This window comes from Populus nigra, chromosome 7 (genome assembly GCF_951802175.1).
Source record: "Populus nigra chromosome 7, ddPopNigr1.1, whole genome shotgun sequence".
Classification (NCBI taxonomy): domain Eukaryota; kingdom Viridiplantae; phylum Streptophyta; class Magnoliopsida; order Malpighiales; family Salicaceae; genus Populus; species Populus nigra.
This window is the reverse complement of record NC_084858.1, coordinates 4,466,986-4,586,417: the sequence shown is the minus strand read 5'-3', so window position 1 is coordinate 4,586,417 and position 119,432 is coordinate 4,466,986. Positions and strand designations below refer to the sequence as shown.

The 119,432-nt window shown below is 37.2% G+C and overlaps 5 protein-coding genes and 1 pseudogene across 5 annotated transcripts; 3 read left to right on the top strand and 3 right to left on the bottom strand.

Moving 5' to 3' along the window:
• Positions 1–22,647: 22,647 nt before the first annotated feature.
• LOC133698213 (germin-like protein subfamily 1 member 16) lies at positions 22,648–23,784 on the bottom strand. Its single transcript, XM_062121066.1, has 2 exons — positions 23,597–23,784; positions 22,648–23,498 (listed from the first exon to the last, which is right to left on the bottom strand). Exons 1-2 carry the CDS (start codon positions 23,721–23,723, stop codon positions 22,945–22,947), a joined length of 681 nt encoding a protein of 226 aa, XP_061977050.1. The 5' UTR covers positions 23,724–23,784; the 3' UTR covers positions 22,648–22,944.
• Positions 23,785–26,540: 2,756 nt separating this feature from the next.
• LOC133699403 (germin-like protein subfamily 1 member 16) lies at positions 26,541–27,424 on the top strand (annotated as a pseudogene).
• Positions 27,425–32,541: 5,117 nt separating this feature from the next.
• Positions 32,542–53,395, top strand: LOC133699402 (uncharacterized). Its single transcript, XM_062122634.1, has 9 exons — positions 32,542–32,803; positions 32,909–33,091; positions 37,781–38,005; positions 38,096–38,212; positions 38,321–38,650; positions 38,761–38,850; positions 39,007–39,119; positions 49,564–49,644; positions 53,258–53,395. The coding sequence occupies exons 1-9, from the start codon at positions 32,542–32,544 to the stop codon at positions 53,393–53,395; spliced, it is 1,539 nt and encodes a 512-aa protein (XP_061978618.1).
• A 9,693-nt stretch (positions 53,396–63,088) lies between these two features.
• On the top strand, positions 63,089–64,036 carry LOC133698661 (germin-like protein subfamily 1 member 16). Its single transcript, XM_062121667.1, has 2 exons — positions 63,089–63,212; positions 63,483–64,036. Exons 1-2 carry the CDS (start codon positions 63,089–63,091, stop codon positions 64,034–64,036), a joined length of 678 nt encoding a protein of 225 aa, XP_061977651.1.
• An 8,420-nt stretch (positions 64,037–72,456) lies between these two features.
• On the bottom strand, positions 72,457–73,654 carry LOC133698265 (germin-like protein subfamily 1 member 16). The gene is made up of 2 exons (XM_062121138.1): positions 73,465–73,654; positions 72,457–73,366 (listed from the first exon to the last, which is right to left on the bottom strand). Exons 1-2 carry the CDS (start codon positions 73,589–73,591, stop codon positions 72,813–72,815), a joined length of 681 nt encoding a protein of 226 aa, XP_061977122.1. The 5' UTR covers positions 73,592–73,654; the 3' UTR covers positions 72,457–72,812.
• Positions 73,655–87,123: 13,469 nt separating this feature from the next.
• On the bottom strand, positions 87,124–87,977 carry LOC133698263 (germin-like protein subfamily 1 member 16). The gene is made up of 2 exons (XM_062121133.1): positions 87,788–87,977; positions 87,124–87,689 (listed from the first exon to the last, which is right to left on the bottom strand). Exons 1-2 carry the CDS (start codon positions 87,912–87,914, stop codon positions 87,136–87,138), a joined length of 681 nt encoding a protein of 226 aa, XP_061977117.1. The 5' UTR covers positions 87,915–87,977; the 3' UTR covers positions 87,124–87,135.
• Positions 87,978–119,432: the final 31,455 nt, after the last annotated feature.

The window sequence follows — 119,432 nt, the reverse complement described above, 5'->3', positions numbered from 1 at the left end:
AGGTGATGATATAAAGATTTCCTTCAAGTATACCTTTGCTTTCCCGATTGTTGACGGGGTTCGCTAAATCATGGACATATCTTTGAACAACATTGCCCCCAGTAATGATCTGAATGTTTGTTCTGCTGATTTGCTTTCTTTAAACACCATTGTCCTCAGTGCATTGATTCATCATTTGATCATCTTTAATTTGCCCCCAGCTGATCTGAATACTGTTTGTTTTCCTACTCAGGATCCACTGTATTGCCCCTAAGTGGTCAACTTTTCGAGTGTCAAGAAGAGTTGATGTCATTTCTGCTTCAATTTGTTCTTCTTTGTTCGATAATCTTTCTTGTTCTGGAATCAAATCTCATATTTCAACGCTCATGTCTATTCAAATCTAATTGTTGAAATGAAATCAGAGAGATGTCAATTTTGAAAAGTATTTTTGGAAATCAAGCTTGTTTGGTCAAAGACCCAACACACGTCATTCAATGCAATCCTTTGATTGTCTTTTATTTTGAAAACAGAAATCAACCCGTTGTGAGATTAAAATAACTTTTCTTGGTTTTTTGTGTCTATCTCAATTTTTGATCTTGGGTATATCTTTTGATGGTTTGTGATGAGGTGACCTTCTTTGGATTTCAAGAAACAAAAGGCTCAAGTCAAAACTTGAGGATTCATCAAGAAAGATTGTTTTCTTTTTTTTTTAGCACCAATTTTATTAGCATGCATAATAACAAGTAGCTTAATCTATGAAGCCACGACTCTTATGGAAAGGCTCTTCAAGTTTTGAGAGCGTCATTTATCAGTTCAGATTGCTTACTTGATCGAAAAGGGCTTTTAAAAGCACGTAATGCAGGCTATGGTTCATGGCTATGAAAGAAAGGGATTTCACAAGCTCAAAAAGTGTTTCGAGGTTTCAAAGACCTAGGATCAACATCAAACTATTCATCAACTTGTTTTCTATTGTTGTCTTTGTAGAGGAAATGACATATAACCTTATTAACCTCAAATATCAGAATTCTCTTAACATAGGTTATATGCAAATCCAACTTTTTCTTTGATGAATAACCAATCTCAATCATCTGGTAACTTCAGGGCTTTATCGTGGATGCCAAAGGTCATGGCTTTCATATAGCATTTCTCATAGTTTTCTAACATGCCCCCAGTCTAGGTCTTCTTTCTTTTAACTCTCTCTTAAACGTTGGACTTTTGTTCTAAGCCTTCTCTTTCACTTTTGTCTTTTCTTATTTGCCCCTAGTGCGGGGTGCGATCCTAGTCAGGGTTTTCTTGAAAAAAATATTCTATCAGGCTCAAATGGGGACCGCAAGGGATAATATTTCAAGAAATGTGAAAGGATAACAAAAATGGCCTTTTCTCATCTCAAGCAAGGTCGGTTAGAACCGATAAATTTTAACCTCATCTAGTGTAATGATTTGGACTTGAAAGAATCATGATTCACGAGTCCATAACTATTGAATCCACTACATGTCATTATGCATACTGCTAAAACTTAGCTATATGATGTGTGGTTCAATTTCAGGAGGTATGAGTTCAAAATTGTTTGGTCACCTCATGTCATTTTCAAGCATCAAGTCATTTCCGCAATCAAAACACTTTTAATGTTCAGGATTAAACTTTGCATGTTGGAGTTTGATCAAACATATTTTGTCAAAATAATATTTGAAAGAAACATCTCATGATTTCATAACAACAAAGAGACAACGAAAAGACATGTTTCGTTGAAGGGTGAGATGTGATCCCAAAACAAAATGCAGAAGGGCAAAAATCCAAAACAAAGATGATTGACAGTTTAACCCCTTCTTAGATCAGCTTCTCTAGCAATATCTATGTTTTGCCAAGCAATTCCGATCACTCGTCATTCTGAGGATGTTCTGGTGACAAAATGATCGATGACATCATCTTTCACAAACTGAGCAAGATTCTTGAAACTCTTGCATTTGTTCAACTGAAATGGCCAAGGACTCCACCATGACATCCCATCTCATGTCTGGATTATACCACTTAGAAAATGGTGGTTGCATGGGATTTGTCGGAGTCAGGCAAAAAGTCTGGAACCTGGCAGGTGCTGGTAGGCCAACTTGAGCAGTAGAAGGATGTCAATCTTGGTAAAGACACTTGAGCAGTTGATGTTACAGCGAGACCTGGCTAAACCACATGAATTCATGGCAGAACCTGTCAGGTGTCTTATTCATCTTCTCTTCATTGTTCTGGAATTCATGGCAGAACCTTCAATCTTTCACTTCTTCATGGCTCGCTTAATTCTTTTGACAATCTTCACAACATCATGTCAATCTTCTAATGTTGTTGTGGTCATTTGTGGATTGTTGGAAACCTTCCAACAGCTTGGTAATCTTGGCAGTGCCCAGAAACATGTGGCATCGCCATTACCGACGTGTGGAGTCACACATTGTCAAAACTGGAAGAGAACCTGATGAATCTAAAACTCCTTTGTCTCCTCTTTGATTCCTCACTGACGGTGCATCAAATAGACACATAGAGAGGGAGTTCTGCTTTGTTGAAGTTTCAGTTTTCTTCATGTTTTTCAGTCTAGGCATGTCTCTTCTCTCTACTTTTTCATTTTAATACTGACACTATAAGGAGGAAAATCATAGATGATCTGAAACTATTATATTCTTTCTTGAATTTCCCACTTGCAGATCCACAAACAGATTCATGTTAAGAGAGCTCTGCTATGTTGAAGTTTGATGCTTGCCCCTGTTTTCAGACTAGGTCTGGCTTTTCAAACCCACTACAGTGTCTTCGTACTGAAACTGGTGGTGTAAATTTTCATATCATCTAAATCTACTACATCCCCTCTTGCATTTGCCACTTGCAGAGTGACAAACGGGTTTTTGTGGAGGGAGCTCTGCCACGTCAAAGTTTGATGACTGCTCATGTTTTCAGACTAGGTCTTACTCTTCGGCCTACTCCAGTGTTTCAGTGCTGAAACTGATGAGACAAATTTTTGTAGCGTATGAAAGTACTGCATCCCCTCTTGCATGCCCCACTGGCAGATCCTCAAACAAATCTCTGCAGAGAGAGCTCTGCCACATAGAAGTTTGATGTCTACTCATGTTTTTTTTCTGACCAGGTCTTGCTCTTCAACCTGCCACAGTGTCTTTAGGCTGAAACTGATGAGATATTTTCATAGCATATGCAACTAATAAATTCCCTCTTGCATTCCCAACTTGTAGAGCTATAAACGGATTTTTGTAGAGAGAGCTCTGCAACGTAGAAGTTTGATGACTGCTAACATTTTCAGACCAGGTCTGACTCTTCTGCCTACTACAATGTTTTGCTGGTGCCACTGGTGAGAGGAAGTTTTAAAGCATATGAAACTACTACACCCCCTCTTGCGTTCCCCACTGGCAGATCCACAAATAAATCTCTACAGAGAGAGCTCTGCAACGTAGAAGTTCAGTGTCTAATCATGGGTTTTTTTTTCGGGGTTTTTATTTTTTTTTTTTTATTTTTTTTTTTTTACATCTTGTGCCGCTGAACTAGAATTGAGCTAACAGTTGGGGTAACGTCAAAAAAGGCTAACGCACCATGCATAGAAGGCTAGCAGTTATTTGGTGCCATTGAAAGATGTGGAGGCGATGAACAATTAACAGGGCAGCTGACCAAGAACAAAGGTTGTCATTAGTTGATGACTGAAGGCATTGTTGATGTTGTTCATTGGTGAAAAGGAGAGATGCGGCTTTAATTGAACTGGACAAGCATTGTTCCCACAAAAGACTGTGCAGATTTCAATTTGACGCTTGACACTTGTTCAGGCAGATCTGAGCCCAGCTACTTCCCCTTTGATGCTCTCAACTTTCTTTTGACTCTGTGCCTCTCTCTGACATCTTTCTTCATTTCCATCGTCTTTTTTTTTTAATCACGTGTAGCACAGCTTGTGTGGGGGAACCTATCTTTTAACCCGGTGCATGCATGATAAATGTATGAACATGTAAACTATATGAAGAACTCGCCCTTCAAGGGGTGACATATGGTCGTAACTCTTGTATGATGAAACAAGAATCTTGATTCTTGCCCAAACTCTACAATAAAAATTTTCTGAATGACGGCCATTGGGTCACCCACAGGTCTTGAGTTCAAGATGCTTCAAGAAGGGTTTGCCCTGATGCAAATAAAAATAGCACATACAACCTAAGGACAGGTTCTATTCACTATGTGAACATGGGTAGGTTCTCTACCTGGTCTCAAAAGGGTCTCATATCTGCCCAGTGACGTTCTTCGTAAAGACAGTATGGGGGCGTTGCAAGGAATAGTTAAGGTACGTCTACCCACCATTACCAAGCAGGCACTCAGATATGAGTTCGGTTTTTCACGCATCTGAACCCTGACCAATAGTCATAGGGCAGATCGCTAATTCACCACCTAACTTAGAAGCTTGTGTGTGCTTTCAAAAATAAATACAGGTGATGCATGAAACAATTCTAAAAATACATGGATAAAACAAAAAAAAAACAAAACAAAAATGCAAAAACTTAAACACATCAAATACACAAAGCTTAGTCCAATATTGTCAGAAACAGTACCTTCCCCAGTGGAGTCGCCATTCTGTCGCACGTCAAAAAATCAGCGCGGCATCGGCTGGCGATCTTCTCATTGTTATTGCGTTTGATTGAATTTGATTGGTTCGTTGGAGTCGCCACCTAGTAATTTATTCAAGGCTACTAGGAAACCTGGATGTACTGGTCTTGTCAGAGATTCGCGGGTAAGGGACTGGTTGTGGTTAGGAAAGGTATCAGTACCCCTAACACACCCTACCTGAGGTAAGCTGCTTCGTGACTTTGATGTGTTAAAGAAGTTTTAATAATTGTCTTTTCATCAGATATTAGAAATACAACTTACATGTAAGTTAATAAATCTTGACCGTGATCCAATCAAAATATTAAATTCTTCTTTAATTTTTGCAATTTTATTTATAAAAAAATAATACATAAAACAAATACAAACACACACATACACTTTCACTATATCTTTTCTTTTCTTTTTTTCTTTTTCCTTTTTCTTTTCTTTTTTTGTTCTTTTTATACATCACAATACAAATTATAAAATTCAAAAATAAATAAAAATTACATCAAATAATCCCAATTTACAAAATGGTCCTCAAAACTCCAAAAATTGCAAGGGAAGTGCTTCAGGAACTGCAGCAACAGTGGCGGCGCGTCTTCCCACGCGCCACCGCCACTGGCGGCGCGTGGGTCCACGCGCCACCGCCCATGAAGACGGCAGGAGCTACCAGATCGGGACTCTCTTCCTCTCCTCTGCCTCCCTGCATCGGCGGTGACCTGCAAAAACAACAAAATCCACAGCAACCAATTGATTTTAGTTTTTTGTTTCCTTGTTTCGTTTTGTAAAATCTGCTTCGATTTGTTTGGATCTGCTTTGCTGCAGATCCGTTTCCTTTGCTCGTCTTCTTCTCCCCTGTTCTTGTTCCATGTACTGGCGGCGTCAAGGAGGAACAGGGAGAGACCGACTGGCTGAGGAGAGATGGGGCTGCTGGATGAAGGAACCGGGTATGCTGGTGGTCTTCCTTCGCTGCTGTTGTTCGTGGTGTGGAGGAGACCGAAGAGGAAGAAGATCTGTTGAAATCGGGGAGCTGGAATGGCTGAGGGCTGGTGTTGATGACCGGCTATGGTGGAGAAAAAAATGAAAGGGGAGAGGAAGGAAGATGATGGCGTTGGGCAGCTGTGGAGAGGGGAAGGTTCCAGCTGCGGCTGGGTGTGAAAAACCAAAGTTGAGGAGTGGCCGGTTCTGCTTCTTTGAGGCAGGAGCTGGCTGTTGTGTGGAGATGGCGCCGGTTTCAGAGGAGAAGCCCGGCTGGAATGGCTGAGAGAGAGGGTAGATCGGCTTGCTCTGTTTTTTGTGAAGGAAAGTGGTGTTGGGTGAAGGCTGAAAGAGGTTTTTTTCTTTGATGATGGGCGGCACGGCTGAGATGGAAGGCTGAAAATCCAACAGGGGGGGTCGGCTGCTGGAAAAGAGAAAATGGAGTTGCTGTCTTGGAGAAGGAAGGCTTGTGCGGGGAAGATGAAGAAAGTTGTGGCCGGCTGTGTGGTCGGCTGAAAAGGAAGGCTTTGGGGTTGTCTTGGCTCTCTGGTGCTTTTTTTTTTTGGCCAAAGGGAGGGCCAAGCTTCGGCTGGCAGCTGAGGGGAGAAAGGAGGCTTGTGTGCCAGGGTCAGGGAGAAGAAGAAAAATGTGGCCAGCCGGAGGGGGCTGGCTGTCCAGTTGCGGGAGAAGAGAAAAAAATTAAAGGGGAGGGCCGGCTGTGCAGTTGAGGGAGCCGAGAAGAAAATTCAGGGGAAGGGGGGGCGGCGGCTCTAGAGAAAAAGATGGGTTTAGGGTTAGGTATTTTTTTGTATTTTTTTCTGATGTTGTCAAAATTGCCCCCCCCTTATGTTTGAGTTGTGGACCAGTATTTATAGGTAAAATGTTGCATGGATCTCAAAATTGGTCCCTCAACTTTCTTTCTTTTTGTAAATTTGATTTTTCTTAATTTTTTTGTATTTTTGAAAACGAGCAATATCAACGTCGACTCAAATGACGAAAACCAATGACTTTAAAATTAACACGTTAAAAGTTGAACGCATTCGAAAGACCTTTGAAAATTTAAATTCTTTTTAGACGACGCTGAAAATGCTAAAAACGATGCAAATGTATTAAAAATGTATTTATTTGGGTTTTCAATGCTTTTCGCTATTTTTGAATTTTTTCTAAAAATTTATTAAAACATGGGTCAAAAATTGGGTAGCAACACTGACCATGCAGCTCTCAGGTATCTTTTGAAGAAGAAGGAGTCCAAACCAAGACTGATTAGGTGGATCTTGCTTTTACAAGAATTCGATCTTAAGATTAAAGATAAAAAAGGAGTTGAAAACCATGTGGCTGATCACTTGAGCCGACTGAGGACCGAGGATATACAGATCAAAATATAAAGAGAGACATTCCCCGATGAGTAGTTGTATATGTTGCATTCCTCTACAAGACCATGGTATGCTGATTTGGTAAACTATTTAGTCACCAAAGAATTCCCTCCAGGTTTGTCTAAACCCCAAAAAGATAAGTTATGAGCTGATGCTAAATATTATTTTTGGGACGATCCTTACCTCTGGAAATTTTGTGCAGATCAAGTAGTTAGGAGGTGTGTACCACAAGATGAATTTCATTCCATTCTCACTTTTTGTCATTCTCATTCTTGTGGTGGGTATTTTGGAGCAAAAAGAACAGCCCACAAGGTACTTGAAAGTGGTTTCTATTGGCCTTCTATTTTTAAATATGCATATCACTTCTGCAAATCATGTGAAAAATGCCAAATAACAGGTAATATCACTCATAAGAATCAAATACCTTTAACGAATATTCTTGTAAGTGAAATTTTTGATGTTTAGGGTATTGATTTTATGGGTCCATTTCCTTCTTCATTTGGCAATCTTTATATTCTTCTTGCTGTTGATTATGTGTTTAAATGGATTGAGGCGAAAGCCACATGAACTAACGATGCTAAGGTTGTTTTAGATTTTGTCAGGACTCACATATTTGACAGGTTTGGAATCCCTAAAGCTATCATTAGCGATCTTGGCAATCATTTCTGTAATCGTTCCATGGAAGCATTGCTACGCAAATATCATGTGACTCATCGAACTTCCACAGCATATCATCCTCAAACAAATGGCCAAGCTAAAATTTCAAATCGAGAAATCAAGTCCATTTTGGAGAAAACAGTGCAACCTAATCGGCGAGATTGGAGTCTACGTCTTGGAGATGCACTTTGGGCTTATCGGACTACTTATAAATCACCTATAGGAATGTCACCTTATAGAATGATTTATGGGAAAGCATGTCATCTATCGGTGGAGCTTGAACACAAAGCTTTTTGGGGCATTAAACAATGTAACATGGATTATGATGCTGCTGGGATTGCAAGAAAACTGCAACTACAAGAGTTGGAAGAAATTCGAAATGATGCTTACGAGGATGCAAGGATTTACAAAGAAAAGACTAAGAATCTTCATGACTGAATGCTTACAAGAAAGGAGTTTCATGTTGGAGACAAAGTCCTTCTTTATCATTCGCGTTTGAAACTTTTTCCTAGAAAATTGTGCTCTCGTTGGATTGGACCCTTTGTTGTTTCTAATGTTTTTCCTTATGGTGCAGTTGAAATTACAAGTTTAGAAACCAACAAAGTACTCAAGGTCAATGGGCATCGTTTAAAACCTTTCTATGAAGGTTGGACGACAGAACTCACCGCTTTTATAGAGTTAGCTGAACCAATCTATGAAGAATGAGCATGCCACATGTCAAGCCAATGACATAAAACAAAAGCGCTTACTGGGAGGCAGCCCAACACAAAAAAAAATCAGATTTGCTTTCTATTTCCTTATCTTTTATTTTTTCGCATTTTAATTTATTTTCTGTCATTCTCTTATGTTCCTTTGCTTTTATTTCAACATTGAGGACAATGTTGTGTTTTAAGTGTGGGGGTATTGGGAGAATTTTAGTTTTCTTTGATGTTCTTTAAAAAAAAAAATTATGTTTGATCTTTTTAACTCCTATTGGTTTTTGAGAATATGAGTATTATGTATGAGAATTAATTAAGATAGATGAAGATATAAATTAAATGAAGAAGTATGCATGCAAATTTTAAGGTTTAATTGGTTTAGGGATTGACTTTGAGAATATGCCATGTTAACTTTATAGTATTATACCAATGCAAGCTTTTGAGCCTTCAACATTATATTCTTTGAGTGTGCATTCTTTCAATGATATGTATCTCTAGAACTTGCTTCATATCTTATTGAGATTATATTCCATTACAAATATACATAAAGATGATAAAGGCATTAGGAATTTTAATCACTTGAACCAAAAAGTCAACCTAAAGCATATTATCCTTAGTGAGCTCATTTTGAGCTTGTTTATCTTTTCTTTGCTTTATCCATGTATAAGCCTTAACTTTTTATATGTTTTCCTTTTCCCCTGGCCAAGGATTAGTAGAGCATATACTTATGATATCTCATGGAATTATGGTTGGAAATTATGTGAAAAGAAAGAAGAAGTGATGCTTGATGAAAAGATGGGCAAAGTTGCCAAAGGTAAAAAAAAAAAAGAAAAAGAGAAAAAAAAGAGAAAAAAAAAGAAAAAAAAGAAAAAAGTGTTCCTTTATGTTCTTAAGATTTTATGTTGAAAGAGCTTGAAATCAAAAGAAGTTAAGCATTGGTGATTAAAGATGAAAAATTTATGTGCTTTGATGGAATATCTTGTTTGAAATATCATTTTTCATAATGCTCTACTTTCTTTGGTTCGAACCTTTCCTTTTACTTTATTTTACCTCACCTTAACCTTAGCCCCATTACAACCGGAAAATAAGACCTTTTGATTCATGTAGTACTTGTAATAAGTTGCTAATGGAGATGAGATTGAAAAACAAGCTTATGGTAGAACATACTCTTTGATTGAATTTGAGAGATTTAAACACATAAACCCTAAACACATGAGTGTTGGAGTGTATATCAATGAGAAGACCTATCATTTTGGCATGACATAGATTTCATTTAAATCCCGACGATTGATTGAGTTTTGAAGTTTGCATGTAAATGAAATCATAAGAATTATACTATTTATCCTTCATGATTATATTCTTGTTTATAATGCATATATTCTTGGACATTGATGGGAGATTAAGAGATTGATCATAGTTTTTTTCAATTTCATTTTATTTATCCTTTCTCGAGGACGAGCAAGAGCTAAGTGTGGGGGTATTTGATGTAACCATATTATTCGATAGTTTCACCCACATCTACCTAATGTTTTGTCCATGTTTTATATATAAAATGCCTTGATATTCTTTGTTTTATGTTTTGAAAGCATTTTTGGATGAAAGATGCAAAAAGGAGTAAATTGGAGGTAATTGACAGATTTGACATTCAGTCGATGTTTTGTGCAGAGCGTGAGTTCTAGAGATCGAAATGAAGTGATTCCAATGGCACTAAAAAGCTAACATCCATAACTTTCTGGAAATGTAATGCAAGAAAAATAAAAGGAGAAATATCATGGAAATCACATCCTACAAATTCAAATCTTGCATTCTGCCAGTGTTGATCTTTGTCCATTCAAAATTTAATATCTGGAGCTACAGAAGTCCAATTGATGTAAACTCAATTTTATTGGATTTTGAATTCAAAGACCTATCCATGCTCCAAATTTCAGCCAAAAACGATGTCATATGAGGGAGATATGATTTTCCAAAGATGACAACTGAATTCTGCCAGCAAACAGGTTTCGTGAAGAAACGAGTCCAAATTACATTTCGAAGCATCTAAACCGACATCCAAGTTTTTATATCAGCAATTTAGCTCCTCTAAGTCAGACTTTAAAGATTTCATGAAGGCTTTTCTCCTTTTTAGGAAAAATAGTTATTGAAGTACTTAAATGTAAACTTTCAACTTAAGGAAGAACTATTTTGTAAAATAAAGACTAGGGTTTCTTAGCATATAAAAGAAAGAGAGAAGGGGTAGCAGCGAACAAGAAAAGAGGGAGAGCAGAAGGAAGCAGCAACCAGCAGAGAATAAACACAAATTCTCTCCTTTACAAACCCAAAAAAATCATGCTCTTTTCATTCTTTAGAAGTAGTTGTTCAATAGTTATGCAAGGCTAAGCTCTTTTCTTGGTTGCAAGGACACAACAAACCTTCGGATTTCAAGAACCGTGAGATTTATTCTTCCTTCTATTTTCAGTTTATGTTATGAATGAGTATGATTGTTTTCCTATGCATATTTCCTATGATTGTTGTTGATGATTGCTAGAGTGGACTCTAAGTTACTGTTGTGAACAATCTATTGCTAAGTTTAATATCAAAACTGAAGTTGTGATATATGAACTTGTGAAGCAACTAAGCTTGATAATTGTGGCGGAACTACGTTATTGAACTTAGGGAGAACATTAGAGCAAAGTGACACAAGCTGCAGACAGCTTGTATGTTAATCTTGATGAAATTATCTAGTTCTTAAAGCTACCATTAAATTGAATCATTTGTGCGGACACTTTGATTGTTTATTGGTTAGGATTAGTTATACGGCGGATCCATTAATTAATCAACATTAAGAAAAGATAAAATTTCAGAACATAAACTGCAATTTTCATTTCAAGGCTCGGTTCTAATTTCTGTTGGTGGATGTGTGCTTGCGACCAAGGTTTGTTTTCTTGATAAGTTTTGGTTTTAATTGATTTTGTTTGGTAGTTTAATTGCTGCCATAGTTTCGATAATCACAAACCAAATCCCCCCAATTACATAGTGTACAACATAAAAATCTGACTTGAAACTTTCTCGTGGGATCGACCCCTTGCTTGCTCTATACTATTTTGTGTGTTTTAAGCTAGGGTAATTAATTTGTGCGACCGTGACATCGCAACACCTTGACAATGAGGGGAACATGTTTATTTAGATGAATTTATGTGTTCTAACAACAACAACGTAAAAAATCAAGAAAGGAATTTTATTCCCTTGAAATTTAGCAAAGCTTGTGGTGGAACATTGAGTTGGGAAAATATGTGAATCGTATGGAGTTGTGTTGATTTTAAATTGAAATTTACATGGAAGATAAGATTGATTCTTATGAAAAATAGTTAGTGATTCATTAATTTTGGTGATATAAATGAAGGTCCAAAGTTCGATCAGCAGCAGGGGACTACATCACGAGCACAAGCATCAGGTAGGTGTTTAACACCTTGAAATAATCTATCAGTCTATTTCAATAATTCTTGGAATCAATTTCCTTTGATTGTAATTTTAGTGTAAATTGTGAAATAAAAAAGTAGAATAATTCCTTATCGAATGGGCGTATCAAAAAATTAATTCCTGATTAATGAAAATAATACCTTGTCGAATGAGTGAGTGAATCAAAATATTATTTTTGAATTGATTGAAATAATTTCCTGTTAAATGGACGGGCCAAAGATTAATAATTTGGCCAAGGAAAATAGTGCACTAACTAATGAAAATAACATCTTAGTTAAGGATTGGCGAAGATGTTAACAATATAATGATAAGTTACTCCATTAAATGATGAGGTGAATGAATTATTAAGCTTGAATTAAATAATCCTTATTCTATTTGTTTACTGTAAAGTGTAAATTTTAATCCCTCTCTCTCTCTCTCTCACACACATATATATAGGGTTATTACAAGCTATGCCATATGCAAGATCATCCCCATAACCTTTAGACGGTCAATATATGCATGATATAATAATTTGGATCCAGACTCCATTATAAGCCTTGGCGACCTTTGTTCCAAGCTGGTGACACAATACTGCACAAGCATTCTAGCTAAAAGAATTTCAACAAAACTTTTTGGGGTTTCTTAGACAAATGATGAGTTCATGCGAGTATATTTGAAGAGGTTTAATGAGAAAATATTCAAGATCAAGGAATTAATTAAGCTAATGGCTTCTAAGACCTTGATAAGTGGAGTAAAATGAAAAGCTTTATAAAGGAGCTTTACGTTCTATCAAATAGAAGCCTGTTAAAAGTAAAGCAGACCATATAGAACCATATACAAATGGAAGAGGTAAGTGTGTTGTGCCATAGACCTTCCTGTTTCCCTAAGGAAAATTATGCAGAAAGGTCTTTTAAGTGGGATCGCTTTTTTAGAAGGGACAATAACCTTAGAAAAAAAACTAGAAAAGGCTGATTAGGGAACACATGAGCTGCCCTAAAATACACACTATTCCATTGAATGCCACCCTTATATAAGCCTTCACGATCATCAAAGATAAGGAATTTGTTCAATACCTTCCACCTATGAGATCATCACCTAGTATTGGTTAGATAGACAAGTGGTAGATGTTTGTGGTACTTCCCAGATTTAAACAAAGCTTTCCTAGAAGATAACCATCCTCTCTCTAAGATTAACTGATTGGTTAACTCTACTGCGAGTTTTGAATACCTCATCTTCTTGGATGCTAACTCTAGCTATCCCCAAATTACCATGCCTCATAATTGAAGGGGGGATATTTTGTTATAAAGTTATGCTTTTTAGGCTTAAGAATGCAAGGGCCACTTACTAGTGAATGGTAAAAAAAATGTATTCAAGAACCAACATGGAAGAATTATAAAGGGATTTGTTGATGACATGCTAGTGAAAGCAAGACTTTTGAGCAACATTTCCTAGAAAAAAAAAAGGAGTCCTTTCCTCTACTTGACCATAATAAGATCAAACTTAATCATTTCAACACTATATGCTTTAGGCCAGCCATACCACTTTTGTACTTTTTTCTAGAAATTACAGCATTATACAAGCATACAGTTTTATCTGATGAGCTTATGTACGACACTCGTAACCACTTGGCCCTTGTGCTATATGATTATGATGAGGTTGCTACAACTGCTTGTATAGACGTGGACGTGTCACTAGCCGCTTCCTTTATTGAGGGAGATGAGCTGAAAAAAAGGCTATAATAGTGAATAGTTGAATAAGATAGGTCGAAAAAACATAAGAAGACTTTAAGTATGGCCGATTAACAAGTTTTAACTTAAACATTGGGCCATCATTTGCAAAATTCATTACCCCCATTATTGATCTGAGTTAGTCATATGATCTGGAATTGGAAAACAGGAAAACTCAAGGAAAGAAAGTTAAGATATTTACACGTAAAACATCCTCTCTTAAGATAAGAAACCACACAAAGTGAAAAGTTAACGCTCTAAGTAAGCCGAGATAGGGGTTATTGATAATTTAGTTTCTGATAATGTAATTATGAATAGAAATGTTATTATTCGATCTGGAAAGGAACTAGCTAGTGAAGATGAGGCAAGTAGTTCACACATTAGATTTCCTTCAAGGGTTGATGATCAAGCATGTGAGCCATCATTACATACTGACCCCATGGATGAAGCAATTACTTGCTGGGATATGGGAAAAGCTATCTTGCAAACTCATGATGAAAACCAACTTATGACATCGACATTGCATGGATTTATCGAAAATGATCTGGAGGAGTGGCTGATTAGTAGGAAGAAGCAGTGACTTACTTCTCTTGCTTCTTTTAAGGTGTGGTTTTTAATCCTTTCTATGGATAGTATGATTATTTGGAATGCGTGTGGTTTGGAGGTAGAGATAAAAAAATGTGTGATAAATATTGTTAGAAAGCTTAGTCTGGATGTCTTGGGTGTGTTGGAAATGAAAGTGGAAAATATTAATGACTGTATTAATAATTCGACTTAGGGCCGATATTCTAGAGATTGGTATGCAGTTCCTTCTTTGGGTCTTTCTAGGGGTATTTTATGTGGCTTCGACATTGAGGTTATTGAAAGAGAGTTGCATGCAGTGAGGTAAAAATGTGGCGGGTAACACTAATAGTAAAATCAAAGCTCTAAAACTTGAAATGGATTCCCTAGATTCCTAAAAAGAAAGCAGAGACTTATGAGTGAATGAATTAAATAGAAACAACACCATTGCCTTTAGTCTTAGAAATTTATACAAAGTGTAAGAGTTTGCCTGCCATCAGAAATCAAGAGTTCAGTTGTGTAAGTTTGGAGACAGAAATACTTATTTTTTTCATCTCTACCACGACAAGACAAAAAAAGAATAAGATTTTCTCCTTAGATGTTGATGGAATGACTTTGACAAAACCTTTTGATGTGAAGAAAGTTGTGTTCAATTTCTTTAGTAAGCTTTATTCTCATGATGGTAGACCTAGAGTCTCTTGTTGTAATCTGGATTTTCTAAAGCTTTAGTCTTCATCCTTGGTTGCTCTATAAATTCCGTTCTCTAGAGATGAGATTAAAGCTGGTGGGGGTCAACATGGTGTTGCCTAAATAGATTCTCAACCTTTTTTTCTCAGTAGGATTCTTTGGTCAATAACAAGTTCCAAAAAAAAGGCATGGTTGATGTTGTTTTTCTCAGTTTCATGGTCCATTTAGCTTCTCTATAATGATGTGATCTTCAAGCAGAAGACCCCGAACTATGACACGTTATTCTTCCTTATTATTACTAGACTCTGCTTGTGGCCGAAGGCTATAGATTCTTATTTTCCCTATTCAGCTTCAAATATATTAAAATCAGCAAAGGGACTACTTATATAGACTAATCTCCAAAAACCTAATTTGGTTGTCATGTGGTCTCTCCATAGGGCTAATAGCTTTAATTAGAATATGGATGGGTCTTACTGGGAAAGCCTGGTCTCTTAGATATGGGTGGTGTTTTGTGAAATCATTATGGAATTCTTCTTGGTATTTTCTTGTTGTCGGTTGGAATTTTAGAATCCAATGAAGTCGACCCACGAGTTGTCATCAAAGCTATTGAAATCCTGTCAAAGCTGTTGAGATCTCAGCCTCTAACTCTCTCTTCCTTCACAAACATATTATTATTGAATCTAACCATGTTAATGTCATTAGTTGGATGAATATTCTAGAGAACAGACCTTGGCTGCATTGTAAGCTTTTCTCTTTAGCCAAGAGATTGGCTCTATGCTTTGACTCAATCACTTTCACCCATTCTCATCATGAGTCTAATCATATGACAGATCACTGGCAAAATAAGGTGTGCCCAGAACAAGTGAATTTGTTGCTTGGATTTGAGTCCGCCAAATGTTTTTGGCCCTTCTTTTTATTAGCACTAATACTGCAGCATCATCACAGGATCAGCAACAGCAGCAACATCACCAAAGCAATAGCAGCAGCTGTATCACAGCATCCCCTGAAGCAACATCACAGGAGCAGCAGCATCACCGAAGCAGTAGCAGCAGCAGCATCATAGCATCTCCTGACCAAATCTTGATCAACTCCTGTCACGCCAACATCCAAGATTGCAGGGAAAATATTCCAACGGCTACTACACTCCAGAATGGCAACTCATCATACATGGAAACTACAGCTGCATGCAATCCAGAAACAAATCAGCCACCATAATCAAGAAAATACTCCAACGGCTACTACACTCCAGAATGGCAACAAGTCAGAGACAAATCAGCCTCCATAATCAGGAAATCCTGTAACTATAGAAACAAACAGTAATTATAGAAACAAATACAACTATGGAAAGTCAATAGTTACTCTGTTTCTTATTTATATATATTTACATCCTGCACATATGTTAGTAGTGTGTGCTTACGCCCTGTTTTGTTATACTAATAAAAAGTAGAAGAGAATTAATTCAGAGATCATCTCCACTGTTTGTTCTCTTCCTCTGCCATATTTTTCTCTCTTTTGTCTATTTATGTTTGCGGTTCCTAGTGGTGATGAGTTGTTTTTTCCAGGTTTTGAAAGTTTTGAATTCTAGAGAGGCAATGGCTGGTTGTAGCAGGTGGTAAGGAGTGGTCTGGTTCTTCACCATACCATTCATTCTCTTCCATTTTATTCTTGGCATATCAGAGTTGGTCTAGGAGGAGATGGTGTTTCATGATGTTAGTAGCTTGGTCTGAAGATCTCTTTTGATATGGAAAAGTAGATGATAGATGGAAAGATTTAGTAATAATTTAAATCAGAATCGAGATAGTTTTTTGGTTTTGTGGGAGTTTCCCTTGGATTTCTAGCTTGGTAGTTTAGCTTGGCAGTTTTGTTTGCGTGGAGGCAAAGCTGCATCCTGTGGTTGTTGCTCTGTTTTGTGGTTTTCTTGGTCTTTTTCCTTTTTCGTTTGTTTAATATGCTAAACTTGAGTGTTGTGCAGATTTGTTGTGCATACTGGACCGAAAACAAACACAAATAAAACACAAACAAGCAGATTTTACGTGGTTCCCCAAAACCGGGTACGTCCACAGAGGCAGTAGATTGTATATTAATGGAGGAATGATACATACACTCAACTCAACCCAGTACAATCCCTCAAACCCAGTGTTTCACTCTTACACTCAGTATTTCTCTCTAATCTGCACTTGCACTCTCTCTCACAGTTGCACTCTCTCTTCTTCCTCTGCACACACACTGCACTCTTTCTTCTCTCTCGTTTCTCTCTTCTATCTTCTGTCTTGTTTTTACATGAGAAGGGGAAGCATCAATATAATGGTTGGAAAGGAGAGGGTGGTTGAGGGTTGTTGAGAAAAAATGTTGACAATTTGCTACAAATCTCCACCTTGGCAAGATTTTTCCATCCAATCCTCGTGATCAATCAATGCTGCCTCTAACGCGCCATATGGCGCTGCACCCTGAAGGTGCTCAACACCGAGAGATGTTGACCAAGTCCAAACAATGTTGGAACTTGATCCCTAAGACACATTTTGTGAGCATGTCAGCTGGATTATCTGTGGTACCAATCTTCTGTAGCAGAATATCCCCTTCATCCACAATTTCTCAAACAAAATGAAATTGAACATCGATGTGCTTGGTGCGGGAATGATGAACCTGATTCTTTGCAAGACAAATAGCACTTTGACTATCACAATGGACAACCACGTGCTCTTGAACAATTCCCAAATCTTCAATCAACCCATGTAACCAAATAGCTTCTTTGAAAGCTTCTGTTACTGCCATATACTCTGCCTCAGTTGTTGACAAAGCTACTGTTGATTGTAACGTTGACCTCCAACTTACAGGCCCTTTAGCAAGTGTAAACACATAGCCTGTTGTGGAACGACGCTTGTCTAAGTCACCAGCATAGTCCGAGTCCACATAACCAACTAAATTTTGTCCGAGTCTATCATCCCTCTCAAACTTCAAACCAATATCAGTTGTGCCATGAATGTACCGTAGAATCCACTTAACTGCTTGCCAGTGACCCTTTCCAGGATCATGCATATACCTGCTCACCATACTGACAGCATGTGAAATATCTGGTCTCGTACAAACCATTGCATACATTAATGCACCAACTGCATTTGCATAAGGAATTTGAGCCATATGCTTGCGCTCTTCCTCTGTGTGTGGAGACATTGAAGCACTTAGCTTAAAATGAGGAGCTAAAGGTGTGCTTACAGGCTTGGTCTTACCATCTACCCCAAATCTCTGTAGAATTTTCTTCAAGTATTGGGTCTGTGTCAAACAGACTGTGCCTTTTCTTCTGTCTCTCTGAATCTCCATGCCAAGAATCTTCTTAGCTTCTCCAAGGTCCTTCATTTCAAACTCAGTTCTCAGTTGAGCTTTCAGTCTATCAATCTCCACCTTGCTCTTCGATGCGATCAACATATCATCCACATATAAGAGCAAATAGATGAAAGAACCATCAAGAAGTTTGCGAAAATATACACAGTGATCAAACTGACTCCGTGTGTATCCATGTTCTGCCATGAACTTATCAAATCGCTTATACCACTGGCGAGGAGATTGTTTCAATCCATACAATGACTTCTTCAGTTTACAAGCCCAATTCTCTTTCCCAGTGACTTTGAAACCATCTGGCTGAGACATGTAAATTTCCTCTTCCAAATCTCCATGTAGAAAGGCAGTTTTCACATCAAGTTGGGCTAACTCCAAATCAAACTGTGCAACCAAGGCTAACAGAATACGGATTGATGAATGCTTAACAACTGGAGAGAATACCTCATTATAATATATCCCCTCCTTCTGAGCATAGCCTTTTGCTACCAATCTTGCTTTAAATCGGATGTTGTCTTTTCCAGGATTACCTTCCTTCTTAGCATATACCCACTTGCAACCAATTGTCTTCTTTCCTTTAGGGAGTTGTACCAAATCCCAAGTCTGATTCTTGTGGAGAGATTTCATCTCTTCATCCATTGCCTCTTTCCATTTTGCACTTTCTACACTCTGTACTGCTTCTTTGTAAGTGTAGGGGATTCCATCATCAATCACTGGAAGTGCATAAGCCACCATGTTACAATACCGAGCAGGTTTCTTCATAACTTTTTTCGGTTTACTCGTTGCAATGGATTCTTGTTGTGTGGTTGCTGGAGTTGTTGCATCCTCTTCATCTGAACTTTCATCTAGATCTCCTTCAGTAGGGATTGTCTGAACAGTCTTTATAGGGATGACTGAAGTCTCCAACTCCACCTGTTGTGCATCACTAGACTGTTTTTCCTTCTCCTGTGATTTCTCTTGCTGTAACATGCCAGACTCATCAAAAGTGACATCTCTACTCAAAATCACTTTCTTTGATTCAGAACACCAGAGTCTGTAGCCTTTTACTCCTCCACTAAAGCCCAAAAATATAGCTTTCTTGGCTCTAGGATCTAGCTTGGACTCAGTAACATGATAATATGTTGAGCAACCAAATATACGCATAGAGTCATAATCATTTGCAGGAGAGCCTGACCATGCCTCCAAGGGGGTTCTTCCATTTAATGCTGCTGAAGGTAACCGGTTAACAATATGACGAGCATAGTTTAATGCCTCGCCCCAGAACACTTTGCTTAGTCCCGAATGTGATAGCATACATCGGACTTTCTCCACCAATGTGCGATTCATGCGTTCTGCTACTCCATTCTGTTGTGGTGTTTTGCGAACAGTAAAATGTCGCTTGATCCCTTCATTCTGACAAACTTCAAAGAAAGGATCTGAAGTGTACTCACCACCATTATCTGACCGAAGAGTCTTAACCCTCCTTCCAGTTTGAGTCTCCACCATTTTCTTCCATTTTAGAAAGATATCAAGGACCTCATCCTTGTGTTTCATCATGTACACCCATACTCGTCTTGAGAAATCATCAATAAAAGTAACAAACCAACGATTACCTCCAATAGATTCATTCTTTGAAGGTCCCCATACGTCTGTGTGAACATAATCTAGGATCCCTTTTGTGTTGTGTACCGTAGTGCCAAACTTGACCCTTGTCTGTTTTCCAAAAACACAATGCTCGCAGAACTCATGCTTCCCAGTCTTGGCGCCTTTTAATAGACCTTGCTTGACTAATCCTTGCAAAGCCTTTTCACCATCATGCCCTAAGCGCATGTGCCAAAGTCTGGAATTATCTGCTTCATCATCTTCTATGCTCTTGGAGACAGCTGTTGTACCAGTAACTGTAGATCCATCCAGGAAATATAAGTTTCCTTTCCTCGTGCCTCTTAAGACAACTAATGCACCACGGATTGCTCTTAAGACTCCACCATGCATGATAATCTTATAACCACTGGATTCTAGGACTCCAAGTGAGAAGAGATTTTTCTTCAAATCAGGTACATACCGTACATCTGTTAGTGTCTTGACTACCCCATTATGCATCTTCAGATGGATAGTCCCAATCCCTTTGATCTCACTAACATCATCATTACCCATCAACACAACTCCTCCATTGAACTCCTCGAGTCTCGAGAATAAGTGCTTGTTAGGGCACATGTGATAGGAACATGCAGAATCAAGAATCCATTCACCATAATGGTTTTCTGGTGATGAGACCATGAATGCAGAGTCTCGTTCATCCTCATCTCGTGCAACGTTCACAGTTGGTTCATCTTTTTCCTTGTTGCCTTTAATTGGACAATCTTTCTTCCAGTGCCCCTTTTTGTGACAAAAGGCACACTCATCTTTTGCAAGATATCGTCTGTTTGATGATTCTCCTCTGGATTTTGAGCGAGATCTCCCTCGCCCTCGAAATCTTCTGGGGTTTGTTCTGCCTCTAACTGTCAATGCTTCTGACATTGACTCTTGTGAACAATCTGGTCCTTCTTTTGGTACTCATTGTTCACCAAAGCATTGGACACATCAATGAATTTAATCTTTTCTTTACCATACAGTAAAGTGGTGACAAGATGTTCATATGTGTTAGACAGTGAATTTAATAACAGTAGAGCTTTATCTTCATCATCAATTTCCACATCTAAATTCTTCAAATCAGCTATCATTTTATTGAAATCATTTAGATGCTCATTCATAGAAGTACCTTTCTTATGCTACAACCGGAAGATCCTTTTCTTCAAGTAGAGACGATTCTCTATACTCTTCTTCATAAACTTGTCCCCCAGTGCTTGCCATAATTCCTTTGTAGAGTTTTGTTCTGAAAAGGCGTACTTCTGATCCTTTACAAGACAAAGTCGGATGGAACTGCAAGCCAACCGATTTATCCTTTCCCAGCTTTTATCATCCAGATCCTCTGGTCTATCTTCTAGAGTGAAATCTAAATTCATTTGGACAAGCATATCCATGACTTCACATTTCCACATGCCAAAATTACCTTTCCCATCAAACTTCTCCACCTCAAATTTGGTATTCGATACCGGGATGTATTGTGGAGGTATACTAGCATTCCCCACTGATTTTTCTTCTGGAATATCAGCCATTATGACGTCTTTGGATTACAAATGGAATCCCGAACTTGTTAAAACACACACTTTTATGCTCAAAAGTGCCAAAACAGTAACTTTGGTATGCTGTTTAACAAAACGGACACCACAGTTGTGTCCGGAATGGTTGAAAATGCTAGGAACCAACTTGACTCGGCCAAAAACGGGTCAAAAAATCACTGAGTTGGCCAAAAAACCAATCTGACCGAGTTGACTCAGGAAAGGAATATTCTGTCTCTAATAAAGAATATTCTGTCACAGGAATATTCTCTTACTGTTAACGGAATATTCTTATTCTGTCAAGAGAATATTCTACCACTGTTGGATGACGTGGCTGATGACAGGGCGATGTGGACCCTCTGTTGATGACGTGGATGATGACTCATCGCCTACGTGTCGGATGACGTGGCTGTCTTCTCAGGCGAGAATTCCGGCACTGACTGGTTTTTCTGGCAGTTTTCCGGCGAAACTTCGGCGAGCTCTACAGGGCTCGTTTCAACTCCGATTTCGACAATCCTTATATCGCCGGACTCGTATCGACGAGAGGAATCTCCGCAGCTGGTCAAAATCAAGATCTGAGAACTTTGAAAATTCTGCAACTTTGAACAGAGAGCTGAAAAACGTGTTTTTCTGTGTTTAAGCTTCCCTAATGCTCTGATACCAATTTGTTGTGCATACTGGACCGAAAGCAAACACAAATAAAACACAAACAAGCAGATTTTACGTGGTTCCCAAAAACCGGGTACGTCCACAGAGGTAGCAGATTGTATATTAATGGAGGAATGATACATACACTCAACTCAACCCAGTACAATCCCTCAAACCCAGTGTTTCACTCTTACACTCAGTATTTCTCTCTAATCTGCACTTGCACTCTCTCTCACAGTTGCACTCTCTCTTCTTCCTCTGCACACACACTGCACTCTTTCTTCTCTCTCGTTTCTCTCTTCTATCTTCTGTCTTGTTTTTACATGAGAAGGGGAAGCATCAATATAGTGGCTGAAAAGGAGAGGGTGGTTGGAAAGGAGAGGGTGGTTGAGGGTTGTTGAGAAAAAATATTGATAATTTGCTACAGATTTGTATATTGTCCTTCCCGCCATCTTTAATTTGGCGTTTTAATGCAACACTTTTAGTTATTAAAAAAAATTCATGATTTATGTGGCACGTCTTTGCCTTGCACACTCTTCTTGTAGGAGGCCAACGATGAAAACGGTGAACTTTCTTATTTCTCTCCATATAAATAAATTACATTCAGATTTTGAAGCTCAACTTTATGTCCTAAACTCTACCTTCATCATTCTTTGTTCGAGATCGAGGCTGGATTTCTTTTTAATTGGTGATGGTCTTGATTTTGACTCTTGCTTACTCGGGAAAAAATCTTTTGATACCATTTTTTTTATTTTTTTGGTAAGCCAAGGTGCGTACGTAAATTAAAAAGCTCCAAGAGGAAAGAACCTCGGGAGAAAGAAAGAAAGTGACAACATACAATCAAACAAAACATAAACTTGGTACATGATGAAAAGAAGTTGGCAGCTTGCCATCTTATGTTAATCAAAATACAGAGCGGACGTGGATAATCCAAAAGGGATCGAAACCTCAACTGAAGAGCATAAACCCTTCAGCAACATGACACCTGACAGAGAAATTATTAGCTTAACGAAACAGGTGGAGAACGTTCAAAAAAACACAGACTCTAAAAGGGGAAGGCATAGAGCACTTCTTTATTATCGCATATCAACTATAAGAATATGGGAAATTTAGAAAGTATTTATGTAGGGTTCACCCATTCTTGACTCTGGAGATCCTCCACAAGTTTTTCATCCAAATGGAATGCTGTGGTGAGAACTTCAGGATAAAGAGGCCAACTGGCTCCAAAGATTGCATTTGCTACTGTGTTTACTCCTGGATTTTGGCTTGTTAATGCAGCAATAGCAACGGCAGGAGTCTTTCCAATATTCAATTGAAAGTGAATGAGGCCGAATGGGAAGACAAAGAGATCTCCTGGTTTTAGGATTTTGGTAAAGAGACGATGATCAGGATTTGAGGTGACAAAGCCAGCATAAAGAGTGCCTTCCAAAACCAGCAGAACCTCCGATCCTCTGGGGTGATAATGTGGAGGGTTTAGGCCACCGTTTGGCGCCAAGTCTATCCGTGCTAAAGATACGCCAAGAGTGTTAAGCCCAGGCATTAGATCGGCTGTAATGATATTAACACGTGCTCCAAGTTGATTTGATGTGTTTCCAGGAACATCAAGCCCCGAGTACGAGAAATCATCAGGAGTGGCGAGGCTTGGATTCTTACACAATTTTCCATTAACAAGAACTGCAGACACAAGCAAAATGTAATCAGTTGGAATGCGAATTCAAAATGAAATAAATATAATAGTTCGTGATTCGGAAAGATCACAATCTTGAATGTACCAGCAGAATTAGCATCATCTATTGCTACGCAGAAGTCTTGGAGGGGGCTGGGGTCATAGGCAGTGACAAATGAGGAAGCCAGAGCCAAGAGAATAAAAACTGCTATCAAATTAGCAACTTTCATCATGGTTCTTCTTTGGCTTGCTACCTTTAATTCTTTCCTTCTCTTTTTTCCTTCTTGGGTATTGTTTGTTGGGTAAGGCGTGAGAGCTTGCATGCAGGAGCATGGGTATTTATAGGTTATGAAACTCTATGAGATTGTTTAATTTCTTTTTTCAACAAGTAATTATTATTTTTTTATCAAGCGAAGATTGGACTTTGACGATTGTATATATAATGAAACTCTAACGCACCTTCACTAGTTAAATCTACATTTTTGGAGCAATATAATTAATTAATTAAATAACCAAGCAGAGACTAACAACAGTGACGATGGCTAAATGGAGGCAAGATACTTTACGCCTCTTAATTGGCCAAAAACGTGCTGTTTAATCACGAGGATTAAGAAGGAATGTGTTCTTAATTAGTTACTCAATCATCAAGAACTTCTAGATTTTTCAATTCTTCTACTCCTGAAGAGAACCTCTTCATTCTTTTTTGGAGGTTAATGGACTTCAATTGTTTTTTCTTTTTCAGTTTTTCCAACTCAATATCAGGAGTGTATTCAAATTAACTTCTACCACTGACTGCAAGCATAAATATTTGTGTTTGTTTATTTATTTATTCTGACGAGAATGTTGAAAAATAGTTTTAATTATTGGCACAGTCATTGGAGGCCGGGTCTTCTCAATAATTGGAGCGGCTTCAGCATGACTTCATTTAATTTCAAATTTTTATTTTTAATTATAAAGCGTTTATTTCTCATAAACTCTTCAGCATGACTTTAGAAGATCATCCACATATAACAAAGCGTTTATTTCTCGTAATCTCTTCTTGGATTCAAACTAAGAAAGGGGTTATTATGGAAAGAGGCTACACATCTTATATTCCACTTTTGTATTGTATATAACCCTAAAAATATAAATACAAAAAATGGTTGCAGTCATTAATAATCATTGCAATTCATATATAATCAATCTCTTAACTTAACTTGATATCATAGCAGGAAAATCACTCTCTCTTCTTTTTCTCTTGCGCTGCCACTAATGTTAGCTGCTGCTAGGGGTGATTATTTTCGGTTCAGTTTGGTTTTTATAAAAAAAAAATAAGCAAACCAAATTTTTTTTAAAAAAAACTGAAACCGAACCGAAACCGGTTCAAACTGACTAATTCAACCCAAAAATATGAAAGATATGATTTATATTATTCTCTAACACACCCCCTCAAGTGAAAGCCCTTTGGGTTTGAAACTTGTATAGATCCAAATTACTTTATGCTTAATTTTTATCAAATAAATAGGGATGGTGAGATTCAAACTTGTGACCACTTGGTCATCAAGATTCTGATATCATGTTAAAAAATCAATTCAATCCAAAAGCTTAAATTGTTAGGTGAGGTCCCAAAATATGATTTATATTATTCTCTAACAATATTTTTCTTTAACATATTTTTTCTATTTTTATATTATTTTCTAATTAATGGACTTGAGTTGTTTTTTCTTTTTCATTTTTTCAACTCAATATCAGGAGTATATTGAAATTAACTTGAGCATTAGCGATGACTAAACCTCCCTTTTTTGAATACCAAAAGTACTATTTCATAAATAATAATTTTCTTTTTCATTAGTATTTTATAATTTTTTTCATAAACAATATTATTTGAACTTGAATTATTGAGTTACGTAGTCTCATGATTGTTCATTGTTGAGGAGTCTAGAAAACAATACTTTTTTCTTTAGGAGGCTAAAAGATCATCCACATATAACAAAACAAAACGTTTATTTTCCATAATCTCTTCTTGGATTCAAACTCTAATTCAAACTAAGAAAGGGGTAAATGATTTCAACTGTTCGATCGATAGATGGTTTTCGTAATTTTTCCCCTAACCTCATATAAGGGATAGATATCAATGATTAATGCAGAGATTTTAAGAAAAATAGGCAAAATCATCCTCCCAAACTATATATGATTGAACACTTTGACTTTTATTTCCAAGCCAAAAAAATAGAGATGCATGGGTTTCACGATGAAAAGTTAGACTTTTTTGGAGTGCGAGGGATAGGATTAATCTTGCCTAATCAGCCTGCATGCAGAACTTGATGTATTTTCGGATAATTGCCCTCTTGTTTCCTCATACTAATTAGTTTTATTAAGCCAGGGCACCATAGCAAGCAAGCTAGGAGATAGGGATGAAACAAGTGCGAGTACAAGATAACGTACGTACGACCAAGAAATTGAGGGTATAAATTATTAAATAAAAATTAAAGCATCCCAGCTGCTTTTTTTTTATAATAAGCATCCTATCTGCTGTACGTATTTTCAAGTGGTATAGATATTTATGTAAAATAGTTGAAAATATATCAAATCTGATATACCTAGAGGTTTCAACAAGATGGCATATATGCATAGGGTGTGGAACAATCACGTGATAATTAGGTAATATTAAAAACAATACGATATTTTTTAAAAAAACATTAGGTTTTAAAATCTAATTTTTTATTAACTCATATAAAATTCAAGATATGGACAAAATTAATTCATTGATAGTCTCAACTTAAACTATACCTTTTAAATTCTGGAAACGATGTTGCTTTCAATTTTATTGAGGTACGTAGTGTCATGATCGTTCATTCTTGAGGAGCCTAGAAAACAGTACTTTTTTTTTAGGAGTCTAAAAGATCATCCACATATAACAAAACAAAACGTTTATTTTCCATATTCTCTTCTTCGATTCAAACTCTAATTCAAACTAAGAAAGGGGTGAACGATTTCAACTGTTTGGATCGATAGATGGTTTTTGTATTTTTTTCCCCTAACCTCATATAAGGGACAGATATCAATGATTAATGCATGCCTATGTCCCCAGCCCCCTTCAAGACATGTGTAGCCATAAATGATACTGATTCTGCTGGTACATACTGATTTCTTCTCTTTCTTTTGTCATTTTTCAATCTTTCATTTAAATTTCACGATCCCGATTCAACCTGAGTCTATATATATTCACTGTATCCGTCGAATTCTATGATCACAATACATAGCTGAGCACATAAAATATGTGACATGACAGGACCATGCAGTCAAATTAATTATATGATATTTTCGAGTGACGAGCTTTTATATATATTATTCATTTTGAATTTGCATGACAACTAATAAGGCTTTGTTTGTGTGTGCAGTGCTTGTCAATGGGAAATCTTGCAAGAATCCAAGCCTTTACACTCCAGATGATTTCTCGTTTTCTGGGTTTGATGTTCCTGGAAACACATCAAATCAACTTGGAGTGCACGTTAATACAGTGACGGCCGATCTAATGCCAGGACTTAACACTCTTGGTGTATCTATGGCACGTATAGATTTTGCTCCAAATGGTGGCCTGAACCCTCCGCACTATCACCCTAGAGCGTCAGAGCTTCTATTGGTTGTGAAGGGCACTCTTTATGCTGGTTTTGTCACGTCAAACCCTGATCATCGTCTCTTTGCAAAGATTCTAAAACCAGGAGATCTCATTGTGTTTCCATTTGGCCTCGTTCACTTTCAGTTGAATATTGGAAAAACTCCAGCAGTTGCTATCGCTGCATTAACAAGTCAAAATCCAGGAGTAAATACAGTAGCAAATGCAATCTTTGGAGCCAGTCCCTCTATTAATCCTGCTGTCATCACCACAGCATTCCATTTGGATAGAAAACTTGTGGAGGATCTCCAGACTCAAGAATGGGTGAACCCTACATAAATACCTTGTGAATTTCCCTTATTTGATAATAAGGCAGTACTCAAAGCCTTGGTCTCTGCATATAGCTCTATGCCATTGCCATGCTGTGATGTAATAAGGAAGTGGTTGTATACCTCTTTCTGTGTGAATATGTGTACGTTATAATCCTAAAGGTTTTGTTAACATTAGCAAGTCAACTGTCGATATTTATTTTCCTTATTTAGCATCCTTGGTTTACTGCTTGATTTGTATTGATTTGTATCTTATTTTAGTTTCCTTGATTTAAGATAGTTTTCTTGATTTAAGAGTTAATTGAAACTTCTTCTTATATATAAGAATATCATTCATCAGTAATGAAAGATAAGAGTTGAATAGCTCTCATTTTATAATTTCTCATGGTATCAGAGCAGTTAAAATCCTAAATTTTCCATGGCCGAAGAAAATTCTTTAAGCAATGCTCAATCAAATACTACCCAAATTAAGCTTGACGCTTCATCACCATACATCCTTCATGCTTCTGACAGCCCAGAAACAACGTTAGTAACCTGTCTTCTAAAAGAAGAAAATTATCCCATATGGCGTCGTGCTATGACGTATGCACTCCAAGCCAAAAGCAAATTTGGCTTTGTAGATGGATCTATTATTTGTCCATCATCTAGTTCAAAAGAAGAGTCTGCATGGATCAACTGCAATTCATTGGTCCTTTCTTGGATTTTTAATTCTCTTCATCCTATGCTGTATGTGTTGAATATTAAACTCAATCTAGATGGTCAAGGAAGGCAACCACCAGCTGCCACCCACCAGCCGCCACCGACCAGCCGCCAGCCACCAGCCGCAGCTGCCAGCCGCCTTCACACCACCGTCCACAGCCGCCTTCACACTTGGAAAGGTTGAATTATCTTGTTTTGAATTCGTGTATAAATAGCAAGCTGAGCTTATGTTATTATGTGTGGGAGAGTAGAGAGAATAGAGAGAAACACTAGAGAGAAAGAGAGGGTGTGTATTGTTAAGCTTGTTGTAAGTTTATTTTGTGTTTGTAAGCTTGTGTTCTTGAAATAAAACTTTGTGTTTTATCCCCTCTGAGTGTTTCAAAGCCACCACCAATGGTTCCTCCCACCAACAATTGGTATCAGAGCCCCGTTCGTCAGAAAACAGAAGTATTTTCTGGGATAGCCGAATTTTCAAAGTTGTCAAAAACAAGTTTTGATCATTCCACCGTGTAGAGCTCATCCATACGAACTCACTGCCGCAAAAATCAGCTCAATCAGACACCGGGGTGAGCCACACGCGCCCCCTTAATATTCGGCACTGTTTGCCCACGCGCATCCCACGCGCCCCGAGGTAGACGACGACTGAGCCACACGCGCGCCATATTTGAGCCGTTAAGCCGCGCCGAGTCGAGCCTCAAGCCAAGCCTCCAGCCGAGCCGAAGAATATTCCCTAGAATATTCCCTTTTTCAAGCCGAGCCGCTATTAGCCGGAGCTGAGCAGATAGAATATTCCACAGAATATTCCCGGTTCAACCCAGCGAACCGCCCGACGCCCAGAATTGGTTTTTTGACCGGTTCACCCATTTTCGGACCCGATTTCTACAAAGTCAGACCGGTTCCCGACTATTGCGACCATTCTGGATCGATCTACAGTGTCCGTTTTGCCAAATTCAACTCCCAGAAGGAGATATAGTCATTAAAAGAGTAAAATGACTACAGAAAGTACACAAACACTCATCCCGAAGCTGACCAAAGACAACTATGATAGTTGGTGCATCAGATTAAAGGCATTCCTTGGTTCACAAGAGTGTTTGGAGATTGTACACTATGGTTATGATGAACCAGAGTCCAAAGAAGAAGAAGAAGCTTTACAAGAGGCACAGAAACAAGCCCTGAAAGTCAACAGAAAGAAGGACAACAAAGCAAAGACCATCATCTACCAAGGTCTTGATGAAGATACGTTCGAGATCATTGCTTCCGCTGAAACATCACATGATATATGGGAGGCTCTCCAACAAAAATACAAAGGTGCTGACAGAATCAAGAAGATTCATCTTCAATCTTTGCGAGGTGAATTTGAGTTATTGCAAATGAAGTCCTCGGAATCTATTTCTGATTATCACACAAGGATTATGGTGATAGTCAATCAGATGAGGAGAAATGGAGAAGCCATCATCGATTCTCGAATTACTGAGAAAATTTTGAGATCCCTAGATCCAAAATTTGATTTTGTTGTTGTCGCTATTGAAGAGTCCAAGGAAGTGGACAAGTTGACAGTGGATGAACTTATGAGTTCTTTGCAAGCTCATGAGCAGAAGATTGTAAAGCGAAATGGAGATAAGGCCATCGAGCATGCCTTACAAGCAAAGCTGTCTCTCAAGGACAGATATGAGCAAGGGGAGACTTCAACAGGTGGATATACCACTCAAGCAGGAAGTCAACAATCCAGAGGAGGATTCCAGAGATTCCAAGGAAGAGGTTCTTGGAATACAAGCTTCAGAGGAAGAGGTGGCAGAAATACCACCAGAGGAGGCCAAAGACAACAAGCATTCACTCCTAGAGGAAGAGGAGGCGGTTACAATAACCGTGACAAGAGGAATATCCAATGTTATAGCTGCAATCAATTTGGGCACTATAGCACTGAATGCAGAAGGAAAGCTCCGTTGGAGATACGTGAGCAAGCCAACTATGTAGAGAAGGATGACAGAGAAGAAGCTGCATTTCTTGTCCAACAAGAACTTGGCGAGAAACAGGAAAATATATGGTATCTAGATACTGGAGCCAGCAATCACATGTGCGGCTATCGAGAGTTATTTAGTGATCTAGATGAGACCAAGCAAGGTCTGGTTACTTTTGGAGATACCACAAAGGTTCCATTCAAAGGTAAAGGCAGCATCCCAATCAAGTTGAAGAATGGCGATTCCAGCCACATCGCCAATGTCTATTATGTCCCAGCCATAAAGCAGAACCTGATCAGTTTAGGTCAACTTTTGGAGAGAGGATATACTTTTTACTCGAAGAATTGTCATCTGACAATTAGAGACAACAATGGGAGATTAATGGCCTATGTGAAAATGTCCAAGAATAGGATGTTTCCTTTGAACATCCAGTATGATGCAGCAAGGTGTTTGAGTGCCATCACCAACAGTGAAGAATGGCTTTGGCACCTGAGGCTTGGACATCTGAATTTCACGAGCTTGAAGATGCTAGCAAGCAAGAAAATGGTCAAAGGTTTGCCCCACATTGATCATCCAGATGAAGTCTGTGAGAGTTGTGTCCTCAGCAAACATCACAGATCCAGTTTTGCCAAAGAAGTCAACTGGAGAGCAAAGAGGCCACTGGAGTTAGTGCACACAGATGTGTGTGGCCCAATAACACCTATGTCGACTGGACAAAATAGGTACTTCCTCACGTTTATTGATGATTTTAGTAGAAAGACGTGGATATACTTTCTGAAGAGGAAGTCAGAAGTATTCAATTGTTTTAAAGATTTTAAAGCAATTGTGGAGAAGCAAAGTGGCTACATGATCAAAACCGTGAGATCTGATCAAGGTGGAGAATATACAGCAAATGACTTTGAAGCCTTTTGTACACAACAAGGCATCAGACATCAGACAACACCAGCTTATACACCACAGCTGAATGGTGTAGCTGAAAGGAAGAATTGCACGATTCTTGACATGGCAAGAAGTCTGCTCAAAGCAAAGAAGTTGCCCAAGCAATACTGGGCTGAAGCTGTATCATGTGCAGTGTATCTACTGAATCGCTGCCCAACCAGAAGTTTGCAAGGAGTCATTCCAGAAGAAGCATGGAGTGGTCACAAACCAAGTGTTACTCATCTACGAGTATTTGGTTGTGTGGCATATGCAAAGATCCCAGATGCAAGAAGGAGAAAGCTCGATGATAAAAGCGAGAGATGCATCTTTGTGGGATATGGTGAAAGAAGGATGGGATACAAGCTGTATAATCCCATCACGAAGAAGGTGATTATGAGTAGAGATGTTATCTTTGAAGAAGATAAATCTTGGGAATGGAATGATGATAAAGAAGCAGTCAAATGGATCAACATTGATTTGATCCTTGAAGGTGAAGAAGTACCAACAGTACTTGTCGAAGAACCGATTGTGCCAGCAGCTGAACCACAAAGTCCGGTGATTGTGCCAGCAGCTGAACCACAAAGTCCGGTACACAGATTCCCTGTATTCAACAGGAGGAACACACCAGGAGCATCATCATCAACACCACCATCAGCATCCTCATCAGAAGAACCAAGAAGGATGAGAAATCTTGAAGAGCTGTACGATGCCACTCAAGTAATGGAAGATACAAATTTGTTTTGTTTCTTTGCAGATAATGACCCACTTAGCTTCAACAAAGCTATCACAGAAGAGAAGATAGAAGCAATGGATGAAGAAATGCATGCCATTGAGAAGAATGATACCTGGAAGCTGACTCATCCACCAAAAAACAAAAAAGCAATAGGTGTCAAAAGGGTCTACAAGACGAAAGCCATATTAGTGGATAAAGGCTACAAGCAAAGAAAAGGCATTGAAAGGAGAAGTGTTCATGCTTGGCATGACATCCCTCGATTGAGTTTAAAGGGGAGATTTGTTGAATATTAAACTCAATCTAGATGGTCAAGGAAGGCAACCACCAGTTGCCACCCACCAGCCGCCACCCACCAGCCGCAGCCGCCAGCCGCCTTCACACCACCGTCCACAGCCGCCTTCACACTTGGAAAGGTTGAATTATCTTGTTTTGAATTCGTGTATAAATAGCAAGCTGAGCTTATGTTATTATGTGTGGGAGAGTAGAGAGAATAGAGAGAAACACTAGAGAGAAAGAGAGGGTGTGTATTGTTAAGCTTGTTGTAAGTTTATTTTGTGTTTGTAAGCTTGTGTTCTTGAAATAAAACTTTGTGTTTTATCCCCTCTGAGTGTTTCAAAGCCACCACCAGTGGTTCCTCCCACCAACAGTATGATAGTGTGGCATTTTTTATGACAGCACAAGAATTATGGAAAGACTTAGAAGAACGTTTTTCATAAGGTAATGCTTCTCGAATTCATCAATTGAAAACTGAGATGATGAATAACTTGCAACAAGGAACGACTATCTCAACATATTATACCAAATTAAAAGGCATTTGGGATGAACTCAGCACTTATTCACAAATCCCACCATGTACCTGCGGTTCAGCAAAGGCGCTTGTTGCAAAAAGAGAAAAAGAAAAGGTGTGCCAGTTCTCAAATCTTGAATATAGATCCCTTGCCTTCTTTATCTCGTGTTTATGCACAGGTAGCTCAAGAAGAACGACAACAGTTAATAGTAGAGACGCGATTGCCTTCTGTTGATGCAGTAGCATTCTTGACAAAAAGTTTCAGCAAATTCAATAACAATCGTAAATCCACAAGTAACCGTGACCTCTCCAAGCTATTTTGTGACCATTGCAAAAGGATGAAGCGCACCACAGAAACTTGTTTTGAACTACATGGCTATTCGGAATGATGGGACAAAGGGAAGAAATCATTAAAGCCAAAGACATCCAACAATATGCAACACATGGAGAAAACTGAGGGTAACAATACTGTTCCAATTACTAGATCGACGAATGAACAGTATGCCCAACTCATATCTATGCTCAACCTTGACAAGAGTCATGCCTCTACTGCCAACTTTGTGGGTACAGCTAACTTTGCGGGTAATGCAATTTTTCTACCCAGCAATGAAGATCAATGGGTCTTGAATTCTGGTGTCTCTGACCATATGACATTTCAAGAAAAATTCATCTTTTCCCACACAACTATTCCTCATTTTATGCCAATTAAAATTCCAGATGGATCCTTTGTGCCAGCAAAGTCACTTGGAGATGTTTACCTTACCTCTTTTATTACTTTAAAAGATGTCCTTCATATACCATCATTTTCCTGCAATCTTATTTCTATTAGCAAATTAACTAAAGCATTAAATTGCGTTGCTTATTTTTTTACAAGACCTACCCATGAGGAAGCTGATTGCAATGGTTGAATTGCGAGATGTTCTCTATTACTTTCGGGCACTCAAAATTCTTATAGTAGCAACCAGCATATTACTCTGTGGCATCAACATGTTGGACATTTGTCTTTTGATAGGTTGTCTCTTCTCTAGGATTTAGGTTCGTTTTCTTTTAAGTCTTTTAATAAATGTTGTGACTCTTGTCATCGCGCTAAACAAGCTCGATCTTCCTTTCCTATTAGTGCTATCAAAACACATGAACCTTTTGAGTTAATTTATTGTGATGTTTGGGGGCCATATCAAACTCCATCTTTATCTGGGGCTCATTATTTTTTAAGCATTATAGATGATTACACCAGAACTACCTGGGTTTATTTGATGTAAGCTAAATCAGAAGTTTATACTAGGTTGGTTTTCTTCATGGCTGTTGTTACTCATTTTTAGACCCCACTTGATGGAGACATTGTATACCTCTTTTAAACTGAGTGTAGGAGTTTAACTCATGTTTGCTGGAAGATCGACAAAAGCAGAAAAAGAAATATTTTTTCGAAACCCTGTTTGAGCTGTTTTCTGCTCTCTTTATCCTTCCCCTTTGCTTCCAAAATCATCAGGTTTCTTAGATTGACTAGGGGTCTTCATAATGCTAAATTCGTTCCTTCATTGTCTTGTTTTTAAGGTTGGATAAATCCCTCAGAATTTGCACTAAAAAATGGTTCTGCTGCCGTCGTAATTTTTTTGTTCTAATTTAGGCTCTGATTCTGACTTGGTTTCGTACGATATCTGACCATCCTAGCTATATTTTGTCACTCGTGACATGTTGAAAAATTGACCTACACCTTTATTAGGTCCTAGGGATCATTGTTCTTAAGGCAGATTCTCAGTCAGATTTGGATGCTTAGCATTGTCAGATCATGAACATTTTTTACCAACTAGATTACTGCTAGATTTTGTTCTCTAAAATAATTTTATCTCACTTTGACTCCCGCATCAAAGTTGTAGTCCTAGACACGTAGATGATTTTGGGCTTTTGAATCGCTTGATTTCGATATCAGAAGCACAAGATATTCCCGTTTGAATATCTAACGTGAAGGTAGAGAATTTTACCGCGAGAAGGATATTGACCCGAGTCTGCACTAAAAAAAAACTCTATTTTGGCCTAGTTTTTGTGATTTTTATTCTTAGTTAATACTCTCAGTCATATCAGGATTCTCAACATTCGTCAGCTTTTGAGTTAGACTTGGAGATCCGTTTTGACTAACCAAATTACTGCTAGATTCTGTTCTGTAAAAGATTTTATCTCACTTCGACTCCTTCATCAAAGTTGTAGTCCTAGACGCGTAGATGAATTTGAACTTTTAAATCACTTGATTTAGATATCAGAAGCTCAAGATATTCCTATTTGAATATCTAACGTGAAGGTAGAAAATTTTGCCGCGGGAAGAATATAGCCCAAGCTCGCGGGGCTGATTTGAAGTATTTTTTTTTATCAAGGACTGAATCGAAAAGTGTTAAAATGAGGGATTGAATTGAAGAAGGATATTGAAAGCTGGAGAGGGGGGCTGGATCATCATAAATGACAGGATTAATGCATTGAATCCTTCCTAAATAGAGACATATTTAGACTATATATAAGCCCTTCTAATGACCTAAAGGGGGCGGCAAAGAGAGAGCAGGAAAAAGGTAGAAAATGCAGAAAAGAAAGAGCATAAAAAGGAGACAGAAAACGGAGAAAAAAAAAAGAGCAGCAAAGAGAGAGCAGAAAAGAGAGGAGAGGATAGAGAGAACATAGCAAAAGAAAGAGAAGGAAAACGCAAGAGAGGCAGGCGACAGGGAAACCAGTCATTTACCAGCACATAGCTGAAATATTTTGTCCGTTTCAACATCTCTATTTTCATCTGTCATTTACCAGCAGCCAAGGAGGCACGTGTGAGCTGTGTCTTTCGGCCTTGGGTTTTATTTTCTGCAAACAGGAGCTGCAGTTTGAAGGAACACGCAAGAGAGGCAGGCGACGGTATTCAAGGAAGCACGCGTGAGCTGTGATTGTTTTGGTCCCTGGTTTCATTTTCTGCAAACAGGAGCTGCAGGTATAAGCCCCAATCTCTCCTCCTTTGTTATTTTTATACTAAGCATTCGGTTGTAAAGCTTTTCTTCCTTCTGAAATAATTGGTTTCTGTTTAGAAAAACCAACGGTTGCCTATTATTTTTTTTCATGATTTTTGAGTTCAGTTGCTGCCATGTAAAAAAGGTTTTTTCTTTCATGTTTAGGAACTTTTACATTTACGGACTTTCCTTTTGTTTTCTTTACACCCATTAGAGAAGAAATTAGCCGGTCTTTGTTTTTTTTTGTGATTTCTCCCAGTTTTTTTTTGTTTCTATTCTGGCTATCTGCGCATTAAGTTGGCTTTGAAATTTTTTTTATTATTGCTTTAAGCTCATTATAAATCTTAGAATATATATGACAGCTTTTAGCTTTTATTACGATTTTTCTTTTGTGTTTAATTGCGTTGCTTGTGTTTTCGATAAAAAAATATAAAAAAATGTTTTTTTGTGTATTGCATACGGCCAATACCTTAACATCTTTTTGAATTTCCTTTTAAAAAAAAACAAATATATGAAGTTTTTTTGAAAATCTGTTTTCACATGGATTTTTTAAACACAACAAAAAAAAAGTGTTTTCTTGCATTTCTGGATTTTACAACATGTTTGTAAAACTCCAAAGGGTATTGGCCAATATTCCAAAAAATATAAAAATCTTATTTTGGGGGAAATTCATCTATTATTCACCGCTAATGTTTGGATAAAAAAATCCTTAAAGGACGAATATCCAAAATATTATTGGGAATAATTTGTTATTATTCACTGTTAATGTTTGGATAAAGAAACCCGGAGTGGTAAATATCCAAAATAATTTTGTAGGAATAATAAATCCGCACACATCCTTGAAAGAAGCCTTGATTATAATCGAGGACATTTCAATTTTTTTACTCCACGGTTTACGAGCCGTGAGAGTATAAAACACTAGGGCAAAAATAGGCTTTTAAAACGCCCTAGATTTCTAAATTTTTGTCCCTCCTCCTTGCGATTTACGAGTCGCAAACTGTTGAAATACCAAGGGAAAAATGAGCTTTTAAAGCACATGGAATCTCCTTGGATTTCTATCTTAATAAATGTAGTTAGAATCAAACTTATAAAAACTGATGGAATTAGAAAACACCAACACCATAGCAATTATAAGACAAACCAAACACCAAGCAACTTACCTTAGGTAGGGCGTATTAAGGGTGCTAATATCTTCCCTTTACACAACCAGTCCCTTGCCTTAAAATCTCTGAAAGACTAGTTAGGTTTCCTAGTGACCATAATACTAGGTGGCGACTCCCTTTTTACAGAAACAAACAAAGACCCTGAAATCAATCGAGGGTTCACCGTGACGCCGCGCTCCGCCGCGAGGGTGCGACAATGGCCATGATAGTTTGATAATTTGGAAAAATAGTTAAGACAATTAGTAGTGGCAATGGAACTGAATTTACTAATCACAACCTTCACTTATATTGTCAACAACATGGGATCGTAACTCAATTTTCTTGTGTTTCTACACCCGAACAAAATGGAGTCGTAGAACATAAGCATAGATATATTCTTGACGTTGCAAGAGCCTTATGATTCTAAGCAAATTTACCCATTTAGTTTTGGGGGGAATGCATTCCAAAAGCCGTGTATTTGATTAATTATACTCCTACCCCCCTTTTGTCTGGCCAAAGTTCATATGAGTTTCTATTTTCCCACAAACCTAATTACTCATATCTTCATGTGTTTGGATGCCTTTGTTATGCATCTATTCTACCTCGATCAAAAGACAAATTTTTTGAACGTGCCACAACATGTCTCTTTATTAGATATCCCTATGGTCACAAAGGATATAAAGTCTATGACTTACATACATATAAGAGTTTTATCTCTAGAGATGTGTTTTACAAACACATTTTTCCTTACAATCACCAACATCTCCCATCACATTCCTCATCTTCTCAATTTACGAATGTACCCATACCTCTACCTGTTCCTGACCATGACTCCATCGAACCTATTCCAAATACTAACACTAAACACATAGAACCACCTTCTCCACACATAAATCATACAATTCCTATTGATCTTGATATACCTGCATTACCTAAAGACACACCTGCCACTTCCACTACCATTCAACCTTCTATACCACCAACCACATGCCCCTCGCGCATTACAAAATTGCCATCTCACTTCCAAGACTTGCGTGTTGAGTTGCCAAAGCTATATACATCTTAGTTCACCTCTTCCAATCATGCATCCTTAGGTACGTCACACTTTCTTTCATATTCTAATTTCACTACTTCACATGCTAGCTTTTTGGCAGCCATCATTCAACATGATGAGCCAAAATTCTATACACAGGCCATTACAGATGTTCATTGGCGAGCAGCAATGCAACAAGAATTAGAGGCACTTGAACAAAATCATTCATGGACTTTGGAGCCTTTGCCACCTAGAAAGAAACCTATTGGTTCCAAATGGGTTTACAAGATAAAATACCATTCTGACGGAATAATTGAGCGATACAAAGCTCATTTAGTGGTCAAGGGTTATACACAGAATGACGAACTTGACTATACTGAAACTTTTGCTCTAGTACCAAAACTCACCATTGTCCGAACTTTATTGGCAGTAGCAGTAGCTAAATCATGGGAATTACACCAACTGAATGTTCATAATGCTTTCTTACATGGGGACCTTGATGAGGAGGTGTACATGACACCACCACCTAGATATTTGTCTTCCGCTGACAATTGTGTGTGCTGCCTTCGCAAATCCCTTTATGGTCTGAAGTAGGCATCACGCCAATGGTTTGCTAAATTTTCCAATGCTATCCTTCAATTTGGGTTTACTTAATCGAAAGCAAATACTTCTCTTTTTACCCATAGTCAAGGTACTTCCTTTACTGCATTGCTTGTATACGTGGATGATGTTATTATTGCTAGCAATAATAGTGCACATACTAAAGCACTTAAGGATTACCTGGATGTTTGGTTTCACATTAAAGATCTTGGCCCTCTAAAATATTTCCTTGGGCTAGGGGTGGCTCGATTTCCTGATGGCATAGTCTTATCCCAATGCAAATATGCCTTGGATATTTTGCACGAGGTAAGTCTCCTTGGTAGCAAACCTTTCACTTTTCCTATGGAACAGAATCACAAATTGGCCTTGGATGATAATCGAGGTGCATATTGTTGTCTTGTTAGATGACTCATCTATTTGACCATTACTCGACTAGATATTTATTACTTAGTTCATATTCTCTCTCAATTCATGCATCAACCCATCATGGCCATTGGGCAGTAGCTATTCGTGTCCTTCGATACCTTAAATCTGCCCCTGGACAAGGGATTTTTCTACCATCAAAATCCGATCTTCAACTTCATGCTTACTGTGATTCCGATTAGGTTGGTTGTCCGGTTACTCGACGCCCACTTACTAGTTACTTTATTACTTTGGGTTGCTCTCCCATTTCTTGGAAAACCAAGAAACAAAATACTGTTTCCCGCTCCTCAGTTGAAGCTGAATATCACTCTATGGCTACTACAGCTTGTGAAATTATTTGGCTTCGCACTTTATTACATGATTTGATGGTTCCTATTTCTTCATCTGCTCATTTATATTGTGACGACCATGCTACCATTCATATTGCTGCTAATCTGGTGCATCATGAACACACAAAGCATATCGAGATCGATTGTCACTTTATTCGGGACTGTATCAAATCAGGGTCCATTGCTACAGCACACATTTCTTCTAAACTACAACTTGCTGACCTCTTCACCAAAGCTCTCAGTTCCTATCACTTCTCGTTTCTTGTTGGCAAGTTGGGCATTCATAACCTCCATGCTCCAACTTAAAGGGGCATATTAGCAAGTCAACTGTCAATATTTATTTTCCATATTTAGCATCCTTGGTTTACTGCTTGATTTGTATCCTATTTTAGTTTCCTTGATTTAAGAGCTAATTGAAGCTTCTTCTTGTATATAAGAATATTATTCATTAGTAATGAAAGACAAGAGTTGAATAGCTCTCATTTTATAATTTCTCAGTTAAGTTAACCAGCTCCTTGTCCGTGTCATGTGTGATGTTTAGAGATGGGATTAAGTTCTTCAGCCAAGTTTTGAGTACACATCTTAGAGGAAGAAGTTAACTAATAGATGGACTCCGAAATATATAGCTAACTTAAAAAATCAAGAGATTGAACTAGTTTAATTTCGGGTACGTGTTCATCTCTACGAATGACAAGGATTAAATAGGCAAAACTTCTAGCTTCTGAAATTACTGATTTTCAAAATAGGTGGCAGCATTAAAGGAAAATACAGATTTGTTGATATGCAGCTTTGATTAAATATTAGATTTTAATTTGTGAAAGGACTTTAGGGACTCTAAAAGTAAAGAGGGAGAGAGAGATGATGATATCATTTGGATGAGGGGCTGAAAACACATTTGATAACCCCCCTTTTGGTTTGAGATTGAGAGGTTGATTTCAAAAAATTTATATTTCGAAACCTAACTCGGGATTGTCTTAAGTTGAATTGAAAAATATATCTATTGATTTGATTTCTTTGACCAAACTTGGTTGGATTAAAAGATTAAAAAATATATATATATATTAATAAAAATAATTGGCTCGAGTTAACTTGATAACATGTGAATTGATTTAATAACCCAATGACTTAACTTGATTGGGATGGTCTTAAGTTGAATTGAAATATTAATGAAAGGGAACGATCATTGAACGCTTGAATTCCATAAGAAAGCCATATTAAAAAATTAAATTAAAGGAACACGACAAGCAATCTAATCTGTGAAACAAAGAAAGAGAGAGCGCTTGTGGTTTTGGGTATTTATTTTTTCATGGATGAAAATCATGAATTCTTTGAAGAATGCAATAGAACGAAGATTACAAGATGAAGACGTTCTCTCCAAGAGTATAAAAATTGAAGAATCTAGAAATTCTTGATCGTTAGATAAATAAGATTAGGTTTCTTCTTAATCCACGCAATTAGGAAGCAATTATTTTGACCAATAAGGGGTTAAAGTATTTGTACAAGTTTTCCCCCACTTGAAGTCAGTCATAAGTAATTAAGCTCCCAGGTCACTGTCGTCATCCTTATTATTAATATTGTTGTTTATATATCACAAGTTTCCTTGTATATTAAATATATTATATGTATAAGTGTTTATGCATACAATTGTCAAATTTGAATGTTTGATTATTATATTGTTAATAAAAACTTAAGCAAAGGATAAATGCTCTATAAATACCCATGCTTTGCATGCAAGCTCTCACTCCTTACCCAAGAAATAATAATAGTAGAAAAGAATTCAAGGTAGCAACAAAACCACAGTATAGCACGATGAAAGCTATGATATAATGCCTGGACTCAACACTCTTGGTATAATCCATCATTACCAGAAATTCAACTAAAATCAATAGAATTATTGATGGAATTTTTATGTCGGTAATTTACAGTGATAATTACTGACGAATATAAATCAGTTGGTAAAATCATCAGTATATACTAACAGAATACGTCTGTTGGTATATACTGACAGAAGTACAGATGAAATATATAGAATTTTGAAAAAAAAAGCTGGTCGTTGATGTGGAAGATTTTGCGGGCAATTTTACCAACGAAATTACCAAGGGATTCAAATTGGGATCTTCGTACAGTGACGTGACCCCATCACAGTCAGAATCGCTGATGGAATATTTTCGTTGGTGATTCTATCTGTAAAAGTTAATATACCACCATGCTGCCAACCCCCCCCCCTCCCCTTCCTTATTTCTCATTATTCTTCCCCCACCCCCTAACTGCAAACAACCACCCCCTTAAAATATCCCCCTCTTCTCAACATAAGCCATCGTTCTTTAACTTTCATAGTCATAACATCCATGTTCTAATTTATTGTGGATTTTGTCATTGTTGTAAGTAAATCTATCTTGTTTAATTTTAACATTAAAATGTCAATTTTATTATTATTTAATGTTTTTTTTAGTAAATGTATTTTGTTAGTGTATGTACATGTTTTATTGTTATTTCTCAAACAAATTTATAGTACGAATGTATAATTTTGTACTTGTTATGGTTTGTTTTAGATTTTGTAAATTTTTATTTATTTTAAATTGTTGAAACTTGTCAATATTCTCCAATCCTGGATGACCCATACCTAAAATGCCTTAAGCGGAAGATATTTATTTGAGATAGAGTTCAGACAAGAACACAATTATGTTCTATTTAACTATGATGAGCTGATACCTTTTATTCAGTAAGTATATGTACTACTTAAACTTTGTTAAAAATATACTATTTATATATTGTAATATCATAAACTCATATAATTTTGAAAACCTTATAGGCAACATCGATAATATTTATTGTTTAATAACTCACAGGTGACTAAATCCCAAATCTTTCAATTACAAGATGAATAATTTGTCACGTGGTTCAAAATATATGTAAGTACTATCACAAACTCATTATCTCTTGGAAGTTACTATATTTTATTACAGAATTCTCGTTTATTGTTCATTGTTGTGCTTGATATATAAGGTTTATCAAATGGAAATGAGTGCTGCTATTTCATTGTCTTTACTAAGCCTGGGTCATGAAAGAAAAGTTAAGTGCTACAACGGGTATTTTGTTAATGGATATGTGTTTCATACTAAAGAATATGGATATGGAAGAAAGACATGTAACAATAGTGTTTCTGTTAACGGATCAACTTGTAGTGAGTTTGAAGTTGACTATTATGGTAAATTACAAGAGGTCGTCCACTACAAGATTTCACAGTTTTACCGATGAAAATATTCCATCGGTATGTGATTAAACTTTCATCGGTAATTTATTTCCCGGCGTCCTCACCGACGGAATAAGTCCGTCGGCTTTCCTTTCATCAATAATACTAGAGTCCGTCGCTATATTTGCCGATGGTTTTACAAACGGAAATTGCGCGCAAAAAAAAAGTTTCCCGCTTGAAATATACCGACGAATTTATCCCGTTGGTAATAGTGTGACATACCGACGGATTCATACCATCAGTAAAATTGTCGATGAGTGTTTGGAATACCGACCAAAGATATCCGTCTGTAAATTCATCGGTCATTGTGGCAAGCACTGACAAATATCGATGGATTAAGTCTGTCGATAAAGTTGTCGGTGAGTGCATAATCTCGACCGAATATATCCTTCAGTAAATTCATCGGTGACTGTGGCAGCTACTGTCAAATTCCGATGGATATATTCCGTCGGTAAAACCCTCTGTGATTATTTTTAAATATGTTTTTAAAAAATTATTTAGAATACATAATATAAAATTATATAAATTAATGGTAATAAAAACCAATTATGCAAATAAAATTTTTATTAAACATCAAAAACAAAAGAAATAAAGTTAAATAATATTCATTACAAACTGAATGTGTTTTTTTAAAAAATATTAAATTAACTATTAAAGTTAAATAATATTCATTACAAATTAACAAAATGGTGGAGCTGGAGGAGGAGGAGGCGGCTGGTTGTTATACGGCCAAAAAGGAGGAGGCGCACATGTATCACCACTCTGTGATGCCATGTTCATGACAAATTCGCGAAGTTGTTCAAGCTCTGCTTTTTGTTGTGCATACCATTGTGCATCCTCCACTTTTTGTTGTGCATGCTTCGCTTTGAGTTGTGCATACGCCGCTGATAGGTGGTCATATTTTTTGGTGAGCTAAGTCGTGTGTTGCTGTAAGGCCACGAACTTCTTAGATTGGGTGCTCAATATTGATTGGGAGCTAGCTCCCAACGGTTGAAACACTACGGGCTGCCTGCAAGTTCTCGGCTGTAGTGTTGGAGAGCCCATAAACCTGATTTTTTTTCGGGTCCACTAGACGATCCAACCTCCATCCACAAATCCGGATCGAATTCCGGATGGGTCAAAGGATCGTCCCCATATCTCTCCCTCAACCAGCTATTATAGGTCTCTTGAAAGTAAAAAAAGTAATCATCATATTCAATTCAATAAAAATAATAACTTACAAAATAAAATGATTGAATAAACATACCACGAAGTGTTAAGCATGGTTGTCAACGAACTGTTGCGCCCCGTTTTGGCGGTCTTGACTCCGCACGCGTCTCCACAAACAGCTCCATCAGGCTCGGCTCACGTCTAAGAGACGTAGCCTATAATGAAAAAGATTAATTAACAACAAATTAATTTAACGATATATTTTATTTAATTTAATATTACCATCCGTTTTGCATGTGCAGCAAACAGAACGGAGCTGCCTGTGTGCGCTATCACCAATCCATGAATTGGTTGATTCTGGTTGCCAGCACCGGACTGTGAGCGTCATGTGAACCGCTCAGATGTCACGTGCTCAAGATAGTGCGGCCATATATCTTCTAGGATGTATATCAGTTTGAAATCCCTCCAAACCGCCATGTCGTTCCAGCCTTGGAGACCCCTATCTCTTGCGTTTTTTTTTTGCCTTTTTTGTGATTCATACCAAAAATCACGCAACCTACTTCCATAGCGAGAAATTAGAAGTTGAAACATAAATTTGTTTTCTAAAAAAATCTTGTATTGTTTTCGATGTTACCTAGTTGCCGCGTGATTTTCCCACACCCTCCTCACAACTTTGTCATGCGCCCTGTCCCAGGCGAATTTGTGCTGTGTATAAATAATTAGATAAATAAAAATAATAATTTATTTACAATTATATTAATAACTTATTAGAAATAAGCTGGAAATTAGAAATTAACACCAACCTGAAATATGTCAAACCATGCATCGATTTGAGGTATCAATTCAGGATGTCTGGATACCTGACTCCATTGAAATAATGGAATCTCCATCGACGATTTAAATGCCGATGATATTACTCAGGCGGCCTCAATGTTTGTGAACCTGAAAATAAATTAAATTCATGAAATATTGATTAGTTATTCATAAATTATGTTATAATTTAAAAGAAAAAACGAAAACCTTAACAAACTTACTTGCGGGTGAACTGATACCGCTGCGAAGGCACGCCACCCCTACGCTGTGAATCCGCGCTGGAAGAGGCAGCATTGGTTGACGGTGCAGGTGGCGTTGGTGCCTCTTCTTGAGAGGCACCTAAGGATACATCATCCTCGCTGCTAGAAGAACTAGCTTCGACCATACGAAAGCGACCAGCTCTTGTTTTCATTCTACACATCTACACAATTGTATACGAATAATTATATAATTAAATTCGAATGTTAAAAAAAATTCAACAACACCTCCCCTATACTAGATATTATCCAAATCCACAAACCTGCAAATATTGACAAAAGCCACAACCAGTTGACTCCATTTATACTAATATTGTATATAACATAACATCTATACATATAACATTCATACTAATTACAAGGTAAATTCAACATTAACAACATATTCAATCATTATATAAATACAAACAATAAAAAATATTGAATAAATTCAAAAAAAAACTCTAGACTAACAATTAAAATTAATGCAAATAATAAAACACAAATCATGCAATAATGTAGTAAAATTAATAATTATTCCAACATATTCAATTACTTATTCTAAGGTAAATTCAACATTAACAATTACAATTCAACAAATTATTCAATCATTCTATAAATACAAACAATAAACAATATTCAATAATTTCAAAAAAAAAACTCTAGACTAACAATTAAAATTAATGCAAATAATTAAACACAAATCATGCAATAATATAGTAAAATTACTAATTATTCAAACATATTCAATTACTTATTCTAAGGTAAATACAACATTAACAATTACAATTCAACAAATTATTCAATCATTATATAAATACAAACAATAAAAAATATTCAATAATTTCAAAAAAAAACTCTAGACTAACAATTAAAATTAATGCAAATAATTAAACACAAATAATGCAATAATGTAGTAAATTTACTAATTATTCCAACATATTCAATTACTAATTCTAAGGTAAATTCAATATTAACAATTATAATTCAACAAATTATTCAATAATTATGCCAATATAACAATAAAATATATTCAATAAATTCGAAAAAAAAACAATAGACTTTAGGAATGAAACATGCTTACCTTAATAATGTGTTGATTTCAAAACTTTATCTACATTATAAAAATACACCAAAACAAAAAACATTAAAAAAATAAAAATAACTAAAATAAAAAAAAACCCTTAAAGTAAAATGAAATAGAGGAAACACATACCTTTTAATCTGATGAAGATTCACAAGAACACTTGCTAGAGATTGTAGATGAAAGCCTTGAAGTAATGAGAGGAAAAAAATTGAAATTGAAGGTAAAGAACGGAAGAGATGAAAAAATGAACTGAAGGGGCGGTCGCTGGGATTTATAGGGCAGTTTTACCGACAGATTCACTAATGAAATTAAAAAATAATATTATTTTAATTTATTCTGTCGATGAAGCTTCGAAAATCTGTCGGTAATTTTTGAATTTTGCATCAACATTTTTAATTACCCTCCATATTTTTCTCGGCAACCTCATGCGGTTAGAGATGCATTTAATGCACCACCCTTTGGAATTCACACAGTTCGTCGGTGATTTTGTCGGTAATATTACCCGCCGACAACTTACCGATGGACTTTATTCCGTTGGTAAAGTCGTCGGTGATTGTGGCATTTCAAGTGATTATTTTTGAACTCTTTGTGAAATGCCGATGGAATATGATCTGTCGGTATGGGCATCGGTAATTGAGGCATTTCAAATAATTATTTTCAAACTCTCTGTGAATTGTCGATGGACCTTATTCCGTTGGTATGGACATCGATAAGTGTGGCATTGTACAAGAAAGATTATATTTGTATTGCCTATTTACCTTCCTACAAACACTTAAATGATAAATTATCCATCGCACAAAACAATAACAATAGTTCTTAAACAATACATATTTCGTGTTACAAAATATATCATCCATAATCTATATTACATGAAAAAAGGGTTTTACACAAGGCTTCATTCTGATAATTAGTCAGAATTTTCTTTTTCTTCGTCATCAATTGAATAATCATCACCTTCATCGCAATCTTCAATATGGTCATCATCTTCATCGACATTTGCTTGTCCGCTAGAGTTTAAAACAACATTCAACTCCTTTGCGTCAACATCAGCAAGACTATCATCGAAAACATGAAAATTTGAATTTTCTTCCAAGTCAACCGATGGAGCAACTTGATATAGTTCAACCAACTCACTAACTTGAAAGACTTCATCTCGTACACTTGTGTCTTCGTTCTCATCCTGAACAAGCTCGACACGACCCTTGGGTTTCGTTTTTAAAATGGACAACCAATCCACTCTTGATTGATCCTTTCTAAAAGAAGGGGTGTATGTATAATAAACTTGTTGACATTGCTTTGCGAAAACAAAGACATCATTTACGTTGTGGTGTTTAGCTATTGAGTTGATTTCGACCAGACCATAATGCGGATCAACTCTAATTCCTTTGTTAGTCGTGTCATACCAATAGCATTTGAATAAAAACACTCTATTCTGCTCGCTATGATATTGCAGTTTGTCGACCTCTTCTAATCTACCATAGTAGTCAACTTCTAACTCACTACTAGTCGATCCCTTAACACAAACACCACTGTTATATGTCTTTCTTCCAAGCCCGTATTCTTTAGTATGGAAAACATATCAATTGACAAAATACTCGTTGTAGCACTTAACGTTTCTTTTAGGGCCCAGGCTTAGTGAAGACAATGACTTAGCAACACTTCTTCTCATTTGATGAACCTTGTATATAATGTACATCAATGAACAGTGAACGAGAATCACGTAATGACATGTATACAATAATTTTGCAAGTGAGAATGAGTTTGTGATAGTGCTTACATGTGTTCTGAACCATGTGCCAAATTGTTCATCTTATAATTGAAAGATCTTGGATTCGATCAACTGTGAGTTATTGGACAATAAATTTTATCGATGTTCCCTGCAAGTGGTAATAAGTGTATTATATTACAATATATAATTAACAGTATATTATTGACAAAGTTTAATAAATTACACATATATACACTTACTGAATAAAATGTCTCAGCTCATCATAGTTAAATAGAACATAATTGTGTGCTTGTTTGAACTCTATTTCTGACAAATATCTTCCTCTTACGACATTTTTAGGTTGGGTCATCCAAGATTGGAGAATATTGACAAGTTTCCACTAAAAGGCATTTTACCACCATCATAATATCATAGAACACGGTTGATTCTCGTTCTCAAATGAGGTTCAAAATAGTACGAGATCAATGCTGAGATCTCTTCAACAATATAGGCATCACATATCGAAGCCTCAACATGTGCCTTGTTCTTAACCTTTTTCTTAAGATTGAACAAATACCTACATGGAATTAAACAAATATTTTTCAATTAAAAAAACAATGAAAATACTTTATAAATTACATTGCATTTGTAATATCTAACCTCTCGAATGGATACATCCATCGATACTGGACCGGTCCTCCAACTTTTGCCTCGAACGATAGATGTATGGGGAGATGCTCCATTGAGTTAAAAAATGATGGAGGGAATATCATCTCAAGTTTGTATGGTGTCTCGACGATATTCGTTTCAAGCCTCTCAATGTGATCAACATTCAACTTGTCGGAGCATAAATCTATAAAGAAATGACTAATCTTCGTGAGTGCATCCCATATCCCCTTTGGCAACAAATCACGAAAAGCCTTTTGTAGACTAGTAGTTGTGCATTTTTCTCTAACATGAAGCTTGCTCTTGGTTTTGCGACCCGTGACTCATCACAAACCAACTCCACATTTTTATGGTTACAGAACAACGTTACATCCAATCTAGCCTTGATGTTATCCTTTGTCTTCCCCTTCACATCCGTGACGGTGTTGAAAATATTCTCAAACACATTCTTTTCAATGTGCATGATGTGATGTTTTGTATTAAAAAGATAGGAAATGGCAACAAAGCCCTTGGTGGCTTAAAGAGTAAGTATAATTAAATGAGGGGTATAGTGGTAATTGAACAATAGTTGATAAATATAAATAGGAAAGGAAAAAAAACAAAAGAAGAGATCTGAAAATTTTGAGAGAGAACCGGCAGGAGTGAAGGGAGAAAGAAGAAGAAGAAGAGAAAAGAGGGGAATAGAAGGGAAATAGAAAGGAGTTGGAGGAAATAAGTAAAAAAGGTAAGATTATGCTTTAATATGTTTTCTTTAGCTTTAATTTCAGTTTTGATGATTGTTAGGGTTTTGAAAATTTGTGTTTTGGATTTAACTAATGAGTTAATTTGAATGTTATAGGGTTAATTGTTGTGAGTAATGGATTGTTAAGTTGAATTTGAGATATTGTAGATGAAAATGATGATTTTGAGTTATGGTTTTGTTGAATGGTGAATTTGTGTTAGAAATCAGGGGATAACAGTAGGTAATCTATGAAAATTCTTGGTTTGAGGTTGAAGATGATGAAAAATCAATTTGGTCCCTCAATTTTGGAAAATTACAGTTTAGTCCCCAAACTTTGGAAAATTTACATATTGGTCCCTGGAACCTATTCTGAGATTCTGAACAGAATAAAATATTAATTATGGGCAGAATTCCTGTATAGCTATGAAATTTTAACACTTTCAATTTAGTCCTTCAATTTGATAAAAATTACAATTTGACCCTAAAAATTTGGTAAAATTCCAGAATGGTCCCTGGAGTATAATGAGATGATCTAGACAGAATTGAGGATTAATTATGGTCAGAATTTCAGTATAGTCATGGATTTATGACAAGTTTAGTTTGATCCTTCAATTTGACAAAAGTTACAATTTGACCCTTAAAAATATGATAAATTACATATTAGTCCCTAGCTGTAATATTAACTTTTGCAGATTGTTTTGATGAATAATTGAGGGTTATGTAGTGAATTATTATCAATTTTATTATTTGTTTTATTATGGATTAGATTTCGGGAAAACCGTTAGATTTTGGGTTTTTAGAAAAATAACTAGTTTAGTCTAAAAACATATAGGGTTATGGAATATACCATTAGATAAGTGTATTAAATAGGATATATGTTCTTTTGAGTCATTCTTGAATATGTCTCATTTGTATTCAGATAATCCTGATATTCTACAGCGGGACTCCATTAGGATTTCCTTCGGTATCTGCTTTTGACTTCTATTTGCTTTCAAGTCAGGTGAGTGGATAATTTTCCATATGCATGAGAAATATTATAAATATTTGATTTGTTAATATGAATTGGATCATGCTTCTTGATAATATATATGTTGATTATTATCATTGTTATGATAAGCATGATCAATTGTTGAATCTGAATTATTGATACGAACCAGTATATATATTCTGAATTGACTTCTGAATTGATAGCTCCTCATTTGATTGATATCATGAGTTGAGCCTTGAGATATGAATATGTTTGTTTGATTATGATTATGAACCTATGGTATGTCAGTCAGAATACCCATGCTAACAGGGTAGTGTTAGTCTTTGTGCACATCGTATCTGAACCCTAGTTGGTCGGGGGAGTCACCAACCTATGTGGACTGATCATCCCATAGTACGGAGCCTCATGCTCATTGCATTTTGATTTTCTGACGAGTTTTACCATATGATCTTCTTGTTATGGCTTATTTGAGAAACCTTTCTATAAGAACCTAGAGCCATACTTGTATATATATATATATTTCTTATTGTTGTATTACCTCGTGTATGTATATTGAACGTTATCTACTCACTGAGTTATTGAACTCACCCTCTCATTATTTATCCTTTTCAGGCTTATAGCTTGATAGCAGGTCACTTTTGTTGGACCTTCAAAACCTGCTCTTTTGGTTGTAATTTATACATTTTTCTTTATGTCTAGTTAGTGCTCCAAAACTATGAAATTATATTAACTCTTGTATTAAGACAATTCAATTATATTATGAAGTTGATGTTGTTATTAATGCTACATTGAAATCTGATTGAGTTAGGAGAAGTTTGTGTATAAGTTTGAGTTCGCATAGGTATGGAACCTCGGAGGGGAACCTTGCCTATGAGCCGGTCATGGATCTGGGAATCGAGTCGTGACACATGATGTCAAGATTATGGCGGAGAAGATTGGTCTTCCAATAAGGAAGCTCCCAAAAGATACTTCACTTTACCCAATTATAGGTCAAACCAAAACCAGGGAACTTCGACTTACCTGATTAGTATGACCAACCAACAATAATAAGGAGCAGCAAATGACCCGAATGGGTTGAATCCGTCTGTACACAACCTAAGATGCACGTTCCTTGATTCAGCTGAAAAGTGAGGATGCACACTATTAAAGTGTTTCCACGCTTCGTCGTCAGAAGGATGCACTATCACTCCATCAACCGCATTATGTGATTGGTGCCATGTCATGTGCTCAGCAGTCCTTGGTGACATGAATAACCTCTGCAGTCTAGATGTGACTGGGAAGTATCTAAGTTTTTTATATGCCACTAGAGTCTTTCCCCTACCAGTTCTGGGTTTGTAACGGGAATGCATGCATGCCATGCACTCGGTCATCTCAGCATTTTCAAGGTAGTATAACATGCAGAAGTTAGGGCACATGTCAATTTTCTGGTATCCTAAACTGAGGGGTTTCATCATGGACTTTGCAACATAGAAGTTCTCTTTCAGCCTGTTCCCTTCAGGTAAAATGCTTCTCGCCCATTCAATAATCTTGTCATACCCGGCCTTACTTAACCCGTGATCTGACTTGTTGGTGAACACCTGTGCTACGGCCGATAATTTACTATGGTTCGTGCAACCATCCCATAATGGTTCGTCAAAATCTTTCAACAAATCAAAAAACCTAGCTGTATCTGCATTAGGTTCTTCTTCTATAATTGGACATTGACTAACATTACCTTGATTCATTCTCATTGCATCCATAACCATATTCCTGTAAGAATTAGTGTTGTCATTTGCCGCTTCATGCACATTGCTAGCACTAGAACTTGACCCAACCACCCTTTCTTCTATTCTCCTCTTACTAATAAATACTTCTCAGTGTGCATACCAACACTGGTAATTCTCCATAAACCCTTTGTGTAGAAGATGCATCGTTACAACATTTGGATGTAGATACTTTTTATTTTGACACTTCCTGCATGGACACCTAATACCGCCTCCAGAAAAATTTCTGGGAATAGATGTTGTGAAATTAATAAAACCCTGAACCCCGTTATAATAATCTAGCCTCCATAATCCTTGGGGTGAATCTCGATACATCCATGAACGATCATCCATGACTTTTATCGAATCTCTATAAAATTATTATGACAACATGTATTAATTAACTATGTTAGGTAAATAAATTTGCAAAAATATTGGTTTACCTTGAGATTATTCAACAAACCAATTACAACTTCTCATAAATATTAAATATTTATTATCAATTATCAACGTCCATACAAATTAATACATATATATCAATTTACAGAAATTACAACTCCGCAATGCCATTGATGATAAAAATTAAAACGAACCCATTAAACAAGCTATTAATTATTTCAAAACAACACATGTAATTCGGTAATTCAATAAAGTTTCAACAATTTACAAACAAATACAATCTTACAAAATCTAAAACAAACCATAACAAGTATAAAATTATACATTCATATACTACAACTTTGTTTGAAAATAACAATAAAACATGTACATCCACTAACAAAATACATATACTGGAAAAAAAAATAAAAACCATGATATTTAAATGTTAAAATTCAAAAAGATTGAATTACTTACAAAAACTAATAAAAATCCGTCGGTAAATCAGAACACGGATGTTGTGACAAGAAGACTTTAAGATATATGACTTGTTGTGCTGAGAAGAGGGAGATTTTTTTTTTGGGGGGGCGCTGGTTGTTTGCAGTTGGGGAGAGTTGAGATGAGGAAGAAGAAAGAGAAATAGGGGAGGATAGGGTTGAGTGAGAGGGATATATTAACTTTTGTCAACGGCTTTACCGACAGAATATTCCATCTGTGATTCCGTCGGCTATTCTGATGGTAAACAGGGCATGTCACCATACAGACCAACTGTTTTGAATCCATCGGTGATTCCATCGGCATTTTCATCTATGAATCGGTCTCGTCACCGTACGGAGCTGACGTTTTGAATCCCTCGAGATTCTGTTGGTAAAAAATACCCGTCAGCGAACTGCCCTCTTTTTTTTTAATTCTCAAAATTCCGTCAGTAATTTCATCGGTAAATACCGACGGAGTTTGGCCGTCGGTATTGACCGATGAAAGTACCGATGGAGTAAATGCTGTCGGTAATGGCGACCTCAAATTACTGACAGAATAATTCTATCAGCAACTCCGTTGGTATTAAGCGAATTTCTGGTAGTGGTCGAATTGCAATATCATAACGAGCAGAATATAGTGTTTTATTCAAATGCTATTAGTATGACACCACTGACAGAGAAATCAGAGTAGAGCCTCACTATGGTCTGATGGAAATCAACTCAAAAACTAGACTCCACAACATAAACGATGTTTTTGTTTTCACAAAGCAATACCAACAAATTTATTACACATACACCCTTTCCTTTAGAAAGGACCGATCAAGAGTTGATTGATTATCTATTTTAAAAACAAAACCCAGAAGTTGTGTTGAGGTTGTTCAAGATGAGAACGAAAACACAAGTGTACGAGATGAATTCTTTCAAGTTAGTGAGTTGGTTGAACTATATTGAGTTGCTCTTTCAATTGACTTAGAAAAAAATTCAAATTTTCACGTTTTCGATGATAGTCTTATTGATGTTGATGCATAGGAGTTGAATGTTGTTTTGTGCTCCAATGGACAAGAACATGTCGATGAAGATGGTGATGATGATGATATCCACATTGAAGATTGCAATGGAGCTGATGACGATTCAATTGACGAAGAAGAAGAAGAAAATTCTGACTAAATATCAGAACACGAAAGTGTGAAGAATTTTTTATAATGTAATATTATGGATGAAATTTTATACCATGAAATATTTATTTTTATAATTTTTCACTATTGTTATTGTGCTGAGTAATTTGCAATTTAAGTCTTTACAGGATGGATAAATATGCAATACAAACACAATCAGTGATGCATATCACCGATGGATCTACACACGGAATGCGTTCGTCGGTATTTCACAAGAGTTGTAAAATATTTACTGTATATGCCACAATCACCGACGTCTCTACAGACATAATGAGTCTATCGGTATTTCATAAAGAGTTGTAAAATATTTATTGAATATGTCACAATCACCGACATCCCTGCAGACGGAATGATTCCGTTGGTATTTGCCAAAGGATGGGAACTGTTCACCTCTTATTTCGGTGAAGTCCATTGAATCATCGACAGATTGTGAATTCCAAAGCATGGGTAATTAATACATCTTTGACCGTGAGTACTTATTTCACATTACCAATGGACTTACTGACGAACTGTGAAATTTCTAGAGAGTTATTTAAAAATTTTAAAGCAAAATTAAAACTTTTAAAGTGAATTCACCGATGAAATCACTGACGGCATAATTAAAAATAATATTATTTAATAGACCGTTGGTGAGTCCATTGAAAAAATTGTTGTATAACTCCCACCAAGAGCCGGTTTAGTTCATTTTTTTGCTCTCCTTCATTTTATCCATTTTCTTCCTCTCCTTCTTTCAAAGCATCTCTGGTTTTTTTCTTGTAATCTCTAGCTATAACTCTATCTTCATCTTCAACAAATTAAAAGGTATGTATTGTGATTCAATATACTTAATGATTTTCTTTTTTTCATCTTTTATTTGTTTTATTAACAATATATTTTTGTTTTTTTTTTGTTTTTTTGTATTGTATGTTGATAAAGTCTAAAAATAAACACACTATTAAGGTAAACATTTTCATTCCTAAAGTCTATAGTTTTTTTTTAGCATTTTCATTCCTAAAGTCTTTAGTTTTTTTAAAAAAAAATTGTTGTCTATTTTATTGTTTGTATTGCCATAATAATTGAATATTTTGTTGAATTTTAATTGTTATTGTTGAATTTGCCTTGTAAATGTTAATTGAATATTAGGATTAAATTTAATTATTTTATCTCAATTTTACTCTATTATTGCGTAATAGAGTGTTTGATTGTTTTGATGAATTTTAATTGTTATTGATGAATTTATATAGATAGTTAAATATATAGAATTAAATTTAATTTGTTTTCTTTATTTTATTGTTAAATTTGTATAGATGTTAGGTTATATATAAGATTTTTTTTTCTTTATTTTACGGTTAGAAACATTTTATTATCATTTTGAAAATGAGATGAAATTGAAAAATATGAAATTTCCAGTATAAATAAAATAAAATCAACTGGTTTGTGGCATATATATTATCAATATTTGCAGGTTTGAAAAATTTGGGTAGTCTCCAGTATAGGGGAGGTGCTACTAATTTTTTTAATTAAATAATCGAATTTGATTATGTAATTATTTGTTCAATTTGTATAGGTGTGTAGAATGAAATCAACAGCACGTTATGAGCATATGGTCACAACAAATTCTTCTAGCAGTGATGATAATTTGTCCTTAGATGCCGATCAAGAAGAGGCACCTGTGCCGACTGGCGATGCTACCTCTTCTAGCATGGTTCTACAACATAGAGGCAGTGTGCCTTCACAGCGGGGTCAATTCACCTGCAAGTACAAGGCACATTGGAAGGACAACCTTTCCATGTAAGTTTCTCATTAGTCACCAAAGCACGCATTTTTCAGATGAAAAGTGAGCTTCAGAATATTAAGAAGGGATCAGAACAAGTTTCTCATTATCTATAAAAAATTAAAGATGCAAGAGATCATCTTTCTGCAGCAGGAGTTTCTTTTGAGGATGATGACATTGTGATCTTGGCTCTTAATGGCTTGCCTTCTGATTCCAACACTTTTAGATGTATGATTAGAGGCAGAGATAATACATTGTCTCTTAAAGATTTTCGATCTCAGTTACTTGCTGAAGAAGCTACTCTTGAACACACTTAGTCTGCATCTCCCTTTGTTTCTGCAATGTTGGCTCAAAATCAGACATTTCAAGGCAAGGCTCTTGTTCTTGATGAAGGACTTCTCCTTCTCATTCTCATCTTCAATCTTAGGGATATTCTTCAAGCTCAAAGACCTTCCCATCTTCTCACCTTTCATCTGGATTTAGTGGGGGTTTTAATAGTCATCATGGGGGTTTTCATGGTTCCACGAGTGGTTTTAATGGTCCTATTGCCATGTTTACCAATAGTGGCCACTCTAACAATAGAAGCTCTTATTTTAAAGGACATGGAAGAAGTCGTGGCTATTATCAATTTGGTCCATGCCTTTATCAAGTTTCTTCTTCTAGTCTTGGTATTCTTGGTCCCGGTATTGACATTCCCATCTGTCAAATTTGTAGCAAGAAAGGCCATGTAGTTGCAGATTGCTATCAACGACATAATCAATCACCTTCTTCTACCTCTTCAGTCCAATGTCAGATTTGTTGGAAATTTGGCCATTATGCTATCCAGTGCTATCACAAAGATGATTTCCTATCAAGGCAGACCACCTTCAACTAATCTCAGTGCAATACATGCAAATTTTCCTTCTTTTACATCTACTGAGCAATTTTGGGTTGCTGATATTTGAGCAACCACTCATATGACTTCTGATTTAGCTCAACTCAACTTAGCCACTCCCTTCTCAGGATCAGATACTATTGCTATTGCAGATGGTTCAAGTTTGAGCATTTCTAATGTTGGTTCTTCTATTCTGGATGTTCTATAGTGCTCATTCAAATTACCACAAGTTCTGCATGTGCCTAAGCTATCACACCACTTGCTATCAGTTCATAGGTTATGTAAAGATAACAATTGCAGATTCATTTATGATGCCTTTGGTTTTTACATTCAGGACAAGCTTACAAGAAGGGTTCTTCTCCAAGGACTGAGTAGAGATGGTTTATATCCTATCCCTTTATCCATCCCACAGTCTTGACTATCACAGTCCTTCTCCCTTTCAAAGAATCAATTCTGCTATCTTAGTCACCAAGTAAAAACAAGTATCTGGCACAAGCGTTTTGGCCATCCTTCTAACAAAATCACTTCAGCTCATTTACATCAATCTAAGATTCCTTTTACTTCAGACCATTCCAAATCCGTCTGCACTACTTGTTTAGAAGGCAAATTTGCAAAACTTCCTTTCCCTTATCCAACAATCAAGTCTGCAACACCTTTAGAAGTCATTCATAGTGATGTGTGGGGTCCTTCTCCTACTATTTCTATTGATGGTTTTCGATACTATGTTAGCTTCATAGATGAATGTACTCGGTTCACTTGGATTTTTCCAATGAGAAATAAAGGAGAGGTTTATTCCATCTTGTTTCATTTCATGCTTTTTTGGTCACTCATTTTTCTGCCAATCTACGCATTTTTCAGAGTGATGGTGATGGTGAGTACCTCAATCATTCCTTCAAGCAGTATCTCCTTGCTAAAGGCATTATTCATCACATATCTTGTCCATACACCCCTGAACAGAATGGTCTTGCTGAGAGGAAGCATCACCACATTCTAGAAACAACAATCACTTTATTGTAAACTGCCCATCTACCTTCTAAATTTTGGTTTCATGCTTATGCTACTTCCATCTATTTGATTAACCGGATGCCTTGTCCAATTCTTTAGCTCAAATATCTTTATCTTTTACTGTATGGTTCTATACCTGTCCTCACTCATTTAAAGATCTTTGGTTGTGCTTGTTTTCCTCTACTCAAGCCTTATAACACTCACAAACTTCAGCCTAAAACTTCCACCTGTATTTTTTTAGGATATGTAGGTCAATACAAGGGATATATCTATTTTTCTCTTCTTACTAATAAGTGCTTTGTGACTTTTCATGTCATCTTTGATGAATCTGTATTTCCATACACTTTTGTGTCTACAACTTCCTCTTCTCCTTCTCATTCATCTCCTCTTGTTCAACCTTTTATCTCATTGCACAATGCGGTCTTACTTGCATGCTCTACTTTATCATCCACCATGAGCATTGCTGTCTCTTTGGATACATTGCCTTCACCCATCATTTCTTCAATTCAATCAGGTTTGGATTCTGCTACACAGCTTTCTCCCCCTGAGGATCCTGATTTTCATCCTGAGAATCTTTATGTAGTCTTGCCTCTGTCCCCTATGAATCTTCACCCCATGACAACCAGGTCCAAGAATGGTATCTCAAAAAAGAAGGCTTATTCTACTATTGTTCAGTCTATTGACTTTTCTTCAGTTGAACCAAGTTCATTCAAGATTGCCTCTAAAATTGATGCATGGTAGTCTGCTATGCAAGAATAAATTAATGCTCTTCATGCCCAAGGTACTTAGGATTTGGTTCCCCTTCTACATGCCAAGAATCTTGTAGGATGTAAATGGGTGTATCGCATCAAGAAAAATACAGATGGCTCTATTGCTAGGCTTAAGGCACGCCTTGTTGCCAAGGGTTTTAGTCAAGAAGAGGGCATTGATTATAATGAAACATTCAGTCCTGTAGTGAAACCCATCACTGTTCGGTTGGTGCTGGCCCTTGCAGCTCAGTTCATTGGCCTTTAAGGCAACTTGATGTTAAAAATGCATTTCTACATGGCATTCTTCAAGAGGAGGTGTATATGACTCAACCACAAGGTTTTACCAGCAATCTTTATCCTGACTTTGTTTGCAGACTCCGCAAGTCCTTATACAGGTTAAAACAAGCTCCTCGTGCCTGGAATGATAGGTTTACAGGTTTCCTACCCAGCTTGGGATTTCAGGCTTCTCTTACTGATCCTTCTTTATTCGTCCAACACTCCTCTCATGGCACTGTGATATTGCTTCTATATGTAGACAATATTCTTCTCACAGGCAATCATTCATCTCTCCTTACATCAATTATTGATGCCTTAACTCAGGAATTTGATATGAAGGATTTAGGCTCGTTGATATATTTTTTGGGATTTATTCTTCCTCTAGCTTATCTGTATCTGAATCTAAATACATCAAGGAATTGCTTGATCGGGTTGATTTACAAAATTCAACGTCATATGCCACTCCTTATCTTCCCTGTCATCACCTGCTCAAGGATGATGGTAAACCTTATTCTTGTCCACAACAGTATAAGAGTATTGTTGGAGCTTTGTAGTATCTAACCTTCACACGTCCCGACATTGCCTTCTCTGTCAATCAAGCATGACAATTCATGCATAATCCCATGGAGTCTCATGTTGTTGCAGTGAAACGAATCTTGAGATATCTTAGGGGTACTCTTGACCATGGCATTCACTTTCAGCCTGGCACCCTTAATTTGCAAGCATACAGTGATGCTGATTGGGCTGGTGATCCCAATTATCGTCGTTCTGTTTCTGGTTTTGTTGTTTACTTGGGATCCAGTCCTATTTCGTGGGCTTCTAAGAAGCAACATATTGTCTCACGCTCATCTGCTGAGGCTGAATATTGAGCTCCTGCTATTGCTACTGCTGAGCTCACATGGATTCGTCAACTGTTATGTGATATGCATGTTCCATTGCTTATTCCTCCTTTAATTCATTGTGATAATATCTCTGCTATTTCTCTTGCTTCCAATCCAGTGTTTCATTCCAAGATGAAGCATCTTCAGATTGATTATCACTTTGTTAGAGAACGTGTTATCAAAGGTGACATGCTTGTTCAACATGTTTCCTCCTGCTATTGCTACTACTGAGACATGGATTCGTCAACTGTTCTGTGATATGCATGTTCCATTGCTTATTCCTCATTTAATTCATTGTGATAATATCTCTTCTATTTCTCTTGCTTCCAATCCAGTGTTTCATTCCAGGATGAAGCATCTTCAGATTAATTATCACTTTGTTAGAGAACGTGTTATCAAAGATGACTTGCTTGTTCAACATGTTTTCTCTACAGATCAGTTTGCTGACATTCTCACTAAAGGTCTTTCTTCTCCATTGTTTCGTCACCATTGTTCCAATCTTATGCTTGGTTCCTCCATGCATACGATTGCGGGAGAATGTAAAGATATCAATGATCAGAATCATGCCACATGTCAAGTGATTACAGGATGAGGCAGTTAAAATATTTTTAGACAGTTAAAGTTGTTAATACTGTTAGGCAGTTAGAAATAGTTAGAAAAGTTGTTAAAACTGTTAAACATTCAAGAAGGAAGCTGGTTTACGTCTGCAGCTTCTACAATAAATACATCTTCAATAATATAAAATGAGTTAATGAAAAACAGTAAATATATTCATCTTCTTCCTTCAACTGTCAACTGCTCTCTCTGCCTTCTTCATTTCTCTTCTTAAATCTCTAGAATTCTTTCATTCAAAATTGTTATCTTTATATACAAAACTTATATAGGAATAGTTATTATATGTAGTATATTCCACTATTGTATTATAGACAATACTAAAAATATAAATATAAAGAATGGTTGTAGCCATTAGCAATTATTACAATTCATATATAATCAATCTCTTAACGTAACTTGGTATCAGAGCAGCAGGAAAATCACAACTTCATTCTTTTCTAGGAACCTCAACACATCCGGCCTCCTCCAATCCTTTTTCTCCCCTGTTTTTATATTGTTCTTCCTCCGGAAAATTCTGCTCTCCTTATCTTGTCAACGAATAATCAGGAACTTCAACGGGTTGCTGCTGTTACACCGATCAATCACTCACTCTTCTTCCTCTCTTGCGCTGCCACCAATGTCAGCTGCTACATTTGGTGCTTTCATTGTTGCTGCGACAAGTCAAGTGCCTCTGAATCTTGCCATAGATGTCATGACTGTTATGAAAAAAGTTCCTACTATCATCCCTCTTTTTAAAGCTCTTCAATATCAATTTTTTTGTATTGGAGGATGCAGATAAAACCTCCCCTTTGTGGATGACTCATTACCATGATCCAAAAAACAAATGTTGATTTAGGTTTTTTATTTCAAAATCAATTTTCTTACCTATTATATTGTTTTAATTTGTCGATAAACCAATTCAACCTAAAAGTTTAAGCTATTAGGTGAGATCATAAAATGTAATTTATATTATTTTTTAATACACTACATAACCATATTATCTTATACTTAATTTTTATCAAATAAATAATGAGATTTGAACTCGTGACCGCTTGGTCATCAAGGCTTTAATACTATACCAATAAACCATTTTAATCCAAAAACTTAAATTATGAGGTGGGGTCCAAAGATATAATTTATATTATTTTTTAATATAATTTTTTTTATATGGTTTTCTAATTAATGGACTTTAGTTGTTTTTTCTTTTTCATTTTTTCAACTCAATATCAAGAGTATATTGAAATTAACTTGAGCATTAGCGATGACTGAACCTTCCTTTTTTGAATACCAAAAGTACTATTTCATAAATAATAATTTTCTTTTTCATTAGTATTATATAATTTTTTTTTATGATAATCAAGGAATATATTAAAATAGCTATTTAATGACCAAAACAACGAGAAGTTGTTTGTTATGTTTAAGATTTGTATATATCTTTTTTTAATATCTTTTTTTCATAAGTATTATCACTTAATGCAGCTAATCAATATATATATATATATAAGATTTATCATAAACAATAAAAAAACATTACTGTATGAAATAATTAAAAACTATTGAATGTATTTAATTATCACTTAATATATTTAATTAATATATTGAATTTATATTTAAACACTTGAATTTTATTACGTCTCTTAATACAATTCAATGAAAGTTTAATAAAACATGCTTAACGTTTATTATCACAATGATTGGAGGCTTCAGCATGACTTCATTTAATTTTTACTTCTAACTCTCCTGTTGTTTTCATGGGCATTCACGTTTCATATAATCACGGGGATCGTCAACATTGATCAACTTGTGCCAATTCCCAAGTGTTTGTTGTTTCATGACACCATGTTTTTTTTAAATATTCTATTTTTTTTATTTGAAAACATATTTTTTAAAATATTTTTAGATGATCATGTTATAAAAAGATATAAAAAATTTATTTAAATAAAATTTCAATGAAAAAAAATCATGCGCCACAATAATAAATAATAAAATAAATTGATACAATTCTTAATTTATTTGATTCAAGATTTGTATCAACTTAAAGTCTTAAACTATACCTTTTAAATTCTGGAAACGATATTGTGGCTTTCAATTTTTTTTAATAAAATAATATTATTTTAACTTAAAGTCTCATGATCGTTCATTGTTGAGGAGTCTAGAAAACAATACTTTTTCTTTAGGAGTCTAAAAGATCATCCTACCAAAACAAAACGTTTATTTTCCATAATATCTTCTTACATATATTCAAACTCTAATTCAAACTAAGAAATTAGGGGTAAATGATTTCAACTGTTTGGAATGGCCTCGATCGATAGATGGTTCTTGTAATTTTTCCCTAACCTCATATATACTCTTAAAAAAAAAATCTATAACTAAACTCAACCAATAAGGGACAGATATATATCAATGATCAATGCATGACTATGTAATGCAGAGATTTTAAGAAAAATAGCCAAACTATATATGATTGAACATAGAGATGCATGGGTTTCATGATGAAAAGTTGGACTTTTTTGGAGTGCGAGGGATAGGATTAATCTTGCCTAATCAGCCTGCAGAACTTGATGTATTTTCAGATAATTGAACTCTTTTTTCCTCATACTAATTAGTTTTATTAAGCCAGGGCACCATAGCAAGCAAGCTAGGGGATAGGGATGAAACAAGTGCGAGTACAAGATAACGTACGACCAAGAAATTGTGGGTAAAAATTATTAAATAAAAATTAAAGCATCCCAGCTGCTTTTTTTGATAATAAGCATCCTATCTGCTGTACGTATTTTCAAGTGGTATAGATATTTATGTAAAATAGTTGAAAATATATCAAATCTGATATACCTAGAGGTTTCAACAAGATGAAAGCATATATGCATCAGGATTGAGAACTGAAAAATGTGCTAAAGTTTTCTTTCAATTTAAGTGATTTCGTTTAACTTGATCACTGCAGTAACCTAAGAATATATTCTTCTAGCTGAAATCTTATTTGATATAATATTTTGCTAATTATGAAAGGAGATCCATCAAGGACTATATCAAACATAAAAGAAAAATTAAAACTACATAATTATCAACATTCGATATAGCCATTTATGCATACTGTGTTCGCGGATGAATTACATCACGGAGTTGAAGAATGAAGAGTACAAGATGAAGACGCGCACGATGGAATTGAAAACTCTAGAAGTTATTATAGTTAGGCAATTATGATCGATTATACGTTTCTTCTCTATCCACCTCTGGCCAATAGAGAGACATTAAAGTACTTGTTGAACTCTTTTTTGCCTCAACTTAGTCGTCATCAGGCTCCCGGGTTCTCACCATTGCTTCTTATAATGAGTGTGTGCTCTGTTTGGGCCAAAATGTAAATTTAACTAGTGAAGGTCTATTAGGGTTTCTGCATACAATTGTCAAATGCCAGTGTTTGACTGGTCAAAGATCAAAGATAGGTTGATGAAAAACAAAACTTAAACGACGTATAACTCATCTATAAATACCCATGCTCTGCATGCAAGTTCTCACTCCACACCCAAAAGACAATCCTAGAAAAAGAGAGAACGATATGAAAGTTGCTAATTTGCTAGGAGCTCTTGCTCTCTTGGCTCTGGCTTCCTCATTTGCCACTGCCTATGACCCCAGCCCCCTTCAAGACATATGTGTAGCCATAAACGATACTGATTCTGCTGGTATACATACTGTCTCTTTCTTTTGTCATTTTTCACTCTTTCATTTAAATTTCACGATCCCGATTCAACATGAGTGTATATATATTCACTGTACCGGTCGAATTCTATGATCACAATATATAATATATAGCTGAGCACATAAAATATGTGGCATGGCGGGACCATGCAGCCAAATTAATTATATATGATATTTTCGAGTGACGAACTTTCATATATATCATTCATTTTGAATTTACATGACAACTAATACGGCTTTGTTTGTGTGTGCAGTCCTCGTCAATGGGAAATTTTGCAAGAATCCAAGCCTTTACACTCCAGATGATTTCTCGTTTTCTGGGTTTGATGTTCCTGGAAACACGTCAAATCAACTTGGAGTGCATGTTAATATAGTGACGGCCGATCTAATGCCAGGACTTAACACTCTTGGTGTATCTATGGCACGTATAGATTTTGCTCCAAATGGTGGCCTGAACCCTCCACACTATCACCCTAGAGCGTCAGAGCTTCTATTGGTTGTGAAGGGCACTCTTTATGCTGGTTTTGTCACGTCAAACCCTGATCATCGTCTCTTTGCAAAGATTCTAAAACCAGGAGATCTCATTGTGTTTCCATTTGGCCTCGTTCACTTTCAGTTGAATATTGGAAAAACTCCAGCAGTTGCTATCGCTGCATTAACAAGTCAAAATCCAGGAGTAAATACAGTAGCAAATGCAATCTTTGGAGCCAGTCCCTCTATTAATCCTGCTGTCATCACCACAGCATTCCATTTGGATAGAAAACTTGTGGAGGATCTCCAGAGTCAAGAATGGGTGAACCCTACATAAATACCTTGTGAATTTCCCTTATTTAATAATAAAGCAGTACTCAAAGCCTTAGTCTCTGCATATAGCTCTTTGGCATCACCATGCTGTGTTGTAATAAGGAAGTGGTTGTATACCTCTTTGTGTGTGTATTTGTGTACGTTATAATCCTAAAGGTTTTGTTAAGTTAATCAGCTCCTCGTCCCTGTCATGTGTGATGTTTATTAAGTTCTTCAGCCAAGTTTTTTTTGAGTCCACATCTTAGAGGAAGAAGTTAACTAATAGATGGACTCCGAAATATATAGCGAACTAAAAAAAGCAAGAGATTACAGATTTTCAAAATTGGTGGCATCATTAAAGGAAAATACAGATTTGTTGATATATGCAGCTTTGATTAAATATTAGATTTTAATTTGTGAAGAGGGAAAGAGAGATATGATATCATTTGAAAACACAGTTGATAAACCTGGTTTGGTTTGATAGATTGATTTCAAGAAATATATCGAACCAAACCAGGATGGTATGAAGTTGAATTGAAATACTAATGAAAAGAAACGATCATTGAAGGCTTGAAGTCCATAAGAAAGCCACACCAAAAAATAAATAAATTAAAAGAACACAACAAGCAATCTAATTAACCAGTGAAACAAAGAAAGAGAGAGCGCCTATGGTTTTGGGTATTTATTTTTTCAAGGATGAAAATCATGATTTCTTTGAAGAATGCAAGAGAACGAAGATTACAAGATGAAGACGTTCTCTCCAAGAGTATAAAAATTGAAGAATCTAGAAATTCTTGATCGTTAGATAATTAAGATTAGGTTTCTTCTTAATCCACGCAATTAAAAAGCAATTATTTTGACCAATAAGGGGTTAAAGTACTTGTACAAAGAACTTAGTCATAAGCAATTAAGCTCCCAGGTAATCGTCGCCATCCTTATTATTAATATTGTTGTTTATATATCACAAAATTTCCTTGTTTATTAAATATATTATATGTATTAGTGTTTATGCATACAATTGTCAAATTTGAATGTCTGATTATTATATTGTTAATAAAAACTTAAACAAAGGATAAATGCTCTACTATAAATACTCATGCTTTGCATGCAAGTTCTCACTCCTTACCCAAGCAATAATAATAGTAGAAAAAAAATTCAAGGTAGCAACAAAAGCACAATAATAATAATAATAATAATAGTAGTAGGCTGCCATTTCTTCTCAATCGATGCAGACTTCTTCTTTTTCCTCTGCTTTGAAAATCTTCCCCTGTTATTGTTGTTGCCATAAATCTCCCCCCATTTAGGCTTCATTTACAATGATTGTTCCCATATCTAACACTCAGCAAGTTATTTCTTTAAAGCTTCCAAACTCCAATATCTTTGTTAGTAAATGCATATGAAACTGAAACTATATCGTATTGGACAAGGTATTTTGCACTTTATTGACGGCTCCTTGTTGTGTCCTTCTTCTTATATGATTGTTGTTGATGGTTATTCTCTTCAAACTAATCCTTTTTTTTATTCGTTGGAAGCAGAAGGATTAACTTATTCTCAGTGCACTACTTTTTTATCTTTCAATGGATGTACTACATCTTTTTGTTAATAGCGAAACCTCACATTGTATTTTTCGTACTCTTGAGCAAGCGCTAGCTTCCCCATGTAATTCTTGTATTGTGCAACTTCATGGATCTTCTCAAGATCTTCATCAAGGTGATGATTCGGCCCCTATATATATATATATATATAGACACACACACACACACACACACACACAAGGCAAAAATATTATTTGATAAATTAGGAGTTGTTGGCCAGCCAATTTCTCTTGAGGATTTCAATTTGTTTATGTTTTGGGATCTTCGCGGTGAGTTCGAAGACTTGGTAACAAGCCTTGCGACTAAGGCATGATATTTTTTTGTATGCAGATCTTCATAGTCATCTCCTTACCCATGAGTTCCTTCACATGACCTCTCTTCAACCCATAGTTGTCACTCCTTTACTACCTACGCTAGCTCAGCCACCATCAACTAATATTACACACCATCAGTCCTCAGGTTTGTATAACAATATTCCTAATTTTAGTCGTGGAAAAGGATGATTTCATGGAAGCTAGCATTCCAACAAGAATTGAAACAACACCTGAAACAAGTCTGATTTTCATGGTTTTTAGGGGTCTTATAAAAGTGACTAGAGGCAGAGCAATTGGCAATAAAATAGAAGGAATAGTGGTTCTTCATAATGGTCCAATAATTCTTCTTTTACGAATAATGTCAAGTGCCAACTTTGCCTATTATTTAGTCATACAACTCCTCAATATTCTCAGCTTCACAGCCATGGATAACAACCAAATGCCAAAATTGTTGTTAATAATATCTCCTCTCCTAACTCTGTGGATTGGTTTCCGAATACTGGTGCGAATCAACACGTTACATCTGCTCTCGCGACTCTAACCAGGTTTGAACCCTATCTTGATAATGATTACTTGCATGTTGGTAATGATAATTATTGTTACTCATTTTTGAGGCCCCACATAAATAAAAAAAATTCAAAAAAAATCAAAAAAAGAAAATACAAAGAGAAAATTGAAAAAATGTTGCAAGAAAAATAAAAAATATATATAAGTGAGAAGAGTATATCAGAACGCCCAGTAAATTGCCATAAATAGGTTGAGGAAGATGAAAATAAACAAAATTGATAAATTTAACAACATATTTTGGACTAATAAAGGCTCTACTAGCAAATAAAATTCATTTTGAGGAGGAAAATTCAAAATTTGATGTTTAAGGACTCAATTAGAATTCTTCAAGGTTTAATTGAATTTATTGAGGGCTTAATTACAAGAAAAAAATGATTTTTAAAGTCAATTTAGGCTTTAATTGGAAGAAATTAAAGTCTGGAGATCGACTTGTAATTTTTAAGAGTTAATTTGATCAAATGAGAGGCTTAATTACATAAATATTGAAGTTTGATGAGCAATCAGAGACTTAATTGAAGAAATCCAAAACTAAGGACCAACCTGTAAGACATACAAGACTTCAAGGATTGATATCGATGAAATAAGGGGTCAGATTGATGAAAATTAAAAGTTTGATAGTCAACTACAAGTCCAATTAAACAAATTAGATTTAGGGCTTCTCTGTAATGATGTGATCTTCAAGTAGAAGACCTCGGATTATGACATGTTATTCTTCTTTATTATTACTAGACTCTACTTGCGGCTAAAGGCTATAGATTCTTATTTTCCCTATTCAGCTTCAAATATATTAAAATCAGCAAAGGGACTACTTATATAGACTAATCTCTAAAAACCTAGTTTGGTTGTCATGTGGTCTCCCCCTAGAGCTAATAGCTTCAAATAGAATGTGGATGGATATTCACTGGGAAAGCCTGGTCTCTTAGATATGGGTGGTGTTTTGCGAAATCATTATGGAATTCTTCTTGGTATTTTCTTGTTATCGGTTGGAATTTTGGAATCCCATGAAGTCGACCCACGAGTTTTTATCAAAGCTATTGAGATCCTGTCAAAGCTGTTGAGATCTCAGCCTCTAACTCTCTCTTCCATCACAAATATATTATTATTGAATCTAACCATGTTAATGTCATTAGTTGGATGAATAATCCAGAGAACAAACCTTGACTGCATTATAAGCTTTTCTCTTCAGCTAAGAGATTGGCTCTATGTTTTGACTAAATCACTTTCACCCATTCTTTTCATGAGTCTAATCATATAAATAAAGACTTTCACCCATCCTTAAAATTCTGTAATGGTTGTTTCTCTTTTCTATAAATAAAGACTTGGGATGGTAGTAACCAATAACTCAATTCTGCTCGTTGTTCTTTATACTAAAAGACTAAGTTCTGCGTTCTTTCTTTTGTTTTGTTCTTTTCCATCGTGGACTTAGTTCCTTGTTCTTTTTTCTTCATCAGCAAAAACAAAAGTTTGTTCTTTATATTACTACAATTGGTATCAGAGCATTCTAATCTCTGAAAGGGTTTTGTGAGTGAGAAACACGAGAGTACAGTGAGGATAAATCAAAGCTTTCTGCTTTGAAGGTTGGTGAGTGAAAACACGGGGGAATAAGTGAGTGTTTTTTTACAATGGATTCTGCAAACTTTTCACCAAAAACACCATTGTTTATAGGACAGAATTTTAGTGTGTGGGCTATAAAAATGGAAACCTATCTCAAAGCTCTTGATTTATGGGAGATAGTGGAAAGTGATAGGCAACCTACTCCTCTAGGTAACAATCCCATAATTGCACAAATGAAGTTTTTTAATGAAGAAAAGGCAAAGAGATTCAAAGCTCTTTCTTGTCTTCATAATGTTGTAAGTGAAGACATCTTCACAAGGATCAGGGCATGCAGATCGGCCAAAGAAACATGGGATAAATTAAAAGCAGAATTCCATAGTGATGAGAAGTCAAGAAGGATGCAGATTTTGAATTTGAGAAGAAAATTCAAAGGTCTGAAGATGAAAGAAATTGAAACCATCAAAGATTTCTCCTCTCAAATTTCAAAACTTGTGAATCAAGTGAGACTTTTGGGAGAAGATTCTCTATACTCAAGAATTGTAGAGAAAGTCCTGGTGAGTCTGCTAGAAAAATTTGAACATAAAATTTGTTCTTTAGAAGATTCAAAAGATTTTTCTGAAATGAGCCTGCAAGAATTGGTAAATGCATTGCAAGCTGTGGAGCAAAGGCAAGCTTATAGACAAGAAGGATAAACTGAAGGAGCTTTTGTTGCAGTTTTCAAGGAGAAGAGTTGGGCTAAGAATATTTTCAGAAACAATCAAGAAGGAAAAAGAGAAAAAGGGAGAGGGTGGAAATCTACTACCTGGCAACAGAACAACAATAACAGTTTCATTAGAGGGAAAGAGAAGAAAGAGCATTTTCTTGCTTGCAAATACTATAAAAAAACTAATCATCTTGAAGCCTAGTGTTGGCTTAAGAATGCTCAATGCCGAAACTACAAGCAATTTGATCACATCCAAAGATTCTGCAAAAATAAAACAGAAACTAAACAACAAGCTCAAGTAGTTGATTGTTCAGAAGTCAAAGATCTTTTATTCATGGTCATAATACAAAACATGTGTAACTCAGCAAAGGGAAAGGACTCATAATGGCTCATTGATAGCGGCTGCACTAACCATATGACAGCAGACTTAAGCTTATTCAGAGACTTGGATAAAAGCTACCTATCTAAAGTCAGAATTGGCAATGGAGACTTTGTGAAGGTTGAAGGAAAAGGAGCAATTGAAGTAGAAACACTGTCAGGTACAAAAATTCTTAAAAATGTTCTTTATGTACCTAAAATCAACCAAAATCTAGTTAGTGTGGGACAATTGATTGAATCTGGCTATTCAATATTCTTTAATGATGGAGTGTGTGACATAAAGATAAAAATGGAGTACTTTTGCTTTCTGCAAAAATGATGAACTGAAGTTTTAATGTTAACTAGAATGAAGTCTGTTTGAATGCTAATACTTATGAGAACAATAAATCTGTTCTTTGGCACAAATGGTTGGGACACTTCAACTATGCAACTCTAAAGAGAATGGCTGACCAACATATGACTCACAGGTTACCAGATATTCAAGAACAGCAAATTATTTGTGAAGCTTGTCAGTTGGGAAAACAAACTAGAGCTGTTTTTCCTGACAATGCATATAGGGCATTGTCAAAACTCCAGCTTGTACACACAGATGTGTATGGACCTATGCACAATGAATCATTAAATGGTTCAAAGTATTTTCTTCTATTTATTGATGATTTTAGTAGTTATTGTTGGGTTTATTTTCTAAAATCCAAATCTAATGTGTTTGCTGAGTTTGTCAAGTTCAAGGCAGCAGTTGAACTAGAAACAGGAAACAAATTGAAGATATTGAGATCTGACAATGGAGGAGAGTATACCTCTCGACAATTTGAAGCATACCTGGCTAAAGAAGGGATCAAACACCAGCTGACTGTTCCCTATACACCAGAGCAGAATGGTGTAAGTGAAAGAAGAAAAAGAACATTGATGGAGATGGTAAGATGTTTGCTATATGAGAAGAAGCTGCCATTGAATTTTTAGGCAGAGGTAGTAAACATAGCATCATATCTTATAAACCGAATGGCTTCAAGAGTTTTAGCATATAAAACTCCTTATGAGCTCTGGTATGGTTTTAAACCCAGTATTGATCATTTAAAGGAGTTTGGCAATATTTGTTATGTTTTGAAACCTGAAGTTAGAAGAAGAAAACTTGATCAAAAGGCTGATATAGGAATTCTTATAGGCTATAGTACAACATCTAAGGCTTATAAAATTTATGATCTTAATTTTAACAAAGTTGTGGTTGCTAGAGATGTCAAAGTTGTAGAAAATGCTACTTAGGACTGGAAAAATTCATCAGGTGAAGGATCAAAACAGATGCAACAAGATGAGTTGGATGCTGCAAAAATAATTGATCAACAAACGGATGCTGCAGAAAATATTGAGCAACAAACTGAGTGGGATGCTGCAGAGAATATTGATGATCAACCAGTAAAGGGGACAAGATCTCTATCAGATATTTATAGTAGGTGCAATGTAGCTAAGGCAGAACCTATAAATATGGAAGAAGCCATGAACTCTCGTTTGGATTGCAGTAATGAAGGAGGAGCTAGCAATGATAGACAAGAATCAAACATGGATGCTAGTTGATAGACCAACTCACAAGAAGGTAATTGGAGTGAAATGGATTTTCAAAACAAAATTAAATGCAGATGGTAAGATCAACAAGCATAAAGCCAGACTTGTAGTGAAATGATATTCACAAGAGGCAGGGATCAACTTCACAGAAACTTTTGCTCCAGTTTCCAGACATGAAACAATGAAGCTCTTGCTTGCTCTAGCAGCACAAAATGGTTGGTATATATTTCAGTTGGATGTTAAATCTGCATTTTTGAATGGTGTGCTAAATGAGGAGATTTATGTTGAACAACTTGCTGGTTTTGAAAAATCAAATTCAACAAACAAAGTATATTTACTGAAGAAGGCATTGTATGGACTGAAACAAGCTCCTAGAGCTTGGTATAACAGGTTGGATAATCATTTTTTAATCTTAGGATTTAACAGGAGCATGAATGAGGTGACTTTATATGTGAAACATGCTGATAGACATGAACTCATTGTATCAGTTTATATTGATGATTTGCTAATCACAGGGGACAAGGAGCAGCTTGTAGAGGAATTTAAAACCAATATGAAAGACATGTTTGAGATGAATGAACTTGGTTTGTTGACATATTTTTTAGGAATGGAAGTAACTCAATCTGATCAAGGTTACTTTCTTTGTCAAAAATGTTTTTCCTTGAACATACTAGATAATTTTGCAATGAGTAAATGCAAGCCAGTAAGCACACCTATGATACAGGGGCAGAAGCTAATGAAAGAGGATGGAGCACCAAAAGCTGATGGGAAAGTTTAAAAGAGTCTAATTGGGAGTTTGCTGTATTTAACAGCCACACGTCCTGACATTCAATTTGTTGTGAATTATCTTTCCAGGTTCATGCAAGAGCCAAGTCAAAACCATTTTGTGGCAGCTAAAAGAGTATTAAGATATTTGAGAGGGACTGTAGGTTTTGGCATATAGTTTGTGAAAGCCAGCTCAATCAATCTTGTTGGATTTTCAGATAGTGATTGGGGAGGAAGTGATGAAGGAATGATGAGTACTTCAGGCTACTTCTTTGCTGTGGGAAAGAGTGTGTTTTGTTGGAATTCAAAGAAGCAATCGGTGGTGGCACATTTTACAGCAGAGGCTGAATATATAGCTGCTTATGTGGCAGCAAAACAACTAATATGGCTAAGGAAGATTCTAAGTGATTTAGACTGCAATCAACAAAATCCCACAACATTGTTTTGTGACAACACGTCAGCTATAGCCATTTTTAAAAATTCTGTCTTTCCTGACAGAACCAAGCACATGAAGATTAAATTTCATGCAATCTAGCAGCTTCAATAAGAAGGGGAACTGGAACTATGCTACTACACTTCTGAAGATCAGCTAGCAGATATTTTTACCAAACCGTTGGCTAAAACCAAGTTTGAAGATTTCAGGGCAAGAATTGAAATGACTAGCTTTGGAACCAAGGAGGAGTGTTGAAGTTTGGTACCTAAGCTAGAACAGAATTGCTTAGTAGTAATCTACTGCATGGTTGTCTAATTGTTAGCTAAGATCATTATCTAGATTAGGATATGTTTTTGATCATGATTTATGTAGCACGTCTTTGCCTTGCACACTCATCTTGTAGGAGGCCAACGATGAAAACGGTGAACTTTCTTATTTCTCTTCATATAAATAAATTACATTTAGATTTTGAAGCTCAACTTTATGTCCTAAACTCTTCCTTCATCATTCTTTGTTCGAGATCGAGGCTGGATTTCTTTTTAATTGGTGATGGTCTTGATTTTGACTCTTGCTTACTCGGGAAAAAATCTTTTGATACCATTTTTTTTTATTTTTTTGGTAAGCCAAGGTACGTACGTAAATTAAAAAGCTCCAAGAGGAAAGAACCTCGGGAGAAGAAAGAAAGTGACAACATACAATCAAACAAGACAGAAACTTGGTACATGATGAAAAGAAGTTGGCAGCTTGCCATCTTAAGTTAATCAAAATACAGAGCGGACCCTTCAGCAACATGACACCTGACAGAGAAATTATTAGCTTAACAAAACAGGTGGAGAACGTTCCAAAAAAACACATAGACTCTAAAAGGGGAAGGCATAGAGCACTTCTTTATTGTCGCATATCAACTATGCGAATATGGGAAATTTAGAAACTATTCATGTAGGGTTCACCCATTCTTGACTCTGGAGATCCTCCACCAGTTTTTCATCCAAATGGAATGCTGTGGTGAGAACTTCAGGATAAAGAGGCCAACTGGCTCCAAAGATTGCATTTGCTACGGTGTTTACTCCTGGATTTTGGCTTGTTAATGCAGCAATAGCAACGGCAGGAGTCTTTCCAATATTCAATTGAAAGTGAATGAGGCCGAATGGGAAGACAAAGAGATCTCCTGGTTTTAGGATTTTGGTAAAGAGACGATGATCAGGATTTGAGGTGACAAAGCCAGCATAAAGAGTGCCTTCCAAAACCAGCAGAACCTCCGATCCTCTGGGGTGATAATGTGGAGGGTTTAGGCCACCGTTTGGCGCCAAGTCTATCCGTGCTAAAGATACGCCAAGAGTGTTAAGCCCAGGCATTAGATCGGCTGTAATGATATTAACACGTGCTCCAAGTTGATTTGATGTGTTTCCAGGAACATCAAGCCCCGAGTACGAGAAATCATCAGGAGTGGCGAGGCTTGGATTCTTACACAATTTTCCATTAACAAGAACTGCAGACACAAGCAAAATGTAATCAGTTGGAATGCGAATTCAAAATGAAATAAATATAATAGTTCGTGATTCGGAAAGATCACAATCTTGAATGTACCAGCAGAATTAGCATCATCTATTGCTACGCAGAAGTCTTGGAGGGGGCTGGGGTCATAGGCAGTGACAAATGAGGAAGCCAGAGCCAAGAGAATAAAAACTGCTATCAAATTAGCAACTTTCATCATGGTTCTTCTTTGGCTTGCTACCTTTAATTCTTTCCTTTTCTTTTTTCCTTCTTGGGTATTGTTTGTTGGGTAAGGCGTGAGAGCTTGCATGCAGGAGCATGGGTATTTATAGGTTATGAAACTCTATGAGATTGTTTAATTTCTTTTTTCAACAACAAGTAATTATTATTTTTTTATCAAGCGAAGATTGGACTTTGACGATTGTATATATAATGAAACTCTAACGCACCTTCACTAGTTAAATCTACATTTTTGGAGCAATATAATTAATTAATTAAATAACCAAGCAGAGACTAACAACAGTGACGATGACTAAATGGAGGCAAGATACTTTACGCCTCTTAATTGGCCAAAAACGTGCTGTTTAATCACGAGGATTAAGAAGGAATGTGTTCTTAATTAGTTACTCAATCATCAAGAACTTCTAGATTTTTCAATTCTTCTACTCCTGAAGAGAACCTCTTCATTCTTTTTTGGAGGTTAATGGACTTCAATTGTTTTTTCTTTTTCAGTTTTTCCAACTCAATATCAGGAGTGTATTCAAATTAACTTCTACCACTGACTGCAAGCATAAATATTTGTGTTTGTTTATTTATTTATTCTGACGAGAATGTTGAAAAATAGTTTTAATTATTGGCACAGTCATTGGAGGCCGGGTCTTCTCATTAATTGGTAAGGCTTCAGCATGACTTCATTTAATTTCAAATTTCTATTTTTAATTATAAAGCGTTTATTTCTCATAGTCTCTTCAGCATGACTTTAGAAGATCATCCACATATAACAAAGCGTTTATTTCTCGTAATCTCTTCTTGGATTCAAACTAAGAAAGGGGTTATTATGGAAAGAGGCTAGACTCCTTTTATATATATACACAACTTATATAGAAATAGTTATTATATTTAGTATATTCCATAATTGTATTGTACACAACACTAAAAATATAAATACAAAAGACTAATTTAATCAAAAAATTTAAGCTATTAGGTGAGATCTCAGGATATGATTTATATTATTCTCTATCAATATTTTTCTTTAACATAATTTTTCTATTTTTTATATTTTTTTCTAATTAATGGACTTGAGTTGTTTTTTCTTTTTCATTTTTTCAACTCAATATCAGGAGTATATTGAAATTAACCTGAGCATTAGCGATGACTAAACCTCCCTTTTTGAATACCAAAAGTACTATTTCATAAATAATAATAAAAAAATATTATTTGAACTTGAATTATTGAGTTACGTAGTCTCCTGATCGTTCATTGTTGAGGAGTCTAGAAAACAATACTTTTTTCTTTAGGAGCCTAAAAGATCATCCACATATAACAAAACAAAACGTTTATTTTCCATAATCTCTTCTTGGATTCAAACTCTAATTCAAACTAAGAAACGGGTAAATGATTTCAACTGTTCGATCGATAGATGGTTTTCGTATTTTTTCCCCTAACCTCATATATATAAGGGACAGATATCAATGATTAATGCAGAGATTTTAAGAAAAATTAATAGGCAAAATCATCCTACCAAACTATATATGATTGAACACTGTGACTTTTATTTTCAAGCCAAAAAAATAGAGATGCATCATGCATGGGTTTCGGGCATGTGTTCATCTCTACAGATGACATGGATTAAATAGGCAAAACTTCTAGCTTCTGAAATTACAGATTTTCAAAATAAGTGGCAGCATTAAAGGAAAATACAGATTTGTTGATATATGCAGCTTTGATTAAATATTAGATTTTAATTTGTGAAGAGGGAAAGAGAGATAATGATATCATTTGAATGAGGGGCTGAAAACACAGTTGATAAACCTGGTTTGGTTTGATAGCTTGATTTCAAGAAATATATCAAACCAAACCGGGATGGTATGAAGTTGAATTGAAATATATACTAATGAAAAGAAACGATCATTGAAGGCTTGAAGTCCATCAGAAAGCCACACCAAAAAATAAATAAATTAAAAGAACACAACAAGCAATCTAACCAGTGAAACAAAGAAAGAGAGAGCGCCTATGGTTTTGGTTATTTATTTTTTCATGGATGAAAATCATGGTTTCATTGAAGAATGCAAGAGAACGAAGATTACAAGATGAAGACGTTCTCTCCAAGAGTATAAAAATTGAAGAATCTAGAAATTCTTGATAGTTAGATAATTAAGATTAGGTTTGTTCTTAATCCACGCAATTAAAAAGCAATTATTTTGACCGATAAGGGGTTAAAGTATTTGTACAAAGAACTTAGTCATAAGCAATTAAGCTCCCAGGTAATCGTCGTCATCCTTATTATTAATATTGTTGTCTATTTATCACAGAATTTCCTTGTTTATTAAATATATTATATGTATTAGTGTTTATGCATACAATTGTCAAATTTGAATGTCTGATTATTATATTGTTAATAAAAACTTAAACAAAGGATAAATGCTCTACTATAAATACCCATGCTTTGCATGCAAGTTCTCACTCCTTACCCAAGAAATAATAATAGTAGAATAAGAATTCAAGGGAGCAACAAAACCACAATAATAATAATAATAATAATAATAATAATAATAATAATAATAATAATAATAATAGGCTGCCATTTCTCTCAATCGATGCAGACTTCTTCTTTTTCCTCTGCTTTGAAATCTTCCCCTGCTACTGTTGTTGCCATAAATCTCCCCCCATTTAGGCTTCATTTACAACAATTGTTCCCATATCTAATACTCAGCAAGTTATTTCTTTAAAGTTTCCAAACACCAATATCTTTGTTGGTAAATGCAGATCAAATCGTATCTTATTGGACAAGATATTTTCCACTTTGTTGACGATGCCTTATTGTGTCCTCCTTTTCATATGGTTGTTGTTGATGGTTATTCTCTTCAAACTAATCCTTTTTTTTTCTTCGTTGGAAACAGATGGATCAACTTATTCTAAGTGCACTACTTTTTTATCTTTCAATGGATGTACTATATCTTGTTGTCAATTGCGAAACCTCATATTGTATTTTTCGTACTCTTGAGGAAGCGCTAGCTTCCCCATGTAATTCTTGCATTATGCAACTCATGGATCTTCTCAAGATCTTCATCAAAGCTTTCGCACGTGTGCGGCGTCGCGGCTATCGCCCACCATCCAGGAAAAGAAAAATGTGAAAATGTGGATGTATTTCTGGCAAATGTGGAGAGACAAGGAATTCTTGTCTCTTCCCATTAAAAAAAGTAGAATGAGAGTCGTCACCTAGTATTCTGGTCACTAGGAACCTTAACTGGTCTCATAGATCGGGTACGGAGACTGGTTGCGTAAAGGGAAGGTATTAGCACCCCAAATACACCCTACCTAAGGTAAGCTGCATTGTTTTGTTGTCTGATAAAATCTAAAATCGTGTTGTGGTTTCTAATTGTTGGTCTGTCTAAAGGTCAAAACAAGTCCTCCTTAATAAGGAGATTATTATCTTAATGCGGTAAAATCTAATCATTCTATTGTTTGAAAAAGAATTAAATATCCGGAATACGCATTACGTGTAATGTCATATCCCGGATGCTAAGAGAGAAACAAAATAAAATTTTTGTTCTTTTTGAGATTTTGGCCAATGTTCTCTTGACTTTAATAAATTGGTTATTAAAGCAAAATGCATGCTAAAACATTGTTTTTTTATGTATGAAAAACAATATGATTTTTTAGCTTTGAGAAACTTGGCCGTATGCACAAAAATATTTTTTTTGTTTTTCAAATTTTTTTGTATTTTTGAAAGTTTTGATGAAAACCCGGTATTTTCATACCGGATTTGTATTTTTGGGACGTAAAATACAAACTGATATTAACCAAAATTGATAAAATTAAAAACACAAGAACATCACTAATGTTTTTTTTAAATGGGCCAGCACCAGGCTGACATGAAACGGGCCTGCTCCGACCCGATATAAAAATGAAACGGACCAGCACCGGCCCAAAAAAAAATGAAACGGGCCAGCTTTGGCCCAAAACAAAATGGGCCGGAACTGGACCAACATGCAAAATGGGCCAAGACTGGCCCATTAAAATGATAATTGGTCGGTTACTGTGCACAGCACAGTAACCAACCAATTATTTATTGGCTGCAGAATGTGAATTACGTTCTGCATGCCAATGAAAGGAAAAGAGAAGATGGAGCAGAGAAGGAAGGAAGCTTACCCGGCGAGAGGAGACGTGGCTGTTGTCGTTGGCGGTGGCACGTGGCGGTGGAGACGGTGGCCAGCGATGCTCCTCCTTCTTCCTCCTCACTTTCGGTCAACCTCTCTTTTTTTTTCGTTTTATTTTCTTTTCTTCTGTTCTTTTCCCTCTTCTCTATTCTATTCTCTTCTATGTCCTGTCTCTCTCTCGTCCCTCTGTCCCTCTCTTTTTTTTCTTTTTTATTCTCAGTCTTTCGGTCTCTCTCTTCCCTCTCTTATCCGTTTTGTTTTTCTTCCCCTTCCCCTGTTTTTATAGGCAAAAACAGGGGAGGGAGACGTGGCTGGGGCGGCCACTGTGCTGCCGCCCCGAACTGCCCAAGGGGTACGTCCCCTTCATTCTTCCACCACGTAGCAAGCAAGTGGGTTGTCGACGTCTTTTTGGGAGAGAGCTGGCGGTGGAACAGAAGAAAAAATCTTCTTCTTCTTCCCCTGCTTCGCGTGTCCAGGGGAAGAAGAAGACATGGGTGCTGTTCAAAACGGCACCATTTCCAGCCTTTTCTCTCTCTATTTTTTTTATATATATATATATAACAGTGCATGAAACGGCATCGTTTTTCCCAAAACGCATCGTTTCATTTAAATGGATTTTGGCGCCAAACGTGTCAGATTCAAAATCAGGCCTTTAATTTGAGCGCGTTTTGCATTTTGGTCCTTGGTCTCGGATTTCTTCAATTAAGTCCCTAATTGGTCATCAAACTTCAATATTTATGCAATTAAGCCCCTGATTTGACCAAGTTAACTCTCAAAAATTATAATTTGACCCCATAACTTTAATTTCTTCCAATTACAGCCCAAATTAACTCCAAAATTAATTTTTCTTGCAATCTAACTCTCTATAAATTCAATTATACCTTCAATAAAATTTTATTGAGTCCATAAACATCTGATTATGGACTTTTCTTTCCTCAAATTGAATTTTCTTTGTCAACATGGCTATCATCAGTCAACAAAATATTGTCAAATTTTAATTTTTGTATTTTTAAACCTCCTCAACCAATTGTTGACCATTTTCTGAGCGTTCTGGCATCCTTTTTTTCACTGTTATTATTTTTTTGATAATATTTTCTTTACTTTTTGTATGTTATTATTATTTTGTGCGGGGACCCAAAAATGGGTTACAACAAAGGCGATGATTCGCCCCCCCCACACACAGAGAAGGCAAAAATATTATTTGATAAATTAGGAGTTGTTGGCCAACCAATTTCTCTTGAGGATTTCAATTTGTTTATGTTTTGAGATCTTCGTGGTGAGTTCAAAGACTTGGTAACAGGCTTTGCGACCAAGGCATGATCTTTTTTGTATGCAGATTTTCATAGTCATCTCCTTACCCATGAGTTCCTTCACAAGACCTCTCTTCAACCCATAGTTGTCACTCCTTCTTTACTGCCTACGCTAGCTCAGCCACCATCAACTAATATTACACACTATCAGTTCTCAGGTTTGTATAACAATAGTCCTAATTTTAGTCGTGGCAGAGGATGATTTCATGGAAGCTGGCATTCCAACAAGAATCGAAACAGCACCTGAAACAAGTCTGATTTTCATAGTTTTTAGGGGTCTTGTAAAAGTGACTAGAGGCAGAGCAATTGGCAATAAAATAGAAGGAATAATGGCTCTTCACATTGGTCCAATAATTGTTCTTTTACGAATAATGTCAAGTGTCAACTTTGCCTATCATTTAGTCATACAACTCTTCAATGTTCTCAGCTTCACAGCCATGGATAACAACCAAATGCCAAAATTGTTGTCAATAATGTCTTCTCTCCTAACTCTGTGGATTGGTTTTCGAACACTGGTACGAATCAACACGTTACATCTACTCTCGCGACTTTAACTAGGTTTGAACCCTATCTTGATAATAATCACTTGCATGTTGGTAATGATAATTATTGTTACTTATTTTTGGGGCCCTACATAAATAAAAAATTTAAAAAAAATACAAAAACAAAATTGAAAAAATGTTGCAAGAAAATTGAAAAATATATATAAGTGAGAATAGCATATCAGGACGCCCAGTAAATTGCCACAAATAGGTTGAGGAAGATGAAAATATACAAAATTGAAAAATTTGACAACGTATTTTGGACTAATAAAGGCTCTACTACAAAATAAAATTCATTTTGAGGAGGAAATTCAAAATTTGATGTTTAAGGACTCAATTAAAATTCTTCAAGGTTTAATTGAATTTATTGAGGGCTTAATTACAAGAAAAAAATGATTTTTTTAAAAGTCAATTTAGGCTTTAATTGGAAGAAATTAAAGTCTAGAGATCAAATTGTAATTTTTGAGGAGTTAATTTGATCAAATGAGAGGCTTAATTACATAAATATTGAAGTTTGATGAGCAATCAGAGACTTGATTGAAGAAATCCAACACTAAGAACCAACTTGTAAGACATGCAAGACTTCAAGGATTGAAATCGATGAAATCAAGAGTCAGATTGATAAAAATTAAAAGTTTGATAGTCAACTACGAGTCTAATTAAACAAATCAGATTTAGGGCTGATTAGGTTGGCACCTTTAAATGAATGAACGCGGAGTTACAAACCTCCATATTGAGCAAAATTGGATCCAAATGAAATATGTGCGCCCCCTCTACCAAATTTAGGTGGTCTCAGGTGACGATGATGTTAGAATTGTTGCGATGAAGTCTCGAAAGTGGGCAACTCAGTCAACTCTAATAGTGCAACTACCATGCAAAAAAAGATTTGGTTTTTGTGTGTTCACACACGAAGACCCCTCAATGACTTCTTATTAAGGGTTCACAGCACTCATCTCAAGATCAAGATGTTAGAAATGGATTCAAAACCTTCCAAAACCCTATAAATATCCTTTTCAAGATCAAGAAGGGGCTGGACATAAAAGAAGGAAAGAAAACAACAAGAAAAGATAAGAAAACGGGGAGTAATATCAATAAGAAATATAAGGGTAGAGGTCCAAGAGCAAAAATAAAAGTTTTCTTGAGCTTTGTAAGCTTCTGAGGGGAAATTTTTTCCAAACCAAAGCCAAGAAAGAATAGTTGTTCTAGGTATTCATTGCAGACCAAAAAGTAGGTCATGTATGGCCTACTTTTGTTGTTTTTGTTATTTGTTTTATTTTATGCTTTATAAGCATAAAAAGAGGTTTGAATACTTAACAAATAACGTTACATTCACCTCTTTGTTGCTTTGATTTCTATTTAATGAAGTTATTTTTATGTTTAATAATGATTATAAGTAGGGGTGTTCAAAAAAACTGACCAACCGATTAAACCAAAAAAAACCAAGAAAAAACTAACCGAAAAAACCGAACCGATAAAAAATACCGAATAAACCGATTAAAAAATAAAAAAACACTCGGTCCGGTTCGGTTCCGGTTTAGAACAGCTTAAACCGATTGAACCGGACCAAACCAAACCGGTTTAAAAAAAAGGTATAAAAACAACATTTCCTAACCCTAGTATCACTTTTCTCCTTTCCAGCTGCCACCCCCCTCTCCCTTTCCAGCCTTCCCTTCCTTTTCCCTTCCCCTTCCCCTTCCCCTTTCCCCCTTCCCCCTTCTCAGCCGCCCCACGCCCTTTCCCTTCTCCCTTCCCCTTTCCCCTTTTCCCCTTCACCCTTCCCAGCCGCCCCACCCTCTTCCCTTTCCCCTTCCCCTTCCCCTTCCCCTTTCCCCAAAAGCAAGTGAACAATGGTTATCCAAGCTCTCCCTGCAGATCGTAAGACATCCCTTTTGGCTAATTTATCTTGTTTCTCCTTGTATCTTGTTTTTAGGGAACATGGGTTTCCATGGGGGTATATTCTGATGGGTCTTATAGGATTCAACCTGGCTTTGTATACTCTTTCCCGATTACCTGTGAGAAGGGCAAATGGTCAATTGTACAAGGTAATCTCTACTTCCTTTTACTTTCTCATTAGAGACTGAGTCCTCTAGTCATGACAATGTCAGGACTCAAGATTGACGAGTTCTCGAGGGCGAAGATGGATGCAACAACAAAAGAGCTTGTGGAGGAGAAATCGTTGGCCTATTCAGGGCTTCTAGTAGTTATTTTATTATGTCAAAATTGTATAGTTTGATTATTAATATACAAATATTTCTTAACATCATCTGAAAGGGGAAGGGGAAGCGAGTGAACAATGGTTATCACTGTTACCATAGAACAATCCGGTTTTTCTGGTTTTTTGCTAAAAAATGACCCGAACCGAACAAAACCAGTTCGGTTTGAACCGGTTCTCAGTTCGTTTCGGGTTGTACTAATAACGAATATTATTTTCTGGTTTGATTGTATTTTTTGGTTAAAACCAGACCGAATCGGACCATGAACACCCCTAATTATAAGCATGTGATAAGATTGGGTAATTGATTATTTTTTTTAAAGTAGAAGAAATAAATTTCCCTTTTGTGTGTGGACATTTTCGACCAGAAGAAAGAAATGGGAAAGAAATTGAAGGATTAATAAAATTAATTAAAATTGTATTAAATAACATGATTATAAATGTAAATGGAGGGAAAGAATAAGGTTTCTTTGTTTTTTTTTTTTAAAGAAAAAGATCCTTCCATACCCTCTCCATTGGTTTCAATCAAGACTACAAAAAAAAAAGGCTTGAACCTTGGCCTTGACAATGAGGGGAACATGTTTATTTAGATGAATTTATGTGTTCTAACAACAACAACGTAAAAAATCAAGAAAGGAATTTTATTCCCTTGAAATTTAGCAAAGCTTGTGGTGGAACATTGAGTTGGGAAAATATGTGAATCGTATGGAGTTGTGTTGATTTTAAATTGAAATTTACATGGAAGATAAGATTGATTCTTATGAAAAATAAATAGTTAGTGATTCATTAATTTTGGTGATATAAATGAGGGTGCAGAGTTAAATCAGCAGCAGGGGACTACATCACGAGCACAAACATCTGGTAGGTGTTTAACATCTTGAAATAATCTATCAGTCTATTTCAATAATTCTTGGAATCAATTTCCTTTGATTGTAATTTTAGTGTAAAATTGTGAAATAAAAAAGTAGAATAATTCCTTGTCGAATGGGCGTATCAAAAAATTAATTCTTGATTAATGAAAATAATACCATATCGAATGAGTGAGTGAATCAAAATATTATTTTTGAATTGATTGAAATAATTTCCTGTTAAATGGATGGGCCAAAGATTAATAACTTGGCCAAGGAAAATAGTGCACTAACTAATAGACAAGTTGAGAAGATTATTTCCTGATTAATGAAAATAACATCTTAGTTAAGAATTGGCGAAGATGTTAACAATATAATGATAAGTTACTCCATTAAATGATGAGGTGAATGAATTATTAAGCTTGAATTAAATAGTCCTTATTCTATTTGTTTACTGTAAAGTGTAAATTTTAATCTCTCTCTCTCTCTCACACACACATATATATAGAGTTGTTACAAGCTATGCCATATGCAAGATCATCCCCATAACCTTTAGACGGCCAATATATGCATGATATAATAATTTGGATCCAGACTCCATTATAAGCTTTAGTGACCTTTGTTCCAAGCTGGTGACACAATTCTGCACAAGCATTCTAGCTAAAAGAATTTCAACAAAACTTTTTGGGGTTACTCAGACAAATGATGAGTTCATGCGAGTATATTTGAAGAGGTTTAATGAGAAAATATTCAAGATCAAAGAATTAATTAAGCTAATGGCTTCTAAGACCTTGATAAGTGGAGTAAAATGAAAAGCTTTGTGAAGGAGCTTTACGTTCTATCGAATAGAAGCCTGTTAAAAGTAAAGCAGGCCATATAGAACCATATACAAATGGAAGAGGTAAGTGTGTTGTGCCATAGACCTTCCTGTTTTCCTAAGGAAAATTATGCAGAAAGGTCTTTTAAGTGGGATCGCTTTTCTAGAAGGGACAATAAACTTAGAAAAAAACTAGAAAAGGCTGATTAGGAAACACATGAGCTGCCCTAAAATACACACTATTCCATTGAATGCCACCCTCATATAAGCCTTCACGACCATCAAAGGTAAGGAATTTGTTCAATACCTTCCACCTATGAGATCATCACCTAGTATTGGTTAGATAGACAAGTGGTAGATGTCTGTGGTACTTCCCAGATTTAAACAAAGCTTTCCTAGAAGATAACCATCCTCTCTCTAAGATTAACTGATTGGTTAACTCCACTGCGAGTTTTGAATACCTCATCTTCTTGGATGCTAACTCTAGCTATCCCCAAATTACCATGCCTCATAATTGAAGGGGGGACATTTTGTTATAAAGTTATGCTTTTTAGGCTTAAGAATGCAAGGGCCACTTACTAGTACTTTTTTCAACATTATATGCTTTAGGCCAGCCATACCATTTTTGTACTTTTTTCTAGAAATTACAGCAATATACAAGCATACAGTTTTATCTGATGAGCTTATGTACGACACTCGTAACCACTTGGCCCTTGTGCTATATGATTATGATGAGGTGGCTACAACTGCTTGTATAGACGTGGACATGTCACTAGCCGCTTCCTTTATTGAGGGAGATGAGCTGGAAAAAAAGGCTATAATAGTGAATAGTTGAAGAAGATAGGTCGAAAAAACATAAAAAGACTTTAAGTATGGGCCAGTTAACAAGTTTTAACTTAAACATTGGGCCATCATTTGCAAATTTCATTACCCCCATTATTGATCTGAGTTAGTCATATGATCTGGAATTGGAAAACAGGAAAACTCAAGGAAAGAAAGTTAAGATATTTACACGCAAAACATCCTCTCTTAAGATAAGAAACCACACAAAGTGAAAAGTTAACGCTCCAGCTGACATGTTAACCAAAGGAGTTACACTTGATAAACTGAAGTTGTGTAAAACTTCAGTTGGCCTTCAAGGATAAAAGATATTTTTATTGTTTGTCTCCAAGTGGGAGATTGTTAGCTATTTGGAGACAAGCAATGTCCCACCTCCACTATGTGCTTAGTGGGAATACCTAATCTCCACTTAGCACAAGTGGAGGCAAACAAGGGGCATAAATCATGGCATGATTTATGCCCTTCACTCCTAGCTTAATATATATGTATGCTCAGTGAAGAGCTAGAGAGTTAGAGAAGAGTGAAAACACAGAGAGAAAAAGAGATTGAGAGAGCAGTAGAGAGAGCTTGAGTGAGTAGAGTTGAGTTGAGAAGAGTTTTCTCCTCCTCCTTTGTTTGTATTGTTTCTAAGCTTGATTAATACAAACCAGTAGCTCCGTGGAGTAGGCAAGTTGCCGAACCACGTAAATTTATGTATGTTTGATTTCTGGAATTACACAACAGTAAGCTCTATTCTCATGATGGTAGACTTAGAGCCTCTTGTTGTAATCTGGATTTTCTAAAGCTTTAGTCTTCATCCTTGGCTGCTCTAGAAATTCCGTTCTCTAGAGATGAGATTAAAGCTAGTGGGGGTCAACGTGGTGTTGCCTAAGTAGATTCTCAACCTTTTCTTCTCAATAGGATTCTTTGGTCAATGACAAGTTCCAAAAATAAAGGCATGGTTGATGTTGTTTTTCTCAGTTTCATGGTCCATTTGGCTTCTCTCTAATAATGTGATCTTCAAGCAGAAGACCCTGAACTATGACACGCTATTCTTCCTTATTATTACTAGACTCTGCTTGTGGCCGAAGGCTATAGATTCTTATTTTCCCTATTCAGCTTCAAATATATTAAAATCAGCAAAGGGACTATTTATATAGACTAATCTCCAAAAACCTAATTTGGTTGTCATGTGGTCTCCCTATAGGGTTAATAGCTTCAAATAGAATATGGATGGATCTTCACTGGGAAAGCCTGGTCTCTTAGATATGGGTGGTGTTCTGCGAAATCATTATGGAATTCTTCTTGGTATTTTCCTTGTTGTCAGTTGGAATTTTAGAATCCAATGAAGTCGACCCACGAGTTGTTATCAAAGCTATTGAAATCATGTCAAAGCTGTTGAGATCTCAGCCTCTAACTCTCTTTTCCATCACAAACATATTATTATTGAATCTAACCATGTTAATGTCATTAGTTGGATGAATAATCCAGAGAACAGACCTTGGCTGCATTATAAGCTTTTCTCTTCAGCCAAGAGATTGGCTCTATGCTTTGACTCGATCACTTTCACCCATTCTCGTCATGAGTCTAATCATATGACATATCACTGGCAAAATAAGGCGTGCCCAGAACAAGTGAATTTGTTGCTTGGATTTGAATCTGCCAAATGTTTTTGGCCCTTCTTTTGTCTATTTATGTTTGCAGTTCCTAGTGGTGATGAGTTGTTTTTTCCAGGTTTTGAAAGTTTTGAATTCTAGAGAGGCAATGGCTGGTTGTAGCAGGTGGTAAGGAGTGGTCTGGTTCTTCACCATACCATTCATTCTCTTCCATTTTATTCTTGGCATATCAGAGTTGGTCTAGGAGGAGCTGGTGTTTCATGATGTTAGTAGCTTGGTCTGAAGATCTCTTTTGATATGGAACAGTCGATGATAGATGGAAAGATTTAGTAATAATTTAAATCAGAATCGAGATAGTTTTTTGGTTTTGTGGGAGTTTCCCTTGGATTTCTAGCTTGGTAGTTTAGCTTGGCAGTTTTGTTTGCGTGGAGGCAAAGCTGCATCCTGTGGTTGTTGCTCTGTTTTGTGGTTTTCTTGGTCTTTTTCCTTTTTCGTTCGTTTAATATGCTAAACTTGAGTGTTGTGCAGATTTGTATATTGTCCTTCCCGCCATCTTTAATTTGGCGTTTTAATGCAACACTTTAGTTATTAAAAAAAATTCATGATTTATGTAGCACGTCTTTGCCTTGCACACTCATCTTGTAGGAGGCCAACGATGAAAACGGTGAACTTTCTTATTTCTCTCCATATAAATAAATTACATTCAGATTTTGAAGCTCAACTTTTATGTCCTAACTCTACCTTCATCATTCTTTGTTCGAGATCGAGGCTGGATTTCTTTTTAATTGGTGATGGTCTTGATTTTGACTCTTGCTTACTCGGGAAAAAATCTTTTGATACCATTTTTTTTTATTTTTTTGGTAAGCCAAGGTACGTACGTAAATTAAAAAGCTCCAAGAGGAAAGAACCTCGGGAGAAAGAAAGAAAGTGACAACATACAATCAAACAAAACATAAACTTGGTACATGATGAAAAGAAGTTGGCAGCTTGCCATCTTATGTTAATCAAAATACAGAGCGGACGTGGATAATCCAAAAGGGATCGAAACCTCAACTGAAGAGCATAAACCCTTCAGCAACATGACACCTGACAGAGAAATTATTAGCTTAACGAAACAGGTGGAGAACGTTCAAAAAAACACAGACTCTAAAAGGGGAAGGCATAGAGCACTTCTTTATTGTCGCATATCAACTATGCGAATATGGGAAATTTAGAAACTATTCATGTAGGGTTCACCCATTCTTGACTCTGGAGATCCTCCACCAGTTTTTCATCCAAATGGAATGCTGTGGTGAGAACTTCAGGATAAAGAGGCCAACTGGCTCCAAAGATTGCATTTGCTACGGTGTTTACTCCTGGATTTTGGCTTGTTAATGCAGCAATAGCAACGGCAGGAGTCTTTCCAATATTCAATTGAAAGTGAATGAGGCCGAATGGGAAGACAAAGAGATCTCCTGGTTTTAGGATTTTGGTAAAGAGACGATGATCAGGATTTGAGGTGACAAAGCCAGCATAAAGAGTGCCTTCCAAAACCAGCAGAACCTCCGATCCTCTGGGGTGATAATGTGGAGGGTTTAGGCCACCGTTTGGCGCCAAGTCTATCCGTGCTAAAGATACGCCAAGAGTGTTAAGCCCAGGCATTAGATCGGCTGTAATGATATTAACACGTGCTCCAAGTTGATTTGATGTGTTTCCAGGAACATCAAGCCCCGAGTACGAGAAATCATCAGGAGTGGCGAGGCTTGGATTCTTACACAATTTTCCATTAACAAGAACTGCAGACACAAGCAAAATGTAATCAGTTGGAATGCGAATTCAAAATGAAATAAATATAATAGTTCGTGATTCGGAAAGATCACAATCTTGAATGTACCAGCAGAATTAGCATCATCTATTGCTACGCAGAAGTCTTGGAGGGGGCTGGGGTCATAGGCAGTGACAAATGAGGAAGCCAGAGCCAAGAGAATAAAAACTGCTATCAAATTAGCAACTTTCATCATGGTTCTTCTTTGGCTTGCTACCTTTAATTCTTTCCTTTTCTTTTTTCCTTCTTGGGTATTGTTTGTTGGGTAAGGCGTGAGAGCTTGCATGCAGGAGCATGGGTATTTATAGGTTATGAAACTCTATGAGATTGTTTAATTTCTTTTTTCAACAACTAATTATTATTTTTTTATCAAGCGAAGATTGGACTTTGACGATTGTATATATAATGAAACTCTAACGCACCTTCACTAGTTAAATCTACATTTTTGGAGCAATATAATTAATTAATTAAATAACCAAGCAGAGACTAACAACAGTGACGATGACTAAATGGAGGCAAGATACTTTACGCCTCTTAATTGGCCAAAAACGTGCTGTTTAATCACGAGGATTAAGAAGGAATGTGTTCTTAATTAGTTACTCAATCATCAAGAACTTCTAGATTTTTCAATTCTTCTACTCCTGAAGAGAACCTCTTCATTCTTTTTTGGAGGTTAATGGACTTCAATTGTTTTTTCTTTTTCAGTTTTTCCAACTCAATATCAGGAGTGTATTCAAATTAACTTCTACCACTGACTGCAAGCATAAATATTTGTGTTTGTTTATTTATTTTTTCTGACGAGAATGTTGAAAAATAGTTTTAATTATTGGCACAGTGATTGGAGGCCGGCTCTTCTCAATAATTGGAGCGGCTTCAGCATGACTTCATTTAATTTCAAATTTCTATTTTTAATTATAAAGCGTTTATTTCTCATAATCTCTTCAGCATGACTTTAGAAGATCATCCACATATAACAAAGCGTTTATTTCTCGTAATCTCTTCTTGGATTCAAACTAAGAAAGGGGTTATTATGGAAAGAGGCTAGACTCCTTTTATATATATACACATCTTATATAAGAATAGTAGTATATTCCACTATTATATTGTAGATAACCCTAAAAATATAAATACAAAGAATGATTTCAGCCATTAACAATCATTGCAATTCATATATAATCAATCTCTTAACTTAACTTGGTATCATAGCAGGAAAATCACAAGTTCATTCTTCTCTAGAAACTTCAACACATCCAACCTCCTCCAATCCTTTTACTCCCCTGTTTTTATATTGTTCTTCCTCCGGAAAACTCTCCTCCTCTGTCAATGAATAATCAGGAACTTTAACGGGTTGCTATTGTTACACCAATGTTAGCGGCTACTAGAGGTAATTATTTTTTGTTCAGTTCGGTTTTTATAAAAAAAAAAGTAAGCAAATCAAATTTAAAAAAAAAAAAAACTGAAACCGAATCGAAACCAGTTTAAATTGACTAATTCAACCCACAAGTTTAAACTGTTAGGTGAGATTCTAAGATATGATTTATATTATTCTCTAACACACCCCCTCAAGTGAAAGCCCTTTGGGCTTGAAACTTGTATAGGTCTAAATTACTTTATGCTTAATTTTTATCAAATAAATAAGGATAGTGAGATTCGAACTTGTGACCGCTTGCTCATCAAGACTCTGATATCATGTTAAAAAACCAATTCAACACAAAGGCTTAAGTTGTTAGGTGAGGTCCTAGGATATGATTTATATTATTGTCTAACAATATTTTTCTTTAACATAATTTTTCTATTTTTTATATTATTTTCTAATTAATGGACTTGAGTTGTTTTTTCTTTTTCATTTTTTCAACTCAATATCAGGAGTATATTGAAATTAACTTGAGCATTAGCGATGACTAAACCTCCCTTTTTCGAATACCAAAATTACTATTTCATAAATAATAATTTTCTTTTTCATTAGTATTATATAATTTTTTTTTATAATCAAGGAATATATTAAAATAGCTATTTAATGACCAAAACAACGAGAAGTTATTTTTTATGTTTAAGATTTGTATATATCTTTTTTTAATATATTTTTTTCATAAGTATTATCATTTAATGTAGCTAATCAATATATATATATATATATATATATATATATATATATATATCATAAACAATAAAAAAAAATTACTGGATGAAATAATTAAAAACTATTGAATGTATTTAATTATCACTTAATATATTTAATTAATATATTGAATTTATATTTAAACACTTGATTTTTATTACCTCTCTTAATGCAATTCAACGAAAGTTTAATAAAACATGCTTAACGTTTATTATCACAATGATTGGAGGCTTCAGCATGACTTCATTTAATTTTTTCTTGCAACTCTCCTGTTGTTTTCATGGGCACTCACGTTGACTAAATTTGAAGGACACGTTTCATATAATCACGGGGATCGTCAACATTGATCAACTCGTGCCAATTACCAAGTGTTTGTTGTTTCATTACACAATGTTATTTTTTTTTAATAAAACAATATTATTTGAACTTGAATTATTGAGTTACGTAGTCTCATGATCGTTCATTGTTGAGGAGTCTAGAAAACAATACTTTTTTCTTTAGGAGCCTAAAAGATGATCATGATCGTTCATTGTTGAGGAGTCTAGAAAACAATACTTTTTTCTTCAGGAGACTAAAAGATCATCCACATATAACAAAACAAACGTTTATTTTCCATAATCTCTTCTTGGATTCAAACTCTAATTCAAACTAAGAAAGGGGTAAATGATTTCAACTGTTCGATCGATAGATGGTTTTCGTATTTTTTCCCCTAACCTCATATATATAAGGGACAGATATCAATGATTGATGCAGAGATTTTAAGAAAAATAGGCAAAATCATCCTACCAAACTATGTATGATTGAACACTGTGACTTTTATTTCCAAGCCAAAAAAATAGAGATGCATGGGTTTCACGATGAAAAGTTAGACTTTTTTGGAGTACGAGGGAGGATTAATCTTGCCCTAATCTGTAAAGCCACTTTAATTAGTTGGCATAATTGATGAGATTTAAGTGGGAGATGAGTTGTAATTGGTGGAGTGTGAGTGGAGGATGAGTTGTTAGGCATATATTCCTCCTAAATTTATGACCATTATACCCTCACTCTTGCCTATAAATAGGCAATGCATTCAAGCCTATATGCACACCAAGATAGAGAAGAGAAGAAGAGAGTGAAGAGAGAGTAATCCCACAAAATTGTGAGATATTTGTGAGAAAGTAAGTGAGGTGTTTTCTCCTAATAATAGAGAGATTCTTAGTTGTTCTTCTATTATTTGAGAGAGGTTGTAATTCCCACATTACTTAGTAAAATCCTTCTATACTTACCTGTGGACGTAGCCCAATTGGGTGAACCACGTAAATTCTTGTGTGTCTCATTTCTCATTTTATATTATTCCTTGCCTTTTGTCTTGTCGGGTTTGCATGCCAGTATCCTAACAGTGGTATCAGAGCCTTCTGGTTGGTGTTGTTAATACACAAAAGTTATTCGTGTATACGGTTACTATTCACGTCTACAGCACTATTCACCTATACGACACTATTCATCCATACGGTACTGTTCACATAAGCTACTGTTGGCGTATATAGAAAGTCAGTGCGGTGATTAAATACAGTCTAGGAAGTTCTGTCTAAGGAGATTGGGTTTTAAGCGGGACCATTTGTGACCCCTCCAATATTTCCTGGGAACTTACTTAGTGAAGTATTATTCACACGATACTATTTCTATATACGTTACAGATCTGTGAAACGGTGATAGCTGAATAGATCTTGGTGAATACAATGGCAGCAAAGTACGAGATAGAGAGGTTCAAGGGGAGCAATTTCTCACTGTGGAAAATGAGAATCAAGGCAATCTTAAGGAAAGACAATTGCTTGGCAGCAATTGGGGATCGCCCCGCGGAGATCACTGATAATGCAAAATGGAATGAAATGGATGGCAATGCTATTGCTAACATACATTTAGCATTAGCCGATGAAGTGTTATCAAGTGTGGCGGAGAAGAAAACAGCTAAGGAGATATGGGAGACTCTAACAAAGCTATATGAGTCCAAGTCTTTGCACAATAAGATTTTCTTAAAGCGGAGACTTTATACCCTTCGAATGGCAGAAACCACGGCGGTGACTGACCACATCAACACAATAAGAACTCTATTTTCACAACTCACTACGTTGGGTCAACAAATAGAGGAAAGTGAACGTGCAGAGCTTCTACTTCAAAGTCTTCCAGATTCATATGATCAGCTCATTATCAACTTGACCAATAATATCCTCACAGACTATTTAGTCTTTGATGATGTTGCAGCCGCCATCTTGGAAGAAGAAAATAGGCGCAAAAATAAAGGAGACAGAAATAGTTCAAACCAAGCAGAGGCATTGTTGGTGTCAAGAGGGAGATCAACGGAGCGTGGCTCCAGTGGGAGTCAAAGGCAAGGGAGGTCCAAATCAAGAAGCAAGAAGACTGTGAAATGCTACAACTGTGGCAGAAAATGGCACTTCAAAAGGGATTGTTGGTTTAAAAAGGGTATAGAGAACACTGCAGAGTCATCAAAACCTCAAGGATGTGTTGCGAGCACCTCAGAAGATGGGGAGGTTTTATATAGTGAAGCAGCGACAATCTCTACATATAAAGAAGAGCTTACTGACGTCTGGCTAATGGATTCAGGAGCAACATGGCATATGACTCCTAATCGAGATTCGTTTCATACATATGAACCTATCTCTGGAGGCAAAGTGTTCATGGGTGATAATCATGCTGTAGAGATTGCTGGCATTGGCACCATCAAATTGAAGATGTATGATGGCTTGATTCGCACTATTTCAGGAGTGCGACATGTGAAAGACTTAAAGAAGAATCTTTTGTCCGTAGGACAATTTGATAGTCTTGGCTGTAAGATCCGAACAGACAATGGAATAATGAAAATTGTCAAAGGAGCGCTGGTGGTTTTAAAGGCGAGAAAGACAGTTGCAAACATGTTTGTATTAATGGGAGAAACACATCATGGGGCAGAAGCGTCAATCGCATCAGCCAATCCTGCAGAAGAGAAGACAATGATGTGGCATTAGAAACTAGGCCACATGTCAGAGAAAGGTTTAAAGGTTCTCTCTGATCAGAAGTTACTCCTTGGGCTTACAAAGGTTACTTTACCTTTTTGTGAGCACTGTGTTACAAGTAAACAGCACAGGTTGAAGTTTGGCACATCAACAACTAAGAGCAAATGCATCTTAGACCTGATTCACTCTGATGTTTGGCAAGCACCGGTTGTATCCTTGGGAGGAGCAAGATACTTTGTATCATTCATAGATGACTTCTCCATGAGATGTTGGGTGTATCCAATTAGAAGGAAATCAGATGTGCTTGCAATCTTTAAAACTTTCAAAGCGCGGGTGGAACTTGAATCTGAAAAGAAGATCAAGTGTTTGAGGACTGACAATAGAGGAGAATATACCAGTGATGAATTTGATAACTTCTGTCAATATGAAGGTATCAAAAGGCAGTTCACAACGGCATACACTCCACAACAAAATGGAGTGGCAGAGCGGATGAACAGAACTCTATTAGAAAGAACAAGAGCAATGTTGAAGGCTGCAGGTCTAGAAAAGTCATTTTGGGCAGAAGCAGTCAATACCGCCTGTTATGTGATAAATCGATCTCCATCAACTGCAATTGAGCTGATGACACCGATGGAGATGTGGACTGGAAAACCAGCTGATTATTCTCAATTGCATATATTTGGAAGTCCTGTGTACGTGATGTACAATACACAAGAAGTTAGCAAACTAGATTCAAAATCCAGAAAATATATATTCTTAGGATATGCTGATGGAGTGAAGGGGTATCGCTTGTGGGATCCCACTGCCCACAAAGTAGTCATCAGTAGGGATGTCATATTTGCAGAAGGTAAAATGCAAATGGAAGAACATAATAGCATTCTAAAGGAGACTACAACAGTCCAGATTGAAAATACTCAGAATCATACTTCTTCTGAAGCTGCACCAGAGCATGAAGAGCAAGAACAAATAGAGACTGAAACTCCTGAAGTTCGGCGGTCGACTCGTGAAAGAAGGCCACCGACTTGGCACTCAGAATATGTTACTGAGAGTAACATTGCATACTGTCTTCTAACAGAGGATGGAGAGCCTTCAACTTTCCACGAGGCTATCAAAAGTACAGATGTATCTATGTGGATGACAGCAATGCAAGAGGAGATTGAAGCTCTACACAAGAATAACACTTGGGATCTTGTTCCGCTACCACAAGGAAGAAAGGCCATTGGCAACAAATGGGTTTACAAGATAAAGCGTGATGGCAATGATCAAGTGGAGCGGTATCGTGCAAGATTGGTAGTGAAAGGATATGCTCAGAAAGAAGGAATAGACTTCAATGAGATATTTTCTCCGGTGGTACGACTTACTACAATCAGAGTAGTCTTGGCAATGTGTGCTATATTTGACCTTCATTTAGAGCAGTTAGATGTGAAAACTGCATTTCTTCATGGAGAACTTGAAGAAGAAATTTATATGCTCCAACCAGAGGGTTATGCTGAAACAGGCAAGGAGAACTTGGTTTGCAGGTTGAACAAATCTCTATATGGTCTCAAACAGGCGCCGAGGTGTTGGTACAAGAGATTTGATTCCTTCATAATTAGCCTTGGGTACAATAGACTCAGTTCAGACCATTGTACGTATTATAAGAGGTTTGAAGAAGATTTCATCATTTTGTTGTTGTACGTGGATGACATGTTGGTGATAGGCCCCAACAAAGATCGAGTCCAAGAATTGAAGGCACAATTGGCTAGGGAGTTTGATATGAAGGACTTGGGACCAGCAAACAAGATTCTAGGGATGCAAATTCACCGAGACAGAAGTAAGAGGAAGATTTGGCTTTCTCAGAAGAATTATTTGAAGAAGATCTTGCGACGCTTCAACATGCAAGATTGTAAGCCAATTTCCACCCCACTTCCTGTTAACTTCAAATTATCCTCAAGTATGTCTCCTAGCAATGAAGCAGAGAGGATGGAGATGTCTCGAGTACCGTATGCATCAGCAGTAGGAAGTTTAATGTTTGCCATGATATGTACAAGACCAGACATTGCACAAGCAGTGGGAGCAGCTAGTCGATACATGGCAAATCCTGGTAGAGAGCATTGGAATACTATTAAGAGGATCTTGAGATACATCAAGGGTACCTCAGATGCTGCATTATGTTATAGAGGATCAGAATTTACTGTCAGAGGTTATGTTGACTCAGATTTTGCTGGTGACCTTGAGAAAAGAAAATCCACTACAGGCTATGTGTTCATAATTGCAGGAGGAGCTGTGAGCTGGGTCTCTAAACTTCAGACTGTTGTAGCATTGTCCACAACAGAAACTGAGTACATGGCAGCTACACAAGCTTGTAAAGAAGCAATATGGATGAAGAAACTTATGGAGGAGCTCGGGCACAAACAAGAGAAGATTCTTTTGTATTGTGATAGTCAAAGTGCCTTGCATATTGCAAGGAATCCAGCATTTCATTCAAGAACAAAACACATAGATGTTCAATATCACTTTGTTCGCGAAGTGGTGGAAGATGGAAGTGTGGATTTTCAGAAGGTTCATACAAAGAAAAACCCAGCAAATGCTTTGACTAAACCGGTCAACACTGATAAGTATATATGGTGTAAATCCTCTTATGGCCTAGCAGAAACGTAAGCAGCATGAAGATGGCAAGTATAGAAAGGATAGAAGAAGAATCACAGATAATCAAGTGTGAAGACTTGATTAAATCATCAAAGTCTTCAAGTGGGAGAATGTAAAGCCACTTTAATTAGTTGGCATAATTGATGAGATTTAAGTGGGAGATGAGTTGTAATTGGTGGAGTGTGAGTGGAGGATGAGTTGGTATAATTGGTGGAGTATGAGTGGAGGATGAGTTGTTAGGCATATATTCCTCCTAAATTTATGACCATTATACCCTCACTCTTGCCTATAAATAGGCAATGCATTCAAGCCTATATGCACACCAAGATAGAGAAGAGAAGAAGAGAGTGAAAAGAGAGTAATCCCACAAAATTGTGAGGTATTTGTGAGAAAGTAAGTGAGGTGTTTTCTCCTAATAATAGAGAGATTCTTAGTTGTTCTCCTATTATTTGAGAGAGGTTGTAATTCCCACATTACTTAGTAAAATCCTTCTATACTTGCCTGTGGACGTAGCCCAATTGGGTGAACCACGTAAATTCTTGTGTGTCTCATTTCTCATTTTATCTTATTCATTGCCTTTTGTCTTGTCGGGTTTGCATGCCAGTATCCTAACATAATCAGCCTGCAAAACTTGATGTATTTTCAGATAATTGACCTCTTGTTTCCTCATACTAATTAGTTTTATTAAGCCAGGGCACCATAGCAAGCAAGCTAGGGGATAGGGATGAAACAAGTGCGAGTACAAGATAACGTACGACCAAGAAATTGTGGGTATAATTTATTAAATAAAAATTAAAGCTATTTTGTGACCATTGCAAATGGATGAAGCGCACCACAGAAACTTGTTTTGAACTACATGGCTATTCGAAATGGTGGGACAAAGGGAAGAAATAATTAAAACCAAAGACATCTAACAATATGCTAACACATGGAGAAACTGAGGGTAACAATACTGTTCCAATTACTATATTGACGAATGAACAGTATGCCCAACTCATATCTATGCTCAACCTTGACAAGAGTCATGCCTCTACTGCCAACTTTGTGGGTACATCTAACTTTGCGGGTAATGCAATTTTTCTACCCAGTAATGAAGATCAATGAGTCTCGGATTCTGATGTCTCTGACCATATAACATTTCAAGAAAAATTCATCTTTTCCCACACAACTATTCCTCATTTTATGCCAATTAAAATTCCAGATGGATCCTTTGTGCCAGCAAAGTCACTTGGAGATGTTTACCTTACCTCTCTTATTACTTTAAAAGATGTCCTTCATATACCATCATTTTCCTGCAATCTTATTTCTATCAGCAAATTAACTAAAGCATTAAATTGCGTTGCTTATTTTTTTACAGGACCTATCCATGAGGAAGCTGATTGCAATTGTCGCGGGTGCGCGACGTCGCGGCGAATATTCCACTTTTATATCTAGGAAAATGTATGGTATCTATTTGACAAATGTGGGGAGACAAAAAATATTGTCTTTTGTTGGTAGGAAATGGAATGGGAGTCGCCACCTAGTATTTTGGTCACTAGGAACCCTAACTGGTCTTAGAGATTGGGTACGGGGACTGGTTGCGTAAAGGGAAGGTATTAGCACCCCAAATACGCCCTACCTAAGGTAAGCTGCATTGTTTAACTGTCTGATAAGATTCAAGGTCTCGTTGTGTTTCCTAGTTGTTGGTCCGTCTATGGTTCAAGAAAAGTCCTCCTCAATAAGGAGATCCTTATCTTATCGGGTAAAGCCTAACCGTTCTAACGTTAATGTAAAAAACATATTTAATCAGGAATACATTTTACCTATAAATTCGTAATCCCACATACTAAAAGAAGACAAAAAGATTTTTTAGAATTTTTGAAATATTGGCCTAGTTCTCATGGCTTGAATAAACTGGTTATAAAAGCCAAAATGCATGCTAGTACATATATTGTTTTTTTTTTCAAACTTTCTTTGTTGTATGAAAATATGATGTTATAATATTTATATATATATATATTGGAGAGACTAGGCCGTATTTTAAAACAAAACATTTTTTAATTATGTATTTTTTCTTTGATGTTTTGACGCAAATCGGATATTTTAATACGGGGTTGGTATCCTTACGGTATAAAAATACAACCCAATATTAATCCACTTTAACAAAAATGCAGAAAAATCAACAATATTTTTAAAGATATTTAGGAAAATTTTTGAAAGCAAAAGACATTTTTTATTTTGAAAATCTTTGACGTTCTGATGAAAACCGGGTATTTTAATACCGGATTTGTATCTTTACAGTATAAAAATACAAACCGATATTGATCAAAATACAGTAATAAACTTACAGAAAAATCACATATTTTTGGAAATAATTTTTCGAAGAAAATTATTAATTTTTTTATATGTATCTAGATATAAATAATACAAAACACAATATAATGTACATAATATATAATTGGGCTGGGCTGGGCCGGCCCAATTCGTTGGGCTGGGCTAGGCCGGCCCAATTCGTTGGGCCGGACTCAGCCCCAAAATATGTCGGGCCGAAATCTCGGCCCAACAAAAATCTGATATTTCTTTTCTGGGCCAGACCCGGCCCAGAAGACAGGGCTGGGCCAGGATTAGCCTGGCCCATCAACAAAACCAGCTGGGCCAGAACAAGTCTGGCCCAGCACAAGAATCCAACCGGGGGGGGTTATTTTCCCCCCATCCTTCTGCATGCAGAACGAATGTTCTGCATGCAGAAGGAAACGCAGCTGACACAAATAAAATGAGGAGGAAGGAAAGTTTACCTGGCGCGGAGGAGTTGGTGCGTTGCTGGGAGGCCGGTGGTGCTGCGGTGGAGTCTGGTCCCGGCTGGAAGAAGGAGGAGCGGATTCCTGCAGAGGAGAAGGAAAGCTCTCGGCTGGAACCTTTGGTGTGGCTGAGGAAGGAGCTGCTACTCCGGTTGCTGCTGGGCGTCGCTGGAGGAAGGAGGACTGCTGTTGGCCGGTGAAGAAGCTGGAAGGCGGAGGCTTGCTCCTGTGGAGGCTGTCACTGCTGAGGAGGCCGCGGGAGGCGTTGCTGGGGCTGCTGAAGCTGCGGTGAAGGAGCAGCTGAGGGAGGAGCTGCTACTGGCTTTGTGTTGATGGGAAGGAGAGGGGACAGTGTTTTGGGGGGCTGCTGGAGACGATGGGGCAGGTTGAGGGAGAAGAAAAAAAAAATCAAAAACAAGGGGGTGGCTCTAAGGCTGGCGGCTAGAAATGAAGAAGAGGGAGGGGAGATGTGTGTGAGGGTTGTTCGGCTGCTAAGGGTCTGTCGATGGAAGGAAAAAAAAAAATAGAGGCGCTGATGCTGGCGGAGCAGAGGGAGAAGAAGCTGGAAAAAGAAAAATGTTTGCAGGAAAAACACGCAGGAAAAGCTTATTTTGTGCCAACTTTGAGCTCCGTCTCTCCAACCGTCTGACCATGAAAATTCTTTCTATTTATAGGGCTGGAAAGAGGGTAATCTTGTCTTCAATGGGGAAAAAGTCTCAGCCCTTGATTCGACTCGAGCAATCCAAACCGTCGGTTCAAAGTGTGCACCTCGAACTGCCAAATTTGCAGACTGCCCGAGGTGCATGTTTTGGCCCAATAAACGGAGCCGTTCCAAACCTTTTCGACCCGACCGGACCACTCCCCGGGATAAAGGAGTTCCAGGTGGACATGTTGGTGCATGCTTTGTCGGATTCGGGGGCCAAACGAGGTAGAAAACACGTCTGGAAGTCGGCCACTCGGGCAGCTTGGTGGGGAAGAAAATGAACAGTACCGGGCGACGCGTCGCCTGATTCCTGCCCCTTTTTTTTTTTTTTTTAAGTTTCAAAACAGCCCCTCAATCATTTTTTGTTTTTCCAATTGCATCCCTGCCAATTTCGGTCTCCGTCCCTCTTGTTGGCCGCGTTTTTCACTTTAGTCCTTGGTCTCTGATTTATGCAATTGAGCCCTTAATTGATCAATAAACTTCCAATTTCTTCAATTAGGCCCCTTAATCAATTAATTCCAGCCCCTATACTTACGCGCCTTCTTCAATTTGGTCCTTGGTTTCGGATTTCTTCAATTAAGTCCCTAATTGGCCCTTAAACTTCAATATTTATGCAATTAAGCCCTTGATTTGCCCTAATAAATTTCTAAAAAATATATTTTGGCCCCAGAACTTAAATTTCTTCTAATTAAAGCCCAAATTGACTTAAAAATCAATTTTTCTTGCAATCAAAACCTTTATAAATTCAAATAAACCTTCAATTAAATCCAATTGAGTCCATAAACATCCAATTTTGGCCCTTTTCTCTTCAAATTAAATTTTCTCTTTCAACAAGGCTCTCCTCCTTCAAGAATATACTGTCAAAAAATTCACTCCTTGCATTTTTGAACCTCCTTAATCAATTTTTTTTCTGATTCTTTCTGAGCGCTCCCACCTCTTATTATTTTTCTAATTTTCTTCCAGCTATATATTTTATTTTTGTGGGGGGACCCAAAAATGGGTTACAACAGATGCCCCCTCTTTATAATGCTTATGGAGCAGGGGTTCTGCGCAGTAAGTTTTATAAAGATGAACCCAAAATAGAACTCCTGGAACTGATCTTGTTGAAGCTTGACTGATCTGATACTTGCCTCTTATAGCAGTCTCCACTTGGAATCCCATCTGGCGATTCCATTCCAACAAAAAAATGAAATATGAGGTCCCTTCTAGCGACCTCCTTTGCCCAATATCAAAATACGAGATCCCTTCTAGCGATCTCCTTTAATCAACTTGGAATCTCATCTGGCGATTCCCCCTTTTCTCCCCTTTTTTTTTTCTTTTTACCAACATGAAAATACGAGGTCCCATCTGGCGACCTCCAAATAGCGAAACACGAGATCCCTTCTGGCGATCTCCTTCAACTTGGAATCCCATCTGGCGATTCCTTTTATTCAAACGAAAAATAGGGTCCCATCTGGCGACCTCCAAATAGCGAAATGCGAGATCCCTTCTGGCGATCTCCTTTATTCAACTTGGAATCCCATCTGGCGATTCCTTCCTTTGTTCAACATGTAATACGAGGTCCCATCTGGCGACCTCCAAATAGCGAAACATGAGATCCCTGCTGGCGATCTCCTTTAAATCAACTTGGAATCCCATCTGGCGATTCCTTTTATTCAACATGTAATACGGGGTCCCATCTGGCGACCTCCGAATAGCGAAACACGAGATCCCTTCTGGCGATCTCTTTTAATCAACTTGGAATCCCATCTGGCGATTCCTTTTATTCAACATGTAATACGGGGTCCCATCTGGCGACCTCCGAATAGCAAAACATGAGATCCCTTCTGGCGATCTCTTTTAATCAACTTGGAATCCCATCTGGCAATTCCTTTTATAACCAACATAAAAAAAAGACGAGGTCCCATCTGGCGACCTCCAGACAGCGAAACACGAGATCCCTTCTGGCGATCTCCTTTAACTTGGAATCCCATCTGGCGATTCCTTTTACGAAAAAAAACGAGGTCCCATCTGGCGACCTCCAAAATAGCAAAACACGAGATCCCTTCTGGCGATCTCCTTTAACTTGGAATCCCATCTGGCGATTCCTTTTACGAAAAAAATGAGGTCCCATCTGGCGACCTCCAAAATAGCGAAACACGAGATCCCTTCTGGCGATCTCCTTTAACTTGGAATCCCATCTGGCGATCCCTTTTATTCAAAAAAATGGGGTCCCATCTGGCGACCTCCAAATAGCGAAATGTGAGATCCCTTCTGGCGATCTCCTTTATTCAACTTGGAATCCCATCTGGCGATTCCTTTTATTCAAAGCTGGAATACGATGTTGTTCTTCCTGATGGCAGGGTTCAAAACTTTTCATTTTCTCTCTTTTTCTTGTTCTTCTTTGTTGTAACCCATTTTTGGGTCCCCACAAAAAATAAAAATAAAAAGCCAAAGGAGGTTAGAAAAAATAACAGGAGGTAGAAGCGCTCAGAAAATGGTCGGAAAATTGGTCAAGGAGGTTAAAAATACAAAGATTTGATTTTTGACAGTATATTCTTGAAGGATGAGAGCCCTGTTGAGAAGGAAAATTTGAATTTTGAGGAGAAAAGCCCAAATTTGGATGTTTATGGACTTAATTGGATTTTTATTTTTCAATTTATAGAGGATTTGATTGCAAGAAAAATTGATTTTTAAGTCAATTTGGGCTTTAATTAGAAGAAATTAAAGTTCTGGGGCCATATTATAATTTTTAGGAATTTATTAGGTCCAATCAGGGGCTTAATTACATAAATATTGAAGTTTAATGGCCAATTAGGGACTTAATTGAGAAAATCCGAAACCAGGGACCAATTTGGAAAAGTCGCATAAATCAGAGGGGCTGTATTGGATTTGATCCGGGGCCAAATTAAAGAAATTGAAAACTGGAGGACTGATTTGAAAACGGCGCAGGGAAACCAGGTGACACGTCGCCTGTTACTGTTCACTTTCTTCCTCAAAAAGCTGCCCGAGTGGCTGCTTTCCAGGCGCATTTTCCGGCTCGTCTGGCCTTCAAATCCGACAAAACATGCGCCAACATGTCCACCTGAAACCCCTTTATCCCGGAGAATGGTCCGGTCGGTCGACAAATTTATAAACGGCTCCGTTGAGTGGCTCAAAGTGGCCACCTCGGGCAGTTCACAGCCTTGAGCTGCCAAATTTGGCAGCTCGAGGTGCACACTTTGAACCAACGGTTTGGATTCCTCGAGTCGAATCAAGGGCTGAAAATTTTCCCCAATATAGACAATATGACCCTCTTACACCACCTATAAATAGAATCTCTGTTGAAGACCTGGGGGAGAAGAAAATCGGGTCCAAAGTCAGCCAAAAAACCAGCATTTTCGGCCAATTTCTGCAGATTTCTTCCTTTACTTCCAACGCCGGCCGCCAGCTCCAACCCCCCCTGGGCTTTTAATTTTTTTTCTTCCCCACAACAGCTGATCGAAACTCTCAGCCTCTCACCCCACCTAAACCAGCGCCGTTCCTTCCCTCTTTTGCTTGGCCAAAGACAAACCAGAAAAGCTCATCATCTTCCTCTCCTCTCTCCCAGCCGGCTTGATTTTCTTCTTCCCCTCAACAGCCAGCAACAAGGGACAACCCCCTCTCTTGCAAAAGCCAAACCGGGGCAGCCCTCTCCCATTCCTCTCATTCTCTTCCAGCAGCCCCAGCACTGTCCCCTCTCCCTCTCATCAACACAAAGCCAGCGGCAGATCTTCACCTCAGCTTCTCCTTCACTGCAGCTCCAACAGCCCCAGCAACACCTCTGCAGAGGGGAAGAGAGAACAGCTGCCGTCCCCGGTTTCCACAGCCACCGACCACCATCTTCATCCCAGCCATTCCCTACCACCTGCACCTCCATTGAAGCTGCTGTAGAGAGGGAAGAACAGTTGTTGACAGAGGGAGCAAAGGAAACAAAAAGAAGAAGCAGTGCCAAAACAGCAGGGAGGAGGAAGAAGGCCGCAGCAACGCCACCGCCAAACCGGCCACCAGCACCACTGTTAGCCCATCTATCCAAGCTCAGCATCTCAGGTAACCCTTTCCCTTATCACCGTTTAGGGTCCTCTTCTTGCATGCAAAATGTGCACTCTGCACGTTCTGCAAGCCACAAAATAATTAGCCGGTTACTGTGCGTGCACAGTAACCAGCTAATTAATTAACGGGTTACTGTGCTATGTACAGTACCCCCGGTTACTATGCGTGTACAGTAACCCCGGTTACTGTACTCATGTACAGTACCAGGTTACTGTTTGTTTCGGGCTGGAATATCAGCCCAGTCCATGCTGCTGGGCTGAGTCCAGCCCTGTAGAAAGTAAGCCCATGCTGTTGGGCTGATTTCGGCCCATTTTCCTTTTTGGGCCGGGTCTGGACCATTCAAAAAGTTTTCTTCAAAGATGTATTTAAAAAATCTGTGATTTTCTGCAAGGTTGTATTTTTGTACTATAAAGATACAAGTCCGGTATGAAAATACCCGGTTTTCGTCGAGACATCAAAAAAAAATATAAAAGAAAAAATGTTTTGTTTTCATGCATACGGCCAATACCCTAACATTGTTTTTACGTCTTTTATCCAAAAAACAAATATTTGAAGTTTCAAAAATGTGTTTTCGCATGGATTTCTTAAACACAACAAAAATCATTTTTCTTGCATTTCTGGATTTTACAACATGTTTGTAAAACTCCAAAGGGTATTGGCCAATATTCCAAAAAAAATATAAAAATCTTATTTTTAGGGAATTCATCTATTATTCACCACTAATGTTTGGATAAAGAAATCCCTAAAGGACGAATATCCAAAATATTATCGGGGATAATTTGTTATTATTCACCGCTAATGTTTGGATAAAGAAATCCGTAAAGGACGAATATCCAAAATATTATTGGGGATAATTTGTTATTATTCACTGTTAATATTTGGATAAAGAAACCCGGAGTGGTAAATATCCAAAATAATTTTCCAGGAATAATAAATCTGCACACATCCTTGAAAGAAGCCTTGATTATAATCGAGGACATTTCAAATTTTTTTACTCCACGGTTTGCGAGCCGTGAGAGTATAAAACACTAAGACAAAAACACCCTAGATTTCGTTCATCGGAACAGACTTATCCTAGGAAACTGATGGGATTAGAGAACATCAACACCATAACAGTTATAAGGCAAATCAAACACCAAGCAGCTTACCTTAGGTAGGGCGTACTAGGGGTGCTAAAACCTTCCCTTTACGCAACCAGTCCCTTGCCTTAGAATCTCTGAAAAACCAGTTAGGTTTCCTAGTGACCATAATACTAGGTGGCGACTCCCTTTTTTTCATAACAGAAAGACCCCAACATCAATCCCCGCAAACGAAGGATGGGTCGCCGCGACGTCGAGCTCTCGGGAGGGTGCGACAGGAGGGCGACTCCACTGGGGACCCTTGGACTAAGCTTGGTATGTGTTTTTTTTTTTGTTATGCCATGTGTTGTTGTTTTTTTTACTATGAATGATACTCTGTTTAAAAGCTTTAGCATGCATCTTTACATCCTATCATGCATGGTATATCAGATATGGATATAGATTTTATTGCACCCTATCATGCATCACTTGTATTATTACTATCTTGTCGAGAGCACACACATTAAACTTTAAGTTAGGTGGGGGACTAGCAGCTTGCCTTATGACTTGAGTCAAGGTTTAAGTTTGTGTAAACCCCAACTCTTTGCTGAGTGTTTAGACTGATAGTGATTGGTACATGTGCCATCCCACTATCTGCTAAACCCCCATATTGCCTTTATGAGGGCGATCACTGGGACAGCAAGAGACCCTTTTTTTAGAGACCAAGTAGTAAACCTACCCTATGTCTCACGTAAAGGAACTAGAACATATCCTTAAGGTTGTATGCTCCATAATATCTTTTGCATCAAAACCCCAAGGCATTTTGAACCACAGGATTTGTGAACAAAACGGCCACCATTGCTAAATTTTTCATCATAGAATATATAAAAAAATTCTGAAATGTCACAATTGACTGAAGGAGACTGCCTTAGAAGCGATGCTAAGAAACTGTCACCAATCAAGAACCTGAATTGCATTATGAATGAGGTGAACAAGTTAGTGACTCACTTTCAGAATGTGGATAAGGATGCATTTTTTAGTAGATACGGACGTTTGATGGAAATTGCAAGGGTAGAAGTTTTAAACCTGAAATGCTGCACGCAGTTGTTGTATATCTAGATGGTTAGCCACATCGAAACAAAAAAAGCCTGTCTTCAATAATTTTGGGTGGTTCACCCAAAGACCCTTGAAGTTGGTAGAAGAAGAAGAATGGGAAGATCTAGACAACTAAGTTTGGGTTGACAAATTAGAAGGTTTGCCTAATAATGATGTTAAGTGGAGAGCCCCATGGGTAACGACAGTGAAAGTCCTAATGAGTTGTGGACAAAGACGTTGGGTATCATTGGTAGGGATCACAGGTTATGTAAGTTATGCTCCTACCCTTGTGGTAAGGCAACTTGGGGGCATGCAGTTTGTTCCAAGGACTAGGGGAATTGCTTAATTCTTTGGTTTGTTCAAAGATCCCATTGCACAAAAAGTTGTAGAGATCATCACACAAGATTGGAAGCATCTGGTTTTGGTTGAGATAAAAGGTTTAAAGGATCTAAGTGCAAGTAAAGGATATGCAAGATCGATAGACTTAGCTACTTCAGCCATGCCTTGTGTAGGAGTCAAATCTCCCCAAATTATAGAAGAGCCTATCAAGAGAAAAAGGGACAATAATGAAAAGGAGTTGAGAAGACAAGGCAATGTTGGAAGAAATGATTGCTGGAAGAAGATACAAGAAGAGCATTTCTAGATGAACAAACACAATCTAAAGACGCGAGAATAACAAGGCTTGAGTTAAAGCTAAGTGAAGAGAAGATTGCTAGGAAAAAAGTGAGAATGAGCTAGGAGGGATGAGTTTGGATTGGATGCAAAGTTGCTTTGAACTTGAAGCAATGGAGGTTGACTTTAAAGATTGCCAAGGAAGCACAAAATATACCCAAGAAAAATTTGCACAAGTTCAATTCGAACTGATGGATAGGATTAGGAAGTATGAGGATTTGAACAAGAAATATTGGAGTTGGAAAACCATTCGACGGATATTGTAAAGGAAGAGAGTAAAAGGAAAGGTTTTAAGGTTATTGAAGCAGAGTTAGCGGTTAAGACAAATGAGATAAAAGTTATGAGGATAAAAACTTGACAAGAAGCGCGAAAAGGTGGAAGTATTTGGACAATGGAAAAATACAAGGATCAAATCGACGCTAACAATGCTGCTTTGAACAAAACCAATATGTTGCTCATAGAAAAGATGACCAAGATGGATGAGCAAATGGACGAAGTTGCTGCACATACTCGGATTATTAGAATCAATGCGTGAAAAGTGGGAAGGGACATCATTCGCTATCGCCGAAGCCTAGCTAAAATCGATGCCTTTTTAGGGAAGATTGAGAATCGCGGCTTTGCCTTTTTTACCTTTGGCTAGAGAGTTTGTGGAGGAAAGGAAATAAACTTATCAAGCATTAATGAAAAGAGCATTGACCCATCTTCTTATGCAAAATCTATCTCTTGGTGAACATGATTCAAGCAAACGACTTGAAAGGCAGTACTCCTAGCAATGTGACAAGAGAGCCTATGTTTATAAGGTGGTGGATGTTATTCGTTCACAAGAAGGTTGCATCCATACCCAATATACAAAGCATTCTTTATGACAATGATGCATTATGTCATGCATTTTCTTATACATCTATGCACGCACCAGATTAAGAAACATAGGTCCCCCTTTTAGAATCCACAACACTCGAGAAAGAAAAATGGAAAATGAAGAAAGGCCACAACCAAAAGCTCAGTACCAGAGAAAACTTGAAGGAGTTTGGAATGATGTTGCGCACCTAATCGGTTTGCTCAAGCAAATGTTTTGAGACAATTTTTCCTTTAATGAGATCATGCATTTTCAAAAGTTCATCTTGATGTTTTTACACATCACTTTCCATTTTCAAATCGGATCTTTCAAAACAAACATCTACATTTTACACTGAGAATGAATGGCCAAACTTAAGAATACATAGTAGCTATAGAAGAGGAAGATGTAGATGAAAATAGGACAACGTGAACAAGCTCGGAAACCCGCTAGAGAGGAGCTTGAAACCATAGATTCGGGCAATGAAAAAAAAATAAGAGAAAAATTGAAGATATGGATGACATGATTGCTAAACCTAGAGAAAGAGAGAATCATGTCCAAATATTGAAGGAATTGTCTTGAAAGAAGTATAAGTTGAGGCTTAACCACAAAGTGTTCATTCGGGTTGAAATCTGGGATGTTGTTGGGATTTCAATTAAGCTACAGTTCGGGTGCACCAACAACACGGCTGAGTATGAAGCTTACATTCTTAGTTTAGAGGCTGCATTAGAGATGAACATAAAAAGATAGATGTGTATGGAGACTCAATGTTGATCATTTTCCAAGTAAAATGAGAATGGCAAACCAAGGAAGAGAGGTTAAGGCCTTACCAAGAATACATGTCTAAGCTGGCTAGAGAATTTGAGGAAATAAAGTTCACCCATCTGGGAAGGGAAGGAACCAGTTTGCAGATGCTTAGGCGACATTAGCATCTATGGTCAAGATACACTTTGGGCACAAGGTACAACCGGTACATATCAATATCAGAAATAACCCAGCTCATTGTTGTTTAGTCGAAAGAGAAGTGGATGGAAACCCTTGGTACTATGATGTCAAGAATTTCATCCAAAATCAGGCATATCCCATGGGGGCATCCAAAATCGACAAGAAGACCTTGAGGAGGTTGGCATTGGATTTTTATCTTGATGGGGAGATTTTGTATAATAAATCATCCGACGAGACTTTATTGAGATGTTTGGATGAATTTGAGGCAAAAAGCGCGTTACGAGAAGTCCATGAAGGGATTTGCTCAACCCATGCTAATGGACACACGATGGCTAGAAAGATACAAAGAGCCGGTTATTTCTGGATGACATTAGAAAAGGATTGCATCGACTATGTCCAAAAATGTCATAAGTGCCAAGTATACAGTGACAATCAACGCCCCTCCAAATCCTCTATTTAACTTGACATCTCCATGGCCCTTCGCGATGTGGGGAATTGATGTGATTGAACCTGTAAACCCAAAAGCCAGCAATGGTCATAGGTTTATTCTCGTGGCTATCGACTACTTTACAAAATGGGTAGAAGCCAGGTCATTTGCTCATGTGACGCAAAAAGTAGTGAAGAAATTTATTGAGAGAGATTTGATTTGTCGATATGGTCCACCAGAAAAGATTATCACTGATGATGCCCAGAATTTCAATGGCAAGATGATAATAGAACTTTGCGCTAAATGGAAAATCAAACATTCCAACTCCTCGCCGTATAGACCAAAGATGAATGGTGCGGTAGAAGCTGCTAACAAGAATGTCAAAAAGATTATTCAGAAGATGGTAGTCACCTATAAGGATTGGCATGAGATGTTGCCATTTGCTCTTCATGCGTATCGCACCGCAGTCCAAACCTCAACAGGAGCCACCCCGTACACGTTGGTATATGGAATGGAGGCGGTTATGCCTTTAGAAGTGGAAATCCCCTCATTGAGAGTACTGGTAGACTCTGAGATGGAAGAGGTAGAATGGGAAAAAGTTAGATATGAACAGCTGAATCTGATTAGTGAAAAGAGGATAGCTGCAATCTGTCATCATCAACTTTACCAAAAAAAGGATGGCCAAATCATACGACAAAAAGGTTCGACCTCGAGGATTCCACGAAGGAGATCTTGTACTGAAGAAAATATTGCCGTTACCAGGAGAAGATCAGAGTAAATGGGCGCCGAACTATGAGGGCCCTTACGTGGTGAAGAAAGCATTCTCGGGAGGAGCTTTGCTGTTATCTAGAATGGATGGAGAAGATCTAGTTAGGCCAGTGAATTCTGACTCTATAAGGAAATATTACGCTTGATGTATTCCGTAATCTCCCAAATCAATAAAATAAAGTTTGGCCAGGAATTTTCTCTGTAAAAAAACCTTTCTTCATAAATAGCATGATCTCATAGCATTTGAAATCTTTTCTTACATATGACTAAGGAGATGACTCCATCAATTGGAGAGAACCAAATTAAATCTAAACTTGGCATAGTTATGCACACTACACTGGGGGCAAGAAGTGTACGAAGTACACATAGGGGTCCATAGCGAACCAAAGCCCAAAGGGGTATCATCATAAAAACTTCTAAAAAACATCTTTTACTAATTGCATTGAAAGTTTCAGTTTTTATGAACAAAACCAAATCTTTTGAGCTTTTCCTTTTGAAATAATAATATAGCACAATACTCAATGAAGCAAGAAAAGGGCCCCATAAGAAACCAGAGATCTCTTCATTAAGAGGATATGGTATATTTCGGTTCATGAGAAAAGGTTGAAACAAGAGCTCGAAGAAGTTTACGATGAAAGGGGGACCTATGTTTCCAAGATAGGTAACAAAAACATACATGCATATTGACCATAATACATTGCTTTCAACATGTGTCAGATCGGTGTTTCATCACCATTTCTCAGGTAGTGCGTTTTCTAACCCTACCTCATTTTGAGCGTGCCTTTGAGCCCTCACTTCTTAGGTAGTGCGTTTTCTAACCCTACCTCATTCTGAGTGTGCCTATGAGCCACCACCATTTAGGTAGTGTGTTTTCTAACCCTACCTCCTTTTGAGCGCGCCTTTGAGCCCTCACTTCTTAGGTAGTGTGTTTTCTAACCCTATCTCCTTTCAAGTGCGCCTTTGAGCCATTGTCAACATTTTTTTGGGTAGGTCACCCATTACAATGCGACCAATTCTCCATGTTTTTTTATTTGGGTGGGTCACCCATTACAATGAGACCATTCTTCCACCTGGGTAGGTCACCCATTACAATGAGACCATTCTTTTCTTTATCTTGGGTAGGTCACCCATTACAATGAGACCGCTCTTTTCTTTTATCTTTGGGTAGGTCACCCATTACAATGAGACCAACATTTTTCTGGGTAGGTCACCCATCACAATGAGACCATCATTTTGTTTCTGGGTAGGTCACCCATCACAATGAGACCACCATCTTCCATTTGGGTAGGTCACCCATTATAACGCGACCACTTCACATTTTTTTTCTATCTTCCACCTGGGTAGGTCACCCATTATAACACGACCACTTCACATTTTTTACCATCTTCCATTTGGGTAGGTCACCCATTATAACGCAACCACTTCACATTTTTTCTATCTTTTCCACTTGGGTAGGTCACCCATCATAATGAGACCATCATTTTTTTCTGGGTAGGTCACCCATTAGAATGAGACCATTCTCCATCTTTTTTTACTTGGGTAGGTCACCCATTATAATGAGGCCACTCTCCCCTTGGGTAGGTCACCCATAAGAATGAGACCACTCTTTCCTTTTCCACTCGGGTAGGTCACCCATCACAATGAGACCATCATTTTTTTTTTCTTTCTGGGTAGGTCACCCATTAGAATGAGACCATTCTCCATTTTTTTTACTTGGGTAGGTCACCCATAATAATGAGGCCATTCTTCCCCCTGGGTAGGTCACCCATAAGAATGAGACCACTCTTCCCCTTTCTCCACTCGGGTAGGTCACCCATCATAATGAGACCACACATATTTTTTTTTTTTGGTTGTGGTTAAAGGAGATCGCTAGATGGGATCTCAGGTTAACTCAACTCCACAGAGTTTAGTTTTGAATCACCGGATGGGATTCCAAAGTGAGTAAGCTACAAATATAGGTTTTGGCTAAGGAGGTCGCCAGAAGGGATCTCAAGTTAACCCAACAGTAATACCGATTTTAGCTTTGGCTAAGGGAAATCGCCAGATGGGATTTCAGGTTGGACAAACTACAAATATGACTTTTTAGATACTGCCAGAAGGGATCTCAGATGGAATTCCATGTTGATCAAACTAAAGTGAGAATTCAAAGGAGATGGCCAGAAGGGATCTCAAGATGACTAAATTTTGATCATAGTTTTTGGGGGCTGAGGAGGATTGCTGTAAAAGACAAGTTTCAGATCAATCAAACTTCGACCAGATCAGTTTCGGGAGTTCCGTTTTGGGTTTATCTTTATAAAACTTACTGCGCAAAACCCTTGCTCCGTAAGCATTATAAAGAGGGGGCATCTGTTGTAACCCATTTTTGGGTCCCCACAAAAAATAAAAATAAAAAGCCAAAGGAGGTTAGAAAAAATAACAGGAGGTAGAAGCGCTCAGAAAATGGTCGGAAAATTGGTCAAGGAGGTTAAAAATACAAAGATTTGATTTTTGACAGTATATTCTTGAAGGATGAGAGCCCTGTTGAGAAGGAAAATTTGAATTTTGAGGAGAAAAGCCCAAATTTGGATGTTTATGGACTTAATTGGATTTTTATTTTTCAATTTATAGAGGATTTGATTGCAAGAAAAATTGATTTTTAAGTCAATTTGGGCTTTAATTAGAAGAAATTAAAGTTCTGGGGCCATATTATAATTTTTAGGAATTTATTAGGTCCAATCAGGGGCTTAATTACATAAATATTGAAGTTTAATGGCCAATTAGGGACTTAATTGAGAAAATCCGAAACCAGGGACCAATTTGGAAAAGTCGCATAAATCAGAGGGGCTGTATTGGATTTGATCCGGGGCCAAATTAAAGAAATTGAAAACTGGAGGACTGATTTGAAAACGGCGCAGGGAAACCAGGTGACACGTCGCCTGTTACTGTTCACTTTCTTCCTCAAAAAGCTGCCCGAGTGGCTGCTTTCCAGGCGCATTTTCCGGCTCGTCTGGCCTTCAAATCCGACAAAACATGCGCCAACATGTCCACCTGAAACCCCTTTATCCCGGAGAATAGTCCGGTCGGGTCGACAAATTTATAAACGGCTCCGTTGAGTGGCTCAAAGTGGCCACCTCGGGCAGTTCACAGCCTTGAGCTGCCAAATTTGGCAGCTCGAGGTGCACACTTTGAACCAACGGTTTGGATTCCTCGAGTCGAATCAAGGGCTGAAACTTTTCCCCAATATAGACAATATGACCCTCTTACACCACCTATAAATAGAATCTCTGTTGAAGACCTGGGGGAGAAGAAAATCGGGTCCAAAGTCAGCCAAAAAACCAGCATTTTCGGCCAATTTCTGCAGATTTCTTCCTTTACTTCCAACGCCGGCCGCCAGCTCCAACCCCCCCTGGGCTTTTAATTTTTTTTCTTCCCCACAACAGCTGATCGAAACTCTCAGCCTCTCACCCCACCTAAACCAGCGCCGTTCCTTCCCTCTTTTGCTTGGCCAAAGACAAACCAGAAAAGCTCATCATCTTCCTCTCCTCTCTCCCAGCCGGCTTGATTTTCTTCTTCCCCTCAACAGCCAGCAACAAGGGACAACCCCCTCTCTTGCAAAAGCCAAACCGGGGCAGCCCTCTCCCATTCCTCTCATTCTCTTCCAGCAGCCCCAGCACTGTCCCCTCTCCCTCTCATCAACACAAAGCCAGCGGCAGATCTTCACCTCAGCTTCTCCTTCACTGCAGCTCCAACAGCCCCAGCAACACCTCTGCAGAGGGGAAGAGAGAACAGCTGCCGTCCCCGGTTTCCACAGCCACCGACCACCATCTTCATCCCAGCCATTCCCTACCACCTGCACCTCCATTGAAGCTGCTGTAGAGAGGGAAGAACAGTTGTTGACAGAGGGAGCAAAGGAAACAAAAAGAAGAAGCAGTGCCAAAACAGCAGGGAGGAGGAAGAAGGCCGCAGCAACGCCACCGCCAAACCGGCCACCAGCACCACTGTCAGCCCATCTATCCAAGCTCAGCATCTCAGGTAACCCTTTCCCTTATCACCGTTTAGGGTCCTCTTCTTGCATGCAAAATGTGCACTCTGCACGTTCTGCAAGCCACAAAATAATTAGCCGGTTACTGTGCGTGCACAGTAACCAGCTAATTAATTAACGGGTTACTGTGCTATGTACAGTACCCCCGGTTACTATGCGTGTACAGTAACCCCGGTTACTGTACTCATGTACAGTACCAGGTTACTGTTTGTTTCGGGCTGGAATATCAGCCCAGTCCATGCTGCTGGGCTGAGTCCAGCCCTGTAGAAAGTAAGCCCATGCTGTTGGGCTGATTTCGGCCCATTTTCCTTTTTGGGCCGGGTCTGGACCATTCAAAAAGTTTTCTTCAAAGATGTATTTAAAAAATCTGTGATTTTCTGCAAGGTTGTATTTTTGTACTATAAAGATACAAGTCCGGTATGAAAATACCCGGTTTTCGTCGAGACATCAAAAAAAAATATAAAAGAAAAAATGTTTTGTTTTCATGCATACGGCCAATACCCTAACATTGTTTTTACGTCTTTTATCCAAAAAACAAATATTTGAAGTTTCAAAAATGTGTTTTCGCATGGATTTCTTAAACACAACAAAAATCATTTTTCTTGCATTTCTGGATTTTACAACATGTTTGTAAAACTCCAAAGGGTATTGGCCAATATTCCAAAAAAAATATAAAAATCTTATTTTTAGGGAATTCATCTATTATTCACCACTAATGTTTGGATAAAGAAATCCCTAAAGGACGAATATCCAAAATATTATCGGGGATAATTTGTTATTATTCACCGCTAATGTTTGGATAAAGAAATCCGTAAAGGACGAATATCCAAAATATTATTGGGGATAATTTGTTATTATTCACTGTTAATATTTGGATAAAGAAACCCGGAGTGGTAAATATCCAAAATAATTTTCCAGGAATAATAAATCTGCACACATCCTTGAAAGAAGCCTTGATTATAATCGAGGACATTTCAAATTTTTTTACTCCACGGTTTGCGAGCCGTGAGAGTATAAAACACTAAGACAAAAACACCCTAGATTTCGTTCATCGGAACAGACTTATCCTAGGAAACTGATGGGATTAGAGAACATCAACACCATAACAGTTATAAGGCAAATCAAACACCAAGCAGCTTACCTTAGGTAGGGCGTACTAGGGGTGCTAAAACCTTCCCTTTACGCAACCAGTCCCTTGCCTTAGAATCTCTGAAAAACCAGTTAGGTTTCCTAGTGACCATAATACTAGGTGGCGACTCCCTTTTTTTCATAACAGAAAGACCCCAACATCAATCCCCGCAAACGAAGGATGGGTCGCCGCGACGTCGAGCTCTCGGGAGGGTGCGACATTCTTGTTGTTCCAGAATCCACTACGATTCGAAACCGTAATTCTTTGCTATCACCCACTATGATTCTTTCTTCGTCTCCAATCTTGCTGGAATGTATTAAGAACTCCTCCTGTAATGATCCAGGAAGCATATATGCAATGATTTAGGATTAGATGCCATGCATGCATTCGTACCTGGTTTTGAAACATAGGCCCCATCCTCTTCTTCTAGTTCGTGAGACTCCCTCTTGCTTGAGCTTGCTTTTGAAGTCGTATGCTGGATTCATCTCTCGTGTTGTCTCTGACTTTCTTCGAGTAGTCCTTTTCCCAAAATGTATGATTTGTTATTGCCTCTTTGTCATGCTTTTGTCAAATGCTTTAGCTTGGTTTTCAAATCTATAGGCTTCCGTACATTTTAAACAAGTAAAACTTTTCATGAAAAAATCTCTTATTGCCCCCAGTGTAGGGGTGTGATTTTAGTCTAGGCTTTTGTATAGAGAAGAAATTCGTTCAGCTGATGCTAAACTTTTTTGGTGGATAACAACAAGACATGCACTGTTGGGATTAATGCAAAAATGATTGTTGTGAGATCAATGCAAAAGAGAAAGAAGTCAATAGCCAAACTTTGCTTTATTGATTTAGGAGCCTACATCAAGCATCATATCCTTTTACAGAGTCAGACTTCACAGGTCAAGCTAGGTCTTCTCCATCCATTCTAGCCAACTTCAACGCTCCTCCTGAGAATGCCTTTTTTACTACGTAAAGACCCTCGTAATTTGGTGCCCATTTGCTTTGATCATCTCCAGGTAGTGACAAAAGTTGTTTTCACCTTATCCTCCGGAGCCATTTTTATCTGGTTGTATCCTGAAAAACCATCCATCAAAGGAATATGTGGAACTCCGGGCAGCGTTGTCCACTAAAACATCTATGTGTGGTAGAGGAAAATCATCCTTGGGACTAGCTTTACGCACACTCTAATCTTCCCTTCCTTCTTAGGCACCACAACAATGTTAGATACCCATTGTGGATACCTAACTACTTCTAGAAAGCCAGCATCCCATTGCTTCTCGAGTTCTGTCTTGACCTTCATCTAGACATCCGGGTGGGCCCTCCTCAGCTTCTGCTTGACTGGTCTACAGCCTTCTTCCAACGGTATCTTGTGTACTATAATATTTGTATCCAAACCGGGCATATCTTCATAGGACTCAGCAAAGACATCTGAATATTCTAGTAATAGGGTGATCATTTTTATCCTTTGCTCAGAAGTAATTAGGGTACCTATTTTCAACTCCTTCTTGAACTGATCACTGCCTACATTGATGGTTTCGAGTTCCTCTGCGGCAGGTTTCCAAGTCTGTTCCTGCTGTTCTACTAGCCTGGTGAATTCACTGATATTGCTTTCATCTCACTCTTCTTCTTCCATAGCTATTAAATGTTCGTTCAAGTTTGGCCATTTATTCTTGATGCTAAATGTGGTAGGAGATCCGCTTTCAGGATTCCTGAAAGCGGGAAGTGTTTGGTGTAAATGCATAACAAAGAAAGCAATTTGTGAAAAGTGCATGATATCACAATTTATTTAAAGAAAAGGTGGGCTCCATGACAAACAAAATCTAGCTGACATCATGAGCCTTGATTGTCAACTAGAGAAAATAAAAGAAAACATAAGCAATGACAAAAGCATGTTAAGGCAAACAAAGTTGGTTTACATTTTGAAAACAACTGGAGCTTCTTGGGTCACCCAGTTCTGGAACTTCTCGTCCTGACCTTCCATCCTACTCACCTCATCCCTACTCTCCATGGGTTCAATTCTCAATTGCCCTATTTTCAACATTTTTGCAATCATTTCACAAAACTCGATGCAATCTTCAACATGGTGTCCATCTCTTCCATGGAACTCACAATAACCACCTTCTGCCGGATGGCTTTCCACATTTGCCTCTAGAAATCCTGATCGTACTAACATGTCGTACATCTTTTCCATAGACACCTTCAACACCTTGCATTGATTTCCAACTTCTATCATGCCTATTCCACTACTACTTGAGGCATGTTTAGGCAACGGGTTTGAATTCATATTGGGCTTGTCCTCAAAGGATACCCATCCTATCTTAATAAGCTCCAACAATCTTTTCTTGAAAGCGTAACAGGTTTCAATCCCATGCCCGGGATTACCCGCATGGTACTCACAAGTTAACTCGGGCTTGTACCAAATTGGGAATGGTGGTTGTAATGGTAGTGTAGGGATAGGAGCGATGTGCCCAATGCTTAAAAGTTTGGCGTACATGTCCTTCAAAGGCATGGGTAGTGGCGGTAGTTGTTCTGCAGGGTATCTTATATAGGGTCTTTGGTAGTGATTTTGGTTGTTTGACTGGTTATTTGGTCGATTAGGGGAAAAAGGTTGGTTAAAGTTCATGTGTGAGAATTGAGAGGTAGGTACTTGTGGATTGTGGGAATCTACTTTATTGCCCTTATACCCGCCTTCCAAGTTGTTAACATCGCCTTCTCTCTTTCTTCCAATAAAACCCTTCTCCAATGGCTCAGCTATACGTCCAGCTTTAATCCCTTGCTCTATCCTTTCAGCTATGCGTACCGCATCGTAGAAATGCTGAGATGAGCTACCCATTAAATGCTCATAATAAGGTGCCTTGAAGGTATTGGCAAACAAGGTCACCATTTCTGTTTCTATCAGAGGGGGTTGGACATGCACGGCCTCATCCCTCCACCTTTGTGCATAGGCCCTTACGGACTCTTGGTTCCTCTTCTCCATTGACATTAGACTTGTTCGATCACGAGCGATTTCCATGTTAAACTTGTACTGTTTGAGGAAAGCCTCCACCAAGTCTCTCCAGCTCTTGATCCGGATGCTGTCTAACCTCATGTACCAACTTAAAGTGGATCCTGCTAGGCTATCTTGAAAGAAATAGATTAGCAATTTATCATCATGGATTACTTCCGCCATTTTGTTGCAGTAGGATCGAAGGTGAGTGTTTGGGCATTCCAAACCGGTATACTTAATGAACTCTGGTATTCGAAAATCTTTTGGCACCACGATGTTTGGTACCAAACATACTTCGGCTGCTCGCATAGGGTCAAACCAGTCATTACCCTCAACTGCCCTTAATCTTTCTTCTAGAGCAAATAGCTTGTCTCGGTCCATCACACTGGGAGACCTATTATCCGGGACTCCCTCCGTTGTTAAGTCCACAGTGATTGGAGCATGAGTTGGCTGTATAGGGGTGATAGGCACAAAATGTTGTTCATTGGCCGAGTTTGCCCCCTGGTTTTGAGTTGCTTGAGGGATGTGAGCTGTTGGCGCTCCTTCAGGTTGTTGTGCTGATGTTCCCTCCCCATTCTTAGCTCTTAAAAGCTGCTCGAGTAAGTCGGTTAGCCGAGAAACTTCATTTTTTACAGACTCCAACTCGGTCTGATAATGTGACTCTAAGTGAGCTCTTTCTTCGTTCTCCATTCTCGATCTAGACCGGGTCTGGTGGACTTTGGATGTGGGACCTATGTTTCACGATCTAGTGCATATGATAAATTATAAACAAATGCGTGATGAAATATGATGCACATGCGATGTGAACTGATTCATGCCTTTTGTAATAAGCAAGATTTCTAAGTCGAACTGATTGTTGTAAAAGAAGATTTGCCAAGTTCTTATCATGGTAGATTACTAGAACACCTTAGAAAGAAAGATAGGTATTTAGTCATGATTTCATATATAAAAAAAAACCTAGATTGATGAATGAAAGTAAGATATATACCCTAGGGACAAGCTCTATTCATTATGTGAGAATGGGCAGTTTTTCTATCTGGTCTTGAAGGGTCTCATATCTGCCCAGTGACGTTCTTCGTAAAGACAGTATGGGGGCGTTGCAAGGAATAGTTAAGGTAAGTATACCCACCATTACCGAGCAGGCACTCAGATATGAGTTGGGTGTTTCACGCATCTGAACCCTGACCAATAGTCATAGGGCAGATCGTTACTCCCCCACCTAACTTAAAGCTTGTGTGTGCTTCTCAAGATTAAAGTATGTGATGCATGTGACAGTTCTATACAGATGCATGAACAATATTGCGTAAAAATATTTAAAGCATATAAGCAGATAACAAAAGGAAAGGCAAATTAACAATAAACACATGAAAACATAAATAAATCAGACAAAAACAAAGCTTAGTCCACAAGTTCCCCAGTGGAGTCGCCATTCTGTCGCGGGTGCGCGACGTCGCGGCGAATATTCCACTTTTATATCTAGGAAAATGTATGGTATCTATTTGACAAATGTGGGGAGACAAAAAATATTGTCTTTTGTTGGTAGGAAATGGAATGGGAGTCGCCACCTAGTATTTTGGTCACTAGGAACCCTAACTGGTCTTAGAGATTGGGTACGGGGACTGGTTGCGTAAAGGGAAGGTATTAGCACCCCAAATACGCCCTACCTAAGGTAAGCTGCATTGTTTAACTGTCTGATAAGATTCAAGGTCTCGTTGTGTTTCCTAGTTGTTGGTCCGTCTATGGTTCAAGAAAAGTCCTCCTCAATAAGGAGATCCTTATCTTATCGGGTAAAGCCTAACCGTTCTAACGTTAATGTAAAAAACATATTTAATCAGGAATACATTTTACGTATAAATTCGTAATCCCACATACTAAAAGAAGACAAAAAGATTTTTTAGAATTTTTGAAATATTGGCCTAGTTCTCATGGCTTGAATAAACTGGTTATAAAAGCCAAAATGCATGCTAGTACATATATTGTTTTTTTTTTCAAACTTTCTTTGTTGTATGAAAATATGATGTTATAATATTTATATATATATATATTGGAGAGACTAGGCCGTATTTTAAAACAAAACATTTTTTAATTATGTATTTTTTCTTTGATGTTTTGACGCAAATCGGATATTTTAATACGGGGTTGGTATCCTTACGGTATAAAAATACAACCCAATATTAATCCACTTTAACAAAAATGCAGAAAAATCAACAATATTTTTAAAGATATTTAGGAAAATTTTTGAAAGCAAAAGACATTTTTTATTTTGAAAATCTTTGACGTTCTGATGAAAACCGGGTATTTTAATACCGGATTTGTATCTTTACAGTATAAAAATACAAACCGATATTGATCAAAATACAGTAATAAACTTACAGAAAAATCACATATTTTTGGAAATAATTTTTCGAAGAAAATTATTAATTTTTTTATATGTATCTAGATATAAATAATACAAAACACAATATAATGTACATAATATATAATTGGGCTGGGCTGGGCCGGCCCAATTCGTTGGGCTGGGCT

What these genes read in the sequence shown, in the direction of transcription:
- LOC133698213 (XM_062121066.1), bottom strand. Translation starts at nt 23,723, where the DNA reads ATGATGAAAGTTGCTAATTTGATAGCAGTTTTTATTCTCTTGGCTCTG. An exon ending in AGATGATGCTAATTCTGCTG is followed by an intron (nt 23,499 to 23,596) that starts GTACATTCAAGA and finishes TTGTGTCTGCAG; the next exon opens with TTCTTGTTAATGGAAAATTG.
- LOC133698263 (XM_062121133.1), bottom strand. Translation starts at nt 87,914, where the DNA reads ATGATGAAAGTTGCTAATTTGATAGCAGTTTTTATTCTCTTGGCTCTG. An exon ending in AGATGATGCTAATTCTGCTG is followed by an intron (nt 87,690 to 87,787) that starts GTACATTCAAGA and finishes TTGTGTCTGCAG; the next exon opens with TTCTTGTTAATGGAAAATTG.
- LOC133698265 (XM_062121138.1), bottom strand. Translation starts at nt 73,591, where the DNA reads ATGATGAAAGTTGCTAATTTGATAGCAGTTTTTATTCTCTTGGCTCTG. An exon ending in AGATGATGCTAATTCTGCTG is followed by an intron (nt 73,367 to 73,464) that starts GTACATTCAAGA and finishes TTGTGTCTGCAG; the next exon opens with TTCTTGTTAATGGAAAATTG.
- LOC133698661 (XM_062121667.1), top strand. Translation starts at nt 63,089, where the DNA reads ATGAAAGTTGCTAATTTGCTAGGAGCTCTTGCTCTCTTGGCTCTGGCT. An exon ending in AAACGATACTGATTCTGCTG is followed by an intron (nt 63,213 to 63,482) that starts GTATACATACTG and finishes TTGTGTGTGCAG; the next exon opens with TCCTCGTCAATGGGAAATTT.
- LOC133699402 (XM_062122634.1), top strand. Translation starts at nt 32,542, where the DNA reads ATGAACTCAGCACTTATTCACAAATCCCACCATGTACCTGCGGTTCAG. An exon ending in AGCTCATTTAGTGGTCAAGG is followed by an intron (nt 38,006 to 38,095) that starts GTTATACACAGA and finishes TGGCAGTAGCAG; the next exon opens with TAGCTAAATCATGGGAATTA. An exon ending in TCTATTTGCTTTCAAGTCAG is followed by an intron (nt 49,645 to 53,257) that starts GTGAGTGGATAA and finishes GTTGATGCATAG; the next exon opens with GAGTTGAATGTTGTTTTGTG.